We start from the raw sequence: 143,670 nt of genomic DNA, 5'->3' as shown, positions 1-143,670 counted from the left end.
GCTTTGAATTTGGGTCTGGGTCTGTAATGTTTTCTTTTTCTCTTCTACTGGTTTCCTAAGCTCTGCCAGCTTGCCTTTCATCTCTTCCTGTCGTCAAAGAACCTCCTCCTGGAAGCTCACATAGATCTCAGGTGAGTGCAGTCTTTCAGTCTCATGTGTCTGTAGTTTCTTTAGATTACAGGGAACTCGTTTGATCTTCTTTCCTGCTCCAAGCAACCCCTCTGTGGAAGCACGTTACTCATCTTTCTACTTATAGTCTTCTCTCCTGTTTGGTTTTCTTGCTGCATCTGTGCACAGGTTTTATGCCGATTCCTTGCAGTTTATCACTTAGCTTGAATGGGCTCAGCTAGCTGCTTAAAAAATAGTGTGGGGAGGACAAAAAGGCTTAAAATTATCTAATCAAGTTCAGGTTTTTCTTGGGGCCATCACTCCCCCCAGGTCCGATTCCCCAGAAGCAGTGTGACCGTCAACCTACCTCTGCTCCAGCGGTTTCCCTGAGTCAGGAAGATGGTCATAAGTAACAAAATGGTAGCCACTAGTTGCCTCCTCCTCTGGATCCATCTCCCGGGCCTGTGACCACACCAGTCACCGAGGTACGACGCCGGGGGAGGCACACGTTTGGGGTGGAGGAAACTACACTTAGAGGGTGGGGGGCAGGGTTCAGAGTTCTGTTTTGGCCACTGACTTGACGTGCTTACCTCCACCCAGATGAAGACATCATGTTAACAGTTGAATTTAAGAATTATTTTCCTGATTCCTTTCTTCTCTTCCTCTTCCTTGTGTTCTCCTGGCTTTCTTCTGCAACTAATAGACTTTCTAACTTGATCTTATTTTCTTATCTTTTCTCTCTCCTTTTTCATTTTTATTATTTTTTTTTCTTTTCTAATTTCTTCTGACTATTCTATGGATTTTGTAAACTTATGCCATCACATTTTTAATATCCAAGAGTTCTGCTTGGAGTCCTGCGCTAGAACGTGCAGTGTGGCAACAGAGGGCCCCCCGCCCATCCTCCCCTCTCTCCCTTCCTTACCTGGCTTACCCTGGACCACCTGCCTCTAACGCACACATATGTTCACCCCCAGCTCCGCATATTCTAAGCTCTTCCCCCACCTGCAAACAGGCCCCTTCGGTCGCATGGTGGGCCTAGAGGAGCTCATCCAACAGCGTGGCCCGCCTGGGCAGAGGGACCCAGGGAAGAGGCCAGCACAGGGCCTGGGAGGACCTTGGGGCCATTTGGACCGGGACTTTCAAGGTTCCCAGAACTGGAGCCTCATCCAGAAGGAAGAGGCGCAGGCTCCAGAAGGGCATATTAACTTGGTCTTGGACTCTTTGACCCTCTGGGAAGAGGCATGGGCAGAGGAAGGCCAGAGAGGGGTAAGAGAAGACTCGGAGAGTGGCTTGACTCTCAGCGTCTTGGGAGATCCCACTTGTGCCTGGGACAAAGGAGAGAAAATTCATCCCCATCCCAAGCCTGGCTCAAAGAAACAAACTTTCACAAAGATTTTGTAGGTTCGAATCTTACAGTATCGTCTAAACCTCTTCCGATTTGTCCCTACCTGCCATCACCGTAATAACGCACATCATCTAGGGGCCAGACCAAGGAGGAGGAGGGGAGACGTGGGTTTGCCTTTTAGGGGCCTCTCCTTCTGCTTGGACATGCCATGCTCTGCGGCACAACCACTGAAGTCTTGGTGTGCCACAGTCTGGACTCTTCCGTATTCTTGATGCCTGATGTCCGTATGTCAAAATTCCAAGTTGTGTTGACATATCTTCTAGACAGGGAGACAATCGGTGATTCTCAGCTTTCGGGATTTCAGGAACCAGTACTTTCAATTTTAAGTTAAATCAGGGACTGATGTTGGGTTGTCAGTTTAAAACAAATAGGGAATCAAGGCAGAACAACAACAAAACCGCCCTCCACCTTTCACCACAATTCCCTTAAAGAACGCCAGGGGAACAACGAAAGATAGATACAGCGCACTCTCGGTGTAAAGGATGTTCCTTTAAGTTGAATAAACTCAGCTTTATAAAAAACTCATTACGTTGTCTTTATGTTTCACATTTTGCCTTAAACCAAGGAACACTTGATTCTTTCTTCATTTTTTCCACGTAGACCAGTGTTTGGAAATTGCTTCTTTAAAACAAGTAGCAGGAAACAATTAAAAAGCCATTATGTTGACACAGAGTCATGCCCATTCCCAGATTCCTGGGGTGGTGGTGGGAGCGCATGGAGAAAGGGGAGAAGAACTCCATCTGGAAGGCCCGCCCTCGGACATGGCTTGTCCCAGTGCTGTTGGAATATTCAACCTCCGTGGGCTGTGACTGGCCCCTGACACTGGCAGGTGCTCCTCCTGCGCCTGCCTCGGGAGCTCAGCTCTCCCGGGTAGAGTCTAGACTGCACGCTCGCCTTGAATGACAAGCTTTGGGTTTGGTTTGGGGTTTGTTCTTCTCATCTCCGAGGCCAGGACATGGGAGAAGCTCATCTCTCACCTCTCCTTAACAGAGATACTGCCTCTCCCCGCCCCGGCCGGCATCCTGCCCATTCTGCTGCCTCGCCACCTTCCCTCATGCCGCCTCCCCCGCCTGCAATGCCCTCCTTTTCCACCTTCCCAAATGCTTTGGAGGCCAGCCAGCATCTCTTCTCCAGGAAGCTGCAGGAACCTCCCTGGCCACTTCGCCAGCCCCACTTCCTTCTCAGCTGCTTCTGTCCATTCTCGAATCCATCACAAGTGTGTCCACTGGTCTAGAGCTCACGTCTATGTCACACACCTTCCTCTAGAAGAGCTGGGGGGCAGGGGCTTACCCCTCCCCTGGGGGGGCTCCATTCCCCTCCCCCAGAGGACTCGGGTGGGGCCGGGCATGATCGAGCTCTTAGACAAGAGCAAGTGACCTGGAACCTCAAACTAGATTGTAGCTCAGCCTCCTCCGCATGGTGGGGACCGGACTGAGATGCCCCGGCTGTCCCACCTTACCCTGCTTGGAGGCAGCTCTGTCACTTTAGTCCATATGCCTCTCTGGTGTATTTCTGCAAACTCTTTGATCACACTACAAGCCCTGCCTTGCTGTGCCTACTGAAGCCACGTCTATAAACATGACTGTCCTGGGGCTATATTAAGGCTTTAAGAGTCTCTTCATAAATCAGATTAAGAGATTCAGTGTGAAATTCTTTTCCTTTTTTAAAGTTTCCCCTTCCCCTCGGCTCCCATCCATCACACCAACCCTGGCCCCAGTTGGCTTCTGCTCTGTGATCTGCGAGTCAAAGTAAATGCTGCTTTTTCAAAACAGATGGGATGAGCTGCCCTCCCTCCCCATCCGGTGTTACTACTGGATTGGCTTCCCAGAAGGGAGGCTTGCTAAATGGTGTGTCTTTCTCCTACGAAGGAAGCGTGGCTCGGAAGGTAAGGGAGTAGGGTGAGAGTGGAATAGGTGGCCAACGAGCCCTGCTTGCCTGGGACGTGCCCAGTTTCAGCACTGGTTCTCCCCGAGGAAACCCTGAGTCCAAGGCAAACCGGGAATGTTGGCTGCCCTTGAATGAGCGCTTGTTGCAGAATCATCAAATGTCGGAGCAGGAGAGCCCTCTGAGCTCTGATCCGAGGATTCCCAAATGATACAGAGCTGTAGAATCCTTATTCCAAATGGAAACTTTCAGGAAAAGCAATAAGCGAACAGATGCACTGGAGCCCTCCGCCAGACAGAGGGCAGGAGCCTGCAGCCCGCCGCACCTTCTCTCTGAGCTCCTGGAAGGATAAGGCACAGGCCCGGGACACACGGGTTCCTCTGACGTCATCCAACCCCCACCCAAACCCCAAGAAGACAGGCGGCCCCGACTCACCCCAAATCACAGCCATGGAGAGACTTTGCAAAGACGCTGATTAATGACAGTCGATGAGAAACCACAGCCCCTGGAGGGAAGCCCCTCCCCAAGACCACGTGGTTGGCAACAGTAGGGTCAGACTAGAACTTTTCCTCCTTAAAAAGAGACCCTGAGATGTGCCAGCCCACATCCTCTGGCAGCGCCCCCTCCACGCTACCCTGCATTTGCTTTCTAAATTTGGAGCAATCCCACGTGCTCCAATCCCAGTCTCGGAGACACCACCACCTAAAACCCTCACTCACACACACACACACACACACACACACACATCACCCGGGCCATGGCTCTTTAAAGGAGGCCAATGACCCACTAAGCAGGGACCCTGACCCTCCATGACTTGGTTTGAACAGATGGAAGAATATGCAGTGTGACGGGGTGTGGTTCCAGGTCCATGTTGGGCCCTCCGTGCTCTGCATCTCCGAGATGAATATCCACCTTCTCTGTAGGCTCTGGGTATTGACAAGTTCCTGCTCACACCTGATCCCCAAATCCTCACGTCCACGCTTCCCAGAGCCTCAGCATGGTGGTCTGTTCTCCCTGCACCTCACAAGTGGTGAGGCTCCCAGCTTACGCTGAACCTGGAAACTTGCACCCTTAGGAACCTGGGTTACCCTCCCTGGCCAGCCCTGCAGATCCTCCCCGTAAAGGAAAATCGCCCGACTCTCAGATTTCCGGAGGAAAGGGCAGGCCTGCCCAACTCCCGTCCTTCATTATGCTGGTGCTCAGCCACAGATCCCACAAGCCCTGGAGGGCCTGGGGTGTGGGGGCTGCCCTCGGGCTTCTAGCTACAGCTGCTTCAGGGCAAGAGCAGGTTTTCATGGAAACACTAACCCGGGGCTGAAAACCTTCCCAGTCCCTCTGAGCCACCGGTCAGGGCACCCCCTTCCATCGCCACCCAGCGACCTGCTCTCCCCACCAGGGATGGATGGGCCTGATGATGGTGCCCTGTGCAAAGCACTTAGTGGTAAAAGATAAACTGAGACACATTAAGATTTTCAAGAGTTTACTGGAGCATCCATTGATTTGGATGGGGCAGCACCAAACCAGAGGTGGTTAGGAGCACTCCACCGACAGGAGCTGGGGGAGAGGTTTTTATAGAGAAGACACAGAAGCAGAGCAAAGGGATTATTTGATGGGCTTTTATTGGGGAAAAGCTGGTTGTCCATGATGTCCGTGTTCTCAAGTTTCGTTTCCTCGGATTCAAGTGCGTCACTCCGGCGGAGGATTTGTTTGGCTGATGGAGGCTACCAAGGCATCAGAGCTCGCTAGTCTCATGGCGTCCTTGGTCAGTGACTTTAACATTAGGGACATGAGCCCTTATTCCTCACTCTCACCAACTGAAGGGGCAGGGCCTGTGACCGTAGGTCGTGGTGAAATAATTGGCGATTCTTCTTGGCACTTTCCCGCTAACAAAGGCCCTGGAGACCCCAATTTCTCTTTACAACACTGTGAAACAAGGTGTAGTATTAGCTCCCCTTCTGTGTGTAGATGGGCAAACGGAAGTTCTGATCTGTCCCAGGACCCCCCGGCGTATCCATGAATGTGGTTTTCCTGACCCCTGCTGCACGCTCCAGTGTGGCCACCTCTCACTCACATGCACCAGCCACCAGCACCCCTTTCTCTTTCCAGGCTGAAGGCAGCCTCCCAAAAGCAGAGCCCCTGATATCACCCATCACCCCAGCAGGGTCAGGGGCCCCGGGGTCCCCACTTGATGAGTGACTCAATCAAGAAAAGGAGAACTCTTGCCGCCCCTCCTGGCCCACACACACAGACAAGCAGTGGCTTCTCACCACTCCAGGATCCTTTCCAAGAGAGCCCAAGCTCCCGCCAGGGCTTCCATGTTCCTTAGACACTTGCTGAGTTCATGGGTCAGTCTAGTGCTTTGCACTTGCAGGGAAATCAGTCCCAGAAATGAGGCTGGGTCAACGATGGGACAGAAGAAAGCGCCAGGGACCAAGGATGGGGCTCAGGAGGCCTGGGTTGGAGCCCCGCTCTGCCAGGGGCTGGCAACCTTGGGCAAGTCACTCCCCAGGCCTGTTTCCTCTTTATTAAATGAAGGAGCCAGACCAAATCATCCCCAGCTCTGCACCCCTAGCCATCTTTTTGTAATTAACGTTTCAACAGATTACATGAGTCAAAGGAAGCCAAACAGAATGAAGATGATGAGGAACACAAAAAGGTTTTGTACTGGAATTCACACAATGCACACACCCTAGCATCATCCCACAATGAAACGCCTATTAAAATATGGTCAGGCGAAGCTGAGGCCAACCCATACTGTTTACGCAGAGAGAAACAGGAGCTGCTTCCAGTGGCCTTTGTTAGAAAGAATGGCTGCCCAGGATGGGTGGGGTGGGTGGGGGACCTGCAATCAGCGACCCCAGCAGCAAACACTGGCCAGGAGGACTAAGCCAGATAGATGGGCCTTTTACAGGGTCCACTCTCCTGTGCTCTGACCCAAACGGAGGACATATATCTGCCCCTGGGCCTCGCTGCTTCCTCTGCCCCATCCACACCCTGGCCATCTCTGGCCCACAGGCAGGCCCTGGCTGAGCGTCCACGGCCTGCGCCCAGGCTGTCAGGGAGGGCAATGAGGAGCCTTGGCAGCCCCCGGTAGCTCTCAGCAGACTTACATGTCTCTGGGGGCTTCTGGAATGATCCAGACCCATATACAATTTCAGGGTTTCCTTACTTTCCAGTCGGGGACTGAAACTCAACCTCTCAGCATTTATAAGAAGCAACAGGCAAATTCAATCCCCTTTCCTTCTATAGCACGTTGGGACGAGCGCTTTGCAGTTTAAAATCTCCTTCAAAGAAAACACAGCATAATGTGCTGGGTAAAGGAGCCCATGGATGGGGGACGGGGCGAGCGTGGCCCGCTCTGCCTGCGAGCTGACAAAACCCAGGCACCAGCCGGTTTCTGACTGGAGAGTGGGTCAGCCCGCCTCTGAACTGCACCCACCCCACCTCGGCATACGGAGATCGCTGAAAGCTTCAAGATGAAAAAACAGTGTTTCACAGCTTAAGAAAATGTTATATCTATCAATCTATCAATCGATCAATTGATCAATCAATCAACCTCTCAGATGATGTAACAGATACTCTTCTAAGCCCTTCTCAAACATTAACTCACTTAGTCCCATTTTACAGATGAGAAAACCAGGCTGTGGACAGCCAAGGTCACTTGTTACTAAACCACAGAGCCAGGAGTTGAGCCCAGGCTGGTCTGGAATGTAGGCTCCCAACCTCTGTGCCAGGCTCTCGAGGCTGGATGGTGCCTGGAACCGAGGTGGGCAGTGGGGCTGGCTCGGGGCTGCCGCATGGGCTCAGCAGGCCTGGAGCTGGCTAAGAGCAGCAGTGACCAAGTGAGCTGGCCCTCAAACGGCAGCGGGAAGCGGAGGGAGCCAATCCTCACAAGATCCCAGCTTAGAGTTCCCAGAACCCCGGCTCCCAAGAGACAGGTGAGCCAGGACCATCTGGTGGAATAGGGCAGGGCACGTAGAAAGGGAAGGGGACGTGGCCGAGAAGTGCCAGAGAAGATAGTCTCTTTGATGGGGAGCAAACTGGGTCCTGGCAGGAGCCAGCGGGGAGAGGGCCTCTGGAGGGAGTCAGAGACTCAGTATCCATCCATTCCCAGCTTCCTGGGAAGCTGACAGTCTCATGTGGAGCCGTCTCCAGCGCATTCCCAGCACCAGCCTGCCCTCTGCTGGGCGTGTCGGGGGAACCTGAAAACAGAGGCCTCCTCAGGTCGGGTTCTCAGAGGCCTCTTTTAGGTCCAAGCTTGTAAACTGGGAGTGACAATTCTCCAAATCATTAGCAGAGCATTGATCACACGTTTATCAGCATCCATTCTAGCCACTTATGTGGACTGAGAACTTTTAGTTTATGTTCTACTTGTCGGTGAAATCACTGCCTGGATTGTATAAAATGTGTGAGTAGCGTGTTTTCATCACAGCTGGGTGCAGGGAGGGGAGTGCCGAGGGGCAGAGGGTAAAATTCTGGGCTCCAGGCCACCCCCTAGCATGTCAGGGTCCATTAAAGTTTACGTGGGAAATAAGAATATTGCTGCACTTTCAAAGTTAGAACCCCTTGACCACCTGCTGGCAAGTCCTCAATAAGGGACCTCGTGAGCCAAGACACAGCTCAGGTTCCAGGGGCCATTTGGAATTTGACACTCAAGCCCTAAGTGCCCAAAACACTTCACTCAGGGCTTACCTGAAACCCTCAGCGGTTAGCATCAGGGATTGAAGTCTGTTAAGAAAACAGTGTATCGTGCGTCTGAGAGATGTTTTTCCCCCATGTTAATTAATTTCATTGTTTAAGTCAGGCTAGATATTTTCAAAGCTCTTTATGAGTTGCCGTAAACAGACACTGATCCCACAGGACAGTTACAGAGGATCAGAAGTCCAGCTGATTTGCACCTTTTCATGACCCAAACTTATTTACCAATAAAATCCCAGCCTCCAGGTAGACTGGTTTCCAGTCACTGCTGTTATTTGCATGTTTGCAGAAGAAAGTCTAACTTTGCTTTTCCTGGGCACCTACAGCGAGAATGAACTCCACAGGCCGCAAACCAGGTGGCATAACAGATAGGAGTTTATACCTGGACTTGACTCGGGAGAACGGATATTAGGACAGAATCTAGTCACCTCAGGCACATGCTGGGGACAGCTTAGCCTCTCTCAGCTCCAGTTATGCTTTCTCCTTCCCTGGTCTGGTCCTCTTCCACCATCTCCATTGCCACCACCCTGGTCCCTGAGTCTAGGACTGCAGTGTTCATCCGGGGATCTAGGCCCCTGTCACTATTTAAGTTTCAATTGATTACAATAAAATGAAATTTAAAATCCGGCTCCTTGGTCACACTAGCCGGACTCCAAGTGCTCACTGGCAACACGTGGCCCGTGGCTACCGCCCTGGACAGCACAGCTACAGAGCATTTCCATCATGGCAGAAAGTCCTGTTGGGCAACAGTGCTCCAGGCCCTACCGAGGAACAAAAGAGACAGTGATCCCTGCCTGCTCGTGGGTCTCCTGCCCCCGCCGCGTCCATCTCCCACAGCAGGCAGAGCATATACATAGCTGTCGTCACACCTTTGCTTAAACTCTCCCATGCCCATTCCAGTGACCAGAAGAAACTTCCTGTTCCTTCTGTGGTCGACCAGGCCTTGCATCCATCCAGCATCAGGCAATATCTGCTGAGCACAAACTATGTGCCAGGCACTGATCTGGGAACTTGCGACAGGAGATATCAGAGCAAGAGTCAAAAGTCTTCACCCCCATGGAGCTATTTAGTGGGAGGTGGGAAAACCGTGAGCATTTACTTAATAAGTAATGGATAATGGGATAGAAGATGGAAAGCGCTGTGACAGAAAGAAGCAGATCATGGCGGCCTTGTTGCCAGGTGCCAGGAGGGACAGCGGATTTGACCAGTGTAGAGGCCCCGAGGTGGGGGCAGCCCAGGGTGTGAGGAGCAGCCAGGGTGCCCATGGGACTGGGAAGAGAGAGAGAGCAAGGGGAGGTGGCAGGAAACCAAGGCAGAGAGAGAGGGCCATGCCAGGCCTCGGGGGTCGTGGGAAGGGCTCAGCGTCCATCTGAGTAGTGGTAGCCTCGGCGGGGTTTGAGCAGAGGGACAGCCCAGCTCACATCGGGAAGGCACCCTCTGGCTGCTGACTGTGAAGAGACTGGGGTGGGTGATGAGGGCAGAGACTAGTGTCCAGCCTCTGGCAGGGAGGGAGATGGAGGCGTGGATTTGGGGAGCTGCGTGGAGATGGGAGAGGTGGTCAGGGTCTGGACTTCGGCTGGTGGGAAGGTCAGGAACATGAGGCACTCACTGGACATCCTGGCCGAGGGGCCAGCAGGCATACGGGTGGCTGGATGCGAGAGTCCAGAGCTCTGGAGAGAAGTCTGAACTAAAGCCACGAACTGAGGTTATAAAGTCGGTCCAGGGCACGTCCTCTCCTCTCCCTCCTCTCTTGCCCTCAGTCTGGCCACTCATGCCTCCTTTTTTTCCCCAAATGGCCCACGCTCACTTCTTGCCCTGGCCTCCTGTCCAGGCACGCTGTCCCATGTTGCCCCGTCTCATGCTTTCCACAGCACTAGGCAGCTCCTGAAACAACCTCAACCACGTACACGTTGTTATGCAGCCTCCCCGGGACAGCATCAGCTCCTTGAGGACAGACTCTCGTCTTGCTTGGGGCCACGTCTCTAGCACAGTCCCCACCCTGAGGCACTCAGTATCTATACACGGGCCACACCTGCAGCCACCGCTGCTCTTCTGCCAGCGCATCCCAGAGGTGACGTGGGGCCCCGCTTCGAGGCCAGCGTTCCCAGATGGTCACTGTTGCTCCCGGGGACCCTAATGAAAAGGAACATGCTTCCTGCACTCTGCAGGACCCAGCCCCAGGGTACAAGACATCCTCCCACAGGCTCACACACACAAGCACACACCCTCACAACACACTTTCACAACCACGCTCTCACATCCACCCACCTCCACACACAAACACACACCCACATTCTCACACACATTCCCTCACACACAAACACACACCTAGACAAACACACACTCACACAAACTCTTACCCACACACATTAACACACATCCACACTCTCACACACAGAAATACACACCTGTGCTGTCACACACACCCACACTGTCACACATCCACATACACAAACACACACTCGCCACCACAAGCACACCCACACTCCTACACTCACACAAATGCACACTCTTGCGCAATCACACACTCTCACAGGATTTAACTCTTTTTTCTCCTCCCCCTCTTTGCCATTGCTGGTGAGGGTTTCAGGCAGGGAGACTGGGAAAGCCTGAAAAGCCAGCTCTGCCTGACTGTGCATTTTTAAAAATATGAAGCAGAATATTAAATATTGTTTATGAATTTGATTTATGGTGAGGAGTGACTCTGACTCGCCTTTTTAAAGTAGGGGAACCATTCAAAAAGGTGACAAGTGGAAGACACAAGCTTGGCTCATGGGAAATGCATCTCGTCCTGGTTCCTGAGTGGATCCCACAAATCTTTCAAATTGGCAGGAAACACTGACAAATTCTGATCAGCACAATAAGAACAATGGAGATGTGTATAAATATATTTGGGGGTCAGGGGGTGGTAACGATGTTCCCTTTGGTTCTGAGTGTCAGCATCGTGGCCTCACCGCAAACCCCAGGTTGGGGAGGGCCGGTGCCGGGCGTCTGCGCCAGGGGAGGAGCGCCGCCTGGAGGAGGCCGGGCCACTGGCTCCTCCTCCCTGGGCTGCATGGCTCTGCCTGAGGGCGGCTCTCGGCAGAGGGGCGCCGGGGGTGGGGGCAAGGAGGACTTCTTCACGGTCTCCATGGTAGTGGATGCTCAAATCGTTTGTGCACTGTTCAAAACTTTTCAATAAATGTCCTCTAATTCTCAGCCTAGGAAGAAGGGTGGGGAGCAGTGGAGGGGAAGGGCTCCTCTGCGCCACTGTGCCCCCAGCCACCCTGCCATGTGGGCACACTGGTGGGCACAGTGGTGGGGACAGGGGCCAGGAGACGCCGGCATGGGGAGTTACGCAGGCTGCGGGCTATCAGGTGCAACCAGGGAGGTGTCCTGGCGGTGGACCGGCCCCGTCTCCCTGCTGCTTGGTGTTTATTGGGAGCTTTCCACCAAGTTCTTGTCCTTCTGAAGGGGCCACGCAGATCTTCCTCCAGGAGTCAGTTTGTCAAGCAACGCAAAGTGGGTGCCTTTTCTCCCATACTTCTCAGGGGCCAGGCCTGTCCTGCAGATGCTGCAGGTGACCCCAGCCATGGGGTCTGCAGGGCCACCTCACCCCTCAGTCCAGACCCACAGCTCAGGGGAGCAGGACTCAGGCGGGGCACAGAACGTCGTCCCCGGCTCCCTGCTTTCCTGCTCACCCTGCAATTTCAGGCCACCAGGCCAAGGAACGGACCCAGGACCGAGGGGGTTTCCAGAAAGCTGGACTTTCTGTGCTGAAATCAGGAAAGTCCTGGGTAAACCAGGACAAGTCAGTCACCTCAAGGCCAACCCTGCCTCCGGTCACCCCAACTGTAACTCTCCAGAGATTTTGTTTCTCATGTTCTCTCTTGGCGTGCCTGTTTCCGGATCTTGGCACACAAGGGAGGAACATGGTCTTGATTCTGGTAAGCCTGGAATTGCTTGTTACTTCCTAGTTCAGGGCCAGCCGAGCTCCAAGATAGCAGCTGGCACCAGGCCCGCTCAGCTCCTTGAAGCACAAGGCTACAGCAGACAGTGAAGGGGAAATAAGACCTGTACCTCCCTTCTGGGTTTTTGGCAGGCTCTCAACTGTGCTTCTCCTGAGATCACCAAGCTTTGTCATCTTTCATAGTTGTCGTTGCCACCTTTTGTTTCCGGCCCCTGGGCTGATGCACTTGGCCAAAGTGACATGCTTAGTGCATGAGCCCACGCCCCCCTGAGGTTCTACTGTCACATCTTCCTCAGCCGCTCCTCCCAGGAGATCTGCTCCTTGCCCTCTGGCTCTGCCTTATCTGGAAGGGAAGTTACTGTTGATAAAGGAAACCGTTACTGCATATCTTTCTGAATCTTTTGTTTATTCCCAGATCAAGGCTCTTGAAGTTAAAAGCCAGGAATTTGGCACCTTCACACTTTATTTGTGACCTGCCCCAGGCAATGTGGTCCTCCAACAAGCAACCCAGTTAAAGGGTTTTGAGGATCTAGAAGGAGCCCCGCAGTCCATTTCTCACAGGTCCTCCTGCTGGGATGCTGCAGGTGGGTGCTCACCTGTCTGCCCTCCTGGCTAATCGGATGACCTCTGTGTCTCCTCCTCCCTGAACATCCTGGCCTGGATGCCCCTGTTCCTCACCTTTCCCGCACCCACACCCTTTGCCATGAGACCTTCAGAGCCCCCACTGTGGGCATGGCATTCTGTCCCATCGCTTGACTCCAGGCTCTGCCACGTGACTTGCTTTGGCCAATGGGATGTTAGTAAATGTGACACAAGCAGAGGCTTGAAGAAGCACCTGCCCCTCTCCCTCACTCCCTGGTTCCTCTTCCTTTGCTGTGAGAACAAGCTAGACAACCCACCAGAGGGTGAGTCATGTGGAGTAGAGCCAAGTTCACCAGTCATCTCAGCTGTGTTCACTCTGGGTCAGCCAACCTGCAGCTGACCAGCAGACATGTGGGTGAGCCCAGCCAAGACCAGAAGAACTGTGGAGCAAAGCCCAGCCTAAGCTACTGGCCCACAGACCCATGAGCTGCTAAATCAATGCAAATAGAGACACTGAGGTTGGGGGGCGGGGGTTGTTACACAGCAATATTGTGACACTTGATGATGGATTCACTCTACCTCCACAGAGCTGCCAGAGGGAGCTTTCAGTTTTTCTGAAGTCTCAGGACGCAGCATGGTGCTGGGTGCAGTTTGAGGCAGGAGGTGCCAATGGAAAGAGCCTGGTGTCAGGAAGACCAGAGTGTGGACCTCAGGTGTGACTGTGGGCAAGAGAGTTAACTTCTCTCAGGTTCAATGGTCTCATCTCTAGAATGGGGATACAACTGACATTATTGCTCCTAATTCTAATAGCTACAATGTACTGAGCAATCGTGTGTCTGGAATAATGTTAAGAGCTTTATGTATAATAGCACATTAGATTTTCACCACAACTCTGTTAAAAATATGTCTGTTTTCAAGGGAAACAAAAGAAAAAATAAACAAGCTGGACTTCATCAGACTAAAGAGCTTCTGCAAGGCAAAAGAAACTAGGATCAAAACAAACAGACAACTGGGGCCGGCCTGGTGGCGCAGCAGTTAAGTTTGCACGTTCCGCTTCGGAGCCCAGGGTTCGCCAGTTTGGATCCCAAGTGCAGACACAGCACTGCTTGGCAAGCCATGCTGTGGTAGGCATCCCACATATAAAATAGAGGAAGATGGGCATGGATGTTAGCTCAGGGCCAGTCTTCCTCAGCAAAAACAGGAGGATTGGCGACAGACGTTAGCTCAGGGCTAATCTTCCTCAAAAAAAAAAAAACCAACAAAAAACAAAGAGCCAACCCACCAATTGGAAGCAAACATTTGCAAATCATATATCCAACAAGGGGTTAATCTCCATAATATATAAAGAACTTACACAACTGGACAACAAAAAAACAAACAGCCCAATCAAAAAATGGGCAGAGGAGATGAACAGGCATGTTTCCAAAGAAGATACACAGATGGCCAATAAACACATGAAAAGATGTTCAACATCACTAATCATCAGGGAAATGCAAATCAAAACTACATTAAGATACCACCTTACCCCTGTTAAAATGTCTATAATCACTAAGACTAAAAATAACAAATGTTGGAGAGGGTGTGGAAAGAAGGGAACCCTCATACACTGCTGGTGGGAATGTAAACTGGTGCAGCCACTATGGAAAACAGTATGGAGATTCCCCAAAAAACTAAAAATAGAACTACCATATGACCCAGCTATCCTACTACTGGGTATCTACCCAAACAACTTGAAATCAACAATCCAAAGTAACATATGCACCCCTATGTTCACTGCAGCAGTATTCACAATAACCAAGACATGGAAACAATCCAAGTGCCCATAGACTAAGGATTGGATAAAGAAGACGTGGTATATATATATACAATGGAATACTACTCATCTGGGAAAAAAGACAAATTCATCCCATTTGCAACAACATGGAAGAACCTGGAGGGAATTATGCTAAGCGAAATAAGCCAGACCGAGACAGACAAACACCAGATGATTTCACTCATATGTGGAATATGAACAAACACAGGGACAAAGAAAACAGTTCAGTGGTTACCAGGGAAAGGGGGGTGGGGGTCGGCACAGGGGGTGAAGGGGGGCACTTGTGCAGTGACAGACAAGAAATAATGTACAACTGAAATTTCCCAGTGATGTAAACTATTATGAATCTCAATTTAAAAAAAGTCTGTTTTGCAGATGAAGAAAGTGAGGTACCATGTGGTTAACTGAATGGGCCAGGGGCACACAGCATAGGCTATACTGTTTTGTGCCATGTGTGTTCTGTCAGCATATAGAATTGTCCATATAATATGATCTCAACTAAGCCAAAATGTAGAGAAATAAGACCAGAAAAAAAATATGACAATATGTAAATAGCAGTTGCCCCTAAGTACTGGGTTTTGACATTTTTTCTTTATTTTTGTAGTAACAAAATTGTTTATAAATGTGTATTATCTTTATAACAAGACATAGCATTTTTAAACATGCTTCTTCACACAGTATTTGATTGTGTTCCTATATCTTGTCACTAATGACAATACCTGACTTTAGAATTACTTCTTTCATATTTTTCTGTTGTAACGGATATAAGGCCATTTAGTTCAATAACCTGAAAGACTAGTTATTGTGGACCACTTCCCCCTAAAAACATCTAGAAATGCTGGTAAAATATGTATTAGTTAGGATAGGCTAGATTGGGGTAACAAACAGACCCCAAGATATATGTTGCTTGGAAAGCTTGCAGAGGATCAATACTCTTACTGGGAACAACAAGAAGGCTGATGACATACCAAAAAGCATTTGTTTGAAGCCACTGGAGAGCTGATGAAGTAGGCCTCAGGGACCAAGATTCCAGAGAGGGAGAAACCATGGAAAGGTGAGCCGTATTCTGAAGATACTTTTCCACTTGGGGATCCTGGACAGACAGCAGGAGGTGAAGGTCCCAGGTCAGGACTACTAGAGGGAGCATGGAAGCTAGCAAAGATAGCTTATAGGTCTGTAAAGACAAACATTAGATTCCTCAGGGTGGGGGAGCCAGAATCCCATAAGATGGGGCAAAGAACTGAGCCCAACTCTCAGCCAATTTTCCCCTCAAGATATTTGAGGAGTTCTGAAGCTTCACAAAACAGAAACTAGAAAGGTAAATACAGAGTCTGAAAAGTGAAGTGAAGTTTGTAATAGTCTCACTGGGCTGAAGACACAAGGACAAGAGTTCAGGACCTATCACGGGGCAAGGGCCCTGACGGGGCCTTAAAACCATGCTCCAGGAGTGGGCATGAGCCAAGGGTAAGGAGCGGTGTACCAATACTGCTGCCCAGCCTTGAGAGGCAGTGTTGAGTAGTCTCCACCCTGTTCTTGATTGGCCCCCCACAGTCTATCCACCTATTAGAAAAGGATGAGCAACGTCCAGCTTTCAATGAAAAAATGACTAGGCATGCCAAGAGACAGGACCAAATGACCAAATAACAGGAGGGGAAAAGCAGAAAAGAGAAATCAACAGACAGGTGATCCAGATATTGGACTTAGCTGACGAGAGCTTAAGAGAACTATCATTAATTTGGTAAAGAGAATAGAAGAAAAGATGGATGAAACTGTAGAGAATTTCATCAGAGAATTGAAAAGCCATGAAAACGGAAATTTGATAGCTAAAAATTTCACAAACTAAAATTAAGATAGATTTAATAATAGATTAGAGCAGCAAAAGAGAAGAAGAGTGAACTGGAATATAGACGAATATGAAAAATTAAGCCTAAAACACAGAGAGAAAAAAAAGATAGAAAATACAGGAAAGTGTATAAAGGACATATGGAGCAAGGTGTACAGACCTAACATATGTCTAATTGCAGCCCCGGATGGAGAAGAAAGAGACAATGGAGTAGAAAAATGTTTGAAGAACCAACAGCTGACAATTTTCCAAAACTGGTGAAAAACATTAATCTGTAGATTTAAGAATCACTACATACCCCAAGCAAGACAGATGGAAAAGAAACCAGCCTTCAATATAGTTAAACTGCTGGAAAACAAAGACAAAATAGAATCTTGAAAATAGTCAGAGAGAAAAGGTACATTACCTTCAATGGAGCGATAATAATACCGAAGACTGACCTTCCAACAGAAATGATGTGAAGGGCTGAAAGGAAGAAAAACTAACCTGGAAACTCACATCCAGTGAAAACTGCCTTTGAAAATGAAGGGAAAAAATAGGCAAATAGAAAGAAAACAGAAATCATCTATTGTTGCCAGTAGACCCACTCTACAATAAACACTGACAGGAATTCTCCAGACAGAGGAAAAGGAAGCCAGATAAAAAACGGAAATGCATGAAGAAATTAAGAGCTACCAAATGATTAAAAACGGAAGCATAAATAAATATTAACTATGCAAAACATCAAAAGTTATGTCTTCTGGGAACTAAAATAGGTAGAATTAATATAGAATTAATGTAGAATTAAAATGCTTGACAACAATAACAGAAAAGGGTGAAAGAATAGGGTGTTCTAAGATCTTAACACTGTGCGGAAGAAATAAAACTCCTAAATTATATTAGACAGCAGTACGTCAGGGATAATATCCAGGGTAATATCCTGTAATATCTAGGGTAATTATGAAAATACAAATAAAAGAATGATTTCATACCAAGTTAGTACAGGGGAAATAGAATAGTAAAACTATTAGTTCATACAGAAAGCATAAAAACAAAGTGTGGAAAAGCAACATAAAGCAGGTGCAACAAATAGAAAATGAATAGTAAAATTGTACCTACAAATCCAAATATATTAATAATTATGTTAAATGTAAATGGCTTAAATACTCCAAGTAAAATTAAAATGTCAGATCAAATTTTTAAAACTTGATTATATGCTGGTTATAAGAGATTCACCTCAAATAAGAGCTAAAAATGATAAAAGTGAAAGTTTGGGAAAAGCTATGCCAGATAAGCACTAAACGAAAAGGAGAAATAGAAAAACCTACAATAATATTGGGAGACATCAACACATTCCTCTCAATAGAAATAGACAATCAATAAGGGCATAAGTCTGAACAGCACAGTTAGCTTGACTTAATTAACACGGTATCCAACAATGATAGAATGCACATTCTCATTAAGTGCACAAACATTTAATAAAATGAACCATATGCTGGGTCATAAAGCAAACCTCAACAGGTTTCAAGGGTTTACATCATTCGGAGGTAAGTCCTCCGATCACCTTGAAATTAATCTAGGAATTAATAACAAAAAGTTAATTAGAAAATTCCCATCTCTGCCCTGCTAGCCATCTCTGCTCCCAAAATATATGTCAATTTCTTTGTCATTCATAGGCCAGTTTGAAAGAAGGAAACGGGGCACCTCTTGAGTCAGAAATAAAGTAGGACGTACAAGCCAGAAGGAGCATTCATGAGTCAATACCACAGGAGCCAGGGAGGGGCCAACTGTAAGTACACGTCCTCAGGGCTGGGGGCTGGGTTTCAACGCTCACAGGAGAGAGAAAATATGGCCCTGACACACAGGAGGCAGAGGTGATCTGGGAGCTCTGAATAAAGTCTGGACCCTGGAAGACCGGCCCCTCCGCATAGGAGGGACCAGGAAAACCCGAGAGAAACCTCAGGAACAAACAGCTTGACTCTGCTCAGAAAAGGTGAGGGTGGAAAAAGTTTCCCATTAGAAATGGAGGCTCCCCACCCCACCCCATGGGATGGAAAGTTTTCATTCATACTTCCCACAAAGCAGGGACATCTCAAGCCCAAAAGTTATTGTAAAATTTGGTCTCAGAGAGTAAAATTTGGCCCCTGGATCCGAGCCAAAGCAAAGAAAGCCTTTCCTGGAGACAACTTCCACCAGGGCCCGTGGGCCTCCCCCAGAAAAAAATGCAACACCACCCTAAGAAAAACTCACAACAATTTTTAAAAATGACAAAGTACTTAGGAAGTAATCCACAATACAGAAAAGTCAGGAGATAAAATAAAACAGGATGATGAGGCTCCTCCAAGCACTTGTAATAACGGAACAAATGAAATTATACATCATATTTAAATTTATGACTTACGTTTAGTAATTTATGATTATATTCATATATGATAATTTATAAATTTATATATGATTAAATCAACCATATTTAAATCATAAATAAATTTAAATCATTTATAAATCAAATTTAAATGACAGACCAGTTCAAATGAAATTATAAATCATATTTAGAATGTTTAACATGATTAAGTACATAAAGAAGGAATAAAATCCATATTGAGAGAACAAAGTTCTATGAAAAAATGAAAAACTTGAAAATGAATCAAATAGAAGTTCTACGACTGAAAATGACCCAAAAGAGTCATTTAAAGACAAAAAACTTAATGGTTTAGAGAGCAGAATTGGTGGTTTAGGCAAGTAGAAAGAGTTGGTGAACTGGAAGATAAGGGTAAGAAAATTTCACAGAAGGCAGGGCAGAGAGAAGGAGGCAGAAAATCTGCAAGAGATGAAGAGACCGGAAGAACAAGCTAGAAGGCCAGCCTGGAACGTAGCAGAGAACTGAGTGAGCCGGCCGCCACAGCAAGTGCTCGCCGAAAACGGGCCCTCCATCCAGGCACTTGGTCCACTGTCTGTCCATGTGACCAGTTCTGGCCACTGAAACATGAGTGGGCTGGACACGAGTCACTTCTCAGCTGAGGCACTGCTTAGTTCTCTCTGCTGATGCATGGGCGGAGAAGGTCACGTGTTCCAGCAGGTGTGGCCCCCAGCCGGTGAAGGAGATACGTTGGAGCAGGCGTCTTGGGACAAGTGAAAGAGCCGGAGAAAGAGCTGGTGGGAAGTGGACCTGAGGGTTGCAAACTGGATCTCAGAAAGGCGTCTTTCAGTGGCTGCTCATAAAGTGGGACCACTTTCCTTGGTTGGTAGACAGTGTTTCTTTGAATGTCCTGACAATGTGGGAATTTATCTGGTTATGCTAAGCTTGGCTCATCATCGAGACCATGGACATTCCTAGAGCTGCATTGTAGCAGCTTCTCCAGATCTGCCCTTTGGGACTTCAGCCCAGTCCAGCCCAGCCCAGCCCAGCCCAGTCCAGCCCAGCCCAGCCCTGCTGGGCCAGCCCAGTCCAGCAAACTCTCACTGCTGTTGGGAGAACAGGACAGGAGGAAGGGGGAGAAGGGAGGGAAAGAGAGGAGATAAAAGGAAGAACTCAAAGGAAAGGGGAAGTCAAGTCTGCCCCATTAGACTAGTTAAGCAGGACCCAGTGTGTCTAAACTAAGGCAAGACAGGTGCTGGTTAGCAGGAGGCCCTGGGAAGTGGGGGAAGAGGTGGGGAGCACGATAGCCCCCTGGACCTGCTGTGTTCCCTCCCCCCACATCTAGGAAAGGATTGGCTCCAGGACTTGGGGTAGCAGAGCCTGCCTGCATGGGGCTAAGAGGTCACAGAGCAAGGCTTCATCTGGAGGTGGGGCCTGGAGTCAGGCGAGCTATTTGCTGGACGAAAGAGGAGAGTCCAGAGAGGAGAGGGTGCTGGGAGGAGTGGAGAAGGCAGAGGAGGCAGGGCAAGGCTCAGGGAGGATGGAGTTCTGTAGATCCACAGGCAGGAGCTGCAAGCCCAGGCCCCCTCATCACCTACACCCGGACCTCCGAGGTGGGGCGGAGGGATGGCTCCCTCGGGCCCTCCTCAACTGTGCAGTCTTAGAGGGGTGCATGAGGCCAAAGCGCAGGTGGGTTCAGGATAGGTGTTTGGAATGGTGGGTTGGGAAGATGAGGCATCCACAGGTGGAAGGACTGAGGTAGGGAGGGGCTGGGGAGGAGGTGTATGGACCACTACCAGTCCCTAGGGACAGAGGGGTCTCAGCTCAGCACATCAGGAGCCTGTGTTCTGGAGGTGCCCGATGGAGTGGAGGGAGCACTGGACCCAGAGTCAGGCTGGCTCCCAAGGAGCCCCAGCTCTGCCACTGGCCCTCTCCCAGCCTCCCTTTCTCTGCTCTTTGAGCGATCCTGCCTGGCCTGTGGGGCGCTCTTGGCGGAGGGCAGTCTGGAGACCAAGAGGCAGACAGGCGGAGCACACCTCTGGGGACCTCCAACGATCACGCTTCCCCTCCTCCTCCTCCCCACCCCCCAACTGCTGCACTTTCAGAACAACAAAGATTGGCTGAGCTGAGACTTTAGTCCTTCCACCCTTGGGCGCCCTTTTGCTGGGGTTACCCTCGGCCCGAGGGAGCTCCCTGGCCCAGGTGAGAGGCAGAGAGTGGGGGTCAAGCGGGCGGTCCAGATGGGTGGTGAGCTCCCTCCAGGACGGCCCTCGCAAAGGTTGGCTAAGAAAGGCTTTCTGACGGCAGTGCCCGTGCGGCCACACGGGGGCAGCGCAGGGCCGCGTTTCGGTGTCTCCTGCTCCCGGGGTGAGCGGTCCCGGGAACCCCCGAAGGTTGGGGAGGGGGTGACCACTCCCCACCTCCACCTCTTTCTCCACACACTTCCTCTGCAAAACGCTTAGGAACTCACGCAGCTGGAGGGCAGTGGCAGATTTTCAAAAGACAGTCAAGAGATGGGCAGATGTGAAGGGCCACCGGAAATCCTCCAGGCCCCCACCCTGGTCAGTGGCTAGGGAAACTGAGCCTCTGAGAAGTCAAATCGTCTGCCTAATGTCATCCAGCTGTCTAGCTCCCAGTTCAGTTCTTTCTCCAGGCCCCCACTGCCTCCCCTTAGGAACGTAACTCCACTGCTAGTTATCTGGGGGTGGGGGTCCCCAGGATTTGCTGTGTGGATGAGAGATAGAAAGAGAAAAATTCCTACAGAGTCAGGTAGAAAACAGTCAATGCCACACTAGATGGGAGAGGGACTGAGAAGGGGGAGAGACGTCCTTGTGCAGGTCAGGAGGTGGAAGGGAAGGCGGAATCCAGGAGGCCATTGTGGAGGAGGAGCCCACACGGGAAATTGTCCTCAGGGTAGGGTAAGAAGCTGGTTCAGTTAACCAATGAGGAGGGTGGGCACTCCTAGTGGAGAAATGGCTTGGGCAAAGGCAGGAGGCAGAAAATTTGGAGCGTAGGTGAGGCGCATGCTCTCTTAGGCAAGAAGATTAGAGGCCAGAGAAGTTTGCCCAAATTCTGAGGTCCACGCAGGCTGCCTAGGTCTCTGCCTTTAGCACTGGGAGCTGGCTTAGCTTTGGAATTTTTCTGAATTCCATTATGTTGAAAGTGCAGAAAACAGCAGTTGTCCAGATTATCTCATGTGGAGGTGGGGGCAAACAGTGGTCTCCATGGTGACTGTGGAGTCTAATTTGGGATGTCCGGCTGCCCCTCCAAGATCTGGAGGCCAGCCCTGAGGAGAAAAGCAGCCACTCCCCATTCCTTGACCATGATTTGAACCCGCAGTGGCGGCAGGAGCTGCTGACCTCAGAACTGGTGGTCTGGGAGCAGCCCAGGATTCCTGGGCTCTGAGAAAGCCTCAGACCGTGAGGTGGAAGGGCCCGCGCAGCAGCCAGTCCCCCCAGCTCAACCTCCCAAAAAGTCAAGTGCTCCTCTCGGGAGTCAGAAGCACTCTGGGCTCAGCTTCCCCCCATCCAGGTGGATGCAGGACACAGAAGGGACACAATAAGGGGGCCACAGCGGGCAGGATCAAGTCTTTGCCCCAGTGGCCCTGCAAGGCTGGGCACCAGTTGGGGTGCAGGGAAAATGGGGCACCATCCAGTCAGTTCTGCTTCCACAAGGGAATGACCTTGACAATGTCACCCAGCCCTCACCTCAGCCGCCGGGGCTGCATCGGCCTCCCAGCCCAGACTCTGTCCAGAAGGCTCTCTCAGCTCCACCCAAGACTCTGCCCTCTCCACCGCCTCCTTGGAAACTCAGACTTCAGGGACTCGGAGGCAAGAAACACAAGTTAAACCAGGCCCTGGATCCAGCAGACCTGAGACCAAGGACCAACTCTGCTCCTTAGTCGCTGGGGGTCTGGGCTCATTATTTGGTCCCGACCTGCATAATGGTGGACCTGAATAAAGACAGAAGCTCCCTCCTAGGGTTGTGGTTAGGATCCAAGGAGACAGACACGTGGAGAACTTAGCATCGGGCCTGGCACTCAGCATGTGCTCAGGAAAGAGCTGGCACCATTATTACTCACCCATTACAGGTGGTCTCTTATCCAGCCTCCCTGGCTGACAGGTCTGTCTCCTTGTCCCCTAAACATCCTGGCTGATGCTCAGGGCGTGCTCTGTGCTCTTGGCCATTCTATAAAATGCCCTCCAGTTGACTGTGCTTCCACAATCCCCTCTGTTTGTTCCTAAATCTTTCTTATGCTGGGTGTGCTTGATATTATAAATGCACGATTTAATTAAATACATCAAATGGCAGTTCTGAAACTGTTTAGCATCAAGACTCCTTTACACCCTTAAAAATTATTGGAGATCCCAAAGAGATTGTGTTTACGTGGTTTACATCTATCAATATTTACTATATTAGGAATTAAAGCTGAGAATTTTTAAAGTACACGAATGCACGAGCACAGACTCCATCCACTGTCGGAGTGGCCCATGGTGGCTGGAAATCGTCACTGGTACATTCGTGAGGAAATGAGAGCGTGAAGGGAGTGACGTCTTGGTACAATCACGAGAACAGTTTTGACAGGTGGATCTTCCGAAAGGACCTCAAGAGTCCGCAGCATCCCCAGACCACCATTTGAGAACCACTGATGCAAACTAACGAAATATGAGTGTAGAATACAAGTTTCTCTCTCAAAGTCAGTGTGGAAAGTCCCAGCACAGATGAGGGAAATGATCTGGGGAGAATAACCATATAAATGGGGAAAGACTCTGCTTTCAGATGGCTTTGCAGGCGTCTTCCGGTTCTCATGCCCCTTGAGAGAGAACCAAAACCGGAAACCAGTGCCGATTTGTCCTGACTCCATTTCCTCAACAAAGATGACCTGGAACTCTCATCTGCAGACTCCTGTTCAGAGGAAAGGCTTTGGCCCTTTATCAAAAGACAAATGTACTTTAAATATTTTAAGTAAAAGTAAAATGTTTACAAGATATATATGTGGTTAAGTAGCCTTTCCCCACTTAACTTGCCCGATTAACTACAATTACAGATGCTGCGATGCCGCGGGGACATTGCAGGACATCCTCTCCAGCTACGGACTTCCATGAGGCGAAGGTGCCAGCCTTGCAAAGGCCTGGGAAGGGTGTGCCAGGCAGGGGAACCGCGAGGGCACAGGCCTGGCGCAAGGAAGGGCTTGGCGTGCTTGAGGAACCACTGGGAGGTCAGCGTGGCTGGACTGAGGGGCTTGGGGAGTGGGGTTGGCTGAGGTCTCAGGGGTGGGCCGGGCGGGTCAGGGAGGGTCTGGAAGGCCACAGGCAGGTCTTTGCATTTTATCCTAAGTGAGCTGGGAAGTTGGGGAGGGTCTCAAGGAAGAGAGTGACGTGGTGTGAGGGATGTTTTGAAAGATGGCCCCGGCTGCTGATGGCAGGGAAAGAGCAGCAGTGGGGGCCAGGAGGGCCTTGGCTGGGCTCTCATCATTGCGGGGCGGGTGGAGGGGGGTGGTGCTCTAAAATGCAGGTTTTACTATGAGTCAGGCATGGTGAGGCCAACAGAGCAGGAGATGACTGCCATTGAAAAGGCAGTTTGTTACTCACAGTTCCCAAGAAAAGGGGGCACACCACACCGCACAGGGGGCACAGGCAAGCACTGGGTCAGGCAGGAGGCAGATGGGGGGGGAAATGTGGTCAAGGGCCTTTACTGTGGTTTCCAGGGAAGGAGAGGGTGCAGCAAGGTGATGAGGCTGCGCAGGGGGAGGACTGGCTAGTTTGAGGACCTTCAGTGGCTCCAGGCTGGGGGCTGTCCTGGTTGTTGGGTACCTGGCCCTGGGGTGATTAGGGAGGTGGGCAGTGGCCCCAGTGTAAACAACTGATAAAGGAGGTGGTCTGGAGAGTGAGTTCCGGATTGGGTGGTTGGCACATCACAGGCTCACTTGCAGGGGAGACACTGGGTGTCCCTAGGAAATAGGTGGCCCTGGGAGGGGCAGTCTCTCCCAGGTCAGAAAGTTCCCAAGATTCAAAGCATCATAAAATACAGAGAATGAAAAACACAATTAACACAGGGGTGATGGTGAGGAATGGTCAGGATTAGCGGGTGGACGTAGCAGAGCGTGGCTTCCCTGATGTGGGAGAAGAAAAGAGGAACTTGAGAGAGTGACTTGGGAAGGGGTAGGGGAGTGGCTGTGTGGTCAAGCTGCAAGGAGGATGGGACACTTAAGTGGACCTGAAGGAAGCAGTCGAGAGGAGAACCATCCACGCTGGAGAAACAGGAAGGGCGGGAGAGGAAGTGAGGTGGGTCCCAGGGTCAGTGGGAGAGAGAGCAGTGACCAGGCGGGAACCCAGAGAGTTGGTCTACACAGGCTGGCCACGGTGAGGGGGAAGGGACCCCGTGGGAGGGGCTCAGTGGGGCAGGCCCCAAGGGCTGTGGTTCACTTAGTTTGGAGATGCCCGAACTCCAGTGGGAACACGCCCCAGCGGGCAGCTCGGGCCCAAGGTCTGGGAGTCGTCAGTGTAGAGATGGCGGTTGAGGCCACAGACTGGATAAGACTGGTCACGGGAGAGGACGGCTAGATCAGAGGGCTGAGGACTGAGCCATGGGCACCCCAACATTTCAGTCAGAAAGAAGAGCCGGTGCCAGGAAGCAGCAGCTATGGAGGTTGGAGTCCAGTGTCCTGGACACCAAGTGAGAGTGTGTAGAAGGTTAGCAAGACCAGGAGATGGAGCTCAGAATGGTCTTTACAGGGGAACTTCTGCAATTGCTTTGGTAACTTTTTTTTTTTTGGTGAGGAAGGTTGGCCCTGAGTTAACATCCATTGCCAATCTTCCTCTTTTTCTTCTCCCCAAAACCCCAGTACATAGGTGTATATCACAGTTGTAAGTCCTTCTAGTTCTCCTACGTGGGACACCGCCACAGCATGGCCTGATGAGCAGTGCATAGGTCCGTGCCCAGGATACAAACTGGCGAACCCTGGGCTGCCAAAGCACAGCGTGAACTTAACCAGTCGGCCATGGGGCTGGCCCCGGTTTGGTAAATTTAAACCTCAATTAAGCAAAGTGTTACCCACCCTCAAAAAGAATTCGCTTTTCTCATAAGCAGACCTGTATTACCAAAAAGTTGTACTGAATGATTATATTTAAAATTTTGTCAGTAAATGTTTGTGGAAATTGTTTTCTCTCCTGCTATATGAGAAATTACTTATCTACTATTTTGCCTCTTGGGCCCGCAAAGTCTAACATATTTACCATCTGCCTTTTTATGGGAAATCTTTGCCCACCCTGAGCTACAGCAAGAAGGTAAAGGGGGCATTCTGGGGGGTATGAGGCCGTGAGGCCCAGGGGACCCGATGGCAGGTGTGGTGGCTTCTGTGAGCATCAGGGTGTGGGGTTAGGAACAGGGGTGCAGGGCCCTGGGGTGCCCTGGCAGGCCCGAAGCGTGACGGTACTTGTGTCCATGTCACTTGGGAGAAGCTGGGTCATCAGTTCTGGCATGGTCTCTGAGGCAGATGAGGTGACACAGGGAATGCAGTGGCCAGGGGAGGGGCGGAGGTCTCGCCGGGAACACATCACTGTCCCAGGTACCTTCCAGCCGCACTCACGCTGTTGCAGTTCTGCTTTGCTTGGGTGATGCTCTGATCACTATCTGTCTGCGCACTAGCCCAGCTCCCTGTGGGCAGGGACCAGGTCTGCTCTCCTGGGACCATCCAGCAGCGGCTGCTCAGTCAGGGCTCCATAAATTCTTGATGGAAGAACCGGCGGAGGCATCGGTGAAGGAGCAAACGCACAGCCCCCACCCCAACGCCTGGCCCAGTGCCTTGTGCAAAGCAGACGTTCAGAAAATACTTGTTAACAAGTTAAATTTTGACTCTTTGCACACTTCCTAGCTGGAGTGTGTCCCCATGGTGCCTTTGAGGCAGGCGGGTGGGGCTGAGTCCAGGGGCGGACAACCCACTTTCCATGAGACTGCCCGCCCCTTCCAGCTAGCCCCCATCCTGTGGGTGGGAGGCTCCCCCAAGCAGACCCAGGGTGGGGAGGCCGCCTCTGCCAGCAGGAGTCTCAGCTGCGAGACCCTCTGGGAAGAACAAAGTCCTGTTCATTGCCTTTCCTTTCCCCCTAGACCTCCAGCCACCAGCTAGAGCCCTAAGTGGGTAGGTCCGCAGAAACCTTGGGCCCAGAAGACCCAGGAAGCACTGCCCCATCCCTGAGGGCCTTCAAAATGGGGGCTGAAGGGAGGGGGAAGGATTCCTGACACATGAAATGCAGACAAGCTGCTTGGGGGGGGGGGGTAGGGGGGAGTATAGTCGAGCACCATAGTTAAAGGCATTGACTTTGAAGTTAAAAAGTAAAATCTCTGAGTTGGCATTCTGCTCTTCCTTTCTGGGGATCAGAGCTGTGTGGCCTCAGGCAGGTGTGCAGCCTCTCTGATCCTCAGTTTGTACTTTCGCATACCATTCCCTCATTAACTCTGACACCCACTCCCAAGGCCCACAGACTTATGGATGTGGAAGGGGCCAATGGTGCCCCCAGGTTATGGGATGGGTGCATCTGAGGCCCTCTGCTGGGGGACCCAGCTCATCTGGCTCCAGGCCCTCTCCCCATACTGTCCCTCTCAGGGCAGAGTTTGATGAGTGCAAGGCAGCCCGTCCTTTTTGGTGGAAGGTCACCGGTCAGGACCTGAGCCTCCATGCAGGCAGAGCTGAGGGTGCCTGGCAAAAAGCCACAGGGAGCCCAGGGGGCCTCTGTGCCACACCCCACCCCCCACTGCTGCCCCCAGCACAGGGCTCTGTGGGAAAGGAGGTCCTCTTGTGCTCGCCTCTGTGCCCAATTCAGCGTGGGCCTGACGGGCGGTCAGCCAATGCTGCCCAGCATGGAGTAGACTATTCGACTCCTTGCTTGGCCCTGGAGGGTGACAGTGAAAGCAGAGGGGCAGGCCTGAGTCGGTCCCTTGTGCCCCGGGCAGGAGGACACGGCCACTCCTGGGTGGCCACTGAGGGTGAAATTTTGTTCCTCCTGTGCCTGCTGCCATCTCCTGGTTCCCTGGTTTCCGCCTCTGTGCTCAGTCCTCATCCCACACAGGCTCTCTGCAGGCAGCAAGTCTGCAGCCTTAGGGAGCCCAGGACCCTCCACAGTTCTCCGCCCTTCTGCCCAAGACCTGAGCAGGAGCAGGTCTGCAAAGGACGGGAATGGAGAGGAATGAGGGGCCAGCCAGGCCGGGGGGTGGGGTGGGGGGGCAGGACAAGCAGAGGTTGTTGGATCGAGTCCAGCTTGGGGCCATCAGGCACAACGCATGAAAGTGAGGCTGGCGTCAGCCTTCCAAAGCCAGCCCTGGAGCAGGCGGCTGGGGCCACAGTGGCCACTGGCCCCTGAGGATCTCTCAGGGACCAGAAAACATTCTAACTATTTTCGCGGCTTTCACCAGCTGCTCCCTTTGAAGCATGACTAACGCGAAAATAGCTGAACTTGGAAAACTCAAAACTGCCCGTGTGGCTCATGTGGGTCTCCTGGGGGAACTGAGAAAATAAAAAAACCCACAAAACTTCTAAGCACTCAAAAATCACTCCTACCTGGAGCTGGAGAAATGGTCCTCTCTGGGGCTAGGGGCTCATGTGGGAGAAACATACAGAAGAATGAGTGCATTTGACTTTGGGAGGAAGGTGGGTTTCTGGCCCTGCCCAGCTGTCCTGCCCACCCTAGTCACAGTCCTGCCCACAGGAAGACGCATCATCTCAGAACAGACATGCCCAGAAGCTCCGCCCTCTGCTAGGCAGCCGCCGCCCACTCAGACCTGCTTGAGCCCCACAGGGCACAGCTGCAAGGGACAGGCCGGTGAGCATGCCTCCATCCCTTGATGGCCCAACCAGCTCACTGGACCACCCTACTATGGCTGGTTGAATAACGGCCCCCAAAGATGTCTGCGTCCCAATGCCTGGAGCCTACAAATACATAACCTTACATGGCAAAAGGGTTTTGCAGATGTGACCTTGAGATGGGGAGATGATCCTGCATTATCCGGTGAGCCCAGAATAAACACAAGCGTCCTTACAAGAGGCCAAGGGTGGGGGTCACAGAAGGTGACGAGACCACAGAAGCAGAGGGAAGCACAGTCAGAAAGAGATTTGAAGATGCTACACTTTGAAGAGGGAGGAGGGGGCCACAAGCCAAGGACTGCAAGTAGCCTCGAGAAGCTGGAAGAGGCTAAGAAACGATTCTCCCCAAGAGCTTCCAGAAGGAACACGGTGCTGCCTACGCCTTGACTTTAGCTCAGTGGGAAGGATTTTGAATTTCCGGCCTCCAAAACTGTAACATAACACAGCTGTGTTGTTTTTAGCCACTCAGGTTGGGGTAATTTGCCACAGCAGCCGTGGGACACTAACGCAGCTCCCCAGAGCCGGCTGGTGCTCATGTTGCTGCAGCCTCTGCCCACGCCCACAGGGACCCATTCTCCGGGCTGCTCTGCAGCGGGCCTGCAGGTGAGGGGCTGGGAGAGCGATGCCTTCCCATGAGTCTCACAGGATGTGCTTCATCCACAAGCAAAGCGGGTGCCCACAGGGTGAGGTTTCTGGAGCAACAGGAAAACACCGCCCACACACAATGCCGTGCTCCCTGCCGCTCGAGCCTCAGATTCCTTCATCAGGAGCAGGTCTTGGCATGGGTTACCAAATCGGGTCACTTGGAGAGAGATCGTTCCAGAGGAAGGTTTACATTAAGATGCAGATGGCCCTCATTGGAATGTTCCCTGCAAGCTGGCTCCCCAGTAGGGGGCAGGTAGCCATGAAGCAGAGGGTTCTGGAAAGGCCCCTGGGCAAGGGTATGCAATCAACCCTCAAGACTCACCCATCTGTCCTGCGGCACCCGGAGCCTGGTCTCCCACTCGCCCCATCTCCCTACAGGCACAGTATTTTCTCTGCTGAGCAAAGCCGTTTCTGGCTTCATCATCCTTGTTCTAGGGCTGGACTCACCAGCTCCCCTTCCCCCAACACACCACTGTGGGGGGCAGTGCTGGGAGCAGAGGTTCACTCAGAGTGGGTCTTTCCAGAACTCAGGGACCAACCCAGGGTCCGTGCTGTCCTCAGGGTGGCACAGGCTTCCAGAACCCCAAACTTGAGACAATCCATCTCCTCCCTCAGGCTTGCCCCACCCCGAATGCGGCCGGGGGACCCTGAGTATCCAGTGATAATGACATGCACCCAGTGACACAAAGGGTCTCAAACTCGCAGCCCCCAGGCCCAGGCAGGCCACAGAAAGGAGGGAAGCAGCCACGCCGGGGAGCCTATTGGGAGTAGCAGGGCCTGTGGTCACGCAACCTTCAAGTCCCAATGTCTGAAGACAACGTTAGGCCTGTCTGAGGTCAGGGCCCGCTGTCGTCCCCCTGGCTCACCCCAGCAGGCCCCACGTGGGGAGTCCACGGTAACACAGCATCTGAACCCCTCTCTCTGCTCTCTCTCACCTGTCACTGTATGCGGTAGGTCCCCTGCACAGACTGTGCGCAACATGTGTGAGGAAGACACTGAACTACTCCCACGACTCCTTCACGCACCGCGGCCCCCACGGGGAGGACCCGCCACGAGCACTCAGGATGGCGGGAAGAGCACAGGTCCCAGGCACAGGGCCCACATCGAATTACGTTAAATATTAATGACAGGACAGCATAACTGCGGTTCACTTAACATACCTGCATGACTAAGGGAGTAGGATTTAATACGATCAGATACACAGCTTTGGGGAGCACAAAGTCACTTCAATACCAGGTAGAGAAAGGCTCCACTTTGCTTTGGTTTTGCACGACAGGCTCTAGGACCACCGCTCGAAACGGCACCTGTGCTGTCAACAGGACCCGGCCTTGAACGAGAGAAAGCCAAGCCAGCAGAGAGGCCCTTTGGAGAAAGGCCCCTTGAGAGAAACTGTGTCCAGATGGCACGGATTGGCACAGAAGGGTGGGCCTGTGTATACAAAAAGGCTTGTATAATAAACCAAGTAATATTGGAAACAATACCTTCAGAATACTTCTGTAAGAAGCAGAATTACACCACATGTTGTTCACATGCACAGGAGTGCGTAAGAAAAATCCCTTGTAATTACGGTTGGGGTGGAATGGCAAAATATGGACTGAAAATGACAAGCCAATTGGCAGAGAAACGAATCCGTGGAAGGGCTGTGTCCACAGGGGAGGGGGAGCTGCATCAGCAACAGAACTGAAGGGAACCCACTCCAAAAATGCACCCACACGCACACACACACCCTGCACTGCAAATAAATACACACGCGCACTGAAGTGACATCTCCCGACAGCATCCCTGGGCGCAGGCCAGACGCCCCTGCTGGCTGCTGCTCCGAGTGCCGGCTGTGAGGGGAAGGGAGGGGACTGTCCATTTTGAAAGTGGCTGCTCAGGACACATCGCTCTTTCAGTAGCAGAAATTGCCCGGCCGTGCCAGTACTGAGGGTCCTCTGCAAGCCTTTGAATGGGCGGTGCCCCCCAGTTCTGCCGGCAGAGACGACGGCGCTGGGGCTGGACCGCCAGGGAAATCCTCACGCCCGCGAGGGACGGTCAGCTATGTTGGCATCTGCACTTTCTGACTTTGGTTCTGGTTCACAGGACGCTTTCCTTGCCCACACTCGCGCACACAGCTGCAGCGGGGCCGCACCTGGGGCTGGGTGCTGACCGGGCTCCAGTGTCCTCTGCACTCTTTCCCCAGCACCTCCAAGAAATAACAAGACCTTCAGCCCACCCATCAGGGAATCAAGCTGCCAGATGTCCCAGAAAGTTCCTTTAAGAATCCCAGCATACCACGTTCGGCCCCAGGAGGGCTTATACATTGTGTTTCTGAATCAGGACACCAGCATCTTACAGTCTGTGAATGGGGTAAGGGCCTCTGGCCACACACAGCAGAGAACGTGGGTGATTCCAGGGGGAAGGCAGAAAAATGGAGCCTGTCAGTGACCAGAACTAGAACTTTGAACCCCCTCCAGTTCTGATGACCTTGTGTGCATGAGGAGGGCCCGAGGTACCTAGACTTTCCATGAAGTGTTCAATTCCTTGAAGTTGCTCAGTCTGGCATTAACAGCAAAAATTTCTCCCCCATTCTAAACTGAATTTGGTCCAATTATCAGCTGAATAAACTCTTGAGGAAATATCTAAGGAGGCAGAAAAGAGAGCTTGGGTTAGTGAAACACAGAAAGCGGTTTGTTTTAAACGGCGTCATTCTCTATGTTAAACATAAGTCCACAAAGATAGGATGGGAGGTCTGAGAGATGAACGTGCTGCCAAAAACGGACTTGTGTTTTCCTCTCGTTAAGGAGTGAAGTTACGGAGTTTGTATCTGAAGAGAGCCAAGGGCTGACTTTGCAGTAAAAGGGAAAAAACCGAAAGAGCCTCCATTCTCCGCCCAAACGAGGTGAATGATCTGAACAGAGTGTTTCAACACTGGACATGAAGGGTAAGTTCTGGGGTGACTTCTAGTGTGCTCAGTCGGATCCCAGGACTGTCACCCTGACTCGATGCTCCCTCTCAGCAAGCAGTCACGCCCGCCGGCCTCCGCCAGGCCTCCTGGAGCAGAAGGGGACTCTGTCACTGGAGTCCCCAGGGGCCTCTGCCAGAGAGACTGAGAAGGGTCCACTGCTGGGCTACTGACCATCACAAAGGGAATTCTGAGTTGGTTCTAATAAACATGTGCCTAGGGAGGGAAAGAAGACTCGAATCCCGGTTTTCTCCATGCTCTGAGCATGACGCTTCGCCACAGAAAGCAGCCTCTGAAATCACAGTACGCCTGGAACCGCGGCCTGGCGGCAGCCCTCAGGTCTTCCTCCAGGCGAACGCCTCATCAGCAAGAACCTGCACCAGCCTCGTGTTGAAAGGCCCGTAGAAGTCCTGCAGGATCCTCTGTGTGACTGGCCACATGGGCCCCAGGTTCCGGTCCTCAGGGCGCCGCGCGTTGGACGCAGGGCTCTTTGTCATCAAAGCCTCTTGCTTCTCACTTAAGGGCCCTGGAACAAAAAGACAAGACTCCTGTGAGGTGGGAGCCAAAAGAGACTTTGCAAAAACCCAGCCATGCTTCATGTTGAGACAGGACTTTCCCTTAAGAATGTGTTCAGAGATTAAAATTCTTTGGCCGCATCCATTTGGAAGGAGCTGAGGGTGGGAGCAGAGATGCCATTACGAAATAGCAGAGATACCAGGCCCAGGGCTTAACGCCTGCCCTCGGAAGCGCAGCTGGATCTGTAGGATGAAGCCTCACCCCAGCCTCACCTGGTTCCATTTCCACCTGCCTGAAAAGGGCTGGCTTCCACAGCCATCAGCCTGTGTGATGGGCCAGCCACAGTCCATGTGCTTAGATTTTCCTGCTAACCAGCCTGCTGGAATTCTGCCACCCTCGTTTCTACTCCAGGCTGTTGCAGAGGGCCCCATCGCTGCGCCATATTTCACCCTGTGTGTTGTGTTGCGAAGCAGCCAGAGGGAGGGTGAGGAGAGGAGCCACCTGTGCCCAGAGACCCCCACCGGCTGACCCTCCACCTGTAGCAAGGATATCAGCAGGGAGAGACCCGGGAATGAGCCAGCAGGTGCTGCCACCTGAGGCTGCCACCACCACCCCCAGCCCTCTGGACCATAAGCCTCTCACTGGCTTAAGCCCCGGATCACTGCCCAGGCTTCTGTGCCCTGGGCTCTTGGGATCTGGCCAGAGTCCTGAGCCCACACACGGAAAAACCATCTCCCAGTGTCCTAGAGTTACATGAGATAGAAGGATCAGAACTGGCCTTACCATTCATCTTAGAGACTAAAGACAAGCTCATTAATGCGACAGAGTCTACAGGCGGCCAAATCAAAGAAAAACGGTTCTAGGCCTTAAAAGGAAAAAGTAATCACACTCCATCTCATCACCAGCTCTCCAAGAAAAGGAGAAGGAAAATCAAGTGCTAACAGGGTCCCAAGGCCCAGTGGTGGGCCAAGAGATTTCAAGAAATACTCAATTAACAAAAGTCCCAGGCAACATAATTAGACAGGGCCACAGGATGTGTCCTAGGAAGGAACATGAGCTCTGCTCCAGCCTTTCAAGCAGGCCTTGGATGCCCCGTCCACATGGACAACACTCCACACCCCAGTACGCACCTCTACCAGCCGTCACCATGGCCGGCAGAGACTGCTCCACAATATGCCACTCAGGTCTCTGGGCAATGGCATCCTCAGGCTGGGGGCAGGCTCCCCGTCCCCAGAGGCCCAGGAGCCGGGACCAGCAGCCAAAACCCAGCCACACAGGTCTGACTCCAGGAGTCCCCAACCACCTGAAACAATGTGATGACCTTTCTGTTCCCTCCTCCAAGCCCTGTGTCCCCTGCAGGACTGTCCCAGCCACCCACTGACATCCTGCCCAGCCTCAAGGCTCAGCTCCCAGACCATTTCTCTCCATGAAGTCTTCCAGGATCCCTTCAGCAGCTGGGACCCCAGGTCATCTGTACGAACCTACGTGATCATGCTAACCATCCCCCATGTGATTTGAGCCATGGCTGCCTCCTCTCCCTCCGCTGGACCATCAGCTCCCAGACAAGACGCCATCTCTTCCCCAACCGGGACTCCCCCCGCCACCACACCGTGCACAAGGCCCGTGTGCGGCTGGTGCTTGAGAAACAGGTACTGAACTGGCCTCCCAGCTCAGCCTGTCCCCGCCCAGCTCAGCGAGACTGCGTGTGACTCAGTGAGTGCCTCAAAGCCAGTGTCCCTGGAGCTCCTGCCCCACGGGTCTCCAGCGCCACGTTCATACCGAGATTGAGAAACTGGAAGACCCTGTGCATGGTGTACTTGACGTTGGATGCGTGGTCTTCCAGGCGGAGAATGAGGAACTGTTCTTTATTAAAAACAGTGAGCCAGTCCAGAAGATACACAGCGTACAGCCCAACCTGGAGTCTCACCTGGGGTCAAAGAAGGAGGCAGGCGTTATTTCAGGAGCAATCCCCCCAACCCCAGAAGGCACTTTCCCAAAAGTATCACAGCATGCATTATAAACCAGTGCCAAAGGGTCATCCTTGCAAACAGTTGCCTTCAGAAGCTGGATTTTAAACACCATGTGTTCTTGCTTCTTCGTGAAGGGTTCTGCGCTACACGCACAAAGGATTCCCACACTTAGGGCCACATTTAATCCCCAAGACATCCCTGCAGGTGGCCCCACAGCACATTTCACAGTGAGGACTGAGGTGAGGGAGAGGCCAAGGGCACACCCACCAACGGTGCGAATTTTCTTTGCACAATATCCTGGCTAGACATCTCTGCTCCTATGCCCAGCACGAGACAGCCGTGAAAAATACCTCAGAGAGAAGCGAGGTGAGCGAACCGCTACATGCCTGGGCCCCACGGACGCCCATGACCATGGGGGTGTGCACACCTGAATACGAGCAGCGTGATACGAAGCTGTTCCCTCTACCCACAGCTGTCGGGGGTCCTCGGCCTTCCCTGGCACTTTCTCTCATGCCAGACTGCCAGCCTTGTAGTGAAGAATTACCCTCACCCAGAGGTCTGCCCTTTGTCCTCGGTCCTGGGAGATCACCTCTAGGCCACTTGGGATGTCCTGCCTGATAAGAGTGTCTTTGCTTGCCTGGGAGATCTGGCCACTGGACAGTCCTACAGCCAGCGGGTTATGACGGAGGTTTGGGGCCACACAGTATCACTTGACCTCCACGAGGGACTAGAGACTAAAGGTCAGCCACATGGGTAGCATGTGATCGAGCCCCAGTAAATACTCTCAACACCCATGGCTGAGGACGGCTTCCCCGGTGGGCAATGCTCTGTGCGTACTGGCACACACGGTGGGTGGAGGCGTTGACACTGCACATGCCCCTTGGGGACAGGCTGACAGGAGACCTCCTGGGTCTCCATGTGCTTCTTCCCCTGGCTGATTTTCACGTGTCCTTTCCCTCTTTTAAATCGTAACCATGAAAATAATAGTCTTCAGTGTGTTCTGCCATCCTTTCCAGCGAATTACTCAACCTGAGGGTGGTCTAGGGGCCCCTGCCAACTTGCGAATGGTGCCAGAAGTGAGGCAGTCTTGGGGACTGTTCCCCCTAACTTCACAGTTGGCCCCAAACTGTTAGCAAATCTCCAAAAAAGAATGGGTCCTTTCCCCTTCCACTCTGAGGCCCCTTCTCCAGCTCTCCTCCCCCGGGCCCGCCACCCCTCCTCCAAGGACCCTGCTCCATTTCCCGTCTCCCGCTCTGCCTCTCTGTGGTCTTCCCAAATGTTTCTCATCTCCCACCTCTCCCCAGTTCAGCACCACTCCCTGCGTTCGGGCCCCGTCAGCATCTGCCTGGACTCTATCCCAGCCTCCTAAGTGGGGCTCCCGTCTCCCGTCTCCGAACGCCCGGCCACCAGCGTGAGCGTTCCAAACCAATGGCCTGGCCACAGCTAGCCCCCTCCAAGCCCCACTGGCTCTGTGTGTGTGGAAAGATCCCAGTCTGCTTGAACTGCCAGCCCCCGCACCAGGTGGAGAGCCCCCAGCTCCCCAGGTTCCTCCTCCGAGTCTCCTTTCTCCAAGCAGACATTCCCGCATCGTCTTTCCTTTCCTTCCCAGCTCGACCCTGAGTTCCTCAAGGACAGGGACCACAGCTCTTCCATCATCCCTGGCTGCACACGGCCGTGCACCCTGGCAGAATTGCTGAACACGGTGGGAACAACAAGATGATGAAACGTTTGACAAAATACGTACAGATACTAAGTGGTTTCATTGCTCGCTATTCTTTTTCCATTTCATTATTTTTCTCATCATGCAGGAGGACATGGAGGGAGAACCACAATTAGAGGGGATAAGCTGTCTGCAACAGTCATTAGCTGCCTCCAGCCCCCAGGTTGCCGCTGCCTTGTACACTGCTCGTAGAGGAGACCTCAAGCTGGGCCAGAGCTCGGGAGAAAATGAGTATGTGCCAGCCTCAGAAATAAATACCTGCGTCGCCTCCGACACAGATGAACCATTATGAGAACATCATCTTGTTAAGTCGTGGGCCGCACAGAGCTCTCCAATTCTCCCTCCGTCTGTCAGGCTCACAGGCCGGCCCCTCACAGGCAGAACCAGCCTGACGAGCTTTCTCTCTTCCAGAGAACCTGCCTTTGCTACTCAAGAACTTTCTAGAAGGAAAAAAGCTGGGTGTTCGTGGCAGAATGGGGGTGTTTTAAATTAGCTTCAGCCCCTACCATGAAAAAAAAAAGCATAAAGCCTGTTTGTGCCCATCGTGCGGAGAGCCCCCTCCACTGCCATGGGGCAGGCAAAGGCCGGCCCTCTTCGGGCCCAGTCAGCTCCTACCCCACCCCCAGCCCCATTACCACCTGGAGTGACAGTTTCTGGTGCATGCAGCATTACTACTAGATGTGCACCATGAAGACAAACCTAAGACAGGCCCACTCAGGACGTTTCTTCCTCCCTTTCCCCAGCATAGGCCAGAGAATCAAAATGGAATGAAGAAAAAAGTGTTTAGGGGAAGTGCCAATATATTTAAAATTAGAAAACATCAGAGCCGAGACAAGCCTTTGAGGTTGTCTGCTCCAGCCGGCTCTTGATGGAAACAGAGGCCGAGGGGAGGGGAGGGGCCTGCTCAAGGTCAAGTGGAGGCACCCACCAGAGGCTGGACCTGAAGTCACGGCCCCGCATTCGGGGCTTGTACCCCCACACTGGGAAAGACCTGAGAAGGGGCCAGTGCAGGGCGCTTCCCAGACGGGCACCATGCTGAGCCTCTCTGTTCCCCATGAAGGATTTAGGTGGAACTCCCCACTGGCCTCACAAACTCCCCACTCATTCATTCACTCATTCATCCATTCATCCTGTAAATAATCTCGTGCATGCAACTTGCCCCGCGAGGCAATGGAGACATGCTGCTATGCAACAGACACGGCCCCTGGCCTCATGGAGCAGCTTGTAATCTAGTCGGAGGCAGAGCGGAGCTGGTAAAGAAACAAATGTCTGTAACTGCCCACTGTGACACATGCCCTGGGGACACAAACAGGGTGGAGAGAGAACAGGAGGTCAGATTAAGCCAGACCCACAGGCTGAGAAGCCGACAGCAACCAGGAGAAGCACGTGACGCAGAGGGAGTGGGAAAAGGCCCTAGAACCAGCTTCCCCAACCTGAGCCCACAACACGCCCACCTGGAGGGCTTGTCACATAGACTGATGGGCCCACTCCCAAAGTTCCGGATTCTGGGGTCTGGGGCTCGGCCTGAGAGTTTGCATTTCTGACAAGTTCCCAGAAGATGCTGGTCCAGGGACCACACTTCGCAAACCCCTGCTCTGCAGCAGGAAGTTGGCCTGTCCGAGGCTCTGACAGGAGAGTGTGGGGCACAGCAGTGATGCAGAGGGAGGCGGCTGGGAGGAGGCGGAGAGGCAGGCTGGGCCGGCTCGGGCACTCAGCTGCCACAGGAAGGCAGTGAGTGTCTTAAGCAGGGTAGCGCCAGAATCCTCCTCTGTTCAGAAAAGACTGCCCTCCCTGCACTGTGGCGGGGCTGGGATTCACAGCTCGAGGGACATTTGCTTCTCTCATCCCAGAATGGAAGACTCACCCCTAAGAGGAGGGTTTCCGAGTGCTCCTCACCTCCTGGCTCTTAGCCCTGTGCCTGAGCTCTCCAGGGACTGAAGGGCTGCAAGCAATCCCCAATCTGTGCCGCCCCCTCCCTTCTGTCCCCCGACCCTGCCTGGACATCTCACTCTGACCAGGGGCACCTGCTCTGCCACTGCCTCGTCATCCTCAGCAAAACACGGACTTGAGTTTAAACAGCACATGCCCCCTGCCAGTTCAAACCTCTGCTTTCAGGAGCCAGCTAAAGGGGGAGGAAACGCCATGAGTTTCAAAGGCCTGGGACCAGAAACTGAACCCTGAGCCTGCCTGTTACTAGCCACGTGGCTCTCGGGGGGAGAGTTAACCTCTGAGCCTCAGGGTCCTCATATGTAAAATGGGCACGGATTTCAGGGAAACTGGGAGGATGGGACGAGATGATGCACTGAAAGAGCTTAAGACAGTGCCTGGCTCAGAGTCAGTGATGAACAAAGATTAGAGATGTTAAAAAGAAACAACAGGCCCAAAATGGAGTCACTTGTGCTAAGCCCTGCAAGACTTCATACCTAGCCAACTGCCTTTTCAGGCTCTCCCAGGAGTGGAATTCTAAACCCACCAGGCTGGAATTTCCTGATCAACACTGATAAGACCGCTGCCTTCCCCTGGGGAAGATGATCTTGCCTGAAATACTCCACTCTTAACTTCTTTGTCCTATAACCTCTTTCTGCCTATAAAAACCTTCCATTCTGTACAGCTCCTCGGAGCACCTATCTATTTGCTGGATGGGATGCTGCCCGATTTTTGAATCACTCAATAAAGCCAACTAGATCTTTAAATCTACTCAGTTGAACTTTTGGTATTGAACAGAGCCCTTCCCCTCTCTCACTGATGGAGCTTTCAAAAACATTTGATCAGGAAACATTTCCAGGACACACCAAAGCAGAGACGCATGATGATGCCCATCAACTCACCACCCCATCTCAACAGGGTTTATGTTGGCAGCTGGAGTGCCAACAGGGCAGCCGAGGGGCGGGCACCCTTCTTCCCTGTGCAGGGAAGTGGCTGTGGACATCCTGCCTCCTGGAAACTTGTTTAAAGACAGACAAGATACACCTCTAGCTTGCTTTCTCCCTGTGGTACTGACTGTGACAAGAGAATGTGCTGGAGGGCCTGGCACGCTCAGGGTGATGCAAAGTGCCCCATGGCACACCGACTGTGCATTTACATCAGTCACTCTCCCATGGAGAGAAACACAGCTTAAAGCTACTGAAACAAACTGCACCTCCAGTCAGGAATTCCACCCAGCCCTGCCTCACCCTGACCACCCAAACCCACCAGTTCAAGCCACTTCCTTGTAGGAGGCCCCCAAAGTAAAAGCCCAGGCCTGCCCTCCTTTTCTGAGTCTCTGTCAGATAATCTCCTGAAGAGAGAACTCAGTAGTAACAGGCCTGGGAGAGGATGGTTCCAGCTCCTTCTCTGAGCCACACGAGCTGGACACATTACCTCGCCTCCCACAGTCCTCAGGGGCCAGTGGTCACACTGACTTCTGTCCCCACATTCCCTCCCTAACACGTTGATCTGGGTTGGGGGCTGGTGAGTGGTCAGGGGGTGGAGAGGAACCCCGGGCATAGCGTCTCGAGGCAGGCTTGTGTTTCTCCCAGCCCGGAGCACGGTGCTGCACAGAGTGGGCACCCAGCATATGCCCACAGAAACAAATTAAGTCTCAACTGTGAAGGGGCCAGTCCCCATTTCATGACACACCTGCGATTATTCAGGAAACATCTCCTGGCAGTGGCTCTTCTCTCCTACAGGCCCGGCATGGATGACCCTCAATCACAGTCATAAACAACAGAAATAAGCCAGAGCTATGCACACGGATCTGCTTTCCTCCTTTTATCCCACCATCCCTGATCCAATCCATCTGTGCACCCTTGCCACTCTTCCTCCTGTTTCTAAAAACCTCCATGGTTCTCCTACTTTGACTCAGACACCCCCTCTCTCACAGCACCCTCCCACCTGCCCATCTCTGGGAGACAACCCCCACCCCGGGCCCCATCCCAACTCAGTCAAGTGTCCCACAGCACCAGGCATCTTTCTAAAATGCACAGCTGCCCTAACTACCCTCTGCTTAAACGCTCCCACTCCAGGTGGGGGTCCCATCTCCCCCAGGATGAAGTCCAGACTCCTTCTGAGGCTCCCAAGTGCCTGGTGATGGAGCCCTAAGCACCTCCCTCTCACCGTCCCCACACCACCCACACAAGCATGCGCACTGTGCCCGGCTATAGCAAATGCTCTCGGGGCTTACCTCTCAGCCTCTGCACATGCTGCTCTCTGCACCTGGACACGTCCCTACTTCCATGTCTCTGGTCAACTCACCCTTTAGGCCTCAGCACAGACATCACCGCTCCTAGGAAGCACCCCTCACACCATATTCTCAGGCGGCCTCTGCTGGGGGCCAGGGTTCCTGCCCTCCATCCCACTCTCCCCACAGGGCTGGGGCTGCACTGGGGTGCAAGACCCACGCCTGTCCAGCTACCGCTGTAGCCCAGGAGACAGCACCATGCACGGACACAATGCAGGAATGCATGTGAAGGGCGGCAGAATATGCTGCCCCAAAATACGCCAGTTTGGCATCAGGATTATTTTGAGTTAAAGGAAATTGAGAAAAACTGATTCAAGAAAAGCTCTCTGTTCTCCCCCTATTTGCCTAAAAGTAGGACACAAATTTGTAAGGGCATCTCCCCTCCTCTCTCTACCAGGAAGGACAGGAGTTCATCACTGGAGACAACTCTAGACCGTTATCAGCCTGGAGACAACAGCACAGGCCCTGACGGAACAAACCTTCCTGAAACCAGCCCTTATCTTCCACCGGTTCCCCACGTGTTTGCCTTCCCATAATTTGCCACCCTAGAAACTCAAAGTCCTTTCGCTTTGTCTTCTCACCTCTCTACACATTTACTGTTCTCTTGTTAAGATGCTACACAAGCCCGAGTTCTAGAGTTCTAACCGCCCCTCTGAGTTACTCATCACTGAGTGCTCCCAGGTGTGCGTGCAACGCACATGTTAATAAAGTTGGGTTTGTTTTTCTCTGTTAATCTGTCTTTTGTCAGTCTAATTTACAGGGCCCCAGCCAAAGAACCTAAAGTGGGTGGAGGAAAAGAATGAATTTTTTCCTCCCCTACACACGAATGAACTACCACTCTCTACGCCATCCGACAGCCTGATAAAGCAGTATTATTACTCCATTCTATGATGAAGCAACTGAGTCTCAGAGAAGCTAAGACAACTGCCCAGAGTCACACAGCTAGTGAATGCCCAAGCCGAGAACTGAAGCCACACCAAGGTCAGGCTCCAAAGGCCACTCCTTCTACCCCACACCACCAGCCGGACCCTGCGGTTCCCTGTGCCCTTGCTGCATCTTCCCTACCAAACTACAACCCCCGGCAGGACAGCCTAGAATCCTACCTGCCGCCTCCGCGTGTCCTGCCAGAGCCGGAGCCCTGCCTTCCAGATAAGACGGCCTTGATAACAAGGAAAAGGGAGGGAGACCGTTGACCTGGAACCCCACCACCCTGGCGTGTTTCAGACCTCCACTTCAAGCAGATCTGTCTGCCGTACCACAGGACATGCTCAGCAGCGCAAGGCTTGTGGGCCACAAGTGACAGCACTGCTTCTCTGTGGAACCCTGCTGAAAAGGCTCTGAGGACACCCTTGGGTGCTGCCTTGCGGAAAACTGTCCCTTAGCTAAAAGGTGCTGAATTCACTACTAACAGCTTCTTCTGCATGAAAAAGGAAAGAAACGTATAGCTATATTCCTGAAGGCAGACAAGAGGAAAGAGGGCTCCAGGGAAAACATTTTTCCACTGAGCTCCTACAAAGAAACACTGAGAGTCACCCTGGTGGGTAATTCTTGAAACCAACAAAGCAATCCACCGTTGGGGAGCCGGCTCTAAGACACTTTGAGAGCTGGGTGTCCTCCTGTCTGCCAATCCTAATTGCCGGGTGTGTTCTGGGAGCCTCATGAAATGGTAATCTTCCTAAATGGGGCCTCATTCTCTGCAGAGGGAGGCGAGAGCATCAGCGGGGAAGAAAGCAGGGTGCCAGCTGAAAGGCCCATCAGTTTTAGAGTTTTTACATCCGTGAATATTTGTTTTTGCATTAGCCACTGCTCAAAGGCAGGGGAGAGGCGTTTGCACATTAAAACGCTTCTCTGTTTATATGCTAAGATCCCAATGCACAGTGCCACTTGCATAATAACCACAAAGTAGCCCATTCAGGGAGGGGCAGGCGTCCGGATACGCACAGGCATGGCATTATTGAGGGTGTTGTTGTAGACACAGGCACGCAACGAATAATCGAGCATGCAATTTTCAAACAGCTGCAGAGCTTCTGTCACTTTTTCATGGAAGTCATCTGCAGATTTATTCGAACTTGCAAAGTAGAGATAGTCTGAATACAACCTGTGAATAAAATAAATGGATATTTTTACCACCCGTGAATGTGAAATCACGCCATTTGGGTGACAATGGAAATCAACGTGCAATTACATTACCTAGCTTTGTTCATTAAAACACTGCCATTTCTCTTCATTACCTGGAAGGTGAGCCACTTCCCTCCTTCCCTTCATGCCCCTCACCCTTCACAGGGCCACCCACACTCTCCTGGACTCAGACGTGTCTACACCAGCCCCAGACAAACCACTGGCAGTTGTTTTGTTGTTCTTTCTAGCCACCTCAGGCTGCGGCTGTGTTCACAGTAACAGTGAGCTTCGAAACAACATCAGCTTACAGAAAGTGTACAACAGCAAAGAGAGGCCATCAAAATTTTATGCAACTTCCGGTTCCTCTCTCCTCTCTTGGAGGCAACAATAACAAGAACATCTGTCACTCTCGCAATATCACACTTCTGCACGAAATTCCTGGCCCTTTCCACAGACACCCCAAATGTTAAAATTATATACATGTGAAATATGTCTTTCTAGATAGGGAGGGACTATCAATGCAAATAATTCATAATCAATCTACAAAGCAAAATTGGGGTGAATTTCTTACAAGCCATGTTTAAGGACTATAGCCCGAGGCCTTCTTTCCCCAAGGAAGGAAGGGCACCAAAGAAGTGGGGTGTACAGAGTGGTTACATACTGTCATGGAACAAAGAGCATCCATCACATATGACAGAAATGTCTCTTTTGCAAAATTGTCACAAGATGCCTAGCTGGCACAGCAGGTCAGTGGTCACAAGGTGAGCACAGCAGGTTGGTAATCAATCCTTAGTTCCCAGGAAGAGATGCTTCTCCTTAAGGAAATGCCGATATGGGGGCAAGCTACATCCCTAACTTTAAGGGCATCATTCTTGTCTATGGTATACAGTAAGTGTTTAAAGCAGATGTACAATGCATGCTCAACAGGCCAAATGAGGCCCTTTTGGAAAAACAAGGTCAGGTCGAATTAGTTTTAAGCCAAATGGCTTCCTCATATATTCCAATACATACCACTGCTTTTCATTTATTTATCAAGACCTATTTTTTAACGTAATGTAAAAACACCCCACATACACATGTAGATACCTGTAGACCCACGTTTTTCCAGACACACGGATCTGTTCATATGACGCCACCACATGTGAGCAGAAATGTTTTCATACAGGAACTGACAGTGTCTCTCCTTGATCAAACTTTACTCAGGCTCCTTCAGAATTCAACTAGGCCTCAATTTTTGGACTTCAGTGTCTGTCTGTGCATTGCCCAATTTTAGCCATAATCCCCCACCATCCCCGCTAAGTCCCACGTCTGACCACCCAGCCTTCCTTCTGCAAGAATCTCGTGAGGTCGGTTTAGCCAGAATCACCCCTCACCCCTGATGTGTCATCCTCTTAGTAATTTTCCCCCCACTGACAACCCCCAATCTCTCTCCCCTACTCCAAGACCCCATTGCCGTGGGCCCTTCGCCCACTGCGGCAGCCCCGAATAAAGCCTGTTACAGTCCTTTAACAAGTGGCAGACTAAGTTTTTCCTTCTTTCTTCTTTTTGGAAATCCTCAGCAAATATATTTTATTGGACTTTCAACACTGCAGATAGATTTTTTTTTTAACCATGGAATATTCCTTGTCTTGTACCAGATAAACAAAAAGTAAAACAAAACTAGTTACAACATACTAACTAAGCACATCTTTCATTTAACGTCTCTGTCCTTCATTTCCCCAATGGTCCTAAATACAGTCTGACTCGCCACAGGTGACCTTTGTTATCAGTTTCTTACATATCCTTCCAGAAATTTCCTGTGCATCCTCAAGCACATACCGGTATATTTTATATTGTTTAAAACATAGATCTATCAGATTATATCAGATGGGATCAGATAATACATCTATTATCATGGCACTTTTATAGTGATTTAATTTGGGGGCATTCTGAACACCCATAAAAGTATAAGATGGTACACTGTGGCCTGGCATAAACATTCCACTGCACCCTAATGCTAATGTTTTCTTTAACAGAATTTCTGAATTATGAGCTTCCTGCATCTCTTTCTCCTGTTTCTGCTTGCAAAGAAGGGAAGTCTGTATCCTTTTTCTGGTTTTCAAAAGTCCCACCTTTGTTTCTGTCTTGTGCCTTTTCAACACACACCTCCATTGACCCCATTGCTGTGCCCAACACCCTCCACTCACATACAATGGCCACCTGCCGCGGGGAAACGGGGTGCTGTGGGCTGGGCCGCTGGCTCCATGCGTCACATTTCTCCTCTCGGCTTCATACTTTCTGTTCCCACAGCTTCTCCAACTTGGCCTCCCTCCTTCCAGTGAAGACAACTCTGCCAATGTTATTAGGTGCCCACACCTCTGGGGACTCAGATCTGTACCGCCAACTGCAGCCAGCAGCTCCACCCGTCCCCAGCACTCGGCCACACACACTCCTGCGAAGCCGCAGAGCCCCTGTCACACAGGTCAGCTGCAAACGGTCCTTCTCCAGCGCCTCCTCTCCTTGCAGTCACAGCAGGATACGAAGATTTACACAAATAACATGAGCAGGGCTTCTTGGCGACAGTTCTTCCTCACCTCTGGCACTTGGCACGCGTCTTCAACACAGCCCTTTAGAATTCACCCACAGCCAATGTCAACAGAGGACACCCCTGAGTCCTGAGATGTTTGGATCTGCTCACACATGGCCTCAAATCCAAACACACATTGCAAGGGGAGTGTTTGGTACATCTCACCCGCTCAGCCAAACGCCCCAAAAGGACTTGCTCCGAGGCTAGTCATTAAAGATGCTCAGTGACTGGGGAGTAGATGCGCCCCCAGATCCGGGCTCACCTCAGTACAGTACCTGGGATGACACTACATCCACCTCTTACCGGTGTCCCCTAACGTCAGCTGTGATATTTTCCCTCTTCCAGAATAGGACATCCATCAGGAGTGAAAGCCAGCACCTGTCATTGCAGGTCAGCCGCTGATTGATAAATGCCTCAAAGGGCAGTTGAGCCGCATGTGTCCAAGGGGAACCACGTGGCCATGGGCCTGATGGGGCGCCCCTCTAGTTCACACATTTCCTACCAGCCCTGTCCATGTTATGGCTCCGCCCAAGAAACGCTGTCCCTGAGAAGTCACTGAGGCCTCTGAAACTGTCATCAAAATCTGTATTTAATAGAAGTCCAAATCCAGAGTCCTTACCAAGGACTCCCACAGAACGATCCAAATTCTTCAGTGGAGGTGAGATTCCAGCACATAAATTACTGCCTATAAACCCAGCCATCGGCCCAAGCTTTCCATTCTGAGAGTTCATTTTGTGTAATAACATCTCCTGTTGACATCTGGCTCATGAACAAACAAGAGCCTCTAAGCCTGTCTGTTTAAATCCAAACTTCTCGAAGTTTGTGCCGATTCCACACAATTTTTTAGAAATCAAGAAGCGATCCTGGGGAAAAACGGGGACATGTCCAGTGGTCCAGCCAGCCCAGCCCTGCTCGGGTGAGAATACTGACTCTCACCTGTTTGGGGCATGGTGAAACGAGCCCAGGACCCCACCTTCTGAGGCAGGTCACAGCCTTGTAGAGCCAGGCCAGGCCCACCTCCTCAGCAGGGTGAGGGGAAATGTCCCCGCCCCTCAGTCCCCCAGGGACCCTGGATCTGCCACCCGAGGGGCAGGGGGCTTTAGGCCTCTCTACAGTCCATGTGCATGCTGGGATGTGGGTCTGGAACAAGTCCTTCGCGCCCCACTGTGCCGGCAAACACGTGAGCAGGGACTTCACTCATCAGGAACGAGCGGTCACCCTTCCTGTGTGGAGGCCGCAGATGCCCAACGAGGCCTGTCCATGCCCTCCCCAGCCGGAGCCTGAGAAGGGGTCTGATTTGGAAATAGGGGCTTTGCAGATGGAATTATGTTGAAGATCTTGGATTTGGGAGAATCCAGTGACTGCTGTCCTTCTAGGAAGAGGGGAGGACACAGGGAAAAAGAGACAGAGGCGGAGACCGGAGGAGCGCCAAGGGTCGCAGGAGCCGCCAGGAGCGGGAGAGACGCACAGATCAGCTTCTCCCTTGGAGCCTCCAGGAGGAACCGACCCTGCTGACACCCTGATTTGGGCGTCCTGGCCTCCAGAACTGCCAGAGAGTAAACTGCTCTTTTAACCAAGTCTGTGGTAACTTGTTACAACAGCCCTAGGAAACTGCTAAAGATTCTAAACCCAAATTCCTGGGAAGACGGAGGAGTTACTTCTCCCCTACCGGAGACCCTGGCAGAGGGGCCTGAGTGTGCAGGAGGACGACAGCCGCGTGGGCAGCCTTCCCACGGGGAAATGAGAAGAGGCAAACAGGACTCTTGCTTCCTGGGGGACTGTTTGGTTCCCCGAAGAACTGGGCTAGTGCCTCCTAAGAACATCTTCATAAGCATGCTATGATTTCCCACAACTATTCGCGAAGGAAAGAGGGTGAGGTAAGGACCTTGAAGGAGTGGGAACAACTTGGATGAGCTAAAACCATTCAGAAAAGGTTGAGAAGGAAAGAAAATGTATTAAGAATACATATCCAAATGGACCTCAAAAAGCTGGAGCAGGCAAACTCATGTAACAAGGTGAAAAGTAAAGAGAGAAACCTAAACATCCACATATTAGTCTTTAATGTCAATTGTACAACAATGAAGTAGGGGAAAGACACCAACATGGAAGATACACAGGGGTTTAGTTGACATCAGCCCATAATGAATCATCACAGATCTGTAGGGACACTAACGCAACCTCAGGATGCATTAATAGAGGTATGGCATTCAGAATGTGGGAGGATGTTGCTCTGCTCTACCCAGGTAGGTGAGGGCCCAAAAGGATGTTTGCCTTCGGTGTTGGGAGGCAAATGATGTGAGAGAAGGAGCTGCTCCATCGGAAGAAGCAAAACTCAGCAGGAAGAACACCAGCTTCAATGGCTAAAAGGCCCTCCAGAGCCGGGAGGAGACCTGTCCCACACTCCTGAAGGACTGACCAGTAGGCAGAAGGTTCAGAACGAAAGACTGGCTTGAAACGAGGGAAAACGTCTCCAGCTGGGGCAGTCCAGCATGACGTGAGCGGCCCCAGCAGCAGGAGCAGGCGAGGCTGGAAGGGATGAGGACTTCCAGGCTGAGCGAGGGCCAGCTGACCCTGACACCCAGCCAGCCCTGTGCTTTGAAGCTGCCAAGCCCCCTCCTACTGCACCACCTCATGTCATTATTGTAAACCCTCCCGAACAGACGGCTGCTCCATTTGGCCAGGACCGTTTCCAACAGCATTTCCAAAAATAGGTCCCAAAACGTTGTGGGCCTTCTGTGCTACGGTTATTTTAGAAGGCTGCTGGGGCGGCCCCGTGACGGCGGGCCTGCACCCGCGGAGGGGCTCCTCAGTTCCTCAGCTCTCGGGTCCTGAGACCCCAGCACTGCTGGGAGGGGAGGACCGGATGTGTGTGCTGAGGGGGGCTCCCTCAACCTGGTGCCTCTGGAAGGGACCACATCTCTCCCCACGGGGACAGAGGAGAGGCCAGCAGTCAGCTTAAAGGCGCCACCATGTAAAAGCTGGACAGTTATCCCAGGGCCACTGCTGACTTCATTCAATGACATTGATGGGGTAAACTCTGCACCTATGTGAGTGGAGGAGGGGAGTACTGATCACTATGGAAACAGGGGCAGCCCTGAACCCAGGGGCCCCTCCTCCCGGCCAGGCTCCAGGAAGTGTGGTAGGAGCCCAGCTCCCAGAATCCTCTTGGTCTCCATCCCTGTCGAGACCACTCATGGTCACGGAGAGCTGCCCCTCACCAGGCCTTGTAATGGCTATTGTGCGAATATCCTCCTTTCGTGGTCACAACCAGCCTACGGGGTCCACATGGAAGGTCAGCACCCCATCTTACAGAGCTTCCCAAGGTCATGCAGCCCAGGAGGCCTCAGGGCTGGGACCCACACAAACTCAGGTCAGCCTGACCCCGTGGCCCCTGACCTCATAGTTTAGAGATGGAGCCAAACCAATGTCTGACTAGAGTGGGGTGCGAGTCACCTGAGTGGATGGTTTCTGGGTTTTGTTTGTTGTGAAGTTTTTATTGTTTTAGGTGCAGCATGATTTGTAAGCAAAAGTCAATTTCGTGACAGAACTACTTAACAAATTACAGAAGACTAAACAGCAACGACGACGTGCAATGGAGCCGTAAGCCAACATTCAGGACTAGCACGAAGAACTTCACCGCCACCACCAGGAAAAGCAAACATGTCTATGGAGCATCCCACTGCGCATGTAGAAAACTACAGCCACACTAATGGGTGTCCAGGTGTCTGTCGTAACGCCAGCACCCCCTGCGTGGTCGTCTGCCACTGGGATGCACTAAGATTCATTGGTTTTTGCAGTAGCTCATTTGATTTTAATGGTTTCAGTTCTTAAATGAGGATCGGCTTGTTGACTGGCCTTCCCTCTAGGTCGAGCCCCTGCAATTCTAGCTCAGACGTCAGTAGTTCCATAAGACCTCTTCCTGTAACTATTTTCTCCTCCTTTGTAATATTTTTGTTCATACCATTTTTAACGGAGATATAATCCACATACCATAAAAATCACTCTTTTAAAGTGAACAACTCAGTAGTTTTTAGTATATGCACAAAGTTGTGCAACTACCACCACTATCTAATTCCAGAACATTTTCATCACTGCAAAAGTGATTACTGGTTTTAACTTGTCAGTTCCCAGAGGGATGCACGTCAGAAGTCACTAAGATCCCTGAGCCCAAAAGGCACATGAGAGCACAAGCTTCAGGGTCAGGTTCAACCCAGTTGACTCCATCTGGGAAGCCGAGAGCCGTGCCGCCTCTCCCAGTTATGGCTGCATGTGGCATAGCCGTGCTCTGAGAAGAGATCCAGGGTGGATGCTGAAGTGGTGGACGGCTGGGAGCAGCTGACCGCTCCTGGGCTGGCTCCCTGGCAGGGCGGCCTCGACTTCCCTGTGATCCTACAGCGCCCACCAGCTGGCTTCTCAATGACACACATGTGAACGGTGACATTTCCTCAACCAGGAGACCCCAGGAGGTGGGCACACCCATGTCTTTCAAGTCACCCCCTCCCACGACATCACATGGTTCTGTGGCCACCTGGAGGGTTGTAATACATGTGATTACAAATATGGAAGCCAGAGAGCCCCTCGTTTCTCTCCATTTGCTGGCATCCAGATATAGATCACTGAGCAATGATAACTCCCCGACTTCTGATATGGTGTTGTCAATAATGATTATATACATATTTCTTACAAGGAAACAAAGGCCATTTAATGTCACTGGGAAGGAGGCCCTTTGTCTCAAGGAATCCCTGAACTCCTTGGGCTATCTCATCCGAGGAGCAAGGAGGCAGGACTGGCCCAGCCACCTCCTGGGAGGAGACATCTGAAGTCACCTTAGGCCATATACGTGGGTGACAGTGAAGATGCGCATCCTCTGCCGATGAGAACATCCAGGTCTGGGCATAAAAACGCCCACTTGGACGCACAGGTCACTGTGGGGGGGTCTTCTCTTCCCCTTGAGTGCAAGTAGGGTTCCGGGTCTGCCTGTTTCTTCCCGAGCACCCAATCGTGGGTCTTGGTTAGTGTTCACAGGACAGAAGGCAGAGCCCTCAGAGGCAATCCCGAGCACCACTTCCATCTTCGAGCCCGCACGTCTGCACAGCACTTGCCCACAATTCGCCTTTGACCCCACTAGCAGGGGTCCCCACAGGCGAGAAAGGAAGGTGCGCGGGGGCCGGGCGGCCACCCTGGTTAAGGCAGCAGTAGAGCCAGGCCCAGGCCCCAGGGTGTGGCACCTCACCGCAGAGTGACGGCCACTGCCCACCAGGGCCGGCCACTATGTGACACGTGCCACCCCTCCTTTCAACCTGCTGACCCCACTCACCAGCCCCGCACCCTTGGTAGGAGAGGTCCCTGCACTGGCCCTGGTGGCCCACAGTCGACTCCAAGTGCCCACATCTCCCCTTATAACGTCTGCAGACCGAGAACAATGGGCTCTTCTCCCCAGAGAGCCTCGCCACCCAGAACCGCCCTTGGCAAACAACCTGTGTGGGGATACTCAGCACTGCACACGGCTTTGTAGACATTCCCCAAAAAACAAACAGTGGGAAACACCCGGGAATTTTCAGCAGGGTGGTTTCCTCCCACCAATAACAAGACGTGCTCCCTCACTGGGTGGCTGCTCCTGAAGGGCCTTCAGAGGACCCCTCACAAGGCCCGAGCTGTCCCGGCCTGGGCACCAACAGCTCGCCCGGCTGCTGGAAGGTCTGAGGGCAAACCCTTGCCCTTGAGCAGCTCGCAGTTCAGCCCCATGAGGCACCTCCTGCCACTTTTAGGGCCCATAAAATGGTGTGTCAATGACACTTAGACAAAGTAAGTAAAGAAGTAAAATGCCTGAATTCACCTGGAAATTAATAGGCAGCTTAGAGACACTCCACTATAGTCTTCCTCAAGACTACTGCTTATGACTCTCAACCCTCCAGAGTCTTACAGGGAGAAAAGGAGCGTGAGAGCTGGGGGGAGGGTGGGTGGATTCAGAATCGGTCTGCGGCTGTTGTCACGACCTTTACACTCCAACGGCCTTTCTCCCCACTCCATCTCCTGCCCACAGGGGAGTTGTCCTAACTTCCCCTCGAGATATTTATATTAATAATTAATGCATCCGTGCTGAAGAACAGCCTGATTTTTAATCCTAGTGCAAATCTCCTATAGAGAACACAGTGCACGATGGAGTGCCAGCTCTCCTCTTCTGCCTGAGAAGGCATCTATGGCACAGAATCTGCACTGCCAGCGGCCTGGAGGAGTCGGCCTGTTTGGAGAAGGTTTCGGGGCAGGCTGAGCAGCAAGAGATTCTCACCTCCGGTCAGAGGTCCACAGCAATTCAAAAGCACCTTGCTCCTGCTGATGTGGAGATAAGTGAATGAGCTGAATTGAGGCCCAGGGAGCTCACAAAGACTGGGGTCCCGCCTGCTTACAGCTTTGCCAAAGTGGGGAGTCATCCTGCTGATGGCTCACAGTCCAGTCTCTCCCAGGAGCTGCCCTCCGCTGAAAAGACCAGCCATACTCAAGTTAAGCCGCCCCAGGGCAGACCACAGCCAATGGCCGGTGGGTGGGAGATGTCTCCCGGATGGGCTGTCCCAGCTCCAGAGCCCCTCGGGGGTCAGCGGAGACCTCTGTTTCGACTGCCTCACAGCTCAACACGCCCCCTGCCGGTCCTGCCTGGGCCCCTCACAGGGATGTCCCGTAAGCAGCCCCTACAAATCCTGCACACAACCTGCCACCTCAGGGTCTGGCACAGGCTGACAACTGAGCCATGACAGGGCTGGAAAGCTCGGCTCCTCAGTCAGACCAACAGGGACTGAATCCCAGGCTGCCACTTACGAACCAGGTGACTGTGGAAACTGACTTAGCCCCAATGAGCCCACAGGCCTCACTTGAGCACACATCACCACAGCCTCTCCTGTTTGCAAAGCTCAAAGGAGGCATGGCCCAAAAGGGCTTGGCACAGACCAGGCTGAGGACGTGCTCCGTTAATGCTATGTCACTTCATTGAGGGCTGTCCCCACCCCTCGACTAGAAGAAGACTCCGGGACGGACGGCAGACAGGAAGGATTTTGCTCTCCCAAGTCTGTACCACCTCTGGCACATCAACGGTGTTCAATAAGCATCTAGTGAGTGAGCAAATGAGGGCTCCGTTTGGTTATTGTTACTATTGTTTGCTATTACTGAGACCTAATAATAATGGCTAATTACCTACCATTTTCCATTTGTCCAGCACTGTTGAAGTCTGTTACATATACGAAGTCACTTAATTCTCACAACCCTAGATGTAGGACTATTTTCCCCCACTTCATCAATGAGGAAATGAGGCACAGACACGTTAAGTAACTTGCCCAAGGTCACACAGCCAGTGAGTGGCAGAGTTGGTGTTCAAATGCAGACCACCTGGTCCCCAAGGCTGTCTCTCTATCACCCTGATCCTGGCTCGATGCTCACCAGCCACACGGCCCACTGCTCACTCTACAGATAGACTGAAATCCAGGAAACTGGACTCCTGTAAGGGTTTAGCCTGCTGATTCCTCTCCGTCTGATTGACCATGCACATAAGGAGAAGCATTTTCCTGACAGCCTCATTCCTGTCATTGCTGTTCATCATCATAAGTAGCTTAATTATTTAACCAGCCCAGTGGGTTGTTAAAACATCACTTTATTTAAGCAGATAAAGAAAACCCCCCAGGCTCAAGGCGTTTGGGTCAAAATCAAGTTCTCACTCTTAACTGAACTGAGTTCTCCTTCCCTTTTGACTCATCACCATAAACGTGAAACCGGGCACTCACGCCTGTGGTGGCAGTTTCTGCACACTGCATTAAGACCACATGCAGACTGGAAACCAAAAGACAGAGACAGGCAAACCCTTAACAGCAGGTGCGTGACCCCTCTCCGAACGTCCCCCGAAAGATCCACGATGGCGGGCTCAGCTCCTTCCAGCCACTGTTCACATTTCATGTCTCTGAATTAACAGTCAAACTCTATCAACCCTCTCACAAACGCAGAGGCAGGAGGCCAATGCGAGATGTGTTGAAAAGAACAGTCTTGTCCGCTTAAGAATCTAATTAAATGAAGAAAAATTCTGCTTGTAATTGGTGGGTTCTTTTTAATTAACTGGGCCAATTCAGCCTAAGAATGCTTCACTGGAGTTTTAAATTGTCGTTCTCTCTTACACAGGGAAACTTGCAACAAGAATTCTTGGCTGGCCCGTGTGGCCATAAGAACCATTCCATCCACTTTCCACAGTTCCTCTCTGCTCCAGAAAAATAAATGGACACCTTCACATCTTTCTCCAGAAACTTAAGTGTTTGCTTTGGTTTTGCTTACAACTGCAGCATTTTCAAATGCTCTACCTTTGGTCAACCATACAAGTAAAGGCTAAATATGAATCTAAAACTAGAAATGAAAGTTTCTCCCCACCCTTCTGCAAGACTATCTGTAGAGGGAAAAGACCGATTTGGTCCAATCCCCTTGGCAGCAAGCGACCCTGGGACTCTCCCACGCGCAGAAGTGCAAGGTCATGAAATGACTGAAGTGGGCTAACGGCCCAGGGCCCAGTTGGGCTCTGAGTGTTTGTTTCTTCAACAGTGACCTAAACACCCAATATTTATCATCCGTTCCGGCTGGGATAGGAAACGAGCCAGCCATTTCAGATAGGCCATGAGTCATGGGTTTCAAAAAAGAAGAAATTCCTATTGTTACATATTTTTATAAATGTTTAAAAAGCGATGAAACAGCTGCCGCTGTCAGCAACCCACACAGAGAACACACACATGAATACACTCTCCTTGTGAGTGCGGATGCTCTGCCACTAGGCATGGTACCACACTGGCAGTTCTTGTGCTGACTGTAAGGCCCCCGTTTCCTGGAGGACCGCAGAGTGGGACAGAGAGCAGGTGCTGTAGGTGACTTCTAAGACGGCCCCATGATCCCCACTGCTTGGTATTCATACCCTGTAATCTCCTCCCCTTGAGAGTGGCCTGGACCTCATGACTTGCTTCTAACCAATAAAATATGGCAAAGGTGATGGGCTGTCACTTTCATGATCAGATTACAAAAGATGGAGACTTCCAACTCAGTAGCAGACTCTCTCCTTTACTGTTTTTTTTTTCCTGAGGAAGATTAGCCCTAACATTCACCAACAATCCTCTTCTTTTTGCTGAGGAAGACTGGCCTTGAGCTAACATCCGTGCCCATCTTCCTCTACTTTATATGTAGGACACCTGCCACAGCATGGCTTGACAAGTGGTGCATAGGTCCATATTCGGGATCTGAACCAGCAAACCCCAGGCTACCAAAGCGGAACATGTGAACTTAACCACTGTGCCACTGGGCCAGCCCCTCTCCTTTACTGGTTTTGATGAAGTAAGCAGCCTTGTGGGCAAGGCCCAGCAGCACGGTATTGAGGGCAGCCTCTAGTCAATGGCCAGCAAAGAACAGAGGCCCTCTTTCCAACAGCCCTTGAGGAAGTAAATTCTGCCAACGACCACATGAGTTTGGATGCGGCTCCTTCCCCAGTCAAGCTTTTGGATGAGACCCCACCCTGGTGACACCCTGACTGCAGCCTTGGGAGAAACCTTGAAGTAGAAGACCCTGGAAGCTGTGCCAGGTTCCGACCCACAGAAACTGTGAGACAGCGTGTGTTGTTCTAAGCTGCTAAGTTTCCGGGTGATTTGTTACACAGCACCAGAGCACTAACGCAGCAGGCAACCCCACCCCGGGCTAGCGTCCTGATGCAGGCCGGGCCATGGCACCTGCCCTTCTCCTCCTTGGCACCATTACACTCATCAGGACAGAGTCAATGCCTCGCTCCTCGGATAAAGTGCCAGCTCCCGAGGGCAGGCACCGGGTCCCCTTCACTGTCCACTGATGTGCGTGTGCTCAGCAGCCAGCACAGTGCCCAGCATGTGGTTGGGGCTCAATAAACATTTCAATTCATGAACTATTTCTGCTAAGTCAGGACCAGGAAGGTAAGAAAGCTTCACTTTCAGTTCCTAGTATAAATAGAGCATTTGTTCTTAAAAGAAAAGAAGAAAACATGATGACTACTCGGCGTGGCCATCTTGTGGCCTGGGTGCCTTCTTAAGGAAGGCGGGCTTCAGGCTGAGGTCTGAGATGAGTTGGGCAGGTCCTGCTTCTGGCTCAGCTGGCTGACCCTGGGCAGCACGACAACACTCCCTGTTCAAAGGCTCACCTTTATGGAGCTCATGTCCTCAGGGGTGGAATCAGAGCCGCAGGAAGAAAGGGACACAGCCAGGAAAGCTGGCTCCACTCTCCAACAAGAGAACACGTGGCCTTTACCTGTGCACTCTCTGTTCTCCCTGCTCAGATAGCTTCTTCCCCTTGACCATGTTCCTTCTTTGTTTAGTTGGCCAACTCTTACTCATCCTTCAAAACCCAGCCTGGCCTTGGCTCCTCCAGAGCAGCCTTTCTGGACCTCCCCCCAGGAGCTCACTCCCTCTTCTATGCCACATCTCGTCCGCCCTCTCTGCTATGGCGGAATCCACAGACCAGAACAACCACAGCCAAGCCCGTCTCCCAGACCAGCCGAGAGCTCCCGCGCCCCCAGGGCTCAGGACAAGGCCGGTGCAGACGAGGCCAGATACAGACTGGTCCCACCCCTCCGTGCCCAGGGAGCGACAAAAGGTGGCGGTTTTGACTCTCTGGACCCTCTGAAGTTGAGGCGCAGCATGACCTTCCTCAGAATGAGGAACTAGGGCGATGTGACAGGAAGACAGTCAGCAAGCAGAAAGCGCCCCTGAGAGTGTTCCAACTTTGTGAGCTGCAGCTGGGGCGCCTGGGGAGGGAGGCGGAGCAGCTGTGAAAACACCTCAGAGGGCGGCGAGGGGCCACTTGGTCACCAGGCCTTTCCTTCCAAGGCTGGCGGTTATGCAATCATGTCTACACGAGAGAACCACTGGTTTGTGTCAACTATTCTCGAACCCAGGGGACCAGCTCACTTCATGAGCGGGAGGGCCAAGTTCCTGCCTCCAGAGTGTGGGAACGAGCAGGTAGGACATGGAGAGCTGCTCCAAGGTCAGTGGCTGCCTTGATACCGGAGTGGATGGATCTTTGAGCCTGCAGGATGCAGAGGGCGGAATAAAACCACCCATGGCACAGAGACGTGCCGGATGGTGATGCCAGGGGTGGAAACGGAGCAGGACCATCCAGCTCTCCTCCAGCCAGATCACGGTGAGAGCAGCAGGGGCCACTCCGAGAACTCTAGAGGGACGCAGCGACACACGCAGGGAAGAACTCTGACGCATGACCTTCCAGGGCAGCAAGGCACAACAAAAGAAGCAAGGTGTATTCACACAGCTGTGTACACACACACACACACACATACACACGCCACACTTATCTGCGTAAACAGTCTGGAAGAAAATACACCAAAAGAGAAATAATAGTTATCTGGGTGGAGGTTATAGGTATTCTTCAAAACAGTTTTCCAATGTATCTTCTAAAATTTCCACAATAACCATGTCTTATTGCTATCACTGGCAAGGATATGGGGCCAGGAAGGTATGCCCTCCGAGAAGGAAGAAGGGGTGCACGAGGTTTCAGGGGCTGCTGTAAGGAACCACCACGAACTGGCAGCTTACACCAATAAGAATTTACTCTCTCGCAGTTCTGAGAGCTGGACACCAGCAACCCAGGTGTCAGTGAGGTTGGTTCCTTCTGGGGGTTCTGAGGGAGATCTGCTCCCTGCCTCCCTCCCAGCCGCTAGCAGTTGCTGGCAATCCCAGGCACAGCTTCTTGGTTTTTGGCAGCGTCACTCCACCCTCTGCCTCCATCATCACATGGTGTTCTCCCTGCGCCTCTGTGTCCAAGTTTCCTCTTCTCATAAGGACACCAGCCACTGGACCAAGGCCCACCCTACTCCAATATGAGCTCATCTTAACTTCAGTCCATCTGCAAAGACCCCATATCCAAACAAGGTCACATTCACACATACAGTGGGGGTGTTAGAACTTCAACATATCTTTTGAGGGGGGCATGATTCAATCCAAACAAGAGGTAGTCAGCCCAAAGGAAAACAAGACAGAGAGGGCTATGGTTGCTGTCTTCACTATCTGGCAGGCTCTCCCATTTCAGAAGGATTAGACTTGGCCTGCATAGCTCTATGGGGAAGAAATGAGTCCAAAGTGTAGACACTCCCAAAAGACAGATTTGGTCTCAAAATAGGAAGAATGCTGTCAGAGAGCTGTCCTGAGCTGGACTGGCCATCCTGAGTGGGGTACTCCCACCTAAGGGTCCTGGACCAGACTGGAGCCCTCTTATCTCTGATGTGGTGGTATCAGTCAGGGGCACATGGGACTAAATGATTTTAAGGTCTCGGCAGCCCCGAGATTCTGCCATCCACACAGAACTCATCAATGCCAGAAGCATTGCCCAGCGCTGGCCCAGCCACCCCACACCATTCACTATCACGCTAGCTCTGTCTCATCCACACTGGGCAACCCCTGTTCTTTACAACAAGGCAGCTCAGTTGTCATTTTTCTTTCTTTTGGTCTCTTAAGGAAAGCCGGAGCTGACAACATAACGGCATCGGACAAGTCAGGAGATATGGAATTCTAGGACTAAAACCCTGCAGAGAAACTCAACACCCCTCATTCCAGGGGCGTCTCTCGTGCCCTGACAGACCCCGAGGAGCAGTCCCATGTCCCCAGGTCAAACTGGCCAGAGGCTGAAGGCCCAGAGAACAGGGTCAGAATGGCAAAGAAAACAATCCACAATTTGTTTAGACACAGTGAAGATCACCCCAAGAATAACATTTACGTAAGAAACAGCAGTAACACTGCAAGTTAAGCTTGTTTATTTAAAAAAAAAAAAAGAAGAGGCAAAATCTTGTTTGTGACACGAAGACTGTCCTTCAAAACTGCCTTTTCTCCCCCCCCCACCCCCCGAAACAAAAACTCTAAACTGCTCACCTCTCCACGGGGTCCCTGAGCATGACAATCAGTTTTGCGTCTGGCTGAAAGGCGTGGATGAAGTCCTGGGTCAGAAAGGGCGGCTCACCATCCGTACTGTTGTCGTAGAAGAACATCCAGGCATTGTTATCCCACATGGTGGAGGCGCTGGCCTCCCCTGGAAGCAGAAAACACTGCAAATGAGCAGAGCCAAGTTCCGGGCTCCCACAGAGAAGCCCGTGTTAGGGCCACACTTGGCTCTGATGCCTTCCCCTTAAATAGCTGTCAGTGAGCGAGCTGGTCCACCACACTAGCAGACGGGACTCCAGGGAGAGGAGGCTGCCGACCACCCTCTGCTGCACTGACACCGGCGCCAAAGGACCTCCACCTGGAAATTAAGGTGGTCCATGCAACACAGCATCCCTCTTCCTCCCATCTCCTCTCTCCAGGGCGTGCAAAAAACCTCTACCAGCATCCAGCCTCCCAATTTCATGATACTTAACTTTGTTCATGACACACAGCTCTGTGGCATTTTAAGGGCCCATTAAGAATGTACTAGATGGTTTCCTTCAAAAAGAAACAGTGATAAAGAAATAGTTTGGGGAAGCTCATCCTCATTAGGCAATTGAATACAGTCTGCATCAGTCTTTCCTTGAAATCACACAGGTTAGTCCGAATGAGGGGACAGTTTTCTCAGGTTCTATGTCCTGCACACCCACCCACCCCACCGCGCTGCACACGGCCAGCATCCACTCAGTGCGGACTGGGGGCCAGGATGCTGGTTCTAGCCCCGGTTTCATCATGGCATGAAGGATGAGACCGTTACACACACATCTAGGACAGGGGTGGGGCCAAGACACAGACATTCCAACACTGCTTTCTCAGATAACTGAACCAATTCCCTGACTTTCCTTTTTCTAATACAATCTTCAGAGATTTCAAAAGAAAGGCAAATCAATTATACAATCGATTTCTCGACATTTTACATGGGACTATATAATACATCTCACAGGCACTTATTCAGAGAAAATATGAGCCAAGACTAAGTCTCTTTGCTGAGGGATGGGTGCAGTACACTAACGCAGGAGGTGGCAGGGCCCTACCTACTCTGGTGAATGTGCGATCATGCCCAGGTGAGCATTTTTGTGCTGGTCTTTCTTTCTTTTTTTTTTTTTTTTAAAGAGATAATACCATAGAATACAGAAAAAACAAGTCAATCAGAAATCCTTTGAAAATTCTACTCACAGTGAATAAGGGAATATTAGGACAGGGAAGTATCCAAAACTGAACTAGCACAAATTCTGTCAAATCTCATAAATGAACTGGTTCTAAAAAATAGAAGGATTTGTCCATCCATCCATCCATCAATCCATCCATCCTTCCTTCACTCATCGTTCCTCCATCATCCATCCATTCAGAAAGCATTCATTTGGTGTCTAATATGTGTCTGGCACTGTCTTGGCATTGGGGATAGATGAGGGAATCCAGACAGACTATCCCTTCCCCTCTCAGACCTTACAATCTAGCGGAAGACTGACAATTCAATAAACAGTCAGAGCCCCACATGAGCACTCTGACAGGGCAGAGCAGGGGGCCATGAGAGTAGAGGCAGGGACCTGTGGCATGTCTCAAGCCCTGGCCCCAGAGAACTCAGCCACTCAAGTCCTGCGTGACTCTAGCCGCTCATTGAGGAAAGGCGCTCTCTGACCTGTGGGCTGAGAGGAAGAAAGATTCTTATGCTTCTCCCATGGACCTAACTGGAAGAAGCCAAAGCAGAGCTGACTCACACATCAGGGCTGAGAGGAGTCTGGAACTGATGCGGTTTAACAAGCTCATTCTACAGATGTGCAGACTGAGTTCAGGATCACAAAGGCTGCCTTGTCACTTGGCACAGAGCCGGCTGTAGGCACGAGCAGGGCTAGATGCCAGCTCTCCATCTGCCTCTCCACTTCCACAAAACTCAGCAAACTCTGCTTTAGATAAATAGCAGAGCAGTAGAAGTATTCTTTATTTTTCCTTTTAAAATCTACAAGTAAGTAAAATTAGAAAGCCGAACTCAGGCTTCCCTTTTTCACTCATTATCTTAGGCTCCATTTCCTAACCTAGGATGCATATTTTTAGCTCTTTCACAAGAACATGAGATTTTCCCAGAGGCATACAGGGTGGGAATCACAGTCAAATATTAATTAGATTCCCACTTTGAGGTGTTTGGGCCCAAGGCTGCAAGAAAATAGCTAGTAGTCAATTCACACTGGAAGTGGGATATGATCTCATCTGGCTCCCAGGACTTGATTTATTTGAGTTTAAAAAAAAAGAAGAAATAAATCAGGGCTTAGGCATGAAAGCCTGTCCCCTTGATTACAACTGCTCTTAGTCGCTAATAAATTCATTGAATTTGGAGAATCAAAATATAATAGATTCAGGAAAATAAATCTGCCTCAGGTAACCGATTTAAGTAAAACACATGATTAGATTTCTCTCTTTCAGACGGTGTAGGTGGATGAACACCTTCTCCTAAGCTGACTCCAATACAAAGAGCGAACAGATATGTTTTTTATAAAACATTCTGGTGAATTTTAAAAAAGTGATTATTAATCAAACCATTTCATTTTGAATGTCTAAAGGCATTCGGTTGACAAGGGCTGGGCTTTTTCAATAGCAATTAGTCACCAAGGATGTGTCAAGGTATCTATTTCAGGAGAGGCTGACTCTGTCTCCACAGGGTCCCAGTGGGCAAGGATTCCAAAAGCCACAAGTGTTAAATCAAAGACTAGTCAAGTTAATTGCATTTATGATCCCCCTTCCAAACTTAGATAGGTATACCCCGAAAAGAAGTCAAGCATGCCAACTTACTTTAAATAAAAACAGAGAAACGGCAACTTTTGTAAAAGGCCATTTCAACTGTGCTGGAGTCTCCATGGAACTAGAAAGTCTACTAAACATTTCTGCTTTATAGAAATTGTACAAGCGATATGAACGTTTTAAGTAGGGGTAAGAGTGACAGCCAGTAGGAAAGTACTCTCTCAACAGATGTCAGCAGGCATCACACAAATGTTCCACAGCTAGAGTGAAGCCAGAACTGACTCAGGGCAGGAGCGGGGCCCCCTCGGGAGCTACGCAAAAGCCGTACCGATAATGATTCGATTCATCTTGCTCTGCTCCTTTGCAGAGCTGGCCTGCAGGCCTTGATGAATCTGGTGGGCGGCCAGGTCAAAGAGGTCCAGATAATCTTCCACGGGGTAGCGGTCCCTCAGCCCATCTCTCAGGCGGACGATGCCTACGAGAACCAAGAAGCAGGAGTTACTGCAGATAAAGCTGCCACCACCCCGGGGAATGAGCAGAGAGGGATGGAATGGCCCAAGGGCCCACCTGCAGCAGTCAAGGCTGCCCCCAGTAAGCTGCAGGAGGGGGCAACAGCGGGAGGGGCATCTGCGAACTGGCTGCCTTCTTTTAACCCATGTGCGCTTCAAAGGGTGGAAGACACCACCATTAAGCTGTACAATGGCAGCTTATGGATGGCACACCCATTCAAGAACTATAAACGCATCTGCATGGAGGCCAGAGAGTTTGGGGCTGGTTAACATGTGCACCAGGTGAGACCCTGAAGTGGCCAGGCAGCAATGGCATCCAGGATGCAAACACTGTATTAAACAGCAAAGAGAGGTCTTAGCTGAGGTTCTGTCTCCCAGCCTATTCGATCAAGCAGCCTGTCCATCTGTCCAATCAAGGGTAACTGATGCTGGACAGGCACTTGAGTTGAACTTACTAGTTGCTCTGGCATCGGCCACACGCGGCCTAAAATTTGCCCCTTGCCTTAAAAGTAGGTACATTTCCCTTGTAAACGTACCAACAACACTTTCCCAAACCACAGCTACCAAACTTAAAGTGGAAAGCGGACCAAGAACATCAATGGGCCAAACTGCCAGAGGTTCAAGGTGGCCCTGGACACCAGATTCCAGAGGCACACCCCAGCTGCCCTTCTCCCCACTGGTGGGAACCTGGTTTTCATTAGGGAAAACCGTGAGCCGTGTAGGAAGAACGCTGACAAATGAGGAACGCGAAACCCTGGCTCCCACGGCTGCCACCGCCAAACCATAAAGACACACTGACATCCTCTCCTTCACTCCAGGAGGAACAGCAGAAGGATGAGGTCAAACATTCGTCAGCAAACACATTAAGTGTTGGTCTAAACTTAGGATCTACTAAGGAAAACTTTTTAAATTCCCTTCTAACCAACCTGGGTCCTTTACATGGAAAACACCCTTGAGGCCCGCCCAGACTGTGGCATGTGTCACCCCTGAGCTCCAGTGACCAAACGTCTCCTGGCAGAGGAGGAAAGATCAAGGAGAGGAAGCAGTGACCCAGGGCGGCAGGGTGGCGCAGGTTGGGCGGAACAGAAAGCAGCCTGTGGGAGGGATGGGTGGGTGGCGTCCAGGGCAAGCCCTTGGGAAAGTGGTGCTGCAGCAGGGCCGCCCAGAACTCTCTCCACGTCCTTTTCACTCCGACCGCATGGGGCAGACAAGGCAGGGTGGAGAAAACGCGGCCGCTGCAGCCCAGTGCTGTGCTCAGGGCCCTGGGCTGAGCGAGCAGGGAGCCGGCACCCCGTGTGCAGCAGCCTTTCTTCCGCCGTCTCCTCCAGGTGTGGGGGCTCCCGCGGGAAGGGCACAGAGCTGGGTTGCAGGGTCCCAACCGAATGTCCACCCGGCATCTGGCTGGCAGGCAAGCCAAGGCTCTTCAGGGCCAGATGAGTGGCGACTCTGCCCCCTTCCCCTTGCCCTGCACACAGCTGGCACTCGATACATGCTCACTGGGCGGCTGGGAGCTGGGTTCCAGTCCCCGCTGGATGTTGGCCTGTGGGACCTCAGACAAGCGAACCGTGCAGTCCCTGCATCCCAGAGCGTTCTCCCACCTCCCCGCCCCGCCGCCCTCCCGGAGCAGCGCAGCGCCGGCTCACATCACGCCCTCTCCCTGGAGCCAGACCCCGCGGAAGGGGTGAGCGAACGAACGATCACGGCCCCGGGACCCAGGAGAGGGCCACCCGCGCTGGGCGCCCCTGCAGCCGGGGCCGCGCGCTCACTCACCAAACCGCTTCCGCGTCCACCAGTGCGGCTCCTTGATGGCGGAGAACTTGACCTCGGGGTGCAGCCGCAGGCGGTCGTAGAGGTCAGTGGTGCCGCACTTGGGCTGCCCGATGATGTAGAAGCGCGGCAGGCAGCGCAGGCGGAAGTGCTTCCCGTGCGCGTGCGACAGGTGGCCCCAGAAGGCCTTGCGCAGGGCGTCGAAGGTGGAGCGGAAGCGCTTGGAGTAGAGCACGTAGGAGTTGGTGAGGTAGGGGTCGGTGGTGTTCCTCCCCGTGAACTCCTCATACCAACAGGGGCTCTTACTATTCGGAAGGAATTTACTGGGGATTACTGAGAACATCTGCGAAGAAAAAGAACAAAAGGGAGAGACACACGGTGGGGTTGGGGGGGGGGGGAATTACCAAAAACCCATTCTAACCACAATATGATCCCCCCGCCATACTTATTACGATGCTCAAATCTGAAGTATTACTTGACAATGACTAAATACTAAAATAAAGCCAAACTTGGTAAATAGCCAGTGACCATGTTTTTCCTTATCCCAAAATAAAAATAAAATTTGGAGAGAATGAAGATGGAAGTTTAATCAAAACCCATTCTACCGTGACTTATCCTTCACACACACACACACACACACACACACAGGGCAGTCTAATTAAGTTAACAGTTGGAATCTCTTTACTACTTGTATATTTAAATGGCCACTAGAGACAAAAATACTAATTTGAAAAGAACAGAAACAAGATGATGGTGATCTAAAAGGAACGTTTACAGCCACCACCACATTTCAGGCAGAAGTCTTGGGATGGAATTAGGAGAAGGTGCGGTCCCCCGACATTTCTAGCTCTGCCATTCAGCACCGTGAATTCCCTTCTTGGTGTAAACAGATAGCACTCTCCCCGTGCACTCTGATCCATAAGGCTGTCAAATTATCCTTGTTACACTTGAGAACTTTTTCTGTCATTTTCTTTCTGTCTTCCCAAAGATGGTGACAGGAGAGGAAGCATCCATTTTTAAAATCAATCAACAGAGATTAGTACAAGGCTACTCACGTGCAGTTCCTGCTTCTTGAGATCTTCTATGGCTGGAAGCTGTCTGGTTGTGAACTCTATCCTGGCCGTGATGCTGTTGATAATTAATTTAATGCTTGGATAGTCCTTCATGTATGAAATATTATTTACAGAGGGTTGGTGATGTTGCTCTTTCGTGTCACTCGGATTTTCACTGTCCATCAAGCTAGGATTGCTGGGGAAGGCACCGTAGTGGAAAGGCGATGAGATCAGAAGCTCTTGGTGGGCCCCAGAAAGGATGTAAGACGCCATCACCAAAGTCATTATTATCAATCCAAAAACGAGGCTACATCGCTTCCCCTTCTTGAAGCGAAAAAACCCGCCCCAGCTCTCATTCCCGTCAGCCCTCACTTCGAGAACAGCAAGCAAGTTCATCTGCTTACCGTCCACGCGAAACACAATTTTGTTTTCTCCTTTGCACACAGGACACTCGTGGCGACTGTGATGGGGGCCTCCTCGGCAGCCAACCCGCTGTTCGTGTGTGTCGTCAGGTGACAACTGTAAGCAGCAATTAATGCAGTGCCTCATGGTAATGCCCTTGGACTGCTGGCCCACCGAGCCATGGGCGAGCCCCTGAGGAGTCCAGATGCATGCACGCCACGCTGGAACCTTTAAGGATTTCTTGTGGTTACATAAGGTGGTTGGAAGGCACAAGCAACAGAAATAAATACAAAAACGAGCAGGCGCCAAAGCACTAGAGAATGAGGAAGCTCATTCTTTGGTTCGACCCTGAATGACAACAAAAGAAAATGATCTCCAACTGTCATGTTCTCTAAGAGCCACTGCAACTGTGGAAAAAGCCAAGAGTTCAGGAGCAATTCTGCCTGTCGTTCAGGTTTTTCCCATGGCACAAAACGAAATGGAAAAATTCTTGCTGGAGAACATAGAAACACCCAAGAGCTTAGAAGATATCATGGTCTTCTCAGTGTGGGATGGACTGGCATGCCATCCATGGAGATGCCCACGGAGGTTTCTCCTTTTACATCCTGAGTTCCTTTGAAAGGTTTCCTCTTCACGGGGAGCAAAATCTTTTAAAATGTCAGATTACCTAAACAACAAAGAAAAGAGGTTTTATTCTGTTACGTGATGACAGTAATAACCCAGGGGTCATCTTCCAAGGAGAGAAGTGAACATCTCTTTTCTACTTCTACATTTCAGCAGAGCCTGCTGGGTCACAAGCGGGTCACAGAAAGTCCTATAGGGTAAAGGGAGAGGTTTCAGGTCCTTGGTGCTTACTTTTGGGGTTCACTCTCTGCCACCAAACATGGCCCCAACATCAGCACCACCAGCACCACATCAAACATCTCATATTTTGCACAACCCATGTCCCCTCTAATGCCTCCGCCTGGACACATCTAAGTTAGTGGATCCCCAAAGCCAGGACTTGGCAAACATTTTCAGATTCATGCAGTCAGTGTCTACAAATTTGAGGGATGAATTGAAATATCAGTGTTTTTAAGTCAACAAAGTTCCAAGAAGGAGGATGGTTAGGATGAGAGCAGGCAGAAAAATCTGTTTTCTCTCCCAATAGCACCAATAGTCTCTTACCTAGAGCTAACCTTAATTATCAGGTTAGCAAGCAAAAGTTAATGAAAATTTAGAAGCACTGAAATGATTCTCTCCTTCAATGGAGCGTATCATAGAAAAAATCATTTGACTTGAAGTTATTAAGCAATTCAATCCGATGTACAATATTCCCGAGTAGCACAACACTTCAGACCCTGAAATAATTTTTCACTTTCATCATTTTGGGGAAAACATGATTCTTAAAACTCCATTAATAGAATCCTGTGGTTATAAAATGTATTGTTGCCCAAATGACACTTCTTTGTAGATGTTGTAAAAAGAGCAAAAAACGAGACCTACTTAGTTTCTAACAGTGGCAGACCACTGCTAACTAGCTGTGTTTCCCCATGAGTAAAATTAGGTTAGGAGTAGCTCCCTTCGCAGTTTGCAACAAGTACTAACTTAGTTAATGCATATGAAGAGTTTGCAAACAGCCTACACATATTTAGCATCCCATAAAAGATAGATAATATTAATAATACTAGCATCATCAACAACTCCTACTATGATGATTTTTAATTGCCAGTGAATGCCAAGAACATGTGAAGTGGAATCAAAGATGGGAGATCCTATACCACATTATTTTTCCTTAGCGCCTGAGAATTACCCAAGGGCGGCAGACTCACCTCAGACTCTGTAGGGACACGCTTGTCAAACAATCCTTGCTGTCCCCAGAGAAAGTGTATTAACTAACCCTGCGTTAAACCCTCACCGTATTGGCTGATGGGCTGAGCAATCAGAACTCATCAGCAGAAACATTCCCTTCCCTTGGACCAAAAGGCCCACGTTTTATCAAAATATGATGACCAAGAAACAGCCAAGCAGCGTTTCGTAAAATGTCCTTCACACACTGTTCTGCATGTTGTCAACGTGTTCTGTGCTTAAATGACTTGGAGAAAAGATGAACGAAATCACACAGATTTCTTTACAGCAGGACTTTTCAGGGCCTTTAAAATGCTAATAAGCCCTGTGAATCCACAGGACAGGAACATAATACACAAAATTTCCAAACCATAATTGGCCATGGAATTCTCACTAATGTCCCAAGGAACCAGTTTGAGAAATGCTAGTCAGTAAAGGCTGGGATACGGGACAGGGACGTTCTGAGAAGAGCAGAGGAGTCGGGGCTGTGGGAGCAAACTGCTCAGGAACCAGGCCAACATCCCAGGCTCCACGGCCCCCTCATTCCTGAGGGCAGTTGCAGATATGTCAGGAACCTCAAGGCTCACATCTCTGCCTCCCACTTGCTAAACCACCCCTGACCCATCACTTGGTACAAACAATTCTTCCAAACCAAAGAAACAAAAGGGCAAGATCCTCTACTTGGAAACCCCATCACTAAGCCAAGAAAACATTGTTTACATGTCAAAGACAAGGCCATACAGGGTCAAATGAGACTCCAACCAGGATCTCAGCGGGAGTGAGTTCACACTCTTCCGTCTCTCTGGCTGCAGGAGGTCTAATTAGACTTTTTTTAAAACATGGTGTTTGAAGCTCTAAGACAAGAATGTACAAAATCTGGACCCAACAGAATGGGCAAAATATTCCTAAACAAGAACAAAGGTTTCTTATTACAAGCAAAGTAAATAAATGGACCTGGGTAGATGGAGAAGCTGACAGTCTCAACAGAGAGTCTCGCAGCTGTGGCAGCCAGAGCATTTGTCTCCTGGGCAGGCTGTACCCCCCAGCCAGAGCTCCCACTCCATGTCTCACTTTTTAAACAGAAAATGGGGAGCAGATAACTGGGGAGACAATTCCAGCTATGTTAAGGGCCCTAAAAAAAGTCAGATACGGTGTTATCATCCCCTATAATTCATTCATTCATTAGCTCCTTCTTTCAGCAGATCCCTACTGTAGGGTGACAGTTTACTGGGCACAGCTGAAGACGCAAGTCAGGTGTGGGGGCCTGAAGCCAATACAAGAGGAGGACGTGATATAATAAAAAATATTTGCTTTTGTCCCCAGTTCCTGGAACACAGCTTCTAAAACCCTTGGAATTTCCTGAGTGATAGGGGTAACAGCATCACTTTTGTTATTCTTGACAAGTCCCTTATGACCACACCTGAGTTCACGCTAATGAGGTGACTTTTGACGAGCTACCAGGTAGTTTCAGGTTGGGGCTGCTCACCAGAAAGACCAAGCTTTGATCAGAGGGCTGGAATTTCAGCCCCGTCTCCCCAGCCTCCAGGGAGTGAATCACCAAGGGCCAATGATTTAATCAACAACACCTATGTAATGGAACCTCCATCAAAACCCCTAAATCACAGGAGAGCTGTCTAGTTGGTGAACATATGGAGGTGCTGGGAGGGTGGCTCACCCAGAGCCGGCATAGAAGTTCTGGGCCCTCTCCCCTTGTCTGGCCCTCAGCGTCTCTTCCATTTGGCTGTTCCTGAGTCGTATCCTTTATAACAAACTGGTCATAGTAAATAAGGCACTTTCCTGAATTCTGAGCGTCGTTCTAGTGAATTAGTGAAGCTGAGAAGAGATGGTGGGAACCTCTGAATTTGTAGCCAAATCGGACAGAATGCGGGTAGCTGGAGGCCCCAATATGTGTGAATGGCTTCTGAAGTGGGAGCAGTCCTGGGGGACCGAGCCCTTAACCTGTGGGGTCTGATCTTAACTCTGGGTAGGTACTGTCAGAATCGAATCGAATTGTAGGACACCCAGCTGGTATCTGGAGACTTGGAGAATTTGCTGGTGTGGGGAAACACCAGGGGGAACCCTCTCTGAGAGAAAATATAAAACTATTTTACGTTTACAAGTTTTACCAAAATATATGGCCAGTGTACATATGTAAAATACACCTTGATAATGTTGATTAAAAATAACAGTCATGGGAGGTCAGACCTGTGGCGTAGTGGTTAAGTTCCGTGTGCTCCACTTCAGTGGCCCGGGTTCATGGGTTCAGATCCCGGATGCAGACCTACACTACTCATCAGCCATGCTGTGGCGGCATCCCACATCTGAAGTGGAGGAAGATTGGCACAGATGTTAGCTCAGGGCTAATCTTCCTCAGCAAAAAAACAAAACAAAATAAAACAAAAAACAGTCACATGACCAAGTGAATACATGGCCAGGCGCCCTTGGAAGTACAGGACCTGGAGCTTGAAGGCTTCTGGGACCAGTCCTTGTCCAACTAGATGGGAGTGTTGCAGGGGTGACCACAACATGGAGGCCTTTTCCCCAACTGGAGCTTAGGTTCCACCAGGAGTTGAGGGGGCCACAGGGCAACAGACAATGAAAAAGTCACAAATGAGTAAAGTCATCATCGCAGACATCAAGAAAGGCTATGAAGCAAATAAAGAGGGAGAATACAACAAAACCATCAGCAAAGGGCCAGATAATTCTTTGTTGTCAGGGGCTGTTCTGCGCACTGTGGGTTGTTTAGCAGCATCCCTGACCCCCACCCCTGGTGAGAACAGTCACCTGAGGAGAAGGGGAGGTCCAGGAGACAGGATGGCCAGGGAAGACCCGGTTTAGAAGGGGACATCTGGATGACAAGACGGAAGCAGCCATGCGGGGATCAAGGGAAGTAAAAGCCCTGGGAAGGAGAGAAGCTGAGGATCAAAGCCCATGGGGACCCGGGAGCACAGACATCTGGGCTGAGGGGGCAGGTGGGGGACAGGTGGGGGGCAGGATCGATGGGAGAAGAGTGGGGGACCACTCTGCAGGGCCTAGAAAGCCAGAGTCACAGCTGGGATTTGTCCACGTGCAAAAATGGATGCACACTACCTATTCTTTCAAAAGGATCTTTACAATACATATAACTATTAACTAACACAGCTCAGTGAGGAGGAATCAAATTAATGTGACTGCATTGAAAGGAAAATGGATTGCAGCTCTGTTCCTGAATTGGCCTTTTTCATATGCCACAAACTGTACCCAGAACACTCATTCAGAAACCTAACACTCAGGTTGTTTTTCCTTAAAAAGCAAGCAATGCATGTCCCTTGCACTTCACCTGTCTGGAATGTCCCTGTGGTGGTGCCAGTGGACTCGGATTAAACAGGACCCTCGGCGCTCCCATTCAGGTATTAAAGCAGAGCGCTCAGGGTTACATTTCAGCGAGATTGGTTCCCAGCCTGGGCTCAGCGCTGTGCCCCGTGGAGGCAGACTGTAATTGTGGGAAGCCGGTACCCCTGTGAGGAATCAGATAGCTGGTCCCAAAACAGAAAGCATTCAATTACCCAGCCCTGGCTGGGATGCCCCCTATTAACCTATGTATCCCAAGCATCATTAGCAAGCCATTTATAACAAAATTGTAATCGAGAGACCCAGAAACACCACTTTAGATTAAGTAATTGAATGCCCCCTCGGTGTAAGATCGATAAAGGGCATCCAATTTCACCCTAGGAAAAACTTATTAAATTATTGTAGCTATAAGCTGATATAGCAGAAGAAAGATGTATGAAACTTCAAAAGAAATCTGGATGGATTTAAATAAATAGCTTCATTTAGGTAGAACATTTACATCTGCCCTCTGGGAGGAGAGAGGAAAAAATAGCTAATTACGTTATTTTACTTTTATGTTTTAAGGAAAAAAATTCAATGGATCTTAATTAACCTTTACTAAAACACAAGGCCTTCTTCTGATTAGTATGTCTAACTGCTGACATTTCTCTTTGGGCTATGTATATGGAAATACATTTTTTCAAGGGATATTAATCAACAAGTGGAAGAAGGAAGATTTTTCACATTTAGCTCAAAGATATCACAAGATTGTCGCTGAGACTGAGAAGAATGCTAACAAGACTGGACAGTTCTGTACAGACAACAGATTATCAGTTTCAGTCTCACATCTGGAGTTTTATGCTTTTGATCACAGTGCAGTCAACAAACAGAAGAAAGCTGCACCCCTTGGTTAGCACCCCCTGGCCTAGAGCAGAGTAGAAAGAACACAGCCTGCAGTATGCAGGCCAGAAGGCTCAAGTCAGGCCCACCTAGTGATATCAGACGAGTCACTGAAGTGATCTGGGCCTCTGAATTCTAACAGAAGTCCTTTTGGTGACAGATCACGTACAGCAATGGAGCCTGGGTGCCACAGTCGCGCTACCCGGCTTTGACTTTGAGCAAGTCACTAAACCTCTTTCCTCCTGTTTCCTCGGATAGAAACTGGGAATAATCACAGGACCTCCATCATAGCACTGCTGTGAGCACTAAGTGGACCGTTCAGGTGCAGTGCGTAGAAGCCTGCCTGGCCATAGTAAGTGCTAGATAAATGCTAGCTATTATTATATATACATAGTCCTGGCCACAGTAAGTGTCTGATAAGTTAGCAGTTTATTACTACTTAAGGTAGATTGCATCATTGGTTCCAATTTATTATCCTCCCTGTACTCACATCCCTCGCCACATGAACGACTTCGCACCTCCTCCAGCTAAAGGAGTGGAATGCACTTCTCTACCCTTCACTTTGAGTTTGGAGACTTGCTTTGGCCAAGAGACTGAGGCAGAAGTGACAACGTGTCAGTCCCAAGGCCAGGCCTTAAGGCGGGTCGTGTGTGTCTGCTTGCCCTCTGCGCTTCTGCCATGGCCATGGAGGAACACAGAGGCTCGGCCAGGTGCAGGAGAGACACGTGGAGCAGAGCCACCTGGCTGAGCCCCACCTGCAGCAGCCGACACCTGCTGACCCCAGCCAATCCCCAGAGACGCACGAGAAATAATAAACGGTTGCTGTTTGAAGTCACTGAGTTTTGAAGTGTTTTGTCACGTGGTAAAAGCTAACTGATACACTCTTCTACAGGTTATAAACAATAGACGTTACCAAATTAAACCAGTATAACTGTATGTTTATGAGTTCCAAAAAGTGTGTTTATATGAGTAAAGTGAATCAGGAGCAATTCAGGCCAGAGCAATTCAGCCAAACACCCAGTGAATCAAATGAATTAATGCTTTGCCTTAAAAAACCCCTTGCTAACACCAGAAGCAGATATGCCAAAACAATGCTGGAAACCCAGATGGCAGCTGTTCCCGAATCAAGACATAACTGCCCAAATATCACACACCAGGTTATTTTCTGGCAAAATGAGTGTTTATGACAACCACGGCTGTTACGTCTTAGTTATGTGGACAAGTGACCCCATTCTCCCCACTTCCTGATGAAGACACCTTCCTCATTGCCTCCTGTTGGAGTTACTATAATTTCTTCCTTGCTTCCTCTCCTTGAACAAGCCCTTCCTGTAACCTGATCCTTATGGTTTCCTTGCCAGATTTCACCTTTCCTGGTGGCTGCAACACCTCATCCGTGCTTTGTCTAAAACAGGGATTCACAAACTGTGACCTGCAGGATCTTCCTGGCTGGCCCAAAATGTGGCCGGCAGTTTAAAGTTATCTTTAAAGCATACTCGACTCTACAGTAAGTTCATCATCAACATTATATTTATTAATGACTACTTTACATGCTTTACAGCATAGAAAGCGTATTTTAAACTATTATTTCATTCCATAAAACACAGGCATTTTCACTAAGATCAAATCTCCACGACACACAGCCAGCCCCTCCTCTGCATCTGGCCTAGGGAACCAAATGATTTGAAACTTGGTAGAAAGTTGGGAAGTAGGAAAAAGTGTTTTCTGAGCAGTGAAAATAAAGCCTCACACATTTGGAATCAAGCAGATCTGCATTTCAATCGGACTCAATTTTGTGCCAGCTTTATGATCTCAGGCAACTAACTGAACCATTCCGTGACTTTGTTTCCTCATCTGTGAAAAAAGGAATAAAACTATCTTCGTCTCCCAGTGTGGATGTGAAGAGGAAATGAGATACCATCTATAAAATGCTTAACCCGGCATCTGGCACATCGCAAGCCTCAATAAATGATGGGTATTCTCTGCATTCTTACAGGAGATGCCCTGGGGCCCTCACTCCATGCTGACTTGCTTTCAATGTATGTATAATTCTAGGCATAGGCGTCCAATTTTCCTGTCAGCAACGAATCTGAAGTAATGACTGAGAAGAGGCAGGTGGCAGCTAGAGGCAGACACACAGACACAGGAAGTAACAGCCAAGTTTTACAGTAAAAACAAGATATTAAAAAGGAGAGCGACCCGGGATCATTCTGGGGCCTCAACAACCAAGGCAGGAGCCCTAGCAGCCTCGCTCAGCTGAAGGAGCAACTTGGGAAAAGCTCAGCCCCTTCAGAACATTCGTCCATCTGTAACTTGTTTCAGTTCTACAGGGGGGTTAAGTTTCCAGAAACGTGCCCAATCCCAAAGGTCTGAAGGTCTTGACTAACAGAGCCACTTCTTTACAGCTGGGAGGTGAGAGACAGCAGAAAGAAACTCATGGGGGATCCCTGGGGAGTCACACTATGAAAACCCTGGAATACCGTGAAAATGGTGGTGGGCAGGCCCCAGAGAATTAAACCTGCGGGTACCTGCTCACCTAGGCCTGCATTTTACAGAAGAGGAAACTGAGGCCAGTGCGGTCTACACTTCCCCAAGGATGCACAGCTCATTTTGAGAGGGTGGGGCAAGACAACTGGGTCCTGATCCCAGTCTCCCCGGCACCTCATCCACAGGGGGAGCCCATCCTAACCTCTGCGCCATCACCCTGGCCTGGCCTCAGACAGTCAGCTGCTCATCCCAGCCCTTTCCCATCCCTTCACAAATCCCTTCCTAAAGACCAGATTTGCTGTCCTACACAGAGACACGGGACTGGGAGCCCCGGGCAACATATGGAAGGCAGACGCGGGAGGAAATGCAGGGGCCTCCTTCAGTCCCCTTGTCGGCCTGGGGCACTGCATCTTAAACTGTCTAATTCAGACTCTATTTATCACTCAGGTGTCTCCTCCAGCTGTGAAGTATGATGGGTGACAGGGACAGCACCAGGACAGGGACAAGGTTCGCAGAGGCTGGCCTGGCACCAAGTGTGGGGCAGGAGGAGGGCAGAACCCATGGAGGGACGGAGGGACGGAGGGGCAGGCCCAGAGCACAGCCCCCAGCCCCCCTTTTGTTCTTGCACATCAAAGGGACAAGCCTGGGCTCTGAATGACTGAGGTGGTGGCTTCCACGACCATCTGCGCTTTGAGACTTCAGAGCCACAAAGGTGGCACCTTCCCAACAAGGGAATGAGCTGCTGCGTGCGGCCCCTGAGCCAAGATTCCCCTGCACGGTTTCAGTCCAGACTTGATCACTCACTGGGCAGGTAACCCCGGGCAAGTCACCGCAACTCTGGGCCTGTTTCTTGCATGTAAAATATGAATTTGGGACTACTTCTTTCAGCCTTAACACTCACGGGTGTACGATTTGAAGTTAACTTCTCCCTAATAAAAACCCATTAGCATCGTCTGTCATGTCTTCCAGGGCCGCTGAGAAGCCGGTGGTTTTGCAGTGAGTGTTGAAAAGCTAGTGTGGTACTTGCTTTATGGCAGCAGAAAAGCCAGACAGTTAACCCCAAAGATACACCAAGTGCTTTCCCCTTGTTAGCCGCCCTCACCCTTCAGCACACGTTCATCAGGCGCCCATTGTGCACAAGGCACTGCACGTGCTGAGGCTACAGCCCAGGCCCTCTGGAACATCCCATCAAACTCCAGAACAAAGTCCCCAGAGGCTCCAGAAAAACACCCACACTCAGAATTACATATCCCATTTCAAGGACCAGCCTCCAAGAATCTGCAGGCCCCGGAAGAACCCGCGCTGGATCTCGGAGGTGAAACGTATCCTGACCACAGCGCTGCCCCCTGACCCCCAGGATCTCCGACAGCTGAAGGCGGGAGAGCGAACGGGATCTTTCTAACCTCCTCTATGACGTCGCACTCCAACAGGGTAACCTGCCCAACATACAGACGAAACGCAGCCAGAGGCCCCGGCTCTCTGAAATGCACGGAATGATCAGGTTTTCTCTGCAAAGGGGCAGTGGCAACAAGAGACTTCAAACACGCTCACGCTGCAGCTGTCACCCAATGATTCCAATGCACACAAGACTCTCCAGGTCTTTGTGACACAACCAACAATTTTAAGTCAATTAGGGGGAAAATCTATTTCTGAACACTCATTTTATTATTTCCAGAAGTAATTCAAATCTGTCCCAGATTGAGGTACTACGCTTTCCACTCAAGCCTGTTTATCCACTGACGGTGGTTTTCCATTAGGGTAGAGCCCACTCAAGACAAGCTTGCAGTTTGCTGTGGCACCCGCCCACCTAAACGGCTCGCAGCAAGACAGCGGTGACAGTTATGTAACGTAAAGCACTTCAAGGAGGCAATGTTCAACCGGCTTTAAGACATTCGAAATTAAAAATTAACTATCACTCTTGGTGCAGGCTGGGATGTAGATGTCAAAACACGGACCCAGTTTAGGGTTTAAGTGACCCCAAAGACGGTACAAGAAAGGAACAGATGACTGTCCGCCACCTGCCATATGCAGAGCGCCACGCAAGGGCCCTTCTTGATGGCAGGACTCTGAGGTCAGCACTGGGATCCCCAAGTTTTATGGGAGAAACTGAGGCCCAGCAGGGTTAAAACCATACCAGAGCCCCGTGGCTGCGCAGAGGCAGGGCCAGAACCCAACGGCAGGTCTGTATGGCTGCAAAGCTGGGACCTTCCTCCCATGCCACACCGTCATGTAAGATGCGGCTCTGGGAGACACCTGCTCAGAACTTGAGGCTCAAAGAGCAGCACAGGCAGCCTTCACCAGCCACTGGCCACCCTGTCCCCCAGGCAAGCAGGTATGGCTGGAGTTTGGTGACTCACCCATTGATGGTAAGCTCTCCAAGGGCAGGGTCAGTGATGCTCAATCAGGAATTCAAATCAGTGTAGACACTAGATTTCCCACACAAGCTTGTGTGGCTACTGTGCGTGGCACAAGGTGGGCGCTCACCAAATAGTTTTCAAAATAGCAAGCGGGGAAGCCAGCTCCCAGCAGACATCCAGAACAGGCTCTCGTCACTTAGCGACAACAAGAAAAGTGACATGAGTAACACTTACTGAGGGCTTCCTTGTGTCCAGACACCAGGCTAGGGTTTTATGTGGGTTATCCTGTTTACACATCACAATAATCTAAGAGGAAAGCACAGTTAGTTTTCCCATTCCACAGATGGGGAAACGGTGACCCAGAGAACTGAATGCTACACACTGCCTCCTCCCTGGGACTTAGAGTACAGGAGAGAGCAGGCCTGGGGTCAAAGGCCTGGGTGGAGCACCTGCGACATCCCTGAATCAGCCGTGTGACTGCAGACAAACTCCGTCACCACTTACACCCTCATTGTATTCTCAAAGAAGACACATCGTCACGTGGTCCAATGATCTCAGGAACCCGGGCGGGTGACAAATTCTGTGCTTATTCTTTTTGTGCTCTTTCAAGGGTTCAAACATGGGCAACAACAAACCTTAACCACCAGGAAAAAGGGGTACATTTTCAGACTCGAGGCCATTTTGGCCCTTGCACAGCTAGACCACAAAGATGAAAGGTAGATTCCAGTTGCCTTCCAACAATTCTTCCACAAAGAAGTGGCTCTGAGTATAACGCAGAGACTACATGTCAGGGCCAAAAGGAGCAGGGTGGCTCTGGCCCCCGGGGTCCCCAGAACCCTCCCACCTGCTCCTACGTGACTTCAGAAGATGCCCGATCCAGATGTCCTTCAGGATGGGCGGAGAAGAGAGGCCTTGCACAGACATAGAGCTCACGTGTTCAAACCCACTGCGAACAATGATTCTGCAGATGGACAGCAGCACCCTACAGGGAATAAATTAGAGGTGGCCCAGTGAATGGGGAGCAGCTGCGCACTCCCCACCAGATGGCCTTGCTGGTCTGAATGGTTTTAAACATTGTTTATTTCCAAAGATAAGCAAAATAAGAATCTGGTTAACCCTTGAACAAGAACCGCCTGAAAACGCTTCTTTGGAGTTTCTTTTTGATGGACAGAGTGAGCACTCTGACTGAATTACAATGTCCTCTGGAGGGTTTTAGAACAAGGTGAAATGGGATTTCTCCAGGGTGTCACCTGCAGTCACTGAACGTTCACTGTCTGCCTAGCTCTTACTAGGTGTGCCAGGAGGGAGGACCAACACCTCCAGCACCGACCCCAGCCTGGGTGTGTAGACGCCAGGGGTGTGTGGAGGTGTGCCAGGCCCCCGAGGGGTATGTGGAGGTGTGCCAGCCCCCCAGGGGTGTGGGGAAGTGTGCCAGCCCCCCAAGGGTGTGTGGAGGCATGCCAGCCCCCCCAGGGGTGTGTGAAGGTGTGCCAGCCCCCCCAGGGATGTACCACCTCGCAAGGTTGTGCAGAGGTGTGCCAGCTCCTCCAGGGATGTGCCAGCCCTCACAAGGGTGTGCGGAGGTGTGCCAGCCCCTCCAGGGGTGTGGGGAAGTGTGCCAGCCCCCCAAGAGTGTGTGGAGGTATGCCAGCCCCCCCAGGGGTGTGTGGAGGTGTGCCAGCCCCCCCAGGGATGTACCAGCCCCCCCAAGGGTGTGTGGAGGTGTGCCAGCCCCCTCAAGGGTATGGGGCACTATGCCAGCCCTCCAGGGGTGTGCAGAGTTGCACCAGCCCCTGCCAGAGGTGTGAGGGGATGTGCCAGCCCCAACAAGGGTGTGCGGAGGTGTGCCATTCCCCACCAGGGGTTTGAAGAGGTGTGCCAGAGGCTTCAGGAAGCTACAAGACAATTTGAAGCTTCCACGTGTAAAATATTTAAACATTTCAAACGTTGAAAACATTGTTTTTAAATTAAGTTATTCTTAGATGCATTACCAAGCAATCCAAAACCCGCAGAGTTCCAACTTGCTCTGCTGTCTGCACGCTGCTTGGGGCCGGCCCTGGGCACTCCAGGGAGAATCTCTCCTCTTGTGCCTTCAAGGTACTCGGGAGGCAAGCTGGAGAGGCACTGGCAGAGGGCAGAGGGGAGAACAGGAGCTGAACGCCTGTTCTGTGTGGGCGCTGTGCCACAGCCAATCCACCCCCGACTCCGAGACAAGGCTGAAGTCGATGGAATTGCTCCATTTCGCAAGTAAGAAAACCGAGGCTCTGGGCAGCCAAGTGGCTTGTGGTAAATCACACAGCGAGGAAGTGGCAGAGCTGGATCGAACACAAGCTGAAGCCCCCCTGCCCCCTGCTGGGATGGTGGGGACCCGCACGCACACCTTCACACGGCACTGTCTCCACTCATCACCTGTGCGGTGAGCAAGAGAGATCTGCTCTCCACTTACAGATGGCCACCTTGCTTCCAATTTACTTACACGGAGCAAGTATGACTTTTGTAACCACAAAGACAATAAACGTGAAATAATCATAATAAATGTTGAATACAAAAGGCGTGGCAAACAGGCCCCCAGGACACGAGTCCCCATATCTGAGCCTCAGCTTCACCTGCCGGAAGTGCACGTGCACTCTCGCCTCCTCCCCAGTCAGGCGGCAGGGGGGAGTGGGAGAAGCCTGAGGCTGTGGGTCGTACAGGCAAGAGAGGACCCTGCGAAACGGCTTCATGCAACGTGCCAAACAGGAGTCACGCCTAAGCCCGCTCCATCCCCTCGTTCCTCTGGTTATCTTGAATTAATAACATGTTCCCACCAGACATACTATAATGCTCAACTGTCACCAAAAGAATCCAGTCCCCATTTAACTAAGAACGACATGCCTGGGGAGAGCGCTCGTCGTCTTTGCCACCACCGTGGAAATCCCGCAGCAGGCACAGAATTCCTGGGGTGGACATACCCATTTATAAACCGCAGAATCCTAAAGAGCACAGAGGGACAAGGAGCATAAGGGACAGTGGGACCCTGGAGACAATGTCTCGCGACTGCTCATCGGCGCCAAACGAGCCTTGGACAGCAATGGCCCAGGATGTGGTTCCTACTGATACACACACGAGCGAATGGTGACATCACCCTCACAGACAAAGAAATGTGGTGGACGATGAAGATGAGAAATCAAATCCCAAAAGTATGTAAATGTATATACACACACATTTGGTTGCTGTGTGTCCTTGGGCAAACTGCTTGACACTTTTGTGCCTCAGTTTGCTCGTCTGTGGAATGGAGACAATGGCAGTACCTGCCGTGTAGAGAGCTGTGAGGATTAAATGGGATAATACATGCAAAATGCTTGTAGGGTGCCCCCGCCAATCCCCAGTGCTTGATCAGCAGCACCCACAGCCACCGCCACCACCATCCTCATTCTCTTTCTTCTCTCCTTCCCGTCTCTGCCACCAGGATCTCAGCTCAGTAGTAGGGACCTCGGGCAGGTGTAGGAAGAGCCAGCCACGTCTGGGTGTAAGGCAGGAAGAAGGGAAGTTGCAAAGGCTGCGGATCAGCAACATCTGAACGAGACTGACTGAAACAGGCCTGGAGGGAGCCCTTCCCCATGGCGACGTGGCGATGAGGATGCTGGTCCCACCAGGACACCCGGAGCCAAGAGCTGTTTTTCAAATGGAGGCAGAGATCCAGAGAAGAAATGAATTTAGAAAACAGTAGTTTCAAACCCTCCTTCCACTTCCTTTTGACTTTTACAAAACAGACCAAGAGTCTGATAGCCCCGCTCAAACCTGGACTCCAGAGTCCCAACCTCTGTAAAAGAAATAGGTCAAGCAAGTGGTTATTTAAAGACCTATTACCCAAGACGCTGAACATGGATATGCCCACGCTATCCAAAAGTTCTTCTTTTCTCCTCTCCCTCAAGTAGACACACTCTGAAAGTGTTTGGTGGCATGATTTTGTTTCAAAAAGTCTCTCTGAGTTTCAATACTTGAAGCCGGAGAGGTGAACATTCAATAAATACTATAACAAAGGTATGTTCTCCAACATGGCCTCCGTTTCTCTGCGGCCCGGCTAAGAGGCGATGACACTGCCCCCACGGATGCCCATCTCCTCAGCGCACGGGGACGACGGCCAGCCCCCTCCCGCACAGAGCTAAAGCAGAGTAGGGCCAGGAGAGGACACGCTAGAGGGTATGAAACCAGACAGCAGAGCTGCAAGAGCTGCTCTCTGTCCTCGGTTCTTGGAAACAAGTAAACAAGAAACCTATTCCAATTAACCAAGGAAGAGTGGAATCCTTTTCAGAAAGATCTGGAAAGCGCTCAGGCCTCATTACGGAGTTCCGGGCTCGTTCATAGAGCACAGACATCCCCATGGCCATAAAAGATCTCAAATTAAAAAAAAAAATTGATTAAAAAAAACAGTCCCTGTAGCTGACTTCCTATCAAGAACTGCTCTGGTCTGTTTCAGAAAAATAAATATTTGGCCGAAGCGCACAGTTGTTCAGACCTAAAGTCAGCTCAGAGTCAGTGAGGATTTCTCTCGACGGGAATGCCTACGTGATGTCTTCCCCATCCTCCCGAAGGGCCAGCAGAGGCCGTGGAGCTGCAACGTGAGCCCTGGACTCAGAGTCCACGGGACGCATGATGAGCAGGACAGGAACGTGCCTGAATTGGTGGCACTCACAGCCCCGGGGACATGACAAGATCCTGAAACAACCACACTCACAATGAGACTGGGAAGGCCACCTAACCTCCAAGGCCCCCATCAGCCGCTGGCTGTAACTGGGGACATCCGCCACCCCCTCACAGTACCGCAGGGAGGACCCAGTGCCTGCCTGTGCCTCTCGCTGTCTTTGTCCCACCACCTGTTTCTGTCTCTGTCTCCATCCGCCTCCCCCCAACACCACCAGCCTGCTTGACCCATGAGCTCCAGTCGCCCTTCAGACGTCAGCCAAAGGCCCCCCGGAACCCGAGATGTCAAACCCCTTCCCTTCCTCATCAATTGCGTGTGCTTACTGGGCTGGCATCTGCCTTGACCACTGGACTAGAAGCCCCAGGAAGGAAGAGTGTCTTCTATCCCCTTTTACAAACATTTCCCAAAGGAAGAAAATCAGAAAGGCAGGCAGGAAGCAGGCAAACCATATAAAAATATAGCACAGTCATAAATAGAGAAGTCCCCCAAAACGGGAGGGGTTTGGGTATTTAAAAATAGAATTTAAAATTCTGCCGGGTTTTAAATTCCGCCTCTCTAGGATTTTTCCCTTCTGTCACCGAAAACCTACTTCCTGGGGTCTCTTGGGGCTGCGCTGGCCCTGGCTTCCCCCGTGGGGCAGAGGTGGGCTGGCCAGAGTTTCACTGGCTGGAGCTTCCTGACGCCCACAGAGCCACCCGCCCCCCAGTTCTGCTGGGGCAGAAACAAGGGGCTCCGAGGGCCCCCGACTGCTGTTGCTCCCACCGACCTCAAGCGCACCTCCCCGCCTTTCTAAATTAGCTTCCTACTTGAGAAAACACCAAAATGATATGTCTTAGTAAATTATATGATTCTTATCTGGGGCCAGAAGTTGTGTTATTTCTGTTTCGTTTTGTTTTTACCCATTTTCAGTTCTTACATCCTTTCAGGCAAATTTTGGAATGCCCTTGGACAACACAACTTTTCAGCACATGCCACAAAATCCCAGGACTGAGTTCGGGACAAAAGAAAAGAAAAAAGAAATCCCTCGTCCCTTTGGATCATTTCCATTCCTTTCCTGTAAAGGAAATTTGGAAATGTTTCAAAAACATCAAGTATTCAGAGTCAACTAAAAATTCAAATTACCTTTCTCTCTGTTTCTTTCCCTTTTTCTTTTTCGGTCCCCTCAGCGACCTTCCCCTCTTCTATATGTCAGAAGAGATAAAATGCCAATCACGTGTGTAATTTAATGAGCACCGCCATTTAATAAATCTGAGGGACTTACTGGTTTTTATGGGTGGGGGAAACTAAATTTGGGGGTTAAGAAAGTTATTCATGGCATTGTAGAGTCCTGGGGCTGGAAGAGTTTTGAGCGTCAACCAGCTCTGTTCCAGCAGAGGCAGAGGAAGGGCAGAAATGGGAAGGAAGAGACTGATGCTTCCCAAGCCTCTTTAGCTGACACGCACACGGCCTGGGACTCGAACCACCACGGCCAGGACACGTCCAGTCACTGCTTCTGCATCTATTTCCAGGCCTCGCCCACTCCTCCTCCTCTTACGAAATTGGCTGAAAGAACCAAGTTTACCCTGTCACAGAGCAATCTGGACTGATCTTTCTTCTAAACGTTCACACGCAGGGACGATTTTCACCTTCTGAGGACAGAACAGTTTACGACATCACTGGCCCGTCCTTGGTTGACTCAGTTTTTCTAAGATTTTTCACCTCGTTTTTGCAGTTGTTAAAACCCTGAGCAAAAATAAATGGTTACGAACAAATTCCAAAGATGCTTTTCCCCAGAAATAGCCAAAAGCGTTCACTTTATAGTCTAAAAGAGATGGAGTCAGTCATTTTAGCCTGGGGGAGGGGCACTCCTACCTGGACTGCTAGTCACCTCCGCCCCTGAGAGGTGGGTCAGCAAGGTGGCGGAGGGAGGGGGGGCAGCTCCTTCTCTGGGCTGCTCTCCCTGTCCCCTTCCTGCTCCCCTCACAGCTTTCTGAGACACGCAGGGCCTTTAGGTGACAGCAGGGCTTGTGTGAGCAGACATCACGGGTCAACCTCCTGCTTTTGCTCCATTCATCCCCCTGCCCAGCCAGGATCTGACCCACGCAAGGGGGCTTTGCAGGGGAACAGAGGAGCTGTCTGTACATCCCAGAGTAACCGGCTGGGCTTCCCAGAGCACCGCTGGGCATACAGGCCTTGATACGAGTGACAGGACAACAGCACCCCAGACGCCACATCCTGCACTTGTGCTGGAGCACCCGATGACGCGCCCGGACACTTGCAAGCAGCATAGTTCAAGCCTCTTTAAAACTCTCTGAGGATCTCAAAGAAGAAATTAGAAACATTTTTCAAAGGGAGCATGAAGCTCTTAGATATTTATCTTCTATGGATATTTTCTGGCCGGTAATTCACATTCACATCACTCGATGAAACCGCTGGCACCCTCCCTACTTGTTGAGACCGATCCATCAGTCATCAGTGCTAGCCCTTCAGGGAGGCAGAAGGGGGCAAATTTCTGTCCTGCCCTCCAGATGTGTATGGAAGGCACCAGAACACAACCTCAGACCCAAAACCAGGCCCCTGAGAGCCCATCTTGTCTACAGCCCTCATTTCCCAGGTGAGGACAGGTCAGTCGATCCGCCCCAAATCAAGGCTCACATTCAAGTTCTTCACAGCTTCAGCAGGGCAGCTGGAGGATGCTGTGTTGGGCAGTTAAGCTTATAACCGGGAGCCTAAGCCATCAAGCACTTTGGGCAAAGTTAGAAATATAATATCATTTCCCCAAGTAGAGCTGGGTTTTCAAATTTCATTAAAGGTTGTGTCTAAACAAGTAAAATGAAAATGATATATTGAGGCAATTATCCAGATACTTAATGTCACAACTCCCAGAACCTCTGCCTCAATTAGTGAAATAACTGAAGCAAAAAATGAGCATATGGCTCATTCCAGGAAGTGCTGCCTCCAGTTCTCACCTTCTCTGGGTCATAGGCAGAGCCCAGGGGCGCTGGACACCAGTCTCCTGTCGCAAGGGGGTCCTCGTGCCGACCCTCAGGGCATAGGGTGGTGGCTCCGGGCACATGGTCATCTAGACGGTCAGGGTTCTCGTCCTGGCTCCCTGGCCTGACCCCAAGCCCACCTCAGTTCCTCCTCTGAAAAATGGGATGAGGATGAAAACGTCTAGTCTACTGGAGCTGCTGAGAAGACTGGGATAATCCACGGGAAGTGCTGAGCAAGGAGCTTGGCCCTGTAAGTGCTGGAACAGTCGGTAGCTGTCCTCATTATGTTTATCACCATCATTACCATATTCCTACGACCACCCGTCTCGGGGTTTGTGTTTAGAAAACATGTCGGGTCTGTCTCTGGTCTGGTCTGTGTCACAGGTTCCATGTCTCTATCTGGCCTCTTGTAGAAGGCTGGCTCGCTGAAATGCATTAGAAATGAATTACTTTGCTGTCTGTTGCAACAACTGATCTTTCATATTCTACTCCAGAAAAAGAAGATCAAAACACATACATTTTAATGTCTTCTAAGCCTGTTGTGAAAAGAATCGCTAGGCTCTTATAAAAAATTCTGCTTTCCTATCACCTGCCTGGATATCTCTACTCTTAAATATCAAAAAAAGAAAAAAAAAAAGAATCGGAAAGAGGAAACAGTTATTTCTAAAATAAGACCCTGTCTTGTGAACAACTGCAAAGAGTTCCATTTTAATAAGAGACACAAATGCAAATGATAAGAACAGGATCACTTTTCTTCTAGAATGTTAGGTCTGATTTTTTGGGCCCCAAGCACACAAAGAAGACACAGCAAGGAGATAATCCCAGCTGGGAAGAAAGCATGTGAACGGGTCTGAGCGCGTCCCTCTCTGTGCTAAGCTGCAGTCAGACGTGACTGGGACACGACCCATCAGGGCGGGACTCTGCCTCAGAGGTGGGGAGCCATCCTGTGTCGCTGCAGAGTGCCCCAGGGGCCCCTCCCGAGGAGGCGGCAAGTCTGAGCTTCTGGCTCCGCTGGGTGAAGGTGCAAACTCCCACAAACCAACATCCCATCTGAGCTCCCACAGCCCATGGCATCCTAAATGAAAGGAGAAGTAGGTGCAGCTGAATTTTGCAGGTTCAGTTCTAGTACAAACCAAGGCCACAGAGACCATACACAGCTTGGAAACATGACTCTTGTGAAGTTCAAGTCAATCCTAGCTGCTTTCGGACGCCATAAGCCACATGGAAGGGATGAAAATGGGCGGAGGCAACGTGAACAGTGTAACAGCGCAGGAGCGGTCAGGCTGGTCCTGCGGGATTTGGGGCGGTGGAGTCCAGGGTCTCTGGCAAGTCACCGAGTGCCACCCACCCATGCTGTGATGTTGACATCAAGGTCAGGGAGTATGGAAGGAGAAACATGAACAAGTGGTGGGCAGGGCCTACGGCCTGGGGAAGGCTGTAGAAAGTCAGGCATTTCCCCAAAAACCAAAGACGGTGGGTCCATAGGACTCGTGAGTTTGTGGTTTCTAACTGTAGCAATTTGAGCCACTGACTTTAAACAGATGAGGCAGAGCAAAGGACGGATACACCAGGTCCAGGGCCCGTCCACGAGCTCCTGCTGAGGACCCCTGAGCACGGAGGCTCGTCCTGCCCGCCAGACCCCAATCCTCCTCCATGAGGGGCACAGACCTCTCTCCCAGCCTCCACTTTGACAGCTCCTTCTTCCCCAGGCCGACCAACCAGGATCTATACAGTAGGGTGCATTAAATGTGGGATATAATAAGCGTGGAGGAGTCACCCAAGATGGGAGTTCCCCCAAATCTAAGTTCTTGCTGTGCCCGTCAGCTGTTCCAACTCTGGACATGTGGCCCAACCTGTTCCCGGGGTTGACGTCGCCTGGGGTGCTATCAGGAGCAAATGACAGAGGATGGTCAAGGGAGAGCCTGGGAGAGAGAAATGCTCTGCATGGATGCAAGGTTTCTCGTTTTCAACGTATAACAGTTATAGTGTCATCCTAGAAACAGTTTTTAGAAGAAAAAGAGAAACCTGCTCTCAGGGCTTTAGAATCAAGCACAATGTGAACAGGAGGCTCCTAACTGCCTGCCAGGGCCCTCATTGCCCACCCGCTGCGGGTACAATTTCAGGGAGGCCAATATTTGACCCCCACCCCGAAGGGCCACATTTGACCCTCAGATTAAGACGGCCTGCTCCAACATTCAACAAGTTCACGAAACCCCTACCGTGTGCCGGGCCCGAGTGCGGAGTCAGTACATGCGGTGAACTAAACAAGGCCCGTGTCTGGCAGAGCTCGGGGACCAGTGGGGGACGCATCCAGAGTCCCAGGCGGAGGAGACGACGCATCACACGGGCTAACCACTGCAGGTGACACCTGGCGAGCTGTTGAACCAGAGTATCTGCTGACAGACGAATGTGCTCACCTGAGTCACCGCCCGCCACCCCTCCACGGGCCTCCCCCGACTCCCACTGCCCTCCAGAAACGGGGGGCCAACGTCTAGCAGAAACGGAACCATTTCACTTCCTGGGCCACATTTCTGCAAGTTAGTGATTGGAGAGGCTCTCCAACCATCGGGGTAGAGATTTAAATTTCAGTTTCAAGGTGAGTTCTCACTCTGCCCGGTGGCTGGTCACGTCCCACTCCTGTGTGCCTGCAGTGCAGTCCGGAGTGAGACACGCTCGTGCATGTTCTAGTGCTTTCTTCCTAGCCTGGAGTATCAGAGCAGATGCTCATGTCTAAAGGCACAACCTGGAGAGAAGCTGCAGGAAAGACAGAGCTTCCCCTCATTGCACAAGGTACCCTCGAGGTCACGCGCAGAACCAGGTGTGTAATCAGCTGGAAACCCTGTTCCCAGGTGAGAGAAACAGTGCCAGGCGGTAGGGCCATCGTCTCTCATTTCCTCCAAGTCTCTGGCACTCTGGGTCCAATTCCAGCAAGAAAGGGAGACCCCTCAGAGCAGCAGTGTCCAACAGAAGAGGGTGTGAATCACATACCCAAGTTCACGTGTTCCAGATGAAGTTCATTTTATATATTCTATTCAACCTGACATAGCCAAGATATTATCATTTCAATACGTATCTAGGATCAAAGTTATTAATGAAATAGTTTGTGTTGTTTTTTTCATACAGTCTTAAAACCCAGTGTGTATTTTAGACTTACAGTGCATCTCAATTTGGATGCTAAATTTTCATCACAAGTACCTGATCTGTATTTAGATTTCATAAACTGTACAGTTGAACGAGGAGGGTTATATGCCAAGTTGCTCCAAACATTCTTAAAAGTTTTCCAACCACTGAACTATCTGTCCTAAATTAAATTAATTAAAATCAAATGCAATTTAAAACTTCCGTTTCTCAGTCATCCTGGTCCCATTTCAAGTGCTCCCTGGCGACGTGTGGCTCGTGTTACCCTACGGGCAGCACAGACACAGAGCATCTCCATCGTGGCAGAAGGGTCCACTGCACAGGGTTGCTTGGGGCCATGAGTTCCTTGCGGGCAAGATCTGTTTCTTATTTCCTTCATTCCTCTCCTTGCCCGGCCTCCCAATGAAAGGCCCTGGGAAGTCACTGTTGCCCCAAATTGATGTAAGACTCTGTCGGCACTAGATAAAACACAGCTTCCAAGCCCTGCTCCAGATCTGCTGGATCTTCTGGGGGCCCGGGAGGCAGTCTGGCAATCCTCCAGGTGACTTTTAAGTCTCAGGCTAATGGCCACAGCTTTTCCTTCCTTCCACCTCACCCTTATCCAGTCATCACCACTGCTGTGAGTTAGGAATCTGACAGAGCCAGGGCAGAGCACAGGCCTTGAAACTCAGCCAGCACCGGCCCCAGGGGGCTCTGCACTCAGGGCTGGCGTCCTCTCCCCTGGGTTTCCCGTCTGTCACAGGGAGGCCAGCACACCTGCGCACAGAGTTCTTGTCAACACACAGGGACGCTCAGGAAATGCAGCTGCCTCTTCCCGCCACCTTGAGCCCCGTGACACAGAACGTCAGCCTCGGAGGAAGGAAAGCTCTTTCCCCACCTTGAACACAGGGTGGAAAGGACCGCTCATCAGGCTGCACAGAGAAGGGAGTCTACGGAACCGGATGGTCCTGAGACTGGAGTGATTTGCAAATAAAATCTTTCTAGACTGAGCCACAACAGTGGCACCCCACTTCCCTGCCCCCACCCCCACCCCCAGGAGAGAGGAACCCGGGCAGCCCCTTTCATCTCACTGGCCAGCCCCGAGGCTTTACTTCAATGCAAGTAGACACTCAAAGGGCTAGATTCTGGGCTCTTCCCAGAGACCAACAAATCCCCATCTCCAAGATCAGGCACAAGGACTGGTTTCCAGTGAAACATGAACAGTGGGGTGCAGAACCCCAGTAGGGACAGGGGAATCTTCCCAGTGCATCATAGGGACCTTCTCTCTGCTCGGTTCCCAGGTCATCCACTCAACAGGAACCTGCAGAAGGGTCAGCTGTTACTCTCCGGGGCCTTTCTTTTTTGGGCAGGGGGCAAAGAGGAGCCAGCCCCACGGTATGGTTTTTCCCAGCTCTTATTTCATCTTCCAGGAGACTCATCTACTGCTGGTGGGAACTGTATTTGGTGCGATCACTTGGAGAACTGGCAGCACCTGGTGAAGCAAGTGGAGCACGCTCATTCCCCTAGACCGGCCATTCTGCTCCCAAGTTTGTGCCCGACAGAAATGCATCCCCAGGCTCGTCATGCACTAGGCTGCTCAGAGCACTAACTGTAAAGCCGAAACCCGAGAGCTGCACGGCGTCCCTCCACAGTCAAATGGCTGACTACAATGCAGCTATGAAAATGAATAAATGACAGCTACAAGCAACACAGGGAAGAACCATGCAAACACAGCACTGAGCACAAGAAACCAGACACAAAGAGAATGTGGTTCCACTTCTGTAAAGCACAAAGAACAGGCGAAACCAGCCGCGGTTGTGGAGGTCCCGATGTTGGTTCCCCTGCCTGGGGTTGGGGGCTCATCAATGAGCAGAATGGAACCGGGGGTTTCTGGGGTGCTGTTCGGATACTTGATCTGGGTGCTGGTTGCACGAGTGAGTGCTGTTTGTGCAAATCCAGTGAGCTGTACGTGTATGGTATGGGCTCTCTAATGTACGTTATACTCCAAGAAAAAACAAAGGTCCTAATAAAAGAAAGCTAGGACGGGCGGTGCTAAGTTTCTGCCCTGTAAGAAACCAGAGAGAAGCAGAGAGCACGCGGGCTATTTGATACGGCATGACTGTGCCAGTGCAATCCAGCCCTCTCGCCTGGACCATGAAGGCGACTGTTCTCCCATCAGATCCACGCCCGTCTCCTTTCAGAGGTGCCAAACCAAAGCCGCCTCTGTTCGTGCATTCTAGAATGGTTAACAGGGCTCGTAACCACTTAGAGCTTATTTTACCACCCAGCCCGCAGTCAGACGGCTAATGACCTCCAGTTGCCAGGTTCGATGGGTTTCTAGGGTCTTAAATGGCTCCTCCAGAGGTGGACCTGGCCACGAAGCTGCAAGCCCCGGCCACATCACGGGGCCTGCTCAGCTTGGCAGCCACCTAAAGGCCAGGCACACTGGGCGAGCAGCGGTCTGCGGCGGGGGCTTTAACAGGGCTGGGTCATGCATTCTTTTAGCCTCTTTCCCATAGAAGACTTTCTGGGGCAGAAGCTGCTGGGTCAACAGCAAGTCCAAGCGTTTCTGCTGCTGCGCCCCCCACCCCATGACAGGTAACTTGCTACTGGATCCCAGGGTCTTCCCACTGCAGTCTGAGAGGGCCAGGACCCCCAGGGAGGGAAAGACACTGACTACCCACCCTGCAGCCCGACAAAGTCTCCTCAGTTTCTCAACTCTCCCAACAGAGAAAGAAAATAAATAGATCTCAGGAACCCTAAGTGTCCCCTGAGGAAGTCCAACTCCCATCCAGGCGGCGGGCAGGTGGCACTTAACAGTTTGGGCCACCTTGACCACCAGGGCGCAATGCTGGGGGCCAGGGTGGTGGGAGGGGGTGGCTGTGAAATCAATCCAGTCCCCAGCAACAAGGATTCCAGACATTCTGAACCCTCCCTGGGGTTGGGGCAGCCCCACCTTCATGCTCACCACGATCACCACAGTCACTTCCCCAACATCTATCTGCAAGAGTGCTCCTCCAGGAGCTTTTCTAGGACCTTCCCTCCCTCCCCTCTGGGCCCAGAGCTTCCTTGGTGCCCTCCTCTTCCCCAAGCTTCCTCCATCACCACCTGGAACTCACCAACACCACTCTGCCCTGGGCCAGACTGGCTCACTGCATCAACAAGCACACTCACACACCATCGCCACCCCATGTCTCCCTTCATCACACTCATCACAATGGAAATCAAATGACCATTCGACAACGGATTTATACCCAGTCCACCCACTAGACTCTAAGCTCCACGAAGGCAGGGCCTCGGCATGTCTCAGTCACCACCGACTCCCCAGCAACCAGTGTTTATGTCCTTGTCTGTGTCCTCTGTGGGTCAGGGCTCACTGAGTGGGGACACCAGGGCATCTCAAATACCTGGTTATCCATAAATGTCATTCCTCTCCCTCCTTGACATCCCCTATAGCATAGAAAGAGTGGAGTACAGCCATGGGGCAAGTCCTAGAATCAAATCTCAGCCCAGCCACTTCGAGCTGGTTGACCCTGGGCAAGTTACTGAACCTCTCTGTGCTTGATCTGCCCCTCTATAAACAAGTATCAAGTCACATACCTCTCAGGGCCAGAGGAGAGATTAGCTGAGTTAAGTCCTGGACATGATAGCTCAAATGTGATGGTATTATTTTCTTATATCTTTATAGTTTTCTTCCATTTGAGGCCATTGTCCAAGAATACCAACTCACAGGCCATAATAGGACGCTAGGACCTGACTGACTCATCCATTAATAGATCCCACTAAGTGTGGCTGTGCTCGGCACAGGGCACAGTGGGTGGACAAGACAGCTAAGACCCCTGCCCCTTCGGAGCTGATGAGGTTTCACAGAAGGCAAGATTGTCTTGGTGCATTCATCTTGTCTGTTTCTTTTTCTCTCTATCTTTTTTTGTTTGTGTATTGACATTTTTCCCCCCACAGCTTTAAACCAGATATATTATTTAAGTTATCTCAGACTCCCACACCAGGGAATAAAAATACTGTGGGCTTTTTTCCTATTATTTTTCTTTCCAAAATAAAAACAATGACTGTGGGTGTCTTAACAGGGAAAGTACATAAAACAAGCTTTTGCTTGCACAAGAAGGTGCTACACTCATTATTTACTGAATGAGTTAATGACTGGCTGAGCACGCCCTTCAAGGGGAGGATCTAATTCCAGACAACCAGGTACAACACAGACTTCCCTTCATGGTCTCGGCTCCACCGGGGCAGCTGTGGGCTCCAGGACTGCGGGATTCCTGACTTGCTCCCTCTCAGCAGCCAGGAGGCATAAAGAAGGTTTCTTTCTCTTCGAGCTCACAGCCCCATTCAGACCCATCAACTTGTGACAATGAAAGGAGAGCACGGCGTTCTGACTCCCTTTGAGCTCACATCTCCAATGACCTCTGTCCAAACTGAGGACAAAAGGAGGAAAGTCCAGTGGCAGTACACAGGAACCCCCCAGAGACACGGCTCTGAGGAGATCCGACTTGGGCTGCTTCCCTTATGTATTCTGAGCAGAGCAGCAATCCCCATACTCCCCCTCAATAAAAAGTAACTTCAATCCTCATTCAAGATCCCCAGTGCCAATTTAAAACCTGAAAAGGCCGGGCCCTCTTTCGCTGGAACCTCCCATCTCTTTGGCGGCCAGTCTCAGATGCTACTTTCTGCTTCTCTGCTGGCTTCTAAGAGAAAAAGGCACCCACTGAGCCCGTACAAGTCCCGCTGCCCACACTGGGAGAGAACAAAGACTTAACACAAAGGAGAACCGGCCCTTCCAAGCCCCGCAGCCACTTGCTCCAGAGGAGGGATGCTCCAGGCGCTGGAGTCGGCTTCCTCGCCAAGATGCACCGTGCCACCCCTCTCACTTTGCACACAGGGTTTCTCCAGGATTGGGAAATGACTAGGGTGACCTACAGTGGCCCTGAAATCCTGGACTCTCTCCAGGGGCCTTCCACTCAGCTGGGAGGGCAGAGCAGTGGACAGGCAGTGGACATCAGAGATGAAAAGCTGAGAGAGGATGGGCAGCCCCTCTCAGGACTGAGACACGGGGCCACAAACAGAAATACACGCCAACAATTGAGAGGTGCTGGATAATCACTCTATGTCAGCTGTGTTCATTTTGCAGTGAAAAATCACCGGGACTTTAGGTTTAGACACACACACACACACACACACACAAAATCTAGAAGGGTTCTGTATTCAGGTTTTCTCCTCTTCTCTAAGCTGAGCTATCAGACAGTGGGTTTCATCAGAGAATTTTGGTCCTTGTGCCTGTCCATTCTGAAGGGCACAGATGTAGATTTTTCCAGATTCTTGATGCTTGGAACCTGAGAAAGCTACAGAAAATCCCATCAACAGACCAGGACAGTCACTCCATGAGCCAGTTCAGTTCAGCAAGTCTCTCCTAAGTGTGCACAGGATCAGGCACCCTGCCAGACCCCTCAGAGCACACTACGGGGTTGTAGCTGCAGCCTTGCCCTCTGGGTGCCCACAATCTGCTGTTCACACAAGTTGCCATCGGTCAAGTTGGTCCAGGATGAACATCATACAAGATACCCAGGGCAGGCTCCAGGGGATGCGACCTGTGCACTTACACAGCTGCCCAGCACTCAGAAGGGCCTCGCACTTGCTTTAATGCTCTGCTGTCCTGTTTTAAAATTCTTAATAATTTTTTAATAAGCGGCTCACATTTTCATGTTGCAAATTATATAGCCAATTCTGGAAATACCTAAAGATTTACATAAGCAGGATTAAAAGGAGAGAAATCACATTCTGAGAGCTTCTCTTCTTCCCGGTATATGTCACAGCGGAAGAACACATACTCAGAAAACAGCATTACATCTCGAGTTTAAGCTCATCACAGGTTTGAGGAGGGACCTTTCCAGGAGCATTTCAGAATCAGCATCTCCCACTCTAGACCAGGAGTGAAGGTATCAAAGGCAGCTTCCACGAGCCCATTTGTCAGAACTCTGATCCCCAAGAGTATCTTCTCTAAGGCAGTTCTGCCTGATGATTTAAAAATCATGGGGCCCTTTAATTTATCACACTAATGTGACTACCCATTCATCCAGCGTCCAGGAGAGGAGGCCCCTTCAGTGGAATTTATGACCTGAAGCTCACGCTCTCCCGGCCCCTTTAAACGGGAAAATCTTTGCCTGAGTTGAGCGATGGGCTCATTCCACAACGTGAAAAGAAAATTCAGCCCTTCCACAGTGCCCTGCTTGGTTTTTACAACCCGCCCCCAGGACGTCGCAGTTTAAACACCACTTACAAACAAGCTTAATTTTAACCTTCCTTTGCGGAGAATGCAAAATCAATTAAGGATCTGCTGATAATGCCCTTGCATCTTGTTCTGGTGGCATCTCACAATTAATGCTGCCCATGAGGCTGACGGCGAGCAGGTTTACACCGCCGTCTGGTTATTAGGAGCAGCGTTCCAACCAGAGCTGAGCGTGGCGGTTCAGACACAGCCCGCTGCGTGGGGATTTTTATCTTAAAGAAATCAGTTTGCAGATGGTTTAATTAAAATACACCAGAGCATAATTCAATTGGAATTGAGGCTCCCATCAAACCAAATTAGGCAGCAGAAATTTTCCCAACCTTAAAAGCACCTTCAAGGGACAGGGTAGAAATTTCACTTGGCTCTTTGAGTGTTTCTATGTCTAGTGGTCTAATTATTTTCACCAGTAAAAGAAATGGCACTCAGAAATGGGAGGGATATGACAGACCTCCTCACCCAAGCCCCTCGTGTTGAGGTGAGGAAAGAGGCTCAGAGAAGTCAAGTGAGCAGCCTCAGGACACAGAGCAGTGAGTGAGAACTGGGACCGGAAGTGTACAGGCCTGAACCAAGGAGGGGAGCCCTCCAAAGGCTGAAGTCAGCCTCCCTAGGTTCAAGTCCAACTCCACCACTCACAAGCTGCTAGAGTGGGCAGGGCGACCCTCTCTAGCCTCAGTTTTCACATCTGTAAAATAGGGATGTTAATCAGGTTGCTGAGAGTAAATGAAATAATGTAGATAAAAGCTAGTGCAAGTACTCAAATGTTGCTTACTATCATCAGAATTCAGATTTCCCAATTTCCTGTCCTCTGTTCTGTTACACCAAACTGTTCTCTGTGGCCTCTTATCTCCAGGGATCTCTCAGATCTGGGGAAGAAGGCTATCTGTGGGGACACCCCAGGGATGACACACCCACTAAGCACCACGTGGGCACATGGAAGATGAGAAATACATGAATCATGGGTCTTCCAGCATTCCCTGATGCGATGGAAACTAATTTTAATTGATGGCCAATTGGAAGCGATCCAAAAACAATCTAAAGACAAATCACAACACTGAAGTTAATGAAATTCTAAAATAGTTCCAAAGTGCTGCGGATCCCTCGGTTTAATGAAATCAAGCAGAATAAGGTCTGTAGCTTAGTGAACGGTATGGTGCCAGTGTGGGTTCCCTGGTTTGGATAATGTTCTACGGTTTGGTACGAGGTTACCGTTTGGGGAAGCTGGTTAAAGAGTACACAGGAACTCTGTACTATTTTTGCAACTTCTTGTGAATCTAAAATTATTTCAAAATAAAATTACGAGGCAGCATCCAGGAGTGCCGAAAGACTGAGGGGACTCTCGGCAAGTTTTCAACACGTCAGTGCAGTTACAGCCTCCAGGCAGGGTGGCCCCGCAAGGACTTGGGAAGAGATGCTGAGAGAACATCTGGAGTGATTCGAAATCCAGCTATTCAGAAAAAACATTGTTTCTCTTTTATTTCTCCATTTACTAAAACACAGAGAAATTTATATTTTGTCCATAGTTTAAAAACCAATCATAACCATCATGAAAAGGAGATGGACATTGCTACCAAGACTGATAAACATTTATTAGGAAAACTTCGTAATGTTACACCATTAAGGATGTCCAGGGAGGAACAGAAAGAGACTTAAAGTTTATGAAAATAATTCATGGAAGTGAGCTATTGAGGCCCTACTATGTGTCAGGTTGGCCAGTTGGTCCCTGGGCATGGTTCCCATGAAAGAAAGGCGGTCATTACCATGTCATTAGCATGGACTGACTATATGCTGTATGGAGCGTCAGAGTGCAGACATGGTCCAGAGTATCCTGAAGGAGAGAGGAGGCAGAGGACCCAGGAAGTGAGAGCACCAACTAGGCCGTTCCCATGGAGACCACAGGTACCTGTGTGATGGCAGGACCTGGGGTGGGGAGGCAACCTGGGGGTCCACTACATAGGCAGTAGGAAGGTGGTTGCAAAAAAGGGACAGTGAACAGCAGGGCCCTCAAGGAGCTGAGGTTCTCACAGACGGTGAGGGAGAAACACCTGGGGGTAGCAATGGGGAGAGAGGAAGAATCTCTACCTGAGAGGGCTCAGGAGGAAGTCGGGTCCTGGGGAAGGGCTGTGACTCGGTCAAGACCAGGGCAGGAGAGCAAAGCTCAAGGAAGGGGCCAGAGCAGCATAGGAGTTTGCAATGCCCTAGTCCTTCTCCAAAAGGTCCCCTTTCCCTGAACTCAGCTCCCTGGAATTGTCACCAAGTTCAAGGTATCAGCCGTGTGCTCACCTTTGGGATTTCACAGCACTATTTCAGTCTTGTTTTTATGAGTGGGGTTTCAGCTACCCACTCCAAGATGTCTCCCCTCAAGCACGTGCTTATGTAAAAATAATTCCTGCTCACAAGCCAAACCCTAAGTGAGCGGACAAGGAGGATGGGGTTTTTGTTTCCCTCCAGCCATGTTTTCTGAAACTGCAGCAGCTGTGGGCCAGCCTGCACTGGACAAGTGTTTTCACTCACAGACAAGACAAGGAGAAGGTGGAGCTGGAAATGATCATCTGGAGGATGTGGAACAGAAAAGAATGGACGTCAACCCAAGTGCGCTATGAACCAGGTCCTCTGCCCAGCTCTCCCAAGCATGACTGGTCCCATCCCATCAACTGGTCCCCTCTCGGGACCTTGGCACTGGCTGTCCTCCCTGCCTGGGATGCTCTTCCTGAGCTTCAGGCAGCGGTGCCTCCCTGTCAGTCAAGGATCAGCTTTGATGTCACCTCCTTTGAAAAGCCTTCCTGGATCACCCAGCCAGTCACTCCTCATTGCATGGCTCTTAGTACTATCTGTTCTCTGATATTTGTGAACTTGTCCACTGTCTGTCTCTCCCCGTAAGCATACACACCCTGAGTGCAGGGACTCTGTCCTAGATTCCCAGCTCCTAGGACAGTGTCAGCTCATGGCAGGTCCTCAAACACTGGAGGGTGACTCGTAAGGGAGGTGCAGAGCCTAAGTAAGAGGAGCTGGAGAAGTCGAAGGGTCAGGCTCTCACGGGTTCTTTATTAATGAGACTGAAGGATCGGGGGCAAGTCAGTCTACCTGTGCAGGTTGCAGTCTCCCCAGCTCTGAAAGCGGAGCAGGGCAGGGCAGCAAAATGAACCAGCCTCCCAGTAAGACCCTTGCTATAACGGCACTATGGGTCGAGGTTTTCAATTACCCAATGTACACTTGTCCACTCCTGTCCTTCTTCCCTTCACCCATTTGTCCACCTGCCCATCCATCTGTCCGTCCATCCATCCATCCATCCACCCAATCATTCTTTCCTGCGGGCCAGGCCCTGGGGATATAACCTTGAATAAGACACTCCCTTTCCTAAAGGGACAAATAACCTTCTAGTGGCAGAGTCAGAAAGGAGATAATTCCTGCACTGACCAGCTAAGTGCCAAAGGTAACTCCTGGGCCTCTGGCTGGGCCGCGGTGGAGATGAAGGTGGGGCCATTCATGCAGAGACAGAAAAGAGACCTAAATCCCCACAGATGCTGCAAAGTGATAGAAAATGTATGTTAGTTACATCCAGGGAAACGGGTCAAGAAACCCAGAGTCACTCGAAGTCCCAACACAAATCGAGGACAAAAGAGGCTCATTGCTGAGATCACTGTGAGATTGTCTGTCCCTCATCTTTGCCACAGAACAACTGGGAATTGCCCTCAGAAGAGGATTATAATCACCGCTAAGTTCCATCAGTGGTTCTTAGCTAAAGAGTTTAACACACTTGTGCCCACGCACGCGCGCACACGCCCAGAGCCCACCCCAAAGAACTGGATGTAGGACTGGAGTGTGCGCATTTCTTTCAAAGAGCTCCACGGGGGTTCCGGTGCAGCAGCCTGGATTCATAGTCAAGGAGTTTCTGGCAAAGTTGACTTCTTATTACAGTTGTAGAGGTACATTGTGATGTCGATGACAACAACATGAAATTGACCCACGAGGATCTCAACAGATGAGCTTTCCTAAGCATCGAGAACATCCCAAGTACAAAAGTCTTCTATCAGAATTCAAATGATACCTTGAAACAAAGTGGTTAAGAAGCTAGTCTGGGGACACAGCTGAACACTCTGGGATGCACCCTCAGCCCATGCAGAACACCCCCCCAGGAGATCTCCCAGCCGGCCCGCATGTTTCCTCCAATGCTTTAGCCAAGCATCATTCTTTAAAAAACAACTTCATAATGTATCCTGGAGTCACAATCACAGCCCCTTGTTTATGGGCTCAGCCAGATCAGATAAAATTTCACTCTCTAAATTGGTTCCTAATTTAATTATTCCCCGGATAAGCGTTGGCCTCCCGTTGCTGCAGGGAGAAAGAGCTAGAAAGGCACTGGCGCCACAAGTTGCAATTCTTGTTTGGCAGCTGCTGGAGGATGAGACATTCTCCGGCCTGTGTCAGGTCAAAGGGGACAGAACAGTGGGCTCGGCCAAGGCGGTCGCCATCTGTCCACCCAACCAGCCTTTATTTACTGCCCCAAGCCAGTCAAGAGGGTGGCCTGGGGTTTTACTAAGAGCTTAGAAAAAACGTTCAGGATAATTAGACTGACTCCAAAAACCAGGATTCAATCCTGACTCTGTGTGGCCTTTCTGGGCCTCAGTGTCCTCATCTGCAAAATGGGGCTGGACTATGTTTCCCTGAAGGCCTTTCCAAGCTCTAAAATTCAGACAATTCAGAGGGGGATCATAACCCCATCTGAGAGTCAAGCTTTCTCCAAGGCCAAGAAAAGAGCATGTAAAAAAATAAATGAATCTTATTATTAAGAGCAAGTAAAATATAAAATTGAGGCTGGCCCAGTGGCATAGTGGTTAAGTTTGCACGATCCGCTTCAGCGGTCCGGGGTTCGCAGGCTCGGATCTTGGGCACGGACCTATGCACTGCTCATTAGGCCATGCTGTGGTGGCATCCTACATACAAAATAGAGGAAGATTGGCACAGATATTAGCTCAGGGACAATCTTCCTCAAGCAAAAAGAGGAAGATTGGCAACAGATGATAGCTCAGGGCCAATCTTCCTCACACACACACAAAATCTTATAAAATTATAATCCTAGAAATGGAACCATACGTCCACACAAAAACTTGTACACGAATGCTTATAGCAGCATTATTCCTAAGAGCCAAAAGATGGATACAATCTAAATGTCCATCATCAGACAAATGGCTAAATGAAATGTGGTCCATCCATACAATACAATGTTATTCAGCCATAAAAAGCAACGAAGTACTCACACCTGCTACAACAACATGGATGAACCCTGAAAACATCACATTGAGTGAAAGAAGCCAGTGACACAAAACTACACATTATACGATTCCATTCATGTGAAAGTCCAGAATAAAGCAACAAAGTAGACTCCTGGTTGCTTAGGGCTGGGGGAGGGGGCCCTGATAGGGGGCTGATAGCTAAAGGGTACAGGGTTTCCTTCTGATATGATGAAATGTTCTAAAATTGAATGTGGTGCTGGTTGCACATATCTGTAAATGTACCAAAAACTACTGAATCATATACTTTAAATGGGTGAATTGTATGGTGACGTGATTTATATCTCTATAGAGCTACTTTAAAAAAGAATACATTGAATGGGCAAAAAGAATGTCGCATCATTTTTTAATAATTCAGATGAGAACTTTGTAAAATAAATAAATATATACACTCATACATGCATATCTCCCTAAACAGTTGTGCAGCTTCATAACTGGTCCAAAGGAACAAAGCTGATTTTCAAGTGGGCAAATCTCTTTCTTCCATAAACCAAAAAAACTGCCCACTCAAAAGTGGGCAGGCCTGCATTTTTCTATTGATTCGTTTCAGCTTTAACAGTCAAAAGCAAATTTATTTTTTACCACTCAAATGGCAACTGAGTGATCACCTACTTTTTAATAGATTATTTTTATTCCCTGAGCCAAATTGTGTACAATGCAAAGGATGCCTGGATTTTCAACTGTTGACCTCTGGGCATGTGATTTTTTTTTTTTTTTTTTTGCCTAGAAGATATTTCTGATGAGGAGGTCACATTTGCCAAGCTCCGATTCTTCTCTTTTGTACATCTTTCCATATCTAATTTCTCACAGAAACTGCTATAGAGTGCATATAAATAGCTTTTCAAAGTTAGGACACAAATAGGCCGATCCCGCTCTCATTAATGGGAGCGTCCTTTCATCCTCTCATTTATTCCTACTGACAAATTTTCTCAGTAAGTTCAGCATGTCCTAAAAGCAGCCACTTCCTCTGACTTTCAAAACAGTGCACTTGGATTACTGGCCTGATGTAGGGCTGGACGGGGCCTTTCTGGAACATATTATCTTTATTAAGAACTGTTACAGAGAATAAGGGAGGATCACATCCTAGTGGGTCAGGCTAAAGATGACCACAGAAAAGGCAATCGTGTTTCCCACAGTTCAAGAGCACCGAGGCACACAGGAAGATGGTCCTTCTTAAGGACTCATTTTTAAGCCCAGACAATGTTTCTTTCAGATAAGGAATGTTCACTGATGGGAAGCTCCATACTTAATGCTGGATGGTGCCTCAGGGGCAGCATGGGAGTCAGAACCTGGCTCTCCACACCTCTCCCCTCGGGCTGCCTTCACTTCCTCTTCCGGGTGGGACTCAGCATGCCCACCCCACGGAAGGAAAGGCATCCAAGCAGAGAGATGCCTGACACTCCCAGAGCCAGGACGCCACGTGCTCTGCAAGATGGAGACGGGGGAGGCGAGAAGGAAGGATTCCTGCTACCTCCCGAGTCCCAGTCCCGAGGCAACAGTGTGCAGTGGGCAGAGGAGGAGTTGGCCCCACCCAAGGGAAGGGCCCTGGACTGGCTGGGAAGCGGGGAAAACGGAGGCCCTGGTACCAGCCAAGCAGAGGCCAGAGCTGGGGGTCCCAGGTGCCACCAGAACCCAACCTTCTCCCTCTCATTTGCCCTTCACCCGGTGATGACAGAGAGGATCGCCAGGTGGAGGACGAGCCTGGATTTGGGGCTGGCTGTTCAACCAGGTTGGCCATCTCCAATAGACCAGATGATCTCCACTCTGCATTTGTTGAGACCCTGGGAGAGAGGGTTTCCATTGGGAACTGCCAGAGAGTCTCGAGAACAAGCCCGTATCCCCGCCACACACACACACAATGTCAGGAGCAGAGGCCCTGGCCCAGTCTGACACAGCCCCCAGCCTCTCACTCCAGAGAAGAGGGCAGAGACCAGACAAGAGGTGATATTCTGCCTCTGGCAACTCTCTGACAAACCTGCGCTGTTCTTCACAGGAAAATTAAAGAGCTAAACTGCCCCCAAGAATCTGATGGAGGAAGACATCCCACAGAGGCCCTCAGGGTTCAACCTTGAACCAGAAACGAGAACTTCCTGCTCCCGCCACCAGACCACGGAAAGGACAGGGATCCCCCATTCTTCTCAACATCTTCCTAGAGCAACAGCAATTCTGAAATCAAGCGTCTGGTTACATGACCCAGAGATGAGCCAGCTGCGGCCAACCCCCAACCTGGATGTCCAGGAAACTGAGGACAGAGGAGCCAGATGATCCCTGGGGACCTTGGCCAAAACTGTTCCCTCCCAGCATGGCTGCAACTTAACAGCTGCCACGATCAGAAGTGTATGTTAGGAAACCAAACCGCTTGGCCGGGATTCCCCAGGGCTACCCCACTTTCTTGTAATCCTGAGATCCCTGAGGTGCACAAAGCACATACCTTTCTGTGTGTGTACATTTGGAAGACTCCTTGTATAAACAGGTCCACAAATCAGAGGAAGCAATCCTCTGTAGACCAATAGTCTGAGTTTTGGTTTGGAAATTATGGTCCCTATAAATACACGCCAGGACATACTTTATATTTTTAATGCAAATATTTACATTCCAAACAAAGCAGCACGGAACTTAAAGACAAGCTATTTATACCAGCTATAAGAAGCACTCGCGCCCCCACAGTTCTTGCCAGCGTAGACGGCTCCCGCTTATATTCCTGAAACACTAACCAAATGTCCGTAACATTTTTCCCTGAGACTCTCAAGACACAAAAAACTGTGGTTACTACCTTTAAATAGCCCAGAGACCTGAGACTGGGAAATCCAAGGTTACCGCATTAGGCTCTTGACTCCTTCAGAAATTTGGTGACCATATTTAACTCTCCTGTACTGTGCTACCAAATTGGGGATGCTTTCCTGTCCTCCGGGTGCATACCCAGAGCCCCACTTGAAATCTCTAGCAGTCCTTTCTCCAGGAGAAACAGGTTTTTGAAAGAATAATGTTTAATCAGTGCATTCATTTAACAAATGGCAGTCTCTCGCAACCATGTGTGGGTCCAGCTGTGAGTGGATCCAGCTATGAATGGGCCCCCAGACGCCCTCCCCATCCAGGCCAGGACGAGCAGACCACACCCAGGAACCTGGAATGTGGTATAAAATGGGATGGATTCCAGGTCGACTGCAGACCTGCAGAAGAGAAGGCAACACTTGGATGGGGGCAGGTGACACGGAGAGATGCTAAGAGTTCCTGGCAAAGGCTTCCTGAAGGTGGTGAGGGGAAGGGGGGACAAGGGGCTGACAAAGGTTCAGGCCGCATTGGGGAACCAAAAGGAGGCAGAGAAGCTTCTCCCAGCTCAGGCCATTAGTCACCCAGTACCTCCGCTCCTTGTGAATTGCAATTCCGTTACAGTTAGAAGGCAGCCTGAGGTCCCCCAATAATCATTATCTCAGTCTGGCTAATCACCCCCATGCTCTGCAGAGAATACCACAGAGCTGGAAGGCCTCACTGCCTAACCTCAACGCCCTGCTGTCCCTATCAGCTGCATACCTGATAGGTGCCACTTGTCAACCCCCTACTGCGGGCCAGGCCCTGGACTCAATGCTTAGTATTCGCTGTCAGTCGTGTACCCTTCTAGCCCACTCCTGATGTTTCCTTCCACACGGAGGGAGCTCCACCTGTGTAACTCTGCTGGCGTCTACACCACCCAGGAGTGTAGGAGGACCTGGACATGTGCAGCCCAGCCCACCCTTTTCCCTACAGAGTAGGCATTTCACCCTGCTGGCTGCCGAGGGAGGGAGGGGCTGCGCCCAGGAGAGGCTGCGGCTTTCCCATTCTGCCTGTGACTTGGTGGGGAGGTCAGTCAGTCTAACTGCCCAGTACTCAATTCAGGATTATAGTGCCCACGGGTCAGCCACGTTTGCTAACATCAGCTTCAGTTGGGAACAAATGTCACATTTTTATCTCCACCCATCTTCCTCCTCCTGTCTCTCTCCATAGGTTCAGAACTTGGCCAGGAAAGAGGAGTTCAGTGTGGGGAGCTCCTGTGAACCCTAAATTTTCTATTTCTAATATGCAAACCACACTACAAGGTAGAGATTATTAACCCATTTTACAGATGAGGAAACCGAGGCACAGGGAAATTAAGCCACTTGCCCAAGGTCATGGTAACGGAACAAGAAACACAGGAGGCACTGAAAGTCTGGTCAGCGTGGTACCCAGGCTCAGTCCACCACCTACGCTGCCCCTCCCAGGGTCTACGGGACTCAACACCCAGGTGACAAGAACATCGGCGTGACTGGCACCAAACACTTGACTGGAAGTATGAAGTGCTGGCTGAACTTACTTCCATCAGCATGAGTGAGTTAGCAGGTGTCACGAAAGGCAAGCAGAGACGCCCAGACCCCTTTCAACAAGCCACAAGACACTAATGCACCTTCACAGACCTCTCAGATTCTGAAATGCAGCTTCCAACCTCAGCAAAGGTGCCACGGGCCCAGGCCCTTGGGCACAGCAAGAGCAGGACAGAACTTCCCCTGAGATCCAGGGGCTGCCCTGGGAGGTTATGAGCTCTAGAGCTTAAGAAGACCGCAGAGCTGGTGTTTACTGGGCACTCACTTCTCATGGCCTTTCCTCCCGCGTAGAGGCCACAACACTATCTTTTTGACCACAGGGAGCAAAATGGACCAGCAGGCGCATATTCCATTTCAAGAGAAAATGTGTAACCACCAGGTTCCAGCATATTGTAGAGAAAAATAATTGTGCCTGGCCTGTATCTAATTATTTGCCCATGTTAGGGTACTTTCCAGGCACCTGAGTGACTAGGCTCCCTGTTTCAATATTTTCATCACAAACACAATTCTGGAAAGTGTCCAGGTTTCCATTATAATGACACTCTCTGCTTTTGAGGATCTGCCAGCCTCGCTTTCTTCAGAGACCCAAAAGGCCTGGACCAGGATGAGTTCTAGAAATCAAAATAGGTGTCAGGGAGAGCCTGCCCCAGCAAGGAGACCCCCGTACACCTACTCAGAACTATTTGAAGCTTAGAGTGGGGCTCAAAATGTAACATTCAAAAGCAAGTGACCCCAACACGTTTCCAGCAAGAGCTGCCTGGTCTGTCTCTGCTTAATCACGTCAAGCAGGAGCACAGCCAAACTGACCCACAGCCTGTCCACAACGTCAGCTGAGAGGGTCTCGGAGAGCGGCCTCTCTTTGCACAGATGAACACACAGACCAGAGAGGGGAAGCAACCAGCCTAAGGACACCTGACAAGAATCAAAGGTGTCTCGGGGCTCCTGGCCTTCTGGGCATCTGAAAGCCCTCTGAGGAACAATATGCTAGAAGTCACGCCCCCCGAGAAATATACACATCTACACAAAAAATTGTCCATGCAATTTCTGGGCGTTCAGAGATATCTCCTGGCCCTGGTTATAAGCTCTAGAGCTAAAGAAGACCACAGAGCTGGGGTTTACTGGGTACTCACTATACACCAGGCACGGCTCCAAGCACCTGGCAGGTATCAGCTCATGAAGAGGACAGCAGCTCTCAGGCCAGGAGTGAAGTCGGCCCAGACTGCTCCAGTCTCAGAACCGCTAACCGGGGCTCCTGCTGAGAGCGCGCTCAGCAGCATTATGTAACTCTGACTCCTCCAAGTTCTGCCTCGCCCACTAATCTGAGTGCTGCCCCGGGCTCCGAGCGCCGTCTCCCTGCCCCCACGCACCTGGCCCGGGCCTGCACCTGGGGGAACACATAAAGACTGCGCATAGCTGCTGCTCACAAAAGAGATGCTGCTCGAGTTTCCTGCACAACCCTTTCGAAATCAGCAGACTGAGAACCTGCTTTCTATGGCCACCTCCCCTCAATTTACCACTTGCTGATTCACGCCCGCCTTCCCCTTCCGGAGCCAAGATTGTCATTCTCCACCCCGCCCCCCATTTCCCTCCTGCCTCCTCTGTCATCCTTGATCCCTGCTCCCGTACATCCAACCAGACGGCTAAGTTTGGTCTGTGTGAACTCAGTCAGCCTCTCTGCCCTCTAACTGAGACTAAGGGGGACACCTGTCTGACCTGCTGGCACCGGGCTGGTTGGAAACCAGTAGGGACCCAGCAAATGATGGCTGTGATAGCCAAATGTCTTCCTCCCCAACCCTAGGACTTAAAAAAAGCAAAACTCTATACTGACCCAAATCAACACAAAACCTTTCGTTTTCTTCCCGGCTATCTAGACCGGATACACTAACCAGATAACTGCCACCTTTATGCTCCATCTCATGCTGTGAAAACAGAAGTCTACACAGAAGTCCTCTTGTCCCCATGCTTTATTTGAAAAGAGGAGTGTCTCAGGAAGGAAGGCAGACCCAGCACTTGAGAACAATGAAGAGATACACTGCGCAAGCCAAAACGCTCGTCTCCCCAAACCTGTCGGCTAAGGGAGCACACGTCTCTTTATTCACCGGACAGGGACAAAGTCAGCTGCTGAACTCAGTTAACGCCTTCCTGAGCATCCCAAGGCACAGACCGGAGGGGAGGGGAGACAGCACTCTTCTCACCAGGACTGAAAGCGTCACTTCTCAACACACACGCCTAGAGATGCCACTGAATGACTGCTCACATAAATGACACCCCCGTGCCAGCTACTACTTTTAAAAGCAGTTTCTGCTTTTAGAATTTAAGGAAACTCCTCTCTCCTATAAATGGGTGCCAAATGGCATCTCTGCAATCCTGCGCCTGCTGAGGCATGGGGAAGGGGACGGGGTCTGGACACAGGGAAGGAAAAGCGAGAGCTGTTAACCACAGTGTGTCTATTCATCTGGGAGTTTCCAAGAGGCTCCAGCCCAATACGGTGGGATGAAAGAGCAGGCCCAGGAGCTGGAGATGGGAAACCTGGGCTGAACTTCCACTTACTGGCTGTGTGACCTTGAGCAAGTCACCCCACTACCCTAAGCCTCAATTTCCACATCTGTAAAAGGAGACTCCTTTCTCACAGTCACCTGCCTCCAGCATTTTTCCTTGCCTTATCACTTATTGTATTTCCTGGCTCTTTTTTTTTTTTAAAGGTATACTTTTTTTTTTTTTTTTTTTGGTGAGGAAGCTTGGCCCTGAGCTAACATCTGTTGCCAATCTTCCTCTTTTTTTTTTCCTCCCCAAAGCCCCAGTACATCGTTGTATATCCTAGTTGTAAGTCCTTCTAGTTCTTCTACATGGGATGCTGCCACAACATGGCTTGATGAGCAGTGCATAGGTCTGCACCCAGGATCAGAACCGGCAAACCCCAGGCTGTCAAAGCAGAGCACACAAAATTAACCACTTAGCCACAGGGCCAGCCCCCTCCCCAGCTCTTGATGCAGCTTACATTCATCTGTCCGTTCGGTATAGGCATTTTTTATCTGTCCTCTCCCACGACAGCTGGGACTATGTCTGTCTTATCACTGCATCATCCTCAGACGTTCAACTGTGTAATCTATTTGGTAAATGAAATTATATGAAAAGCTCTATTCAGAGTGTCACTTTCCACATCCTGGGAATTTATCAAATAGCTATTGAATGAATGCATAACACACGAGCATGTGAAGGAGCCTGGCACATGGCCACAGACACAATGGGCACCCATCAATTCTTCGACCCTCAGCCCTGGGGGAAGCAGGTGGTTCCCCACATCCTATCATGTGTCACATCTCTGAAAGTGGGACACCCTTCCTGGTATACAAACACAGGGCCAGATGCCCAGCTTCAGAGCTCCTAGCAGCACACTCACCTCTAACCCTCTACTCTCCTTCTAGAATTTGAGTCCATGCTTAAACATCCAGGCTTGAGAATTCTCCTGAAAATTAATAAGACCTGTCAAGTCTGTTTTTTCCCCAACTGGCTGCAGCTGAGTCAAAGCTGCCCCCTTCAGGTAGGGCATGCCCTCACCTGTTCAGGGCAGCCCCAGAGTCTCCCTCCCCTCCCGATCCCCCTGAGCCAGGAAGTGCAACTTTCAGCCAGGCCTTGGACAACCACAATCTAATCATGGCCCGGCACTGATCTAAAGCTTCTGCTAGTGCATGTTCAAAGGGCCTGGGGCTCCTGTGGCCCAGCTGGTTAACCCAGAGTTACTTTTCTGCTCTGCTCCAGACATCAAATAAGCAGAGTCCACTTCCCAACCTGTCCTGCAAACATTGCCTCTTCCAGATGTAGGGATTAATCTTCTCTCTTTCAGGCATGTGGAAAACCAAATGCCTCACCTCTCCTGGCCAGGAGCAGCAGCAACAGAGGATGAGAAAGGTGGGGAAACAGCAGCCCTCACAGCAGCCAGTGACCGTGCTGGGATCCCGGGCCACACACTGGTTCAGGCATCACAAGCTCTAACCATCAAAGAAAACCAAAGCCCAGGTGTGATCCCCTGTGGGCAGACCCACCTCACCGCCCCCACACAATATCTTGGACGAAGAAACCCTGCTTGCTTCAGCCACAAGCCAGCTGGCTGCAGTCATGCAATGTGGAAAGAGAAAAGACACAAAGACATGTTCAATTTCCTTCAGGGGGCCCCTGAGAGGGTTCTCCTGGGGAGCTAGACCCGGGAGGGAAGGCTAGGCGGGCAGCTCCACTGCTGGCTCAACTATGCACTGAGAGAGAGACCATGGCAAGCCGCCCCACCTCGCTGGCTCAGTTTCCCCATCCAGGAGGAGGCAAGAAGAACATTTTCCTGCCAATCTTTCAGGAGTATTGGAGAGAAAAACTTATTTGATAAAAACCACCTAATTAAAAGGCATTTTTATTCCCATGCTATTTTAAACAAAATCATACAGGATCTGTATGTATTTATGTACCAATGAAGACATCTTGATTCAACATACAGTTCGTGAAATTACTAAGTGCCATGCTCTGGAAGGGAGGGTTCCTGATCTTGCAACGCTGGCGAGGAGGGGGGTTGTGGGGGGAGTTAGGGATGGAGAATGGTGTGAGAGGGTCCTAGAGGAACTCTGGACAAATCTGCAGCCCTCAGTTTCCTCCTGGGCCCCTCAGGGGGGGCAGATGCCCTCAGGCTGCCTTTCTGCTCCAAGACCAGCGGCTGCCCTCATAGGAACCACAGCTGATGAAGAGCGGCTGGGCCACTGAGAGGGAACCCAGAACCAGAGCGTGCCCCTCCTCTCGCTCACCGAGCGAGCGGCGCGCCACCTCCCTTCGTTGGGCGTCCCGGGGCTTCCCGGAGATACAACTTCATCCTGAAAATTCCGTGCCATTAACTCACCCAAAGTGAATACGGCGAAGGGCCCCGGGGGAAGGAAAAATGGAGGCCCGAGGAGCGGGACTCAGCCCCAGCCTTGCCGCCTCCTTCTCGAAACTCCCTACGCCAGGCGCCGACGTCCAGCCGCCAGCAGCCAGCAGCCGAGCCCCAGTCCTCAGTGTCTACACCGGCCACTCCAGCCTCGCGGGCACACCCGGGGCCCAGGGCGGGTGGGCAACGTGGGCACCAGGACCGGACGGGGCGGTCAAGCAGCCGCGCCCAGGACCCAGGCGGCTCCGAATCCTAAACACACGCGCGCACGCCGGCAAATCCGTTCGGCAGAGGAGTCGGAAGGCGCTTCCACAGCTCTTCATTCATTCCTCCAAAGGCGAGGTTCCCTTTGCCCGGGAGCCTCCATCCCGCGATCCCAGGGGGCTGCAAGGGGGCCAAGTGCGCCACGACCCGCCCCCAATCCGCCCACAGGCACCACGTCGTCTCCACCCGCACACACAACCCAACAGCCTCGCGCTCCGTCAGGATCCCCAGCGTCGCCCCCGCGCAGGGGCTGCCACCCCGGCTCCTCACAGCTTCGCCGCCCCGCAGCCCCCGCTCCCCACCGCGGCGCCGCTCAGACCTGCCGCGCTCGGCTCGCCGCGCCCGGGCAGGCCGGGGACGCCGCTGCCGGAAAGCGCCGGCAACTCTCGAGTCGAGCCGCCTCCGGAGCCGCGGCCGGGCGTCGGGAGGGGGCAGGGGGCGGAAGGCGGGGAGGATGGAGGAGGGAGCGGAGAGCAAAAGTTGAGGTCGCTCCGGGCCGGGCCGCGCCCCCGTTTCCTCCCAGGCCCGCCCCCGCGGTCCCCCATCCCGGAATCCGGTCCCACAGGCGTTGGCGCCTGGGACCCCCCTCCCCACGCCTCCTCCGCCCAGAGCGGCCGCGGGACTGCAGCCGGGGTTCGGGAGCCAGAGTCGAGGAGAGAGTAGCAGATGCCCACCTACCTGCCCCGGGCCGCGTCTGGAAACTTCCCCTAAGTGCGCGGGGGACCAGAGCGCATAGCAGGGGAATTCCCGCCCTCCCCCTCAGCGCGCGCTCACACCGTGAAAGCACTGGTCTGTCGGTCGGTCCGTCCGTCCTCCGCCTGAAGCTTCCAGAGCGGGGCGGCGCGAGGCGCCGGGATTCCGACTCCTGGGGCCGTTCTTATGGACAGCCGGCCCGCACGTGCCCCGCGGTGTGCGCCCCCCGCCGGCCTCCGGCTGTCCGCAGCGCCACCACCCCATCGCCCGGTCCCCTGTCCCCCAGCTCCGGTGGCAGTCTCTCGAGGCAGGGAAGGGGCGTGCGAGCCCCGGCGCCGCTGCCTGGCAGCCCTTCCCGCGGGATCCCCGGCGCGCAGGGAGCCCGGAGCGCGGCCAGGACCGGCGGCGAGGAGACGCTCCCCCGCTGGGGGCCGCGGCAGCCTCGGGGAGACTGGGCCGAGGGGCGCAGGGCCCAAACCTGCCTCGGCTCGGCGCGCTCGCAAGTTCATTGTCTGCCTGGGCCGCCGCCGCCGCCGCCACCGCGCCGGGAACGCCGCGGGGAGTGAGGCTGCGCGCAGCCTCCGCCGGCCCGGACTCCCTACGCCCAGCCCCGGCCGCCGCCGGCGCTGCTCGGCCAGAACGCGCGGAGGGACGCCGGGGCCCGGAGCCAGACCCCCACCCGCCGCTCCTCGCCGCCCCTACTCCCGCGCCTGGCACCCAACTTGTACCTGAGAAGCTCGAGTCCAGCCCGGGAGCCTCTGCGGCTCCGGCTCCGCGGGAGCGCGCCCAGCTCCGCGCCTGGAGCCCTGCATCCAGGGCGCGTCAACCTGACTCCTCGAGCACAGGGAGGAAAAGTTTGGGAGTGACGTGCCGATGGCGAATGAAACATCCGAACAGAACCCTCCCCCCGCCCCATGTCGCGCTGACACACATCAGCTCGAGTCTGGAATGTGAGATCAAGACGTGTGCGCCGAGCGGTGGGTTTGGACCCCGCCCCCTCCCCTTCCAAGTAAACACGGTTTGTGTGATGCGGTGATTCGGAATAGAAAGCAAACCGAAACCCCAAAGTCTGCCAGAGACATTTTTAAGGAACTTGGCGGTCTGGAGCCAGCCCATACATTGATATTCAAGGCCACGGCGCTGGTGCGTTCTGCGCCCTCTGTAGAGCTTTTGCATCCCGCGAAGACTCTCCCGGGCTCTTCGGCCAGCCTGTTTGCTTCGACCGGGAGGGCAGGCTTGGCGGGACCCGGAGCCCTGCCGCAGTGACCCGGAGGCGGCTGCTCAGGAAATCTCCAGGCTGCCCGAGGTCAGGGAAGCCGTACCAGTGGTCGACTCCCCGGACTCTGGATTGAAGATGCCATCAGTTAAAGAAAAGACGCTGAGCTGGGAAAGCTTCGACTCAAGGAGCGCCATGCCCAGCCTCTCAGGAAACAGGTCCAAGGGACAGAAAAAATTCCTTGTCTTCAGTCACACAACCTTTTGCCTGCCCAGACCCCGTGGCCACTGTCGAGCATCATTGTCCTCAAAGCAACCAGAAGTGGAGCTGAAAGTGCTTCCTAAAAGACAGTGCTGGCTTTCTGACAATGGCGTTCCCCCGTCCTCTTTTTCTGAAAACCGTGTTCTTTATGGCTTGAGGTTTCATCTCACCCCCCAGAAACTATAACCCACCCTAAGGTCCAGGAAACTTCTGCTCAGCATCCATGGCAACTAACGCAGAGGTCACAATCAGAGGCTTATAACTACAGATGCGAAGCTGGGATGAGAGGGGAATTCTTCAAAACTGTATCTTATTTTCCTGCAAATAATGCCTCTTACATGAAATCTGTGAAGAAAGATTAATGCAGCAAAGAGACCAGCCTTAGAATCGCAGACTAGATTGCTTTTTCCATATAGACTCCACTTGGTGATTTTCGTTCATTATTATTTTTTTTAAACAAAAACCTTTTTCTGAAAATACAATGAGCTGCTTTTTGCAGGGTTCACAATTCCCAATAGATGATGATGCCATTTTCCAAGGTCTTACACATGTTGTGGCTTTGGGGCTTATTTATTAGCTCCCAAGAAAAGCGTGCCTTTCAGCGAGGTTTATAGATTCAAGTAATTGCATGAGGGACACAGTGCAGGGTGCTGTTAAAGAGACTTGGTTGTACACGCGTCTGCAGGGAAGGCCCTGGGCCAGGCAGCTGTCAGACCAGAGTGTGCAGCGGGTTTAAACAAACACGGGGAAGGTTCTGTGGAAACACGGAGGAGGAAATCCCCTCCTGTAAGGGTGTGTGGAACATTATTCCACGGCCACACATACCGCCGTCTTTCCTCTACCCTCTCCAAGTAAACACGACTCGCTGTGGAGATGGCGCTGGGCCCACCCAGATCACTTTCAACTTCAGGTGTCAGAAATCACGGTTGACGTGGAGCAAATTATTTTTAAGTAAAATCATGGTGCCGCTTTGATACGAATTCCACCAGGGACTTTCCAAAGGTATTTATACACGTGCCTGAGAGGAATTGGAGGGCGATGTTTCCCCTTAACATCAATTTCAAAAAATTACCCAAGAATTGCACTTGAGCCTCTGATTCTAGAGAGTCGAGAGAACACCCAGTGCCAGACGTGTGGAAGAGTGGATGGATGGACAGATGGATGTGTAACTGTGAGAGATGTCGGTGCCAACATGACAATGGCAACTGATGGGTGAAAAAAATGCAGATAATTTAGGAAAACAAATATCCCCTCCCCAGGTGTATGCTCTTAGGCCTCCATAATTCTGGAGTTAAATTGCCTGGGTTCAAATACTACTTCTGACGCCTATCAGCTGTGACCTTGGGTACGTCACTTCTCCTTTCTGTACCTCAGTTTGGGGCTTAAAATACACCTACTTAGCAGTAGACTAAATTATTGATCCCATGGGGTATTACATGTCTCACCCTTGTCTCAGCCTCATAGTGCATGAAATGTACTTCCCCCTTCCTTGACTTTGGACTTGACCGTGTGACTTGCTTTGGACAATGAGATATTAGAAAATGTGACAGAATCAGAGGCCTGAGTCAGAGCTGGGCCTGCTCTCTTGTGTTCTGATGGTCCCCCATGAGAGGAACGTGTCCCGAGCAGCTGCTGCCTCCTTCAGTGAGGCTCCAGAATGAACACACATGGAGCAGACCTGACCTTGACTTGTGGACTGGAACCAAGTCATCCCATCTACAGCTGAACTCAGAGCTGCCTCGGCTGAACTGCAAACACATGAGCAAGGGGGGAAATGCTGGTTGTAAGCCGCTAAACACCAGAGTTTTGTTACACAGCATTATTGTGGCAGTAGCTGACAGACACATTCCCTCAGTGGGCTGGTGATTAATGACAAAATGTTTGCAAAACACTAAGCACAATTCTTGGGACACAGTAAGAACTCAGAAATACTATCTATTATTGGTAATCAACTTACTGAAAATAATTTTGCACATAACAGTGACAGAATAACTTTCTTAACTGGTTAATTGAATGAGGAAACAAGTATTACTTAAAGATTCTATAGAGACAGTGCAAGGACATCAGAAAACCAGAAGACCAAGGACCTGCCATGATCCCTAAATCACATTCATTCACTCATTCATTCACTCACTCACTCATTCACTCATTCATTCCTTCATTCATTCCTTCAGCAGACATTCCCTGAACACCTGCTCTGTGCCACACACTGGAGTGAATGTTGGAGCCACTAAGATGATTAAATCTCTGTACCTCCCTAAGGATGGGGACCTGCAGAGCTCCACCACGTGACAAGCACTCGGCTAAGCACATTCAGGTGCTACATCATTTGACCCTCACAACAACCTTGTGAGCCAATGTTATTTGTCTGCATTTTTCAGGCAAGGAGACCAAGGCTCGGAAACCAACCAACAGGGGAAAAGACCAAAGGCCACTCCTATACCATTGGTGTGCTGGTGCCAATGAATTCAAGTCAATGGTTCAAGGGCACACCTGTTATGTAAGAACAGGGAGACCAGAGTAGAGGGGCCAACACAGCTTGCCTTGCTCTCCATGCCGCATACATGGTAGATGCGTGGGAATATTGAGGCTCAGAAGACCCAGGTTCTGCTTCTGCCACCATCTGTGTCTAAGACCTTGAGCCCCTCTCTGGCCCTCAGTTTCCCCCAAGCAGAGAGGGAAGGGACCTCGAAAGCTGCAGCTTGGGCATTTTGTAAAGCTGTGAATTCAAGAGGAATTGCTGTAGGAAGTCCGTTTTAGGGGGTGAAGGGATAGGAATCACGGTTCTAGGAACTGGGCCAATAATTTGAAAGTGGGGCCCCCAGACCACTTAGGGGAAAAGGAGACAAGGCCAGGCCTCGGGCATTACTCATTTCGGGCCCAGCTCAATAGCAACACCCTTGCCCTTGGTTGAGACCGGACATTAGAACATTAGGGGTCTTCCAAGAGCCTTCTATCAGGATGCAATGCCCTGAAGGAAAACCATTTTGGATCCCAAAGGCCTTAGTTCTCGGCTAACGCTTTAATTTCAGTTAACACTTTAGCAGAGACTGGAATGAGGTTTCAATTCACCTTCACCTTATTGAGGTGGTGCCCAAGGGGACAACATGAGGGACGGGGGCTCAAGTCAGAGTTTCCTATGCTGGGAAGGGCTGCCCCTAGGTACAAGGGGGGCCCTTGGGGATCAGTGTACAGGCTCTCATATTTTGTTTCAGTGAACCTAGCTTAAAATCTCTGCCACCTCTGCCTCCGGCAACGACCTGCCTGCAGTCCTGGGACTGACAAATTTAGACTGCTCGGTAACCTAAAGTGCATTTCAATTTCATAAATTTAGAAATACTCTGGTTAGACAGATCTCTTCTGCAGTAATGCATCCATTAAGTGCACTTTAAGCCAATTTTGGTATGCTAATCCATCACAAATCAACGTGAAATTTAGGTTCTTGTGAATATTTCCTATACCTGATCCAAAACCTCAACCGGATTTAGGATAATAACAAATTCCTTAAAGCTGCAGATTTCAGCTCTCCATCTAAACTTCAGTGAAGAAAGGAGTGGGGCCAGTTTTAAACAAACATCCAGGCTTGAATGTTCACATGAGAGCTGTCTACTCTAATTTGATCCTTCTGTGGGGCAGTTCACTTACTCCAAAGATGCTGCCCCAGCTTGAAGGTTTTAGAACTCTATTTCGGAGTTCCCTCCTGAGAAGTCTGAGGGACCAGAAGCCCTTGGCGGGGAACGGAGTTGGGTGTCTCTGCATTCCCAGCCTTTGGCTCAGAGCCTGGCACAGTGGACACGCCCAGTACATGTCCGGTGAATGACCCAGTTGGAATCTCCTGGCTTGATTAGTGACTTGTCTGCCAGACTTAACTTCATATGATTTTCACTATATCCTAACATCAGATGTCCTCCCCACCAATGAAGATTGGGGATCCTAACAGCACAGGCAGACACCTCTGAAGGGAAATCACATGAGGACCCTGAGTGATTTTAGTAGTGACAGTATTGTCAGAATGATGCACCTCTTCGTTCTGCAGCATGTGAGGCCAAGAGTGAACGTATGGCCAGTAATTGGCAATACAAAGAACCTATGGGTGATGGAAGAGCCATAATGTCATTGTTGTCACTGGCTAAGACTCTGTTACTACCAATTGTTGAAGGGCAGCACCTATTAACTGGATGTTTTTAGCTGCATAATGGACACTTCGCCAATAAGATGAACTTTACGGCTGATAGTGTTTTCACTTGCTTCTGTCGTAAGATCTACAACCCGCCCGACAGCAAAAATGAGCTGTTGACTTGGTAAATTTAGAGCAGCATCGCCCGCACTGGATGTGAAATACCTGAGCCTTCTAAATAAATTTCATTTTCCTGGTTGAGCGTTTCATGCAGTCAAATGTTACAAAGCGATGCCTGGCAGGATAATGGGATGACACACCCACACGCGGAGGCTCTGAGCGGCTGTTCGTGATTTGCACTCCTTCTCTGCCTGGCTTTGCTGCTGGGTCCAACCCAGACCTGCTTCACCCCCTGCAACCCCCAGTTCTGTGAGTGTCCCCACCACGCACCTGCCCAGGTGCCTGAGGCTGAAGCCCCAGTGTCATCCTTAGCTCCTGGCTCTTTTACCTCCAGTTAGCCACCGTCCTCTTCCCAATCCTGGCTCATCTTAGAAGCCTGGGAGGTTTAAAAAATGCACATTTGGGGCCAGCCCCGTGGCCTAGTAGTTGGGTTTGGTGCGTTCTGCTTCAGCAGCCTAGGCTTGGTTCCTGGGTAAGGACCCACTACTCGTTGGTGGCCATGCTGTGACAGTAACCCACATACAGAATAGAGAAAGATTGGAACAGATGTTAGCTCAGGGTGAAGCTTCCTCATAAAAATGCACATTCCTGGGCCTCAATACCAGAGATTCCATTTCAGTAGGTCTGGGGTAGGGGAGGGCCTAGGAATCTGAATCTCTAGGTTGGTGCCTGAGACTCTGTATATTTAACAAGCTCCTCTGATGCCCTTTGAAGTTTGAGAAGTGCTAGTTCAGACCTGTCTCCTCTCTCCCTTGGGACCTGCAGTGCCTCCAGTTACTCTCCCTGCCTCCTCTCCTTGACCTCCACTAACTGGTTCTTTCTACACACACAGCCAGGATCTGTCCAACACGGAGATCTGATTGGGTCAGCCCCATAATTAAACACCCAGGATGCCTCCATTGCACCTACAAGAGAGTCGGGCAGGGTCCAAGGCCCTGCAGATGCGGTCCTGCCTCCTCTCCAGGCCTGTCTCCCTCCTCAGCTCTTGGACGGTCATCTGCTCCCTTCACACTGCTTCCCAAAGTGGCTCAGGGACAACACACATGGTGGTTCTGAAAAGATGAGTGAGTTCTGCGACAATAACATCATGAAAACTTGGTGTCCATTTGCAAGGACTATCTCGTGGATGGAGGGTAACGAGAGAAAAGTCAGCTCCTTAGAAGTGGCTTTGATGACACTAAAACCCAATGTGTCTCTTCAATAAATGATGTTGGAAAACTGTACAGCCATGTGCAAAAGAATAAAACTAGACTGCTATCTTACAGTACACAAAAATTAACTCAAAATGGATTAAAAATTTGAGTGTAAGACCTGATACCATAAAACTCCTAGAAGAAAACCTAGGTGGCAAGATCCTTGACATCAGTCTTGGTGATGATTCTTTGAATCTGACTTCAAAAGCAAAGGCAACAAAACCAAAAATAAACAAGTGGGACTACATCAAACTAAAAAGCTTCTGCACAGCAAAGAAAACCATCAACAAAATGAAAAGGCAATCTGCTGAATGGGAGAAATATTTGCAAATCATATATCTGATAAGGGGTTAATATCCAAAATATATAAAGGACTCAATAGCAAAAAAAACAAACAATCTGATTAAAAAGTGGGCAGAAGATTTGAATAGACATTTTTCCAAAGAAGTTGTACAGGTGGCCAACAGGCACGTGAAAAGATGTTCTACATTACTAGTCATCAGGGAAATGCAAATCATAACCAAATGAGAGAGCCAGTCCGGTGGCCGAGTGGTTAAGTTTGCTGCTTGGCTTTGGCGGCCCAGAGTTTCCCCAGTTAGGATCCTGGGCGTGGACCTAGCAGCGCTCACCAAGCCATGCTGAGGTGGCGTCCCACACAGCAGAACTAGAAGGACCTACAACTAAAACATACAACTATGTACTGGGGGGCTTTGGGGAGAAGGACAAGGAAAAAAAAACAATTGGCAATAGACATTAGCTCAGGGCCAATCTTTAAAAAAATTAAAAACAAAAAACCAAATGAGGTTTCACTTCTCACCTGTTAGAATGGCTGTTATCAAAAAAACAAGAGCTAACAATTGTTGACGAGGATGTGGAGAAAAGGGAACCCTTGTGCACTGTTGGTGGGAATGTAAATTGGTGCAGCCACTATGGAAAACAATATGAAGCTTCCTCACAAAACTAAAAATAGAACTACCATATGGTCCAGCAATTCCACTTCTGCATATTTATTCAAAGGAAACGAAAACACTAGTTCAAAAAGGTGTATTCACCCCTATGTTCATTGCAGCATTATTTATAATAGCCAAGACATGGAAACTACCTAGGTGTCCATTGATGGATGAATGGATAAAGAAATTGTGATATATATATGTGTGTGTGTGTATATGTAAATATATATATGTATATATATAATAGAATATTATTCAGCCATAAAAAACAATGAAATCTTGCCACTTGCGACAACATGGATAGACCATGAGGGCATGGTGCTACGTAAAATAAGTCAGACAGAGAAAGACTAACACTGTATGATCTCACTTACATGTGGAATCTAAAAAAGGAAACAAACAAACAAACAAAAACCCAAGCTCATAGATGCAGAGAACAGATTGGTGGTTGCCGGGGGCGGGGAGTCGGGGGGGCGCAGTGAAATGGGTGAAGAGAGTCGAAAGGTACAAACTTCCAGCTATAAAATAAATAAGTCCTGGGGATGTGATGCACAGTATGGTGACTATAGCTAATAATACTATATTGCATATTTGAAAGTTGCTAAGAGTAGATCTTAAAATTCCTCATCACAAGAAAAAAATTTTCCACTGTGTTTGGTGATGGATGTTAACTAGACTCATTGTGGTGGTCATTTTGCAGTGTATGCAAATATCAAGTCATTATCTTGTATACCTGAAACTAATATAACATTATATGCCAATTATACTTTGTAATTTAAAAGAAGAGTTAAATGAGGTCATAAAGATGGGACTTTTTATAAGATGAAAGTCAGTCTTTATTCCCACTGAAATCTCGCCTTCTCCTTGCAGTCAAGTGTCCGGGCTTCCATTTTTCTTGTATTTACAAACATACAGGATCGTTACACAAATAGAATCACCTGGAACTAGCTAAGCACAGGAAAGCTTTCTCATTGTGTTGTTCTTGTATTTCCCTTCTGCCTTTTACTGGACTTTTAAGGATCTTATACCTTTTCTTTCCCCTTGTCATTTAAAAATTATATATTTTATTTCTATTTATCTGATGGTATACTACATTTTGACAAAGAGATTTAAAAATATTTTTTTCTATCATTGTTGAGAATTAGCCAGCATCCATAACATCCATACTCAAACAGGGTGATATTGTTATCTAAATTTTGTCCCATTGCCCCGTTTAAAAATGTTCATTATGGAGAATTTCAATACCAACAGAGTTGAGCAAAGAGCGGAATGAATTCCTCTGTACACCGCAGTGGCTTAACGTGAGGAGTATGTACCAGCTCACGGCCAATCTTGTTTCATCTCTATCCCCATTCACTCACTGTTCCCATATTATTTTGAAGCATATCCCAGATATCATATTATTTCACCTGTAAACTTTTCAATGTCTATTTCAAAAAGGTATAAGGACCCCTTTTTTGTACATAACTATAATGTCAGTATCACATCTAAGAATCACTTAATAACATCATCAAATATCCAGTGAATATCCAGAATTCCATTTGTCTCATACATGTCATTAATTTTTCCTTTTTTCTACAGCTTCTTTGAATTGGAATCCAAATAAAGTGCGCACCTTGCCATTGGTTGATACGTGTTTACAATCTTTTAGTCTATAGGTTTCCCTTCCATCTTTTAACTTTTTTCCTTACAATTCATGTGTTGAAGAAAACAGACCGTTTGTCCTCTAGTTTCCCGAGTCTGGATTTTGCTGCTTGCCTCCCATGGTGTTGTTCAACACGCTCCTCCATTTCTGTCTTGGTCGTTAGATCTGTATGGCTTGCTCGGTTTCAGGCTAGATATTTTGGGCAAGAATCCTTGCTGGATGGTGATGTGTGCTTCCACCAGGAGCACATAATGTCTGGTTGTCTTTCTTTGGGGGATATTAATAGCTAACAATGCTCCTAGATCCAAAACCCACTGCTCTCTCCTCCTTTATTAGCTGGAAGTCTGCAATAAAAGTAAACTTTTCTTCGTCCACTTTCTTTTGGCTTGTGGTACAGTTAGTAAAGAAGAGGCAGGACAAGTGCTTAATTCTTTCCTTTTATTGACAGTTTTCAAAATAATGCCTTGGCTCCCCAGGACCCCCCAATGGTGACCAATTAGATTTGTTTTTGTTGTTGTTGGGTTGGGGCTTCAATCCTACAGGATCGGTGACCAGAAAAGAGAGAGATCGCTCTCTACAAGCATGCACAAAAAAGGGTCCTGTGAGCCCACAGCGAGAAGGCAGCCGCCTGTAAGCCAAGAGGAGAGGCCTCAGAATGAAACCTACCTTGCTGGCACCTTGATCTCGGATTTCCCAGCCTCCAAAACTGTGAGAAAAGAAACTTCTGTTGTTTAAGCCAAAACAAAAACCAAACAGACAAAAACCAAAATCCAGCGTGAGTGTGTTTGTGGCTGTGGCTGTGTCTGTGGTGGTGCGAGGAGGGTGTGAGCACCCTGCTCAGGGGCCTCCCCTACCCGGCAGAGCCTTGCTCAGCTACTAGGGCCCTTGGTGAATGGGATGCAAGTCCCCGGGCTCGGGTTCTGACCTCGGCTCCACTCCTTGTTTACTGTGACCCTGGGTGGACCCCTTCCCCTCTCTGGGCCTCACAGCCCTGCTCGTGACATGAAGGACAGACTGGCTTATCTCTTAGGACTGTGACCTCCCCAAAGTGTCATTAGAATCTTTATTACCCATCATGGGAGGTGACAGAAAGTGACTTGCTCACTATCTGTATCAGTCTTCTATTGCTGTGTAACAAATTGTCTCAAATTTAGTGACTTAAAACAACATCCATTCATTACCTCCCGGTTCTGTAGCCCAGAAGTCTGGTGGGTTCTCTGCTCCAGGTCTCACCAGAATAAAATCAAGGTGTCAGCCAGGCTGGGCTCTTACCCGTGAGTCCTGCGGAAGAAATCGCTTCCGCACTCATTCAGGTTGTTGGAGAACTCACTTCTCCCTGGTTTCTGAGGTCCCGTTTCCTCGGTGGGTGTCAGCTTAGGTTCTGTCTCTGCTCTTAGAGGCCACCCACATTTCTTCTCACGTGGCCTCCTCTACCTTCAAAGCAGCAACTGCATTTCAAGTCCTGCTCGCTCTTGGACCACCCATGCCTTTCTCTTCTGCCTGCTTTTAAGGGCTCCTGTGGTTACATCGAGCCCAGCAAGGAGCACCCAGGACATCAATAATCCAGGATAATCTCCCTATCTTAAGGTCGACTGATTATTTAACCTTAATTACATCTGCTAGGTCCCTTTTGCCATGTAACCTGCATATTCATAGGCATGACACTGGGGCCACAGGTGATGCGGGTCTTTTAAAATTCAGCCTACCATACACCTGTGTTAGGAAGTCCACCAGGCTAGCTCCTCCCGCCTGCCATCACGTCTTCAGCAAACACTTCCTGCGAGGGCTGACGGACACCACACTCGAGCCTCCAGGACTGTAGCCCTGCCCTCTGGAGCCCCACAGTCTGCAAGGACACAAGTAGGAAGGGCAAAGTGCCGTGCCTATGCCAGGCCTGGGGCGGAGGCCTGGCTGGGGCAAGTCATTGCCTCCTCTTGGGGTGCAGGCATCTCGTGCACCCAATAAGAAACTGGCCTGGTGAGGGTCTCCAACCCCCAGTCAGCCAGGCCTCCCTTGGATTTTTGTTTTATCTGGAACTCCCTGTACAATGATTTACTTACTACATTCTTTCAATACACTCATATAAAAGCAATTTACACTCTGAGATGTAGACAGACGAAGTTGTAAGGTGGCTGCGAGTTGCTTCAGTAACGGAGTGTGGGAAGAGTAGGGCTTATAGAGAAATGACTCCGACTGTGGGTCAATGATGGTGTTGATGGCTGAAGCTGGAGTGTGAGATGTCAGCCCCCATCTCTGTTTCTCATTTGAATTTGGAAGTGTCCACGATAAAAAGAGTTTTTAAAATGCATTTTTAAAAGATTTTTCATTTTCATCATAAATAGAAAAACCACTGTCATTTGCCATAAAAAATTATCAAAAAGTAAATATAATTAAAACAAAGTGATTAAACTCCAGCCAGGCCCTGATGGGTGCTTTCTCCTGTTCACAGGGAGATTAGCAAGTGGCAGCGTGGAAGGGCTGGGCCCCAGAGGGCTTCCTTGCTGGGAGAGTTTTTAAGAAGACATCAGTTTTCTTTAAATCCTTCTGAAAACTTTCCCAGTAAGCAGCTCCCTTGTATTTAATGCCCCGTCCAGCATCCCTAAGGACCCCTGTGGTCTGGAGGAGCTCTGAGGCCCTTCCCACCCTGCAGTGTCCCAGTCTGTGACTGTGGGTATACTGTATGTGAGTCTGGGGGCTAAGAGGGGGTGTGGATTAGGGGAGGGGCCCGAGGGTGGAGAGGAACAGCTGGAGCAGCCGGGAGAGGCTCCCGGGAAGGAAAGTCTGGGCTCCTCTTCTGCTCCTCACCCTACCTGGGCCCCTGACCTGCTTCTCTAAATCCCACTCCCACCCCTCCCCCCAAGACTCAGACCCCGAAGCACTGCTCACACCCCCACCCTCGGCCCAGGCTGGCCCCGGGAAAGAGCATGGCAGCCCTGCACACTGTAACTCAATGGCCAGTGAAGGCCCTTCTCCTCCTGTACCTCCACCTCCCCTCCCCAGGTCTAAGAGGAGACTGCAGGTGGCTTTGTCACCTCCTTAGTCTCAGGCCTCCTGAGCATTTGAGGAGGTTGAGATGGAGGGTGCTCAGCTAAGACATCACTTGGGGGCCTAAACCCATGGGCCACATCAGTGGAACCAGGAAGAGGCTGGCTTCACGGCTGGTCCATCCATCCAGAACCGAGGTATGGGCCCTCTTGGTCAATGGTGAGGCCAGGCCTCCTGTCCTCCTGGCACCTTCCAGAGGCCTGGTCTCCAACCTGCCCCAGCCTCCTAAGGACATGGGTGGAGCAAGGAGATCAGCCAACTGCCTGGCTGTAGTGAGGCCACAAGTGAGGGGAGGGAAGGAAGAAGGACCAGTCTCCCCCAAGGAGTACAGGGTGCTCTCCCAGCCTTGCCGCTGCGTAGAGACCAGGGAAGAGGGTGTTTGTCCCACACCAGCCTTATGCCAGTCACTGTGCTGGTGCTATGCCCATCCCTCAGGCTCAGGCGCTATGAAGGGGACCAGAGGTGGCCAGTGGGAAACGGTGGGGTCTGAGGTACTGTGAACATACACACCCGTTCAAGGAAGCGGCTGGGTCTCAGCTCCTGCTAGATGGGGCATGGGAGCCAGAAACCTGAGTTTTAGTGTGAAATAGCCCAAATTTTTTTAAAAAAATCTTTAATTGGCAACTAAATCAGAAAAAAAATTGTAAATACAGTGAGAGCCAACCTCGTAAGATTGCAGGAGAGATGTCCATGGGCTACCCCTTCTGTAGCTCTGTACCAATGGCTTCCAGATGCTTCAGCTAAGCTGTTCCTGTGCGGGCTGGGGTAAGGCTAAGAGGTCAGCAGTCACCTGGCCCCTGATTTGCATAGTTATGCACATGCCAGCAAGGACTGTGAGCATATTCAGATGACAATGTTATATGACAATCCTCAGGACCATTTGTCATTTCTTGTTTACTCCTGGCCCAGGCCAGACTGTATCACAGTAGATGTCATGCATCTGGCCTCTGGTGGGTCCCAGGAGAGGGAGAATTCTGGGAGGGAGGAGTTGGACGGGACCCAAGAAGCCAAGAAGTGAGAGATCATCTCCCGGACCAAGAGGCCTCTGGACTCTGCAGTGCATGCAGGACTGGTGTCCCTCTTTAGAGTTAGGGCTGCCCATGGTCTTCACACCAAGGTGAGAGGGGACCTATTCACCCTGAGTCCTGGTCCTTGCCTGCCTCCCACAGGCGCTCCCCCGGGGTCCACACTGCAGATGAAACCAAGTCTCTTTCTCAACCCTCTGCCAACGACGTCCCCACCACTGGGCTTCTGACTCCTGGGCGTTGAGCACTATTCTTCCTGTCGGGAGCGCATCTGAAACCCGCCTTGATGCAGGGCTTCCTTCCTGCCCCACAGGGGCCCCAGGGAGGACTTCAATTCCTTCGATATGTGCCTCAGAAGGAGCTGAGCTGCACTTCTCTCTCCCTTCAGGAACCACCGACATTTGCATCACACATCTTGTCAACAAACTAAGTCATGACTTCTCGGGCTGTGGTGAGGGCCTACAGAGGCCTCTCCAGGGGGGATGTTGTAAAAACAATTATTTCTTCTTTCAGTTTAGCTGGAGAGCTGAGCTGATATTTGAAGAGTTAAAGAATTAAGTATTCATAGGAGCAAGCGCGTAATCCTTATTTGGAATATTAATTATGTGAAGGGACGGACAGAACCAGTCCTTTTCTGCTGAGCTCCAATGAAGGAACTGTCCCCAGTCTCGGTGGAAAGCCAAACACAAATGAACAAGGTCACACGTGTGGCCGAAAGACCTCGATCAGAACCGGCCCCAGGTAAAGCGCCGCAGGACAACAGCACCGAAACAGCATCCTTCGCGGCCATCTAGGGCCTCATGATTTACAGACACTTTCCGAGTTGATCAGTCCTTTGGGCCCCCATATCTGTCTCTCAAAGAGCCACACGTGAGATAGAAATGCACCACCTTATAAACCGGAGCAGCAGGCTCAGAGAGAGAAAGGGTCTTGCCTGAGGATTCAGCTAAGAAGTCCTACCTCTTATGGGGAGGACTTCACCCAAGGCGTATGCTCTCCCTATAAAACCCTCTTTGCTTAGCAGAACATCACGACGTCACCGCAGGAGTGGACGTTACTCAACCCATTTCACAGATAAGGAAACAGCCGTGGAGGGAGCTCTGCCTGGGACCCTTCCCAAATCCCATGTGACTGACACTCCCCCCATCCTTCCACCTGCAGGAGGCTCCCGGCTCCCTAGGATCCTGACCCCTTTTTTCCCAGGATCGGGGACCCACAAGGGTGGTGGCGTTCAGTCCTCGTTGCTGTGCTTTCAGTGCTTGTTGTTTCCCAGCCCGGTATTTAAAAAATATCAACACACCAAACCCACAGAACACGAGGTTTTCTGCCCCTTGGCTAATTTCCTGCTGACTCAGGCAGGCTGGGGAAGAGCCAGTTGTGGTAACTTCCCTGGCCGTGTGTGAGACATATTTATTGTTGAATAGTCCTCTGTTTAAATGAAAGGCTCTCGGGCCTTTTCTACGGGGTGGAGAGGCTCGGACAAGCGTGGCTGTGTTTCCCAGGCCTGCCGCTTCCGGCCAGATCATTCAGGTGGAGCTTCTTCCCCTATTTTCCTAGCGGGGCTGTGCCTTCTCTCTGCAGAGGCTGGTGCAGCCATGACTTCATAAGCCAGAGCAGGGCTTCTGGGTCCTATTCTCCCCCTAATACGGTTTTACTGGGTGAGCCAGGCGAAAGACTTAACCCCTCAGCACCTCTATTTAACCATCTGCAAAATGGCCAGAATAAAATGCAAGTATTGATTGATTTGCAAAGAGCCCGCCTCTGATTCCTCTTCAAGTAACTTGAGGCTCAGGGCCACAGGTCTCCTCCCGGGAGGCTGAACCATGGGTCTCTGGTGACTTGAAAGGAGCCTTTGAAGAGCCAGAGCGCAGCAGAGAAGACGGCAAAGGGCTTCGGGCGCTGAAAACGACCTCCGCTGTTCAGCTACGCAGGATGCTTTTCGGACGCTCCTGTGAAGAGCTCCTGTTGCTGGAGGCCGGCCGATGGCAGCTTCAGGAGGGAGAGTTTTCCAGCGTATTGGATTCCAGAGCCCAAAGGCCGAAGCCCAGGGGCGTAATCATGTTTCAATGACCTCAACAGTTGCAGAGCATGCTATTGGTGTGATGTGCCCGACCGGGCTCTGTGTTAAAAGTATATTTCCACGTGCCGTCATTGGCACCTCGATTTGTGTCCCCCGCCCCGGGATGGGGTGTGTCCTGATTAGGAATTGATCCCCAGCTCAGAACTCCAGTTGCTGGGCTGACAGTGTGCTGTTTCCTCGGTCAGCCTCCCCTTTGTTCTTCCAGGCCCCGGCTGCTTTCCCTGCCTCTCCGAGTGGTGCCCAGTGGGGGTCTGCGGAAGGAGGGCGGTGCAGCCTGGAGGGTGGTACTCGGTATGGCGCCCCCGGAGGTGGGTTGACAACTCTTTAGCGCAGGTCTCCCAAGCCCCGGAATGTGGTGTCCTGGGCAGATGCACCCCTGAGCTCCTCACTGCCCCCCAAAACTGCCCCAGCCCCCCTGATCCCCATCTCAGGGAACGGTGCAGCTGAGAAGGCTGGGAATTGCCCTGAACACCTCCCCTCTCCCCGACTTCCAGCTGGTCACTTGATTCCACTTGTTGACCGTTCAAAGAACTGTCCCCTCCTCTCTTGCCCCATTGCCATGGCCCCAACTCAGGCCTCCAGTCCTCTTGCCCGATTCCGTCAAGAGCCTCCTGAGGGATCTCCTTGCTTCCAGCCGTGCCCTCAAACCCACCGTAGCCAGTGCTCCCCAGCGCATGCCCACTCCAGCCCTCAAACCCCTTCCATGTTCTCATTACTGCAGGGACCCCGAGTTGCTTGCGGTTTCCCAAACGCACTTCTCCCTCATCCCTGGGCCTTGCAGTCTGTTGCTCCCTCAGCCTGGGAGGCACTCCCCCCCCCACCCTCTGCATGAACATCTGTTGTTGGCCGAGTGTCCCTGTGCCCCCGACAGCCTGGACCTCCTTGCAGTTAGGGGGGCCATGTGAAGAGCTCTGGCCAATGCACTGACAGTAGGCTGACAGGCGTCATTTCCGGCTGAAGCATAGAAGAGCAGGTGAGAGCTCTCCACGTGCTGTCTGGAGAGATGGTGGATCCCCGGTCAAGGCAGCCTCCATCACCTGGATGTCGAGTCTGTCAACGTACCTGGCTGTGCAGGAACATGAAATGAATCGTACGCGTCAAACCCCTGAGACTGGAGGGCTGTGGTGACGGCGGCAGAGGCCTCGCCCATCCAGGTTTGGTGGTCTCCCTTCCCTCTTTCACACGACTCAAGAGTCACACCCTCCAGAAGCCCCCCACCCAGGCCCCCTGTGAAACTCATGTTCCCAGCCTGCACTTCTGTACTGTGCTGTGAGTTCCCCACGGGGGGAACTTTGTCATCTCCTTCCTACCCATCATTTTTGTCTATCATTTCTTTTTTTTTTAAGATTGGCCCTGAGCTAACAACTGTTGCCAATCTTCTTCTTTTTTTTCCCTGCTTTTTTCCTCCTCAAATTCCCCCAGTACATAGTTGTATATTTTTTAGTTGTGGGTCCTTCTAGTTGTGGTATGTGGGATGCCACCTTGGCGTGGCCTGATGAGCAGTGCCATGTCCGCGCCCAGGATCCGAACCAGCGAAACCCTGGGCTGCCCAAGCAGAGCGCAAGAACTCAACCACTCGGCCATGGGGCTGGCCCCCCGTCTATCATTTTTTGACTACTGTCTAAATGCTTTCTGCACGTCCGTCCTCTGAGGTACGCACTATTTATTGATCCCATTTTTAAACCAGGAAACTGAGGCTCAGAGAGGTTCTGTGCCTTGTTTGGTCACCCATGTGCCGAGGGGCAGTCTGTCTGTGCAAACCCACAGCCAACATGCCTCACCAGCACTGGACTCCTCCCTATCTGCTTCCAGCACTTAACACAGGTTCTCGCACACCACAGGTGCTCTGTGAAGTTTGTTGAATGAATACATAAATGATGCTTGCTTTCAGACCTTCCTTTTATGCAGTAGAGTCTCAGGGCGGGAGATGGGGCTGCCTACTGGGTGCTGGGGGCAAGTGGTAAGTCACACACAGAAAGATTCCCATTCTGCCCTCTCCCTCCAGGGCAGCTGACTCTTGACATTTCCTCTCAACTCTATTTGCAGAAGACTTTTGTGATGAAACCACCACCCCCCTTTTATTTTTACAGAAAACTAAAGAAGGATGGAGTGGGCATGGTCCTCAGCACCTGCTTCTTCCTTGACACAAAGTCAAAGGCTTTGGCCCCTCCAGTCCTAGAATAGCCCCCTGGCCCCCACTCCCAAATTTGCACAGCCCTCCCCTGTGTGCAAAGCACTTTCTCATTTGAGTCTGAGATATGAGATTATCGTCCCCATTTCCTAGGTGAGAACACTGAGGCCCAGAGATTACCCCTGCTCAGCCAACTCATAAGAGGCCAAGCCAAGGCTTGAGTCCAGGTCCTCCGGCATCAGGGCCCAAGGGATCTCCCCCGCCCCACGTTGCTTCTGTTCTGGGGGCAGAGGAGGCATGCTGGGCTGGGGCCTGAGGCTGTTCGTCATCGTTGCTGGAAACCAGGATGGAGCAGGGAGCGTGCAGGCAGCGCTGGTAGCTGGTAGCCTTGTCTCGGGTGTCACATTTAGCACAAGGGAACCGTTATGCTGATTGTCTTCCTTCCTGAGCAAAAAGAAAATCGAACTCAAGGTTAACAGCGAGAAGACTGTTGGAAAGACCCCAGGGAGGCCAGTGCCGGGAGGGGGCGGGGTGCAGGGAGGAGAGCTGCCAGTGGACAGACAGTTTGGATTTTGTCCTTTAACGGCTGACTGGGTGATGCCAGGCACTGGGGAGGAGCCGGGGGGAGAGGGACTCAGAGGACCGGGCTGTCCTCAGGCAGGGGCTTGTTGCAACGACTGTGTCAGCTGACCGTCACTTGGCCTCCAGGAACCAGCTGAAGGTGCCGGTCTTTTTCCACCAGCCTGACCTGGTGTGAGAACCACTGAGACAGCCAGCTGGGTTCGAATTCCGTCTTCATGGTTGGCTCATGGCTTCTCCTAGGGATGAGAAAATCCACAAGCAAAGGCCATCAAAAGAGACAGAAGAAGAGAGGGCTCCTCTTCTTCCCTGGGACAGTGTCGTGTCTATGTATGGTCATGATGCCCAGAGTGGCTGTGGCCATCTCACCTCCAGTCTGAGGACAAAGCCAACACATGGGATTGGGCAGAGCCAATGGGATCAGGGAGAAATGAGCCCAGAACCTTGACATCCTGTAAAGAACACACCCCACTCTGGACTTTTGGGTTGTGAGACGACAAATGTCTTTATGGTTTAAGCCAGTTTAAGTTGAGGCCTTCTACTACTTCAAGCAAAATCATCCTAAATTGCTGCATCAGGAGTCTGGGCCTTATCCTGGAGGCAATGGAGAACAGGTGGAAAATGTCTGGTGGATGGGTGGATAGATGTGTGGACAGGTAGACAGATAGCCGCTGCCTGGGCAAAAAGCATGGGCTACTGTAAAGGACTCCTCAAAATGGGGCTTCAGGAGTCAGCAGCAGGAAAGACTGGAATCTGGTAGGAACTGGGGGCCCACCAATCCATGCCACTCTCCACCCTTGCAAAGAAACTTCACCAGGGTTGGGGGGCACACATGGAGCGGTCTGCCCATCCAGCCACTGAGAGTGTGCCACGGCGTAGAAGACATCAGACAGCCAACGCAATAGGGCTCCCACCAGGGGCACAATGCCCATCGTCTCTCAGCCCACAAAGACAGCGCTGTCCCTGACTTGTCAACATACGGTCACAGGAGAGCGTGTTTAATTCAAAACACAACCACATAACCACAGTCGCCACCTCCTTATTCCTTTACGGTAAACCAAGGGGGACATCTCAGACCAGAACCCAGGAAGCGCCAGTGTGAGGTCTTTGAAGAACAGAGCGGGTCACAGAATTAGGGCATTTGGTCTCATGTGTGCTATTCAGATGAGCCACTCAGACTGGGGCAGTGCCTACAGTGTCCTAAATGCTCATTCAACATTGAGTCGATGGACCACCGGATGCTCAGGGCACTCGTGGGACATTCGTGTGGCGTTTACCCAGAACCTCTCAGGAGCCTTGGCTGGGCGAGGCACGTGGAATCCCACATCCCCGGGTTTATGTGGTGCTTCTGCCGTTGCCTGACTGGTGACCTTGAGGCAGTCACTCTCCCTCAGTTTCCCCAATTGTAACATGGAGGGCTCTTTCTTGTAAGAGTTAGATCCGTGTCAGGTAGAGGGGAGGAGCGTGGCTCTTCGGAGGGCTTGAAAGCAGAGAATTCAGGTGGGATGGAGGGAGGGGGATGTGAGGGGAAGAGAAGGGCTGGAGGGATGGGCTCCCTGGTCTGTAGTTAGAAATGAGTCTTTTCTCACTGTGGTTTTTAGCCTCTTAAAATTTTATTCTCCTCCATAGATTAACTATTACACCTTTGTGTTCTGTTTAAATAGGTTGTTTCACAAATGCTTTCTGCACTGGCCCAGCTGAGCTGCACTCTCCTGAGTCCACGTTGTCACAAACTGAAATGGGGGGCTCCAATGGAGGCCTAAGGCTCCTCCGATTTCTCCTGCACCCTCGAGCTCAGCTGGCCATAGAGACACCCTTGCCATTTACCTCTGACTTCAAATCTTGAGGCTCATCGGTCCCTCTTCTCCCTTCCGGAGAGGGGTTTGTGCGGTAATTTTTCCATCAGCTGTCAAAACTCCCACGGTGTCTCCAAGACAGCAGCCTATGCGGCCGGCATTACAGATAAACCAAGGTGTGGGACGTTTGCACTTCTGCAGATGGTGAAGACTGGAAGTGCAGAAATTACATTGGTTCCAGTGGAAACCAGATCCTCATATCCAAGAAGCCAACGCAAAAGGCCCTTTGTTCTAGAACATTCTCTGCATTCCACCTCTGACCTATTGACCTATAGTCTCCCTTACCCTCTTATATGTAAATTGTGGTCTGAGATCCCCGTCCCTATTAGCATATGAAAAATATTCCCATTCCATTGATTGTGATTATTCCAGACTCCCTTCCCATAATTCCTGTGGATTTAAGAACAGAACATGGTGTGAACACAGAAAAATGGCAGGAGGACAGAAAGAGCAAGACCCAACAATAAGCCTTTGTTCCTTGTGTCCCCTCTCCCCCACACACATAGTTCTCACCCTGGGGAGGGGCCTGGCAGGAGCTAGACAGGATGTCAGGGACCTTGCCAAGCAGGAAGGTCACCCGTCCTTGAGAGGGCAGGGAAACTGAGGCAGGGGCCAGCCCTGGGACTGGGCCTGCACGGCAGAGGGGAGAGAACATGGCACCAGCTGCTCCAGGGGTTCTCCTCGGAGATGCCAGGTCCATGGCCTCTGGGGAATTCTAGGACACACCTAGTGGCATCATGTTCCCATTGCAGGCCCCAGAAAACCTGGTCGCTAGGCTCAGGGCAAAGCAGTGTTCCTAATACTAATGTTCCTGATACTACTGTTCCTAATAACATGATGGTGTCTCACTGTCCACAGGGCAGGTTTATCTAGACCTACTCCCAGCACCCTGGAATGTGACATGGAGATGCACAGTCAGAAAAAGCCATACAGATTGCTATGTCTTTTTAAAGACTGCACGTAAGGACTGCAGGCAGGGGCTTCTGATGAAAATGGAAAGAGAGCATTTCCCTCTGGTTTTGAAAGCGCCAGAAATGAATAGCCTCCTGAAGACAGAAGAAAGCTCTGCTGGGTAATATTGATTATCTTTGGGGCCATAAATTGTTTTGCAGTTGTCCCTGATTGAAAGGTTTCCTGTTAATTCCTACTGGCAGGCAGAATAAGAGATATTGAATACCTAATTGCCTTTGAAATAATTACACCCCCAAATGTAATATCTTAACCAATGCATCACACAAATCCATGTTTTGCTGAATCAGGAAAGTTCAGGAGGCAATGGAGTGTCAGCCCTGGATGGGGAGGGGAGCTCTAAGGCATTAGGCTGTGGGGTTGATGCAGGTCAGGGGCTACTTGAGTCCTGGCTTCGTTCTCATTAGTTCTGGGCCCATCTGCAAAGCTGGAGGACAGGACGCCCCTCCCATCAGGGCCCTAAAGAAAGAGAAGTGGGGGTCCTTTGCTGGAAGCAGCTGTGGGGTAAAGGATGGAGCAATGAAGTAGGAGTCAGAGACACGAACTGGACCCGCCACCATCCTGACCCAGTCACCATGGGGAGGTTACTCAACCTCTCTGTTTCTGTCTCCTCTTCTGCAAAATGAGACCAACCTGGACCAAACTCAGGAGGTTTTGTGAAAATCCAGTGAAATAACTCACTGATGTGTGTGGAAGCGTTTGTCATCTATGAATTCATCCATTCGTTCATTTAAAAAATATTCGTTTAGCCCCTATTCTATACCAGCACTGTTCTGGGCACTAAGCTGGCAGCTGTGAATAAAGCAGACTGAATCCCTGTCCTCGGGGACATCAATTCCTGGGGCAGGAGGGCATTTGACAAAGAGAGAAACATGGAAGATGCATAGCTCGGTAGCGACAGATGCGAACAGAGAAACTAAATCCGGGCAGGGCAAAGTCAAAGTTTGTGCAGAGAGAAACTGGAGACAGCGAGGAGAGACCTTGTTGTCCAGGAGTGTAGCTGTGAAGGGAAGGACCAGAGAGGGCAGCAGAGGGAGGGGGACCGGATCACGAGAGGAGTTTGGTTTATGGGCAGAAAGTGCAGCATGTCTGGATGCTATGGGAGTGAGCCCGGAGAGAAAGGAGACTGATGCAGGAGCAGAGGGGGACATTCCTCCTGCAGTGTCTTTAGAGCAGGCCAGATAAGATGGGGTCTGGTGCGGGGTCTTGGCCTTAGCTGGGCACTGACAGGCTCCATCCACAGTGCCAGGAGAGAAGACTGATGGTGAAAGCACACAGGTGGGCAGGTGGGAGGTGGGGGAGCTTGTGGGCATCTCCGAGGTTGCTCTAATTTTCTCACGGAAGCAGGTGCAAGGCCATCAGCAGAGAGAGGAGACGGGGTGGCCATCTGACCCTCAGTCCACGTGCGGAGCACTTCGGGCAGTTTTCCTAAGGATGCAGAGGGCTTGCCTCTCAGAGAGTGATCATGACTCCCTTCCCACCTACCCCTAGGGACGCAAAGGATGCTGTCGTGTTTTATAACGTCTTGACCGTGTTGCAGGGGCGAGGGCACCTTCCTGCCATCATTATTTCTTCTGTCCCAACTTGCAGACTGGAGCTCAGCACGGCAAAGCTGCACCCTTCTTTCTCCCTTTGGTGGGAACCCTGCCAGCACTGACAATTCGATCACCATTAGCACACCGCTTTCAGAACACTGGGGTGGAATATTTTAAGTGACTGTTCTAATTGCCCCTAGCTCAGCCCCCTGAATACTAAAAAAACCCTCACAGTCATATGTTCCACAGAGAATTTGAAAAGAGAAAAGAAAATGAAATAGCACTTTTTAAAAACCACTCAAGGTTATCCTAAAAACACCTTCCATTTGAAATTTCCCTTCAGCCTGAAGATGAGCACATGTGGCTCCGGGACGGGGGCTGGGCTGGGCCCGGAGAAGGAGGATGCTGAGAGAGAGGGGTATTTTGCTTCTGAGCAGCCCAGCACAGGCATCTCTTCAGATGACAGACTTGGCTCTGAGCCACACTTGATAAAATCAACACCCTTTTGTAAAGATGCTTCAGAGCTCCAACGTTCTGTGGCTGAGAGCTGGGGGACCACAGAGGAAAATCCATTTACCTCCACGCCTGGCTGTGGCAGCTTCAGAAGCAGACCCCAGAACGTCGGTCCAAGGTGCTGCCTGGAGAGGCCCAGGCTCGAGAAGGAGGCCGCTCCCTCCCCTGGGGAAGACTCCAGGCTCAGCAGGGAAAGAAGGTGGGAGGAGCACCTGTGTGGGTGACCAGCATGGGCAAGGTTCCCACAGGGCCCAGCCACTGTGTGACCTCTGTGAACAGGGGCCCAGGGCAAGGGTGTGGATGTCCTTTGGGACACAACCTGGCACAGAAGGTCCTGAAGGACAGGACGCGGCCAGGCACCGACCCAGAGTCAGCAAACACAGACCGCCCAAACGCAGCCATAGCCTCAGCCCCACGAGCCCTCAGCCTCAGCGCCCCTGACTGTCCTTCAATGCCCCCTACACTTTGGGTCCCCGTTTTGGTCTCTTGGCAGCATTAGGCACTGATGGTTACCTTCCTTCTGGAACTCTCTTTTCTCTCTCTGTCTCAGGTTGCCTCCTGCAGCTCCGTCCACTCCTTTTCATCCTGCTTCTCCTCCACCCGCCTTTGGAAAGATTCCTGCTGTGGCCCCTTCTCTGCTTGCTCCCTGCATGACTCCATCCACCTTCCTGGTCTTCGTTTATCCAGTCAGCAACCATTTGAGCTCCCAGCATGTGCCAGGCGCTGACAGAGGCGAGCAGACATGGAACCTGACATTTCAGTGTGGGGAGGCGGATAGGAGGAAGGAAAATGTGTGGATCAGGAAACCTCCAGTCTCAAAAGTCCAAACTCTTTCCCCAGTTCTCCTCGCGTGGAGGAGCCCGGGTGACTGTTGGGAGCCCAGGCTCACAGCCTCACTCGGCACTGAGACCATGAGGAAGATTCTTAGCCTCATTGGGCCTCAGTTTCCCCATCTATAAAATGACAAGGTTGGACTACGATCTAGCCTCTGTTTCAGCCCTGCCCAGTAGAATTTTCTGTGATAACGGACATGTCCTCTACCTGTGTTGTTCAATTGAGCTGTCACTAGTCAATGGGGGTTATTGAACACTTGAGGAACTGAGTTTTTAACTTTATTTAATCTTTATCAGTTTAAATTTAAATTGGCCCACGTGGCTAGTGACTACCGTACGGGGCACCACAGCGCCAGCTGCCCTGGGCCCCCCTCTCAGATACTCTATAATTACGTGCACGCTCTAGCCAATATCTCGATAAGGGTACCTACAAATTCTCTGACTTGATCAGCAAAATAAAAAGACAAGACAGTCAGAAGTGAAAACAGTTCTGATTTTCAAATAGGTTGGTTCCTCCTTCTAAAGGCGTAGAGCCCACACCCCTGGTGAGCCGGGGGAGAGCATCCTGGCCGTCATCCAGCCCCGCGGTTCTCCACGCTGGCTGCACGTCAGGATCTGCTGGGGGGGATTTTTAAAAGCGCCAATAACCAGCTCCCACCTCAAACAAATTAAGTCAGCATCTCCGGGCCTGGAGCTGGGTGGCGTCGTGTTTTTAAAGTTCCCCTGTGATTCTAATGTGCAGCCACTATCTTGTCAAACGGCCCCGCTGAACTGATGGGGAAACTGAGGCCAAGAGAAGAGAGTAGTTTGTCCAGCTCACACAGGGACTTTGTCTCAGAGCCTGAGCTGGGCCCCAGCTCCCCAAACTGCCCAGGCCAGGCTGGCTTTATGCAGGGCTGGTGGGACACGGGGCGAGCGAGCAGCGCCGTGGGGAAGGCCTACCTCCTCACTCCTCCCGGTAAGTGAGCTGTGGCCCACTCTGGGATTCCATCTACCCACGTCTTTTTAACTTCCCAGCATCAGGGTGAGCCCACTGGTGCACACTGACACTCTGAAGGTGGCATCAAGCAATCTCCTTTCCCATTCGGGTGTATTAACAAGACTGGGCCCCGTAAATCTGAGAAAGATAACGCTCTTCTTGTCACATTGTAAAATGCACAATTCTCTGGTCCTAAGGAAACAGATTCACATATAAGCTCATCCCAGACACAGGGAGACCCAGCATCACACAGCATCCCGTCAGCTTTGCCTGAAAGGAGGAAGGAAGGTGAGGCTAGGGCGCGGAGGTGAGGAGAAGGTAAGGGGAGGGCAGTGGAGGGGGAGCCCAGTGTGCTGGGTCAAGTTCCCCTTCAGGCCATAAGGAAGGTCCCCAGAGCAGGACTGGTTCTGCTCAGCCTCCCAGACCCCTGGGCAGGGGCTCCTTCCTGGGAGCCACTTGTTTGGGATGGCCATTCTCAGCCAACTCAGATCCCAGGCTTCCTTCTGGAACACAGAACCGGCCACTTGTCCATCTCGGTCAGGGCTTCCTCATCCCAGGAGCCCCGGTTACTCCCTGAATCCTCCTCTGCACCTGCAGGTCTGGCAGCTGCCTCATGCCCAGCTCCTGTCTGGTGGGCAGCAAATGTTTCTTTTGCTAGGTTTGTTTATTCTCAAAGTCAGCCTGGCCTGGGGAGCTAGCCACGGCAGACCTGGTCTCAGATCATGGCTTCCCCACTTAGGAGCTGTGTCACGTCCTCTCTGAGCTTCAACTTCTTCATCAATGAAATGGATCCCACCTCCCAGGGTGGCAGGGACGGAAGGGCTTGGTTAGCACGGTCCCAGGCATCCTGCAAGTGTTCGACAAATGTCAGCTCTTCTCCCTACCGGCCCTCATCACCTGCCAAGTGTCAGCTTCCCCCAGACTTGGGTCCAGGTCTTATTTTCCTTTGTCTTCCCCCATGCATTTCTCAGCACCTGGCAAAGGGCTGAGTATAGTGAACATTCTGCAAATATGTTTCCAATGCATTAAAAATACCCAGAAGGAGAGGACGTGGGATTGCCTCCCCTCCTGGTTTCTTCCTCAGGAATTAGAATTTAAAACTGCCTTCCCCTCACTTGTAAACCTGACAGACCATCTTGCAGCCATTTCCTCATTTACAAACACACACACACACACACACACACACACGCACACATGGCATCAAACACATTCCTTTCAAACAATAGGAGGAAATGAGGGGGAACTGGGAACACTGCCTGAATGTTGCAGAATTGTTCAGAAGCCTCACGTTTAAGATGCTGATGGTATAGAGAGGAGGAGACCCAGGAGGGGTAGGCTTGACAGTGATGGGAAACAGGAAAGGGGGTGTGTGTGTGTACAGCTGTGGAATGAGCTCCATTCACGGATGTGGATGGAGCCGAGGCCATTGCAGCCTGAGGTGCTTTCTGACCCCCAGGAGTTCTGCAGGCAGAAAAGGCAACCCCCAAGGCTGGGAAGATGGAATCCAGGTGAGATACCAGGTGTCAGGAATTCTGTAGAAGACACAGAATGCTCCCGACTTAACGCTCTCTCAGAAAAGCTGGTGTCCATTTCCACGACGGAGAAGCCCCAGCTTTTTGATCTGCTCTCTGATGGAAAAAGAGATACAAAGGGTTGAGAACTGTTGATTAGTAGAGAAAGTCCTGGGACAGAGCTCAGAAGGATGAAGCCTCCTCCTTGCCACACCATTGCCTTGGTTAGGGACAGAAACCCTCTCAGGGGGCTCAGAGAGGGGGAGTTCATTTTCAGCGTCAGCAGAATTCAGGTGGAGCTGGGAGGTCACTAGGATTCAAAATCTCTCTGTGTCTATCTCCCTCTGTCTCTGTCTGTCTGCCCGTCTCTTCCTTAGACCACTGGTCTCTCTCCTCTCCAGTTCTCTCTTTTTTCTCTTTTTTGATCTGCGACAAGTATATATGGTCCCACAGTTTTATTGTCCACCACACACTGACTCGGCTCTGGGCTGCTCGGTCTAGCCCTTTGCTTAATAAATAGCCGTAAGGTGCCCGCCATCTGCGAGGCACTGTGAGCGCTGGGGCAGAGGATGAGCGAGGCGGACTGACTCAGGGGCTTACATTATCGTTCCTGTTCTCTAGGAAAAGAATTTGGCCAATCAAAGGACTGGCTGGCCTTGGGTCACTGTCATCCCTGGTCCAAACAACTACAACAAGAAGAGTCACATGATACCCCAATGACTAAGCTTGAACCTTTGCTGTAGCTATGAGCAGACCAAAGCCAGCCTGCGGCCTGTCCTCGGAAATAAAGTTTTATCAGGACGCAGCCAGACCCATTCGTCCACATGTTGTGTGTGGCTGCTTTCACACCAGGCTGGCAGAGTAGAGTAGTTGTGACAGAGACTACGTGGCCTGCAAAGCCTAGAATACTTACATCTGGCGCTTTACAGAAAAGGTTTGCTGAACCCTGACCTACATGTGAAAGACCTAGACTACCACAAAGTACTGTATAAATGTAAGGAATTATAGTGACAATTGTGTTGTCTCTCATCCTGCCAGGACTTCAAGAGTCAGCTGAACTCTCTGGATAAAATATAGAACATTCTAGATATTACTTTCCATGGTGCTAAACTTCCAGGCCATTTGCAAATACAAGATGGAGCTGATCTCTCTGGGTCCTGCTGCTTGTGGATGTGACCTCTGCTAAGCCTCTCTCAGGATGGCACGAACCCATGTGAAGACGAAAGGAGGTACCACTGTTGACCCCGATGTTGTGCTCAGCACCTCATAACCTTTATCTCATTAATCTTCCCAACGGCTCTGTGAGGTTGGTCCTGTGGTTGCCCAATTTTACTGAAACTAAGCTTTGGGGAGGGCCCCGCAGTTCAGTAAAAGTCAGAGCCAGGAGAGAACCTGGGTGTGCAGATGCTGGGGCCCCTGCCCCCCCCTGGGGCTAACAAGTTTGTTAAAAATAATACATTCAAGTCATCTGCCTATTAACATTGAGTGCATAAGCTGTACAAAATAGTGCGCCGGGTGCTTTGCGGAACAGAAAGAATGATGAATAAGGCACGGTCTTTGCTTCAGGGAGCGTACCATCTGGGGTGGATACTGACACAAATGAAACCAGAGGCAGAATGAAATGAGCTCTGAACTAGAAAGAGAGGTTCTGTTCCGAGGGCTGTGGCTGCAAAAGGGACAAACATTCAGGAACTTTGCTGCTAAAAAGAATCTTAGCAATTATTCCTACCCATGCTGTGGCCAAGACTGCACTGTTTCCCAAACCCAGTTTCTCATCTTCCTGCAGACTACATTTCTCAGGCTGCCCTGCACTGGTGGTCCATGTGGCTGCTGTGACAGGTTCCCATCAGAAGGATGTGAGCAGAAGTGATGTGCACTACTCCAGGCCTAGCCCATCAAAGCCTTCCACGCTCCGTGGATCCTCCATGCTCTTTCCCCTTCCAGCTCACTGGCTGGAGATGACCCCCAACGAGACCACAGACGCAGTTAAGAGAACATTGAAGATGACAGAGTCATAGGATAGAATGAGTCAGGGTGACCGGATCATCACTTGGAGCATTGCTGCTGGTGCATTTGCGTGGATTGTGATGTGACAGAGAACAAACTGTGGTCATGTTGATCCAATGAAATGTAGGCGGTTGTTTGTACAGGAGTGGGGCGAGTCTAACATAACCGGTTCCCAGCTCGGTCTTGTGACTAAAGTCACGTGTGGAGCTTATTTGACATCCAGCTCCTCGGGCTCCACGATGGATGTTCTGATTCGGTAGATCTGGTGTGTGATCCGGGCGTCCACATTGTGACAAAGCATCCTAGGTGACTCTGATTTAAACTCTGGTTACAATCCACTGGTGTCTAGACAAACTTCCTCATTTTACAGGTTCTACAGAAAATGAGACCCAGAGAGCTCATTATGCCTGATCACACTGCCAGTCAGGGGTGGAGCTGGGATCACAATTTTGGTCTCCTAACGGCTATTTGATTGTGTGGTTCCCTGTTCAGGAACCACATCTGCAAGTTCCTCGTAACATTCTTAAGCCTCTGATGCCACTGGTGGGACACTTGCCAAGGAGATGTCTCCTTGTTGATAGGGCTTAAATATAACCAAGTTGTGTAAAATAGTTTGAGAGGACTTATATGATTTGGGAGTCAAAACAGGATGTCCTTTTGCTCTGGCTTTCCCGCTTCCAGTGCCCTCGCCCATCTTTGGAGTCAGCTCAGGCTCCCCTTCTCCTTAAAACCCTCACTGCTTGGCGTCCTCTTTACACTTATTCAGAACTCAGCAACCACACACACACACCACACACTGCAATACACACTACACACACCACCACAACACACACACCACAACACACTACAATACACACATACATGCAGAACACACACCACACACACACACACATACACACTACAACACACAGCCCACACCACACACTCACGCATCACACACACCCCCTCCATACCACACACACATAGCACACACCCCACACACACCCCACACACACCCCACACACACATACACACTACAACACACAGCCCACACCACACACTCACGCATCACACACACCCCCTCCATACCACACACACATAGCACACACCCCACACACACCCCACACACACCCCACACACACATACACACTACAACACACAGCCCACACCACACACTCACGCATCACACACACCCCCTCCATACCACACACACATACCACACACCCCACACACACCCCACACACACAACACACACACACACTACAACACACAGCCCACACCACACACTCACGCATCACACACACCCCCTCCATACCACACACACATACCACACACCCCACACACACCCCACACACACAACACACACACATACACACTACAACACACAGCCCACACCACACACTCACGCATCACACACACCCCCTCCATACCACACACACATAGCACACACCCCACACACACCCCACACACACCCCACACACACATACACACTACAACACACAGCCCACACCACACACTCACGCATCACACACACCCCCTCCATACCACACACACATAGCACACACCCCACACACACCCCACACACACAACACACACACACTACCACACACAGTACATACTACAACACCTAACATACACGTCACACATACACACTACAACACTCACATATCACACCCCCACACACACTGAACACACATACACATATCACACCGCACACACATGCACACCCCACACGCACACTCACACTCATCAGCACGGTTGGAGAATGTGTGTCAAATTCAATCAAATACCTCAGGTCAGTGATGTTCACCCTGAGGACGTGAGTTTTAAAATTTTAATCACTTTGGTCAAAAACCTGGATACATTTGCGTGTGCCTCTTGGGTTCTGCCGTCAGTAGAAGACTGCAGTTTCCTGGCTCTAAGATTGTCACTGAGCCTGAGCTCACACAGCTCTGTGGCCGTCTGCGGGCTCTGAGCCCCGGCTGCAGGCCTCCGGCGGGCCTTTGCTCTGCTCTCCCCGCCGCTCTCCACGGCATAGCCCCTGGGGCAGAGCGGCTCCTGCTCCCTGACCCGGCCGCACTGGAAGCGCAGACGCTGAGGGAAGAGCGTGGAGCGCAGTGCGGACCTGCAGAGCCTCTCACTACCTCCAGCTCCAGCCCCTGAGCTCACGACCCTCCAGACCCTGCTTTGCTGAAAGCCTGATTTCTGCATTGGTGGCGTGCTAGAGGCTTTGCGTGTGGTACACTAACTTGTCTTTGTGGTACACTAACTTCTCCTGTTGTACACTAACTTCCTCGGTTGGACGCTAACTTGACCTGGTTGTACGCTAATTTCTCTGGTTATGTGCTGACTTCCCTGATTATACGCTAACTTGTCTCCGTTGCACACTCTGGAGACACTAATTTATCCTGGTTATCCACCAGCTTGTCCTTGTACACTAACTTGACCTGGTTGTACACTCACTTCCCTGGATATACAGTAATTTTTCTGGCTGTACACTAACTAGTCCTGGTTGTATACTAACATCCCTAGTTGGAGACTAACTAGACCTGGGTGAACCCTAACTTGCCCTGTTGCCATGCACCTTTGTCACACTCTCTCTGCACTGTCTCTCTCCTGTCTGTCTCCCAAACCCGCTGTGGGCTGGAGCATCCGAGCGGACCTCACCCATCTCTGAGCCGCCTGGCTCTCTGCCCTCCCCCTCCGCTCCCCGGCTCGGTGCCCAGAGGGTCCTGGCACGCAGTAGGTGTTTCTTAACACTTGTGAGCACAGCTCTCAGTTCCAGCCCAGGGCAAACTGTCAGATTTGACATTAACGTTTCTGAAAATAAGATCCTAGCTGCAAGTCAGTGAACAGCGAAGGAGCAGCCACCACCCCTGGGCCCATTACCCTCAATGAGGGGATTTAGATTCATTAGATTTCAGCATTTACTCAGGAAAAAAATGACCTAGGGGACACTGGAGAAAATTCTATTCCATATTTTAAAGTCACAGCCCAGATTTTTAATTTCCTAATGGATTTATAACAGGAGAAAAATTACCCTTTAATGTGGTATTCTTGCCAGGCACCAAATTTATTTCCCATTTTGAGTTTGGCTGTGTGGCCTCTTAGCTACAGAGCCCTGGTCTGCCTTTGGTCTCTGAGCTGAGCACACTCACGAAAGCCTCTTCCCCAGAGCGAGCTGATGGGCAACGTCTGTGCCCCAGCCTTCCCGAGAAAGGCCCTGAGGCTGCCTGCCCCATCACCGCTACGCGCATCCAGTCCACACTCTGGGACAGCAGCAGATGCCAGCTGTCGGGGTAGAGCCTCGGGAAGGTGCTTGAGAGAGTCCTGGGCACCTTTGCCATCAGCGTCTTTGCTGTAGACATCTTTGCCCCAAACCTTTTCCCTGTGTAACTAATTAGCTTGTAAGGTCATTTTGCCCTAAAAGATAAAATAACGAAAAACAAAAGAGCAACATTAAAAAAAATAATGAAACATGAAAAATTAATGCTAAAATTAAAAAGACTTTATTGTGAAATAAATGCACAATATTTGAATACATTTAAAATGTGTGTAGAGTCACGGCAGCACTGTGTAAGCAACTGATCTCCTTTTGTGGTTTGTCCCTAAGTAACTGTCTTCCAGGTCTCTTTCATAGTATTGTACATTTTCTTTTTGCTTGTTGATTGTCTCCTCATTTGGCATCCATCACACTTTTTCTTTTTCGCTAAAATTTCTTCCTCCATTAAGAGAAGGAAGAGTGTCAAATACTAGGATGCATATTTCTAACACTATTGCACTGTGAAAAGTCTTCTCCACTGCTGTTTGTTCTTGGCGTATTGTCACACGTCCGCTCATGGACGTTCCAAAGTTCTACAGGACTGTGGAGCTAAGACTTTTGTAATAGAGAAATGGGAGTACTGCAGCCGATGGAGAAACAAAACCAATCTGTCAACTGTAATTTTCTCTTTTACGGCAAAATTGCCTGACAGCCAATTAGCGGCGAAATTGTTTGCGGGGAAAATGCCCTCAGCAAAGATGTCTACAGCAAAGATGCTTACGGCGAAGACACCAGACATGACCTGAGACCTCCATGCTCACCCTGTGGGGCAGGATAAAGCACAGGAAGCCCAGAGGCAGCCTTGCAGGGTGAGCTGGATGCAAAATCCATACTGGACGTCAGAACTCCGCCCCTCCGTCACACTTTCCTCCATGCGGTGCTTGCTGGGCGCTGTGGCCCCCGGCCTCAGTGGGTGCAGGGTCAAGCTCTGCCTCCTCTCCCCAGACCCCATGTGGACAGAGGAGGGGCCAGTGGAGAGAAAAGGACAGCTCTGCCTGCATTTGCTGTGTTCACCAAGTCCTTCATGGCCGACACTGTGCCAAGTGTTTTCAGATGCCATCGAAGACCGGAATTTCTCTTCAGCAGTACCCCCAGAGCCAGTAACTGGAGAGAAGTTTCCCCAAGAGGAATGGGGTGCGATGTTCTCTTCTGAGCAGACCCAAACATCAATGTATTTTTCTCTCTAAAATAGGTTGCCTAAGATTCAGAGAGGTTCAGAGATCGCTGAAGGCCATACAGTGTGGCACAGGTTCTCACTGCGCAGCAACCAGACAGATCTCCCAGCCCTGCCATCCGTGATGTCTCCCAAGGCGTCCCCTTCAGAGCAAGTCCTGGGACCCTGATGGAGAAGCCCAAGGCACCCTGGCCCTGGGGAACTCTGTCTCCTTGGACAGGCCGGGCCCTCAGGACGTTCTCTTAAGTAAGTGCCAAGGGCCTGAAGTGAGCCAGTGAGTCAGGGCTGGGCTAGCCTCACCGTACCCTGAGTTCACCCCAGGAGGCCCATCCAGCAGCAGAACCACTTGCAGAAATAAATGCCGGGTGATTCATCCAATCTGCACAGCGTGCATTCGGCAGACCCCAAAGGGCGCTTCCCCCGCAGCTGCTCCAGCCCTGAAATGATCATCCGCCTCAATATCCCCAGCCCCTGCATGACCCCCTGGAAGATTCCCAGACGCCGAGCCCTCCAGCCGCCCTTCCTTGTAGCACTGGCCAGCTGTCAGCCCTCCCCAGGCCCTCATCTTGTCCTCTTCCCTGTAAGGTCCCGGTCACCACTCCTGTTCCCTCACCTGACAGGCTCTCGTGTCTGGGGATTTAGCCATGGCCTCGGCCAGCTGTGGTTTGGGGCGCTCACGGGCTCCCTGACATCAGGATGCCTGGCTGGACATTGGCCTTACCAAGGGCCGGGAGGAAACCCCAGCAGAGCCACCCTCAGGACCATGGCAGCAGGGCGGGCTGGAGGCCCTCGGTCTCCTCCTCTGAGCTGCATGCTGCTTTGCTGGCTCTGTCCCTCTCAGTAAGGTGCAGACGGCTGGGCTGCAAAGGAGAGGAGGGGTCGGCAGAGGCACAGAAAGGAGTGGTGGGGCTGGGTACTCAGGGCCCGGTGGGGCCAGGTGAGTGCGGGCACAGAGGAGGCTCCAGCCCTAAGTGCAGCCCCCAGGCCATGCTGAGGACTCAGTCCAGGATCCAAGGACAATGGAGAAAGAAAGGCCTCTGGGGGTTTTAGGCAAGACACTGATTTTTTCAGATAGTCAGTAGGACCAAGTGGCTACATTTCTTCAGGAAGGCCCAAGTCCTTTGTCCAGAAGCAGCTCTCATGTGCACTCCCTCTGCCGCCATCTTCCCCTCCCAGGACAGAGCCAAGCCCAGCCTCCAGCCTCCCAAGCTCCATCATGGGGCCTCCGTGGCCAGGCAGTAGGATGGCCAGCCTCGCCCACCCCACGAGACCAGTGGGGCTGCAGAAGCCCTGGTCCTAGAGTAGTAGGAGGCAGCCAGCAGGACTGAGAGTCATTTGTGGTGACAAGGCCGAGGACAGTGTCTGCAGACTGCTGTCAGAGGCTCTGGGAGGGCCTACCAGCCCCATGTTTCTCAGGTGTAGGGAAAGGCTTGGGACCCAAGGACCTGGGCTGCAGTCCCAGCCCTGCCACCCACCACCCTGTGACTGTGGCCAGTTGCTGCCATTTCCGGGCCTCGGTTTCCTCTTCTGGGGAAAGAGATGACAAAGCAAGCCTCAAGGTGGCTGAGGAGGCCCAAGCAGCACCAGCAGGCTCTGCCCAGGCCGCCTGCCCCGGAGTGTTTCCCACAGGGCAGGATGCTCAGCTTTTACCACCACTTGAAGACGATTAAAAACACACCCAGAAAATTTCTAAACAGTGTGTGTTTAAAACTGAGGCCAATCCCCACGGTGGACAGAAAGCGCATCAACGCTTCTGACTCTGACACCCAGGGCTGATGCAGGGCCCCCTCCCCTCCTCGTGGGGATGGGGGTGTTGATGGGGAGATGGGGGTCAAGAGTGAGCTCTCTACTTCCTGGGGGCAGGGGTGGGATTGGAGGGGCTGAGAACCATCTGGAACCCCCAGAGAATGGAATTGGTGAATGCCTGCCCAGGAGAGTCTGGGTGCCAGGAGGTCCAATGCCCTTTGTTACCCAGACAGGGTGGCACAGCCCAGAGAGGGCAAAGTGCTCAGTGAATGCCAGAGATGCTTATGCGGCACCCGCCCCTTGCAGTGGGCGCAGGTGGGCCCCCTCCTCTGCCCAGGCCTGCCCATCACATCCTTTGTCTGTCTCCTCTCCCTGCTGTACCCACCCCGCCCACCTCCTTCCTCACTCTTCCTGTCTCATTGGTCCTCCCAAACGCTCAAGGCAGCCTCAGTGGAAGCAGGAGGCAAGCCCTGGGGGTCTCGGCTGCCCTTAAAGGGCTGCCTGGGAGGAGGAGCAGCAGGCATTCAGTGCCCCAGGTTTGTGATGCCACAAAACCTAGAAGGGGTAAACCGAGTTCTCTCCCCACCCAACCTCCCAGGCTCCCCCCAGGCAGCCCCTCTGTGCGCCCCTCTATTCCACGACATCTTACTCTCTCCCTACTTGCTGTGTGACCTTGGGAGGGTCGTATTCTCCTTCTGTGCATCCTAATCCATAAATTGAAGGCATGGATTAGACACTCTCCACGGCTTTTCCAGCACGAACCACCCAAACTCCAGCATCAGCACGTGTGAGCTGGAG

The 143,670-nt window shown here is 51.0% G+C and overlaps 1 protein-coding gene across 7 annotated transcripts; it reads right to left on the bottom strand.

The window, feature by feature from the left end:
- Positions 1 to 30,259: 30,259 nt before the first annotated feature.
- Positions 30,260 to 109,052, bottom strand: CHST15 (carbohydrate sulfotransferase 15). Of its 7 annotated transcripts, XM_070481413.1 has the most exons (9): positions 108,755 to 108,976; positions 68,626 to 68,741; positions 64,195 to 65,260; positions 63,143 to 63,482; positions 61,192 to 61,338; positions 58,083 to 58,239; positions 42,429 to 42,585; positions 34,358 to 34,505; positions 30,260 to 32,588 (listed from the first exon to the last, which is right to left on the bottom strand). In XM_070481413.1, the coding sequence occupies exons 3-9, from the start codon at positions 64,738 to 64,740 to the stop codon at positions 32,398 to 32,400; spliced, it is 1,686 nt and encodes a 561-aa protein (XP_070337514.1). In that variant the 5' UTR covers positions 64,741 to 65,260; positions 68,626 to 68,741; positions 108,755 to 108,976; the 3' UTR covers positions 30,260 to 32,397. The 7 variants fall into 7 exon arrangements, with proteins under 7 accessions (XP_070337514.1, XP_014722714.1, XP_070337526.1 ...); XM_014867228.3 differs by lacking the exon at positions 68,626 to 68,741 and having other exon boundaries at positions 108,755 to 109,052; XM_070481425.1 differs by lacking the exons at positions 68,626 to 68,741; positions 108,755 to 108,976 and adding an exon at positions 108,110 to 108,399.
- Between the last annotated feature and the right edge of the window lie 34,618 nt (positions 109,053 to 143,670).

This window comes from Equus asinus, chromosome 2 (assembly GCF_041296235.1).
Source record: "Equus asinus isolate D_3611 breed Donkey chromosome 2, EquAss-T2T_v2, whole genome shotgun sequence".
NCBI lineage: Eukaryota > Metazoa > Chordata > Mammalia > Perissodactyla > Equidae > Equus > Equus asinus.
The sequence above is the reverse complement of the archived record's forward strand: the minus strand, read 5'-3'. Positions and strand labels throughout refer to the sequence as shown.

Excerpts from the sequence above, each read along its gene's own strand:
- CHST15 (XM_014867228.3), bottom strand. The coding sequence starts at position 64,740 with ATGAGGCACTGCATTAATTGCTGCTTACAGTTGTCACCTGACGACACA. Across the intron at positions 61,339-63,142 it reads GTGGACGCGGAAGCGGTTTG|GCATCGTCCGCCTGAGAGAT; the intron begins GTGAGTGAGCGC and ends TGGTTCTCGTAG. Across the intron at positions 34,506-42,428 it reads CCCTCAATAATGCCATGCCT|GTGAGACTCCAGGTTGGGCT; the intron begins GTGCGTATCCGG and ends CTTTGACCCCAG.